Genomic DNA, 144,179 nt, shown 5'->3' with positions numbered 1-144,179 from the left:
GCAGAGCTGTGGGGTTTTTGTGCTTCCTAGATAGGTGGGCTGTGAAAGATGATGTCACTGAAAAAGTTTTATCACAGTCTTTAAATGGGCAATTCTTAGGTGACAGGTCTTTAAGGTCGCGCAACTGTTTCTGACAATGTGGAAGTTGACAAAGAAAGGGATCCTGCAAAGTTTGACACTGTGACACGTTAGAAGACCGCCAATGATGGCGGTAAACATGACATTTAAAAGCATTGTAATTTCTGAACTGAAACTTACAACTTTCCATAAAACACGCATACTGATAATGTGGCTCATTTTTATGAAGTCCTTGATGCATCACGTACCCTTTTAGGGTATTCACTGTAGCACCACAACTACGACAGGTGTAATCTTTTGACATCCTTAACTGCAGTGCAGTACTCACCTTTTCAGTTTACTCCACGAAATCAATTCACAACACTTATCTGCATAGAGAAAGAATAAAAAATAAAAAATTTATGAAACATGAAATTTGCAAAAATCTAAATAAATGCCATTGGTTGTAAAATAGTTGACCTAAACTGTGTTAGCAAATCTCCCCTCAATAAACTTAAAGATGATTGTTAGCTTATCCTTCACATATTTTTCAGTATTGTTGACCAGTGACTAGTGTTGCACCAAAATTAAAATTTGAAAAACCTTGAAAACGGCAGAGTAGGTCACTCCTGCTATATTTTTGAGAGGCGAGAGGAAGATCAAAATATTTGTTTTAAGAAAGAGTAACTGGTTGAAATAAACCATTACCAAAGAGATGACCTGCACCAGATTGTAGCTTAGAAGCTAATTTCCATCTGCAGTCCCTGGGCAGGTTAGAAACATAAAAACATAAAATACAATAAAATAGAAGCAGTCACTCAGGCAAAGACCACACACACACACACACACACACACACACACACACACACACACACACACACAACATAAAAAGATTATCATATGCAAATGCTCAGCAAAATGTCAAAACAGTCATGTGCACTCCTGGTGGTGACATGTAGGGAGAGGACGCACATGTGAAGGCTCCTGGTTAACCTTTCATTACCCACCCTTTTGAACGAACTATCTCCACGAATTTCGACACAATTCTTACTCGTTACGGTTAATTTAACTAATTGCTTAAAATGAGCACGTCTAAACACGGGAAATCGGCTAATCTTCAAACTCCGGCCACACGTGCAGCGGGTAAGCTAGCATCATTCGCAGCTAGCAATCCTCCGACATCAGCGGGAGCTCCTGATACACCCGAAAAACCTACAGCCGCGGTGGTGGCTATGGACCAATTGTCTGCTGAATTCGCTAAACAGAGAGCCTCTCTTAAGGAGGATGTTTCCACACTGATCCAGGACGCCATTAGGCCAATACAAGATTCACTGGATTCGTTGCAGACAACCATGACCTCATTCCAGAAGCGCCTCGTCGCCGTGGAGTCCGTGGCAGGTGACAACTTTGAACGGCTAACAGCGGCGGAGGCTACTATCAAGACCCTCCTGAGCCAGAACCAGACGCTGCTGGACCGGTGCGATGACCTCGAGAATCGCTCGCGGAGATCTAATCTCCGTATATTGAACATCCCCGAAGGCAGTGAAGATGGAAAGGACCACTTAAAATTTATGTCGGATGTTTTGATGGAAACGATGGGCCCCGATGTCTTTCCCACACCGCCTGAACTGGAGAGAGCGCACCGCACCCCGACCTCCCGAGTCGGCCAGAGATCATCCCCTCGCACGTTCCTGGTCTGCTTCTCCAGGTTTCAACAGAAAGAAGCTGCGCTGCGCTGGGCCAGGAACCACGAGCTCAAATACCAAGGTGCCACCATAAGGATCTATCAGGATGTCAGCGCAGCGCTCGCCAAAAAGAGAGCTGCGTTTAACGGCATCAAACAAGCCCTATATCAGAAGAATGTCAGATTCCGCATGCTCTACCCGGCTCGGCTGCGAGTGATGTACGGGGACGACACGTTCACCTTCGACACGCCAGACGAAGCCCAGAAGTTTCTCAACCAGAGGCCCGACGAGGACTAGGACTACGTGCCGCGGTCAAGGCTGCACAGCCTGGCGATGATTAATCACCTGAGCTTGACACCTCGTCGGCATAAGATTTTAGCCTGGTGGCCCGCAGGTCTGAGGTATGGACACCCAGTGATGTTATTACCGGACTTATCCACATTATGTTGTACTGTATCTTAAATTCCTCCTTTATTCAAACCATGTTTGTTGCCTTTAAATAGGGAGGTTTTATATATGTTCCCTTATATCTGTACGCCCGCATTAACAGGTATTACGCTGCTCAGCTGTTTTGTTTTTGTTTGTTTATTTGTTTGTTTTTTTTTTTTCTCACCTTGCTGTTAAGAGGTTTTATTATGTTTTATCATAAGAACTGGGAGCCTCCATGTGTAGAAATGTTGAGAAAATGCTCTACCAGAAGTTTTTTGGAATAGTGTTTAGCCTGCAGCTTGCCTCAGAGAGAGTGACAGGTATAGGCTTAGTTTTAGTTCTTGATTTGTTTTTGTTCTTGGACAAGGTTAGGGGAAGGGACACCACCATATCTTTGCAATTTGTCTTTATTTACGTAAGAGGAGGATTGAACCAAATTGTGCACTCTAACATGATCACTGTTTTACTTTTTCATCTGTTGTTATTCAGTTCTCATTTCACTCTCTTTAGTTAATCATGGTGAATGGTACTGATTCAGGAATGGCTGCTATACGATTCATTAGTTGGAATGTGAAGGGGTTAAATGGACCTGTGAAAAGAGCCAGGATATTTAATCATCTAAAATACCTAAAATGTGATATCGCGTTTCTCCAGGAAACTCATCTGTTGGTTAAGGACCACGTCAGACTCAAAAAAGGATGGGTGGGGAATGTATTCCATTCCAACCTTAATTCAAAAACCTGCGGAACAGCCATATTGATGCATAAAAGAATCCAGTTCAATGCAACCACCATTATCTCGGATCCACAAGGAAGATTTGTGATGGTTTCAGGGCTACTCTACCACAAGCCCGTGGTTCTGGTTAATATCTATGCCCCAAATTGGGATGATGATAAGTTTATTGGCAAAATTATGTCACTAATCCCAGATCTGAATTCACAACAATTGATTTTCGGTGGAGACTTGAACTGCGTGATGAACCCAGCGCTTGATCGCTCCAATCCCAAGCATACAAATCTTTCGAAAAAAGCTAAATTATTATCGGTTCTTATGAACCAGATAGGAAGTATTGACCCTTGGCGTTTTTTGTTTCCGCATAGTAAATCCTTCTCTTTTTTTTCTAATGTACACCACTCATACAGTCGGATAGACTATTTTTTCATTGACCAGAATTTTCTCCCCTTTGTCAAAAAAGTTGAGTATGCATCTATTATAGAGTCAGATCACGCCCCTGTAGTTCTGGATCTTGCGTTCCCTCTATATCAACTAGAGCGTCCCTCTTGGAAATTAGACAGGAACCTCCTGGCCGATGAGAACTTCTGTGGAATTATATCACAAAAAATAGATGATTTTTTGAATTCCAACCAAAAAGAGGGCATCTCTCCTTCTCTCCTGTGGGAAACATTAAAAGTTGTAATCAGGGGTGAGATTATATCATACTCAGCTAGAATGAATAGAATGAAAAGAATTAAGCAGGAGGAGCTCATTAAGGCTACAGCTGCAGTGGATGCTCAGTACTCTGTTTGTCCCTCCCCTGAACTCTATAAAAGGAAGCTAGACCTCCAAACACAGTATAATTTGCTATCAACCGAGAAAACAGAACGGCTTCTATTAAAATCGCGAGGATACTTTTATGAGCATGGCGACAAAGCCGGGCGTTTATTATCACACCAACTTAAATGTCACTCAGCCTCTCAACAAATCCCACAAATTCGAAGGGATGATGGTGAACTAACTATTGACCCAGAAGAAATTAAAGAAACATTCGCCGCATTTTATTCAAAGTTGTATGCATCAGAAATGTCAAATGATCACTCGGACATGGAACATTTCTTCAATAACCTCCAGGGTCCTTCTATAACAGCAGATCATAGGACTGAGACTGAGCTTCCACTAAATCGCTTGGAAATCAGTAATGCAATAAAAACAATGCAAAATGGCAAGGCGCCAGGCCCTGATGGGTACCCCATAGAATTTTATAAAAAGTTCTCTGATAAACTATTACCGATTTTACTTGATATGTTTAATGACTCTTTGTCCAGAGGATTACTCCCACAGACATTGACTGAAGCATCAATTACGCTCCTGCTGAAGCCAGGTAAAGATAGCACAGAATGTGGCTCGTATCGTCCCATCTCCCTTCTAAACTGTGATGTGAAGATCTTGGCCAAAGCCCTTGCTCTACGCTTGGGAACCACAATGTGTGACGTGATATCCACTGACCAAACGGGCTTCATTGCTGGCCGCTACTCATTTACTAATGTCCGTCGGCTTCTAAATGTCATCTATTCTTCTGCGTCTGGTGCTTTACCTGAGGTGGTTATCGCGCTGGACGCAGAGAAGGCATTTGATAGGGTGGAATGGGGATACTTATTTGCTTGTTTGAAGAAATTTGGTTATGGCCCCAATTTTATTTCATGGATCAAACTCTTGTATACGTCACCCAAAGCCTCTGTAATCACGAATGGTAAACGCTCACAATACTTCCAACTGTCAAGGGGCACCCGCCAGGGCTGTCCAATCAGTCCTTTGCTATTCGCCTTGGCCATAGAGCCCTTGTCCATTACACTTAAAACTTTGCCAACAATTACTGGGATTCATAGGGGGGGGAGGGAGCACAGAGTGTCCCTTTACGCAGACGATTTATTAATGTATGTATCTGACCCTGTCTCATGTGCTCCACATATTATCCACGCGCTGAGGAGCTTTGGTGTTTTTTCCGGGTACAAATTGAACTTCAGTAAAAGTGAATGTTATCCTGTTAATGATCTGGCTCTTCAAATACAGGATGGTGCTCTACCGTTTAGAATGTCTAAAAATGGCTTTAAATATTTGGGCATTAACGTTACCAGGGGCATGCAAAATCTTTACCAAGAAAACTTTTGCTTACTATTGGAGAAGGTCCGATTAGACTTGAAGAGGTGGAGATCTCTTCATCTATCCTTAGCAGGGAAAGTGAACTGTGTTAAAATGAATGTGCTTCCCAAGTTTCTTTACTTATTCCAATGCATTCCACTCTATCTTCCTAAATCTTATTTTAAATCTATTGATAAGTCTTTACTTTCATTTATATGGGAAGGGAAGAGGCCTAGAATACGGTTAGAGCTATTACAGAGGCCTAAAAATCAAGGTGGTCTAGCTCTTCCGAATTTCTGTCATTATTATTGGGCCTCTAATGTACAAAAAATCATGTTTTGGCTCCATACTCCTGACGCAGACTGGTGTCTCCTTGAGGCTGCGTCCTGTACCTCCACCTCTCTTAGAGCCCTGATCACCTCCTGCCTTCCCCTCTCTGTTTCACAACACACTAATAATCCTATAGTCATAAACACCCTTAAAATATGGGTTCAACTTAGACGTCACTTTGGGTTCAAGCACCTTCTTCATCTAAGTCCCATCCACAATAATCACCTCTTCCCTCCAGCCAGGTTAGACTCTGAATTTAGTCTTTGGAAGAGACGAGGCATTTATAATTTTAAGGATATGTACATAGACTCTACTTTTGCAAGCTTTGATGATCTGATGCGTAAATTTGACCTTCCTCGGTCTAGCCTGTTTCGATATTTCCAAGTCCGCCACTTCATTCAACGTCACGATCCCGATTTTCCATGCATAACACCATCTTCTGGTCTAGATGATCTGTTGGAATCTCCCTTTAGCCCTAAAGGACTCATCTCAAGAATTAATTATTGTATAGCTTCCTTTAAAAAAATAACACTGGCAAAAATTAAAGCAGACTGGGTGGATGAGCTGGGGGAGGACTTCGGAGAGGAGGTGTGGGAGAGCGCCCTTTTAAGAGTGAACGATAGTTCTTCCTGTGCTAAACTAAACATCATACAGTTCAAGGTTCTACATCGTATCCACTACTCCAAGGCAAGACTGGCCAAAATATTTCCAAACACTGATGCAGGTTGTGACTGGTGTCGGAACACTCCTGCTGATTTAACGCACATGTTTTGGTCCTGTCCAGCCTTGGCAAACTATTGGTCTACTATTTTTAAAACGTTGTCAGAAGCACTGAATATTGACATTCAACCCAACGCAGCTATGGTCATATTTGGTATCACGGATAGAAGGTATGCATCATTAAAGAAATGTTATAAAAATATAATTGCTTTCACAACGTTGCTTGCACGTAGAAGAATATTATTGCACTGGAAGGCGAAAAATCCACCCAAAGTGTCCTTATGGTTTAGTGACCTAGCACAATTTATACAATTGGAAAAAATAAAATATGCTCTCAGAGGGTCCAGGGGCAAATTCTTTTCTGTTTGGGATCCGGTATTAAAGTATCTTGGTAAACTTAAAACTCTGCCCACTTGTTAAACACTTAGCGGCCACCAGGCATTTGTGTTGTGATTGTGATTAATTTCATATGGATCAGATCGTGTTTGGTGCACAGCTCTTATTGTAATATTGTATACATATGGATGTATGCATACTTTTTTTTTTTTTTTTTTTTTTTTTTTTTCTTCTCTCTCGACTGTGATTAGTTTTAATTATTATTATCTCCTTTTCTTATTCTTTTAAAATTAAATTGGAGTGGTGTCCAACATGTTCCGGGGGGGGGGGGGGGGGGTGTTAGTCAATGTAAGTATATATATAAGTATAAAAATGAGCATTGTATGTGTACTTATATATTATGTCCTTGAAGCTCAATAAAAAAAAAAAAAAAAAAAAAAAAAAAAAAAACAGTCATGTGCAAATCTATTAGTGGTGACAAGACTGATTACATAAAAGCCATTGTTTCACTTCACGTGAAAAGGTATAGAAATTTGCAATTTTTTTTATTTGGGTGGGAAGGGTATTCCATTGCTTAGTTGCTCTAAAAGAAAAGGCAGATTGTGCAAATGCAGTGAGCCGAGTTGGGAGGCTACAGTTTCCCCTGCTGGTAGATCTAGTTGTTCTGCTAATGTGTTCCGATGAAAGTTTTCAGAGGTGGTGGAGCGGTATTGTGGATAATTTTGTGCATGTGGCGTATATCAGAATATAGGATGAGGTTGTCAAAGCTGAGCAAGTTATACTTGTCCAGTATGACACAGTGGTGAAATTGAGAGGGACGTCTGTCCAAAACTTTAAGAGCTTGTTTGTAAAGTGATGCAATTGATTTCATGGCAGTCTTGGTAGCCTGAGACCAGCTTGACACACAGTATTGTAAATGAGACATTATCATGGCATTTACATAGGTCTTTGCAGCATCAACAGTTAGAGAATTGCGAATATGTCTAAAATTTGCTATGCTGTATTTCACAGTGTTGCCCAGTTTTTTAATGTGTTTCTTAAAAGTAAGTGTGGAGTCTAAAGTCACTCCCAAATATTTAAACTCATCAACATTTTTTAACGGTTCTCCACTTACATATATATTTGGTACAGACTTTAGTTTACATCTGTTTTTAAAAAACATGGTGACAGTTTTATCAGTATTAAGTGTAAGACAAGAATTGGTCAACCACTTGGTAACCTTAGTGAGAGTTTGTGTCAGTGTGTTTGCAACTTGTTCTGAGTCTTTGCCATGTGTGAACAGTACTGTATCATCAGCATACATCAATATTTCCACACCATCACATACTGATGGGAGGTCATTGATGTATGGGCTGAACAGAAGTGGCCCCAAAATGGAACCTTGCGGTACCCCCATAGAGCATGTTCTGAGGGATGATGTTTTATCCTTTATCCTGACACACTGGGAACGATTTAAAAGATAAGACTCAATCCAATACAACACACTTGGAGACAACTGAAAGCTAGCTAACTTGGAGAGGAGTACTGGGTGGTTTACAGTGTCAAATGCCTTTCGCAGATCTAAAAACACTGCACCCACTACTCCTCCCTTGTCCAGATTTGCCTTGATGTGCTCAATAAAAAAAAAACATGCAGTGTCAGTAGAGTGGTTAGCTCTAAATCCAAACTGCATGGGGTGTAATAAATTTCTTTTATTGAAGTGTGCTATTAACTGTTCTGACACTGTTTTTTCAAGCACCTTAGAAATTGCTGGTAGTATACTTATTGGCCTATAATTTGTAACATTCTGTCTATCCCCTGCTTTGAAGATTGGAGTTACTATTGCTGTATTAAGAGTATTGGGGAAAACGTTTTCCTCCAATGATCTGTTTACAATGTAAAGTTTTTCAGTAGAGAAGTGTCAAAGCCCCATATGTCTTTTACCTTGGACTGTGATATTGTTGATAAAATTGTGGCTATTTTCGTTTCATCTACATTATTGAAATTCATTAAAGTAACATTGTTTTTAACAACCCTTGGCAAATGGAGATCTGATGAATTACTGCCCAATTCTAAAACGGAATCAATAAAATAATCATTAAAACAGTTGGCGATTACTAAACTATCATTATGTGATCTACCATTTAATTTAAGCTGTATAGGTGCACTCTTTTTACTTTCTTTACCAGAGAGTTGGTCAATTGTTCTCCACAATATTTTTGAGTTACTTTTTGCTTGTGTTATAATCTCAAGGAAATAGTTGGCTTTAGCCTTTCTAAACTGTGATGTTGCCTTGTTTCTGAGGCTTTTATATGTTAAGGGATCACTATCAAGGCCAGATTTCAGACATTTTTTCAAGGCTGTGTCCCTTTCCTTAATCAGTTGCCATAATGTGGGGTTAAACCAGGGTAACGTTTGTTTTCTTCGTTTAAGAGGGATGTTTTTTGTATGTTTAGATACAAGGCATTTAATCAATTCAATTCAATTCAATTCATTTTTATTTATATAGCGCCAAATACAACAAATGTCATCTCAAGGCACTTAGATAGTAAGTCCAATTCAAGCCAATTGGAATTCAATTAATTAATAATAATCATAATTCATAAAATAATCCAATTCGTTCATATAGAGCCAATTCAAAAACAATTTCCTAGCTAAGAAAACCAACAGATTGCACTGAAAACTTTTTGTTTTTCGGTCCAATCTCCCGGCCTGAGTGTGCCTAATCACATCCAGTAAATCTTTGCAGGCTTGTTCACTGTTTTTATCCTTCACAATATTACTCCAATTAGTTTGTCTAAATTCATTTTCAAAGTGCTGCATTTCCTTCTTTGGAATAAGTGAGATGAAATTTTCCACTTCAGATATACTATTTCTAAAACGTTTTTTGGACAACCGTCTTGCAACCAGGGTGAGATTGTGATCTGACAAGCCAGTTATTAAGTTGTATATCTTGGATATGCGCTCTGTTTTATTTGTAAAGATTAAATATAATACAGTTTTTGAAGATCTTGTTATTCTTGTAGGACTTTGAATGAGTTGAGTTTGATTAAATTTATTAGCAATGACCTTTAACTTGTTCTTTTTCACTTTGTCTAACCAATTCAGGTTGAAATCCCCCATTAATATGACTTCTTTACCATTACATGATTTCAATAGGGAAGACAGTTTCTCAAAAAAGGTATCATTTTCAGATACAGTCCATCCTCTGTAAAGCTCTCAGCAACAATGCGGTGAATACTGTGATCCTGGCCTTTGGGATCAACAGCAGGAGCCAGAATCCCCACAGCACCACTATCAGGCAGCTCCAGGGGGCTCTGAGGGTGGCAAAACGAAAGTTAACTTCTACACTCTCCCCACTAAGGAAAAGGCAAACCTGAAGATTCTGAACACGTACATCACCACTAACCGTGATTATATCCCTCAGCTTCCCAAACAGGACTTCAGGACCGACAGGGATGGAATCCACTGGAGCCACCACACCTCACACTCCAGGTTGAACCACTGGATGAGCCAGGTAAACGGAGTGTCCTCGAGAGCCTGTTTTTCCAGGAGGTGTTTAAAAAGGTCATGGTTTTAGCCAAAAATACAAAATTAACTATTCCCCAACTTACTCTGCTTAACAGAGGCCTGCATTTTATTCCCACCAGGGGCAGTAACAAAAACATTAAACAACAAACCAGACTAGACTTGCAAATCTACCACGGGAGATTGAAAATTACAGATTATTATAAAGACAAACCAGACTCTCAAAAATTACCTTTCACTCCTGCATCCAATTGGAATCCTCCAGACGTTAATTTGCCCCCAAATCTGAAACACTTGATCCAATTAGACCTAACTTACTTCCAAAATTCTTTCCAAACTCCTCAAATTTAACCTAATTTATCCCCTGAAGAAAACACAGCCCTGAAGGAACTCAAAAACAATAAAAACATTATCATTAAACCTGCCGACAAAGGCAGCGTTGTGGTGGTGATGGACACGGAGCAGTATTTGTGGGAAGGATACAAACAATTGAGAAATAATAAGTACTATTCTAAACTAAAAAAGCCTATATATTTAGACACATTAACCCAAATCTTCCCTATCTTCCAGAAATTATATGAGAAGAAATTTATCAACGCCAAACAAAGGAACTATCTAATTGGAGACTCTGAACCCAGACCCAGACAGTTCTATTTACTCCCCAAAATTAATAAGGAGCCCGCTAACTGGAGCAAACCTTTCCAAATTCCCCCCGGGTGGCCTATCATGTCTGACTGCAGCAGTGAGACCTATAGGTCAGCTGAGTTTATAGACTATTATCTGAACCCATTGGCCACCAAACACCAAAGTTATCTGAAAGATACATACAACTTTATTGACAAAATAAAAAAGATAAACATCCCCACCAATTCGATTTTATTCACCATTGATGTTGATAGCCTATACACCAACATCGATATAAAAGAAGGAATTCAATCAATCAGAAACATATTTTACAAATTTTATGATAAAAAAAGACCAGACAAAGAATTATTAGAATTATTAGAGATTAATCTGACCAACAATGATTTTGAATTTGATTGACAATACTTCCTGCAAATAAAAGGCACAGCCATGGGCAAGAAATTTGCCCATGCATATGCAGATATTTTTATGGCTGAATGGGAAACTGCTGCACTGGAGAAATGTGAGAAGAAACCTCTGCACTATTACAGATACCTGGATAACATCTGGGGCACCTGGACCCACTCCCAGGATGAGTTTAACACATTTTTAGACACCCTTAATAACCATAACCCCTCTATTAAACTTAAATCCACATCAGACAACAATTCGATCAACTTTTTGGACACAACAACATTTAAAGGACCAAATTTTACTCAAAACAACCAATTGGACATCAAAGTTTATTTCAAAGACACAGACACACATGCACTACTACACAAAACTAGCTTTCACCCAAAACACACATTTGCAGGACTTATAAAGTCCCAACTACTCAGATTCCACAGAATCTGCACACAGAAGGAGGACTTCCAGCATGCCACCAAAGTGCTGTTCCTCACATTGTCCACAAGAGGGTACTCAAGGACCTTTCTTAGATCCTGCTTCAAAACCTCATCCTGGTCTCAACTGCTCTCCCGTTTGTCACCACCTACTCACCGACCACTGTAACCCTGGTGGGAAAAATTAAAAATCCTTTTAAAACCCTCATGACAGACAAGCAGTCGGAAAATGATTGTAGAATCATTGCTGCGTTTAGTAAGAATAGAAACCTCAAAGATTACCTTGTGAGGGCAAAGGTCAAGCCTCGGGAGGAACACAAGCCTGCTCCCCGCAACAGCTACTTCAGGCAGCAAACATGGGTTCACAATCCACAGACACAGAGGGTTTTTAAGCTCTCCACACAGGGCAGTGTCACCTCGAAGAATTGTGTTTATGTGATTGTGTGTAAGGTGTGTGGTCTGAAGTATGTGGGTGAAACAGGGAGAACAATTCACTCTAGGTTTCTAGGCCACAGACAAAATATAACTAGTTTTGCTCTTACCTGTTTGGTATTGGAAGGAAATGCACTTATGATTTCTTGTGACCTGAAGTTCTTTTGCCTACCGATGTTGAACGCACTTATTGTAAGTCGCTTTGGTTAAAAGCGTCTGCAAAATGACCGTAATGTAATGTAATGTAATGTAATAACTAAAAAACTAAACACTCACCGTCATGTGGTCCAGCACTTTATCTCCCACGGCTGGGAGTCGGTTCAGGCCTCCGTCCTAGAGTGCAATCCACACTGGACTGAGGCCCAGAGGAAGAGAGCAGAGAGGGACTGGATCAACAGGCTGGACACGACTCATCTACAGGGCCTGAACGAGAGGATGTTCTTCCGCCCATGATCCAGTCTCTCAGCTTTCACCTGTAAGTTGTTGTGGAGAAAAAGGAGTCGGAAGCGCCGTGGTCAGCCTCTTATGGGGAATTTATTGAACGGATCGTCACAGAGACAAGTACAGATCAGAATGCCCGGAAATTCCCTTTGACCTCAGTTTGTGACAGCCTCTTATACTGTTCTTTATCATTCAACGCGTATGTGGCTCAAACCCAATCTCTCTAAGGCGCCTGGCTTTCGCCATTATCTTAAACAAAGCTCATTCTAACCTTAAACAATATTCATATGAACCGGACAACAAGGCACACTGTAATTAGGCCAAATGTCATCACACTTCTCTCCCACATAATTCAATTCAATTCAATTCAAAAATACTTTTTTTTTTCTTTTTTTTTCAAATATCTTTATTGGGTTTTATTACTTTATAGAACACTTGAACTGTGACTACAACACATGTCACAGAACCAGTATCACTCACACACACATACGCACACACACACATACCTAAACTTGCACAATCCTAACATTAATAACTCAAAGTACAAAATTTTTAACTGAAATACAGATACATTTCAATGTAATAACGATCTCCCTTAAAATAAATAAGTAAATAAACATACATAAATAAATAAATACATTACATTCCAGATTCTATAATGCTCATGTATGGTTCCCAAAGATGAACAAACTCTTTCAGTTTTCCCTTAGCGATATATGTTAGTCTTTCTAGACCAATGCACTCTGAAAGTTCTTGTATCCACTGTTTCATGGAAGGAGCCTCTATATTCTTCCAATGAAGTGCAATCACTCTTCTAGCTTGTAGAAGCCCAAAGTCCAGTAGTTTAGTCTGTTTCTTTGTTTGTATGAAGTTCAGTGGATAGATTCCAAGTACACACAGTTTAGCATTTAAAGGGATGTTGATATGAAAGACTGCTGACAGACAATTGACAATATCTTTCCAGAACTTTTGAATCTTTAGACATTCCCATAAACAGTGAAGAAGGGTTCCTTTGTTATTTAGACATTTAGTACAAGTATCTGGAATGTTGTCGGACATATGGTGAAGTTTAACAGGAGTTATATAGATCTGTATTAACCATTTATATTGGAGGAGCTTAAACCTTGTGTTTATTGTTTGTGTTTGTGCCTTTAAACAAGCCTCATTCCAATCTTTTTCAGTTATATCTTCTTGTATGTCATCCCTCCAGGCCTTTAACCTATCCATTGCTGAATCCTTAGAGGCAGCTATTAGTAAATTATAATAAATAGAGAGTTGGCCTTTCCTTGCCATACGTCCAAGGGAGACCTCCTCTATTATTGACAATGGTGGGACATGTATATATAGTCTGGATCTGGATGACATGAAGTTTTTTAGTTGTAGATATTTAAAGAAATGCTTTTGAGGAATTTGATACTTCTCACATAACTGATTAAAGGTAAGCAACACTCCATCCATATACAAATCTTTCACTGTCTGGATGCCCTTTGCATTCCATAATTTAAATCCCCCATCTTTTTTACCAGGTGGGAATTGTTCATTACCCCAGATAGGAGTAAATTGAGAGAGTACAGGAGACTCTCCTATATGTTTGTGTGCCGCGTGCCACATTAAAATTGTGTTTTTCAGGAAGGGATTTTTTGTATGTTTTTTTAAGTTTTTTGACATCTGAAGAGTAAAGATAACTATGCAAGGGCAGTTCTGGAACAGACTCTTGTTCAACGCTTACCCAAGCTGGGGGTGAAGTTGTAAAAAAGTAGTTTGCAGCTGACGTTAACTGGGCTACCATATAATACCATCTGAGATTGGGAAACTTCAGTCCCCCTCTCTCATACGGCTGGAATAGTGATTTTAGGCGGAGTCTTGCTTTCCTATTGTTCCAGATAAACTGACTGAACAACTTATTCAAGTGATCATGAAATGATGCTGGTAATGGCAGAGGAAGTGTCTGTAAATAGTACAGGAATTTAGGTAAAATTGTCATTTTTATAATATTTATTCGTCCCATCATGGATATAGGCAAATTAGACCATCGGTTGAATAATTCAGTGACTTCATCTACCAGGGGATCATAGTTTGATGGGATTATTTTATGGAAGTCTGGAGTAATTTTAACCCCCAGGTATTTAAAACCTTCAGTAGTTATTACAAATGGTGTTGCTATTGTGGGGTTTCCCATCTCTTCCTCATTAAGAAACATTAATAGGGATTAAGAGTTATTAATTTTGTACCCAGAGAATTTACCAAAGTCTTCTAATAACCTTGTCAGAGTTGGGATGCTCTTTTTTAGATCAGTTAGAAAAAATATTATATCATCCGCAAATAAAGAAATGAGGTGGTCCCTTTTTCCAATTTTTATGCCTGATATTCCTGCATGTGTTCTCACTGTATGGAGAGAGATTAGTCTCAAAACTACTGACAAATGTGTAAATGATAATCCACCAGTTCCACATACATCACAAATACGTTTCATTATTTACAAATAAATATATTTCATTTTGTGTCTCACAGTCTGCGTTTTATACTAATACTGTTAAATTCATTAATACTCATTTTGGTTTTTATATATACATCATGATATGGATGTGAAAGTGAACGCATTTGTTTCAAATTTTGTTGCATATATTTGTAAAATCAAAGTTACAACATTAGAATGTATTTATAAATTGGTGCATCTGCATTTGTGGATTAAGTCACAAGCCTGTTTTCTGTGCCGTATTTTTGTTCATTTTCTCTCATGTTTTTTTGGATTTTGAGACTTTCCTTTCGCCTTTCTGCACCTGATCCACACACAAATGCAGCAGCCCATTCAGAAATGTGCCAAGCAAGCGAACGAGCTGCCGCTAGGGGCCGCTGTTGCTAAGTTTCACTGTGGTTGTGGATAGCGGTGCTCCTAGCTTCCAGATAACAGCCCTGCTGCCAGCAACAACCAGGCAACGCTCCAGGAGAGCGGCATGGCGGGTCAACTGGCGTCATCTTCAAATGGAAATTCGTCTACAGTGAGCAAATATATAAGGATCTGTGGTCATTAAAGTTGTACAATAAACCACAGATTTTACCGTGAAAATTGTATAATATTTCAGTGAGCCTAATTGTTAGCTAACCCCATCGTTTAGCTAGCTAGTCATCACAGTGAAGACTACGACGCTGAAGTTGGCATCCGATTCGCCAGCCTCCGATTCGCGAATTAAAGGGGTGGGCATAAAGGGCCATTTCACTGCATTTTTTGCATTTTGATCGACCAAAATAAGGTCCTGTATGGAAACTACAATAGTTACACTGCTCAAATCTGGATGGAACTATTCCAAAGAGGCTATAGATTCATTAAAACCTTGTTTGGGATTTGTGAAACCTTTTTCTGATTTGTGAAACTACACAACAGGGCCATTTCACTGCATTTTTGGTATTCTGATCACCCTGAACTGGGTCCTGTATGGAAACTACATTACTTAGACTGCTCAAATCTGGATAGAATTATTCTAAAGAGGGTACAGAGTCTTTAAAACACATTTTATTATTTGTGAAAACTTTATTTGGTCATTGAAAATTCAAAAAGTTCCTCTGAGCTTTCTTTCTTCTTTTCATTTGGACCATCCAAAACCAGAACCTGTATGAAAAATAATTAAATATGGGTTTAATCATTGATCACACGATATAAATGATATCAAACACACTTTAGAATTTGTGAAACCTTTCTTTGTACCAAAATTCACAGGAGTCCTCGCCTCTCCATGTTCATTTTAATTTCCATGAGGATCTCCTGTCTTTCACTACATAGGAACAATAAAAAGTTCATGCATTTTACATCACTAACTACTTACAAGAGTCTTCTTCACTTGTTGACTTTATTCTTATGTTCTTTTATCTAGAAACAATGACTTCTCTCACCTTTCTTCCATCTGCCCGTGGTCAACCTCTGCCACCGATTCAATCACTTCCAGAGCCTTTATTGTTGCCTGCATCAGACATCCCATAGTCCAACCATTAATATGCCCTATTCTGTATTGCATGCTTTGATGAAATCTGCATCACAAATTTATTGCTGTCATTTCATTAATCTTTCCACTAACATGTGCTATCATTTCAGACCCTGCTTGTCTTCTCCTGCTCCCATCATAGTCATCTTACCTCCCATCTGAGTGCAGACAGGACCTTCTTCATCCCTTTATTAACACTATCTTAGATGTCTGTAAAACAACTGTTCAACATTGTCTTAGCATTGCAGCCCTTTAGCCTGTTTGTGAATGTGATAACCTGCCATTGTAATAATGAGATTAAAAAGTGTCTATTTGGCTAAAGTTTGTTTCCAGTTGCCATTTTACAAGACACGTCAAGAAAATAAAAATGTATTTTATTTGACGTATTTAATGCAAAATAATAGGTGGTTAAGACCAAACGTTATCATTTGGTTGTGCTTACATTTAGATTGATTTAGAATACTGTACATGGACATATGTATCTGTTAGGATGGCCATGTAGCAGCTGGATACGCAAGGTAGGAGGCTTGAGGCAGAGGTAGTGATGAACCAACCGGGTGTTTTATTCACCAACATTTACATCAATCATACACTTTAACATGGACACATACTGCGGACCAGGAGCACTGTGGTCCTAGCAGCATTAGTAGCAACAGGACCAACTCTCTCACTGGTAGTGTTGTGACGTTCGCGAACGAGCCGAGAACGAAGGGAGCCGAGTCGCGGCGGCGCGGGAGCCGTTCTATTTCTCGTTCTTTTTTTTTTTTGTCATGCGTGTTTCACGCAGCTCCCAGGGGACATCTAGTTGCGGATTCCCCCCACATAGGACAACTACGACTAGGGGTGGTAGGGCGCAGGCAGCTTGCACATGCCCTTCACATGAGCAGTGAGTGTCTGAGTGAGCACTGACACTTCTGTTTGGGGGGGAGGCCTTCGTGGCGCGAAAATAAGCCTCTCAGTGGAAGTCAAGGGAAACTTGGCTTTCTCAGAATTCTATAAAATGGCAATAACAAACTAACCATATTCATTGATCAAATACTGCAACTTAAAGACATGCTATGCAACTTTTTCATGGTCATAATATTGCTTGGCAATCATCAGTTTGCTTGGCTGACCCGTTCCGATGAAAACGGTGACATTTCCATCTCCATCTGGTGGCCCTAGCCCGAAACAGCGCTTGCAACTTTGCCTGTGGCGCCCCGTGCTTTGTTTAGCTCTGGAAGTCTCGCGACACACGAGAGCCGAGAACTACTGCTTCACGGCAGGTCGTAAAGGGCTCTGAGCCGAGCCAGGTAGCCTGATAGACACTATGGACACACCCCCTCTCCAACTCTCTGCCAGTGTCTTGAAAAATAAACCGTAAATTGCCTCTGGTGGGTTTACGACAGTCTGGCTAGACTGTCGCCTATTTTCTACGGAGCTCCCCCTACAGCTTTGGGGTGTGTGTTGCATGGTAAACAAACCCCGTATTACTGAGCCCTGCTTTAACATCCAAGATTCTACATACTGTGTTTTCAAGCATGCTACATTTGATTTCAAATGGAGATGGCGTGTTAAAATTACAGTTCTTCTAATATGTATGATTTCTGCCGCATTCCCAAATGTGTGCAGGACTTTGCATTCGTGGAGTAACCAGAGACGGTCAAATAGGACTAAGAAAATCTTTGGAGTAACCATGGGTACGAGTGGACATGGCGGAAATTAATTATAAGCCTAAAATACTTAAAAAAAAAAAAAAAAAGAGCCAAACAAGCCGCTTTTTTGAACGGCTCTTTGAAAGGAACGAGCCATAAACAGCCGGATCCCCCAAAAGAGCCATAAATCCCATCTCTACTCACTGGTACAACTGGCAGCCTTATATCCTACTCTGGCTCCACCAACCAAACCCCCGGGGGATTCTGCTCCTCCCATTACACATCCCCATAACAACAACACACAAAAACCTTAAAATACATTTACCCTCTATTATAAAATCAATCAATTATAATTCCTAGCATGTCTAAACAAAAGTACCAAATCTACCAAAGACTTCCCCTAACTGATTCTGGTGCACTCCCCCCTACACCAATCAGCACATGCTACGACCCGGAACCTTCAAATGCTGCAGACTGAATGTAGGGACTCTGGAGAAGAGACATAGGTGAATGACTTTACACACAAATTTCAGAATTCACAATTCCAGACAGCATAGTCACCTCACAGTTTATCACATCCTTTAGCTACATGTATCCTTATCACAGAGCATTTCAGGCTACTGACTGACTGGATGTTTCCCTTTACAGGCCTGGTCCCCTCTCACTCCCCGTTGAGGGCAACACAGGACCTGCACGCCCACTCTTTGTTAATATACACATTCAATAAAACATTTGACAATTTATTTGTGCCACATTATTAAAAATACTACTCGTGTGACCTCAAAGACCAAAAGTCAGTAATGAAGATTACCTTCATTACAGTATCCCATTTTCCCGTTGTAATTTATTTTACTCTACTCTGGAGCCACGACAACACTACACATTTTTAACTGACCAAACTACACACTGTACTATCTATATTACAACAACTTAACAAGAAGTTTATTTCTCACTGGCAACCACTTGAAGATATGAAGAAATAGTTTAACCCAAAAGACATCTTCAACATTCCAGAAAGACAATATTGATTAAGTAAATGTATTTCAACCTTACATTCACAAATGGTCTTGTCTGGTATAGGGTTAACTCTAACAGCAAAATGTAATGTTTAATATCCAATTCATCAGTGCACATAACACATAATGGCAAAATACTACGGGTTTGATAGACGATATAATTAGGAAGTTGTGGTAGAGTATCTAAAATAGTGTTAATAAAGGGATGAAGAAGGTCCTGTCTGCACTCAGATGGGAGGTAAGATGACTATGATGGGAGCAGGAGAAGACAAGCAGGGTCTGAAATGATAGCACATGTTAGTGGAAAGATTAATGAAATGACAGCAATAAATTTGTGATGCAGATTTCATCAAAGCATCCAATACAGAATAGGGCATATTAATGGTTGGACTATGGGATGTCTGATGCAGGCAACAATAAAGGCTCTGGAAGTGATTGAATCGGTGGCAGAGGTTGACCACGGGCAGATGGAAGAAAGGTGAGAGAAGTCATTGTTTCTAGATAAAAGAACATAAGAATAAAGTCAACAAGTGAAGAAGACTCTTGTAAGTAGTTAGTGATGTAAAATGCATGAACTTTTTATTGTTCCTATGTAGTGAAAGACAGGAGATCCTCATGGAAATTAAAATGAACATGGAGAGGCGAGGACTCCTGTGAATTTTGGTACAAAGAAAGGTTTCACAAATTCTAAAGTGTGTTTGATATCATTTATATCGTGTGATCAATGATTAAACCCATATTTAATTATTTTTCATACAGGTTCTGGTTTTGGATGGTCCAAATGAAAAGAAGAAAGAAAGCTCAGAGGAACTTTTTGAATTTTCAATGACCAAATAAAGTTTTCACAAATAATAAAATGTGTTTTAAAGACTCTGTACCCTCTTTAGAATAATTCTATCCAGATTTGAGCAGTCTAAGTAATGTAGTTTCCATACAGGACCCAGTTCAGGGTGATCAGAATACCAAAAATGCAGTGAAATGGCCCTGTTGTGTAGTTTCACAAATCAGAAAAAGGTTTCACAAATCCCAAACAAGGTTTTAATGAATCTATAGCCTCTTTGGAATAATTCCATCCAGATTTGAGCAGTGTAACTATTGTAGTTTCCATACAGGACCTTATTTTGGTCGATCAAAATGCAAAAAAATGCAGTGAAATGGCCCTTTATGCCCACCCCTTTAATTCGCGAATCGGAGGCTGGCGAATCGGATGCCAACTTCAGCGTCGTAGTCTTCACTGTGATGACTAGCTAGCTAAACGATGGGGTTAGCTAACAATTAGGCTCATTGAAATATTATACAATTTTCACGGTAAAATCTGTGGTTTATTGTACAACTTTAATGACCACAGATCCTTATATTTTTGCTCACTGTAGACGAATTTCCATTTGAAGATGACGCCGGTTGACCCGCCATGCCGCTCTCCTGGAGCGATGCCTGGTTGTTGCTGGCAGCAGGGCTGTTATCTGGAAGCTAGGAGCACCGCTATCCACAACCACAGTGAAACTTAGCAACAGCGGCCCCTAGCGGCAGCTCGTTCGCTTGCTTGGCACATTTGTGAATAGGCTGCTGCCTTTGTGTGTGGATCAGGTGCAGAAAGGCGAAAGGAAAGTCTCAAAATCCAAAAAAACACGAGAGAAAATGAACAAAAATACGGCACAGAAAACAGGCTTGTGACTTAATCCACAAATGCAGATGCACCAATTTATAAATACATTCTAATGTTGTAACTTTGATTTTACAAATATATGCAACAAAATTTGAAACAAATGCGTTCACTTTCACATCCAAATCATGATGTATATATAAAAACCAAAATGAGTATTAATGAATTTAACAGTATTAGTATAAAACGCAGACTGTGAGACACAAAATGAAATATATTTATTTGTAAATAATGAAACGTATTTGTGATGTATGTGGAACTGGTGGATTATCATTTACACATTTGTCAGTAGTTTTGAGACTAATCTCTCTCCATATCACTGCTCTAGCTAAAGGCTCTATTGCTAATGTAAAAAGTAGTGGTGACAAAGGACATCCCTGTCTCGTTGATCGCTGTAGGCTCAAGGGTTTTGAAATGTTGTTATTGGTTCAAATTTGTGCAGTAGGATTTGTATATAGTAATTGAATACATTGGAGAAATGAGTTACCCAATCCATATCTTGGAAGTAGTTTCAGGAGGTAGTTCCACTCAATTCTGTCAAATGCTTGCATTGCATCCAAAGCCAGCAGTGCTGTATCTTTCGCATCATGTTTCTCATACAATATATTTAAAACCCGTCTGATATTGTGATAGCCCTGTCCATTTTTAACAAAACCTTGTTGGTCATCAATTATCAATTTAGGTAAATATGTGTCTAGTCTCCTAGCGAGAGCTTTACATAATATCTTAGTGTCACATCCCATGAGACTAATACCCCTGTAGGAGGAGCATTCAGTTGGGGATTTCTTTGGTTTTAATAGAAGAGTTATAGTAGCTACTCTCAATGAGTCTGGAAGCGTTCCCAATTCAAATGATTCATTATACATGTCTAGAAGCGGCTGTACTAGTTTACTTTTAAATTCTTTATAAAATTCTATTGGCAGCCCATCTAGCCCAGGTGTTTTACCACTATTCATTTCTCCTATAGCTTCTAAAAGGTCCTTTATTGTTAGTGGATTATTAAGAGTGTCATTATCTTCCTCTGATAATGTCTGGAATTGTAACTGGTCGAGAAAAGTGTTCTGAGCTTCTTCATTTCCATCATATTCTGATTTGTATAAAAGCTTGTAAAACTCTCTAAAGTCATCATTTATCTCTGAAGGGTCAATCGTTAAGTTACCTTTTTTTGTCTTAATACTATGGATTGTCCTTTCAGCCTGTGTTTTCTTAATTCTCCAGGCTAATAGTTTACTTGCTTTTTCTCCTTGGTCATAATATGTTTGTTTAGTCCACATTAAGCTCTTAGCCACTTTTTCAGTTGTCAATTTATCATATTTAGCTCTTAAAATAGTCAAGTTTTGTAGTTTTTGGGGATCATTATCATGATAGAACTCTCTCTCAATGGTTTTAATTTGTTTTTCTAATGTCTGAGTTTCTTGTTTGTATTGCCGATTTTTGTTACTGGTGTAGCTTATAATTTCTCCCCGTATATAGGCTTTAAAAGCTTCCCATCTAATACTGGCTGTGGTTTCACATTTGTTTAATTCGAAATACATATCTATAGAGTTTTCTACAAATTTGGCAAAGTTTGGATCCTTTAACAAAAACATTGGTAATCTCCATCGTTTTGTATAGTGTTCAATTTTACCCAATTGGACTTCCACAGACACTGCTGCATGATCACTAATTACAATGCTATTATACCAACAGTTTTTAACCTGAGGCAGTAATTCAAATTCAATTCAAATTCAAAAAAACTTTGTTTATCCCAGAGGGAAATTAAATGTTGATGTAACTCAATTAAATCAAGGAGTTATTATAGATGCTGATGGCTGTGGGCAGGAAAGATTTCCTGTAGCGGTCCGTTTTGCATCCAAACTGAAGAAGCCTTTGACTGAAGAGACTCATGGACAGTCTCATGGAGAGGATGTTCAGGGTTGTCCATAATTCTCTTGATTTTATGCAAATCCTTCTTTGCATTATTGTCTCCAGAGGTTCCACAGTCATCCCCAGAACAGAACCAGCCTTCCTTATCAGGTTGTTGAGTCTTTTTAGGTCCCTGGTTCTTATGCTGCTGCCCCAACAGATGATGCAAGAGGAAATGACGCTCTCAACAACAGACTTGTAGAAGATCTGCAACATCTTGTTGCAAACCTTGAAGGACCTTAGCTTCCTCAAGAAGTACAGTCTGCTCTGTCCTTTCTTGTAGATGGCTTCACTGTTGTGTCTCCAGTCCAGTCTGTTGTCCGGATGAACACCAAGGTATTTATATTCCTCAACCACCTCCACTTCTTCTCCCATGATGGAAACAGGGTTTGATCTGACCCTGTTTCTCCTGAAATCTACAATCATCTCCTTTGTTTTGTTAACATTCAAGATGAGATGATTGTTCCCACACCATGCCACAAAGCGGTCCACCAGCTCTCTGTACTCAGCTTCTTGTCCATCTCTGATACACCCGACAACTGCAGAGTCATCTGAATATTTCTGTAGATGACAGGAGTCTGACTTGTACTGGAAGTCTGAAGTGTACAGAGTGAAAAGGAATGGTGAGAGTACAGTCCCCTGTGGTGCTCCTGTGCTGCTGATCACCTGGTTAGACACACAATTCTTCAGTCTGACAAACTGTGGTCTGTTTGTCAGGTAGTCATTAATCCAGGTGATTGTTGAGGCCTCCACCTGAGTCTTCTGGAGTTTCAGACGAAGCAGATCAGGCTGAATTGTGTTAAATGCACTGGAGAAATCAAAGAACATGATCCTCACAGTGCTGCCTGCTTTGTCCAGATGACAGTAATCCCCCCTGAAATCACTTATCAGTGATTTGATAAAGAAATCTAAAAAAAAGAAAATCATCACACATAATTAACATAATTAACACTAAATTATTCTAATAATTCTACATTCTAAATCAAAGGGAACATATAAAAATAAATTAAAAGGAATGTATATATGTACCCAAATGACGTTAAATGACTCTGAATTCAACAATCATTTAAATCTTAAACATTGCCTTCAAAATGGTCCACTGTTCGCAGTGCATAGGAGCGAAAAACCCACTGGCTGCTACTTCCGTAACTCATGTTCTTATTCTTGGGAAAACTCTCCTACGGCCCCACCCCACTTGGCGACCGACCACTTATTTACTCTTTCAGTACCAAAGGTCGCACTCCGAACAGTTGACTGACACAACTGGCAATGGACATATGAGTGATTAGTTCTGATTGATAATAAACATAGAATGAATACACAACCATCATCAAATGAATAAATCACAGTTTTGTACCAAGTACAATACAGAAAATTATGAATGATCAAACAATAACAGTGATAAAATGCAATGTAATGCAGCTCTTCCAGTCCCGTCCCATCACCCGTACTCTGGAGTCGTCTGCTTCTGGCCGAACATCCGTCCGGCTGGGTCTGGAACTGCTAAGCTAACTCTGGGAGGAGAGGTTACCAGGACTTCACTCCTATGAAAGAGGTCTTTACCACCTCCCCTCCCTGTCAGGCTGTATTTGGTACTACACCCGAGGAAAGAATCTTGTGAACCATCCGTTGGTAACCTTCGTTTGCCGACCAGTTCTTCCATGCGTTGGTCCTCAGACCTGGAATCGCAAGGTGAGCTGCATCCTGGCTTCTTCGACTCTTTGTTTGAACATCACTTGCAGCAACCACCTCCTCAGAATGGGTATAATGCAACACACCAACAGGGAGACTATTATAAATATCGACAATATAGCTATTCCCGCTTTAACTGTCATCGCTCCCCAATCTCCCAAAATCCCATCCAGACCAGTCCACCATCACTCACCCCCACCAGCATTACTCTTCAGCTCCTCTTTCAGTTCTCTGCTGCAGTGTTCCCAGGTATAAATGTACAACGTTTTTCCCCAACCATCTGGCAAACGCCTCCTTTCTCTGCTAATATCCAATCTAAAGCTTGTCTGTTCTGCCAAGCCATCCTACTCGTCTCATGTAGTTGTTCTCCACAGGCTGCAAGCCCTTCACTCGTGTAGTTAAGAATTCTCTGTTGGTTGTAGTATATGTAGTTAATCCACTCCACATTTTTGTTAATTGTGATCCACAGCAAAATAGACTCAAATCCAGCTAGAATCTCACTGCGTGCTTTGAACTCAAAAGGAATCCCTCTCGGCTGCCCTATTGCATCCAAGTAAACGTGCTTATCCATGATGTAGTTACCACTAGATCTTTTAACTCTCCTTTTTCCACATCCAAACCGAGCATCTCGTTTACCTTGTCATATACTAACACAACCGATGTCTTCATCCTCACAAGCGCACAAAGACCTATCCACCTGTTGGGTAACACATTTAACAAAACATCATCTCCACACATCCAGTAACTATCGGCTATTGGGTGTGTCTGATCCCCAAAAAGGTACAGAGTCGGAATTGTCATTTCTATATTTTCACATTTATGATCCAAAGGAACCGGATTTTCAAACCACACAGGTGTCCTGATAAATATTGGTTTCATATTTGCGTGTGGAAACCAAGATAAAACCCATGTGACATTGCATTTAATGGTAGTATTACCTACGTGAGTTCCACTGTCATTAGTAAATCCACCACTCGTAAAGCATTCAAACTCACCATCGTAATCTACTCTATAATCAGTCGGAGGCCCATCCTGTGTTGAAGATTAAATTCAGCACAGGAAGACTCCAATTTGTGGCCCTTCCCTTTTTTGAAAAAAAATTTGTAATTTATTTGCCCCAAACATCAATCTGCCCTTAATCCCACACATAGGAAGCTTAAACAATAACCATTTATCCTTCTGAGGTGTAAACCTACCTTCTCTGCATTCCCGTTGCTGGACCACTGCACAGTCCCTGAAGGTGTGTGGCTCTGGAACAACAACAGGCAATGCTCCTGGAGGTCTGCGCATAAAAAACACTCTGTCACTGTCAGTTCTCTTGTAGTGTACCATGCCCATTTATACCACATATTCTGTGCTGCCTTCCCCCACAAACCATCTTCCACAGTTACACTGTTTTCCTGTCTCTACCTGTGCATGTACACTCCGTCTGTTCTTGGATTAACATGATTATTCCGTCCTGTAGTGCTAATGGTATCAAGTCCCTCTAGACTTTCACGAGAAATCTTTCTATCCTTACAACCATTGTGAACAACTTTTTTCTGACCCGAGGACAACATGATCTTACTAGATTGCCCCTTTGTCGTGGCGTACAGAGGCGGTGATTCGGTCATCTCCTCCTCCGGACTCATGATCCACACCTCCTCACACTTCCTTTATTCCCCCGTACTTAAATTCAAGCTTAACAGATACCTCTTCACGACTAGCTCTAGTGTGTATTGCTGGCAAAGTTCGCGGTGTGGAATGGTCTGAGTGGGTGTGTATTGTTGCATCATACTCATCTGACCCAGGCTGGCTACTTCCCCTGCGGGGTGGCTTCCTCACGGGACCCTTCCCGCCTCTCCTGTTTGCGGGATCCCGTCCAACATCTCCAGGCCTTGCTCTCCTGAGCCCATGCTGTCGGCCAACACCCACACCTGGATGCTCATAAGTGCCAGAAATCTTAACCTCTTCCTTTTGTTCATCCTTCCCCTCGGACTTAACTCCGTCTGTGTCTTTAGTCCGAACCTTAGTGTAGTGATTCAAATGGTACCATGTGTTACTACCTTCCATTTGACCTGCTGTTGGCGTTGCTCGCACCATTGTGTACGGTCCTTCTCGTCTTGGCTCAAGCCACTTCCTCCGGAACACTTTGATGTGCACCTGGTTGCCTGGCCCCACTGGTCTCTCAACCAGCTGTTCGAGACCTGAGTCTCTGGTCTCCTCCTGTAGATAGATTGTTCTGTGGATTGCAGTTAGTTGCTTCATGTAAGCTTTCAACTCTGTTTGCACCTGCTCAAGTGGGGGCCCTCTAAAGGGACCTCTCACCGAGGTGCCGGCATGGGTCGACCCGTTAGCATTTTATGCGGTGTTAGTGCGTGACTCTATGAGTCTGCATGCGATAGCTCATTAGTGCAAGCGGCAAAGCATCCACTCAGTTTAGTTTAGCTGAAGCGCAGATTTTATTCAGTTTCACTTTCAAGGTTGCATTAATTCTCTCAATCATCCCCTGATCACCTCATCATACAGGTTTCCTGCAGCTGACGCTGTGACGCTTTGCGGTAAGACGTGTTGCATCACTTCCTGTTACCTTGCTTAAGCACTTTGGAATTTCTTGCTCCGCTTGGAGTACTGATAATCACTTTATTTCGATCTATAACTTACACAATTTTGCATAGTTAAACTCTATAGCTTACCGTTCTGTTCTAACACACTCCTACAGATCTTTACTCTCACTTTTTAACGGTGTGTCTGGTTCTCTAGCGTAGCATGGCTACCGGTTCTCTTCCTCCTTCTCCTGCTTTCACCTGCTCCGTGTGTCAGATGTTTAGTTACTCCTCTGCCTCCTTTAGCGATAATGGTACATGTAACAAATGTAGTCTTTTTGTAGTTTTGGAGGCGAGGTTATCTGAATTGGAAGCTCGGCTCTGCACTGTTGAAAATCAACCGATAGCGAGCCAGGTCCCTTTTGCCAGTGTGGAGCCACCTAGCGTAGCTAGCTCAATTAGCCTCCCCCTAGCAGAACCTGAGCAGCCAGGATTACAACGTGGCTGGGTGACTGTCAGGAAGAGGCATAGCTCTAAAGTCAAGCCCGTTGTTCACCATCGACCCGTCCACGCTTCAAACAGATTTTCCCCACTCAGCGACACACCCGCTGAGGACAAAACCCTGGTAACTGGCAGCTCTATAGTCAGAAACGTTGCATTAGAGGCACCAGCGGCCATAGTCAAATGCATTCCAGGGGCCAGAGCGGGCGACATAGAATCCTATTTAAAACTGCTGGCTAAGGATAAACGTAAATATGGTAAAATAGTTATTCACGTCGGCGTTAATGACACCCGGTTACGCCAATCGGAGGTCACTAAAATTAATGTTGCATCGGTGTGTAATTTTGCCAAAACAATGTCGGACTCCGTAGTTTTCTCTGGACCCCTGCCAAATCTGACCAGTGATGACATGTTTAGCCGCATGTCGTCCTACAATCGCTGGTTGTCTAGATGGTGTCCAGCAAACAACGTGGGCTACATAGATAATTGGCAATCTTTCTGGAGAAAACCTGGTCTGATGAGGAGAGACGGCATCCATCCCACTTTGGAAGGAGCAGCTCTCATTTCTAGAAATATGGATGAATTTATTTGCCACCCTAAAACATGACAACCCAGGGCTCAGACCAGGATGCAGAGTTGTAGTCTTACACACTTCTCTGCAGCTTCCCACCTGCTGCTACCCACCCAATCGATTAACACAAAAGGAGCAAATCCTCTTGTGCAAAAAGAAATTATTAAAACAAAAACTTTAACTGAACAAAAACATCAAACTATTAAATGTGGTTTGCTGAATATCAGATCTCTCCTTTTGAAGTCTCTGTTAGTGAATGAGTTGATGTGTGATCATCATATTGATATATTTTGTCTTACAGAAACCTGGCTGCAGCAGGAGGATCATGTTAGCATCATGTTAGCATCATGTTAGCATTAATGAAGCAACTCCCTCTGACTGTTTAAATGTTCACGTTCCTGGAACCACAGGCAGAGGAGGAGGAGTGGCAGCTATTTTCAGATCAGGGTTACTCATCAGTCCCAGACCCAAGATTAGTTTGAGCTCTTTTGAATCTCTGATTCTCAGTTTTTCCCACGCAAAGTGGAAATCACAGAAACCTCTTGTGTTTGTTGTTGTGTATCGTCCACCTGGCCCTTATTCTGAGTTTCTGTCTGAATTCTCAGAGTTTTGATCCCAGTTAGTGCTGAGTACAGATAAAGTCATTGTAGTGGGTGACTTTAATATTCATGTAGATGTTGAAAATGACAGCCTGAATATGAACTTTAATTCTATATTGGACTCTACTGGATTTTCTCAGAGTGTTCACAGACCGACTCACTGCCTTAATCACACCCTTGATCTTGTTCTGACTTATGGCATTGAGAGTGAAAAGTTAACAGTGTTCCCTCATAACCCTGTCTTATCTGACCATTTTCTGATAACCTTTGAGTTTACATTACTTGACTATACAGTTTCTGAGAAGAAATTTACGTATAGAAGGTGTCTATCAGAGGATGCTGTAACCAGATTTAAAGAATTAATTCCATCATCCTTTTCTTCACTGCCATGTCCAGATATGACAGAGGACGACTACCTAAACTTTACTCCAGCAGCACTTGACTCTCTTGTTGACAGCACTATAGTTTCAATGCGTGCAGCACTGGACAATGTTGCCCCTCTGAAAAGGAAGGTAATCAGTCAGAAGAGGTTGGCTCCTTGGTATAATTCACAGCTGCGTGCTTTAAAGCAGACTGCAAGAAAGCTGGAGAGACAGTGGCGTTCCTCTAATTTAGAAGAGTCTCAGTTAGTCTGGAAAGATAGTTTAACAATGTATAAGAAAGCCCTTCGTAAAGCTAGAACTGCTTATTATTCATCATTGATAGCAGAGAATAAGAATAATCCCAGGTTTCTTTTCAGCACTGTAGCCAGTCTGACAAAGAGTCCGAGCTCTGCTGAGCCAATTATTCCTTTAACTCTCAGCAGTGATGATTTCATGAGCTTCTTTATTAATAAAATTGTTTCTATCAGAGAGAAGATTGATGGAGTCCTTCCCACTATTATCAGTGATGTATCATCAAGTACAGCAGCTTTAGAAGTATCTTTAGAACCTGATTTGTATTTAGACGGCTTCTGTCCAGTTGATCTCTCTGAACTAACAACAGCAATAGTCTCTTCTAAACCATCAACTTGTGTTTTAGACCCAATCCCAACCAGACTGTTCAAGGAGGTTTTCCCATTAATTGACACTTCCATATTGGATTTGATCAATCTGTCTTTGTTGACAGGATATGTACCTCAGACTTTTAAGGTTGCTGTAATTAAACCTTTACTTAAAAAACCTACTCTTGATTCAGAAGTGTTGGCTCATTATAGACCTATATCCAATCTCCCTTTTATGTCTAAAGTTCTTGAAAAAATAGTTGCAGCTCAGCTTTGTGATCATTTACACAGAAATAATCTGTTTGAAGAGTTTCAGTCAGGATTCAGAGTGCATCATAGCACAGAAACTGCACTGCTGAAAGTTACCAATGATCTCCTCTTAGCCTCTGATAGCGGACTTGTGTCTGTGCTTGTCCTGTTGGATCTCAGTGCTGCATTTGATACGGTCGATCACAGTATCTTATTACACAGACTTGAACATGTTATTGGGATTAAAGGAACTGCATTAGGCTGGTTTAAGTCATATTTATCTGATAGATTTCAGTTTGTTCTTGTAAATGAAGAATCTTCCTCACACACCAGAGTAAGTCATGGAGTTCCCCAGGGTTCTGTGCTTGGACCGATTCTTTTTACTTTATACATGCTTCCATTAGGTAACATTATTAGGCAGCATGGCATAAATTTCCATTGCTATGCTGATGATACTCAGCTGTACTTATCTATAAAACCAGATGAACCCAATAGGTTGGTCAGACTACAAGCATGTCTTAAGGACATAAAGACCTGGATGACTCAGAACTGTCTGCTGCTAAATTCAGACAAAACTGAAGTCGTTATCTTTGGACCTGAGCGTTTCAGGGAGAAATTGTCTAGCTATATAGTTACTCTAGATGGTATTTCCTTGGCTTCTAGTTCTACAGTGAGGAACCTTGGAGTTATTTTTGACCAGAACTTATCATTTGACTCGCATATAAAACAGGTTTCTAGGACTGCCTTCTTTCACCTTCGTAATATTGTTAAAATCAGGAACATCCTGTCTCAGAGTGATGCAGAAAAACTAATTCATGCATTTGTTACTTCAAGATTGGACTACTGTAATTCTTTATTATTGGGCTGTCCCACATATTCTCTGAAAAGCCTTCAGTTGATCCAAAATGCTGCAGCCAGAGTTTTGATGAGAACTAACAGGAGAGATCATATTTCTCCAGTTTTAGCTTCTCTTCATTGGCTCCCTGTTAAATTCAGAGTAGAATTTAAGATTCTTCTCCTTACATATAAAGCTCTTAATGACCGAGCTCCATCATATCTTAAAGATCTCATTATAAGATATTTTCCTAACAGAGCACTTCGTTCCCAAACTGCAGGTTTACTTGAGGTTCCCAGAGTTTCTAAAAGTAGAATGGGAGGCAGAGCCTTCAGTTATCAGGCCCCTCTATTGTGGAATAAGCTGCCAGTAAATGTCCGGGAAGCAGACACCCTTTCCACTTTTAAGACCAGGCTTAAAACTTTACTTTTTGATAAAGCTTATAGTTAGGGATGGCTCAGGTGATCCTGAAACATCCCATAGTTAAGCTGCTATAGGTCTAGACTGCTGGGGGGCCTCATCTGACACACCTTTCCTCACTTTACTCTCTTTATGTATATGTGACATTATTATGGTCATTAACTCGTGTTTCCCTGTTCCAACAGATATCCTTTGAATGGTGTTACAGTACCGCCGCCGCGGCAGCCCCCCCCCCCCCCCTTTCTGTCTTCTCAAACCCCAGCTGGTGGAGGCGGATGGCCACCCTTCCTGAGTCTGGTTCTGCCAGAGGTTTCTTCCTGTTAAAAGGGAGTCGTTTCTCTCCACAGTCGCCTCAGGCACGCTCAGGCCGGGAGATTGGACCGAAAAACAAAAAGTTTTCAGTGCAATCTGTTGGTTTTCTTAGCTAGGAAATTGTTTTTGAATAGGCTCTATATGAACGAATTGGATTATTTTATGAATTATGATTATTATTAATTAATTGAATTCCAATTGGCTTGAATTGGACTTACTATCTAAGTGCCTTGAGATGACATTTGTTGTATTTGGCGCTATATAAATAAAAATGATTTGAATTGAATTGAACTTGTCCACTGTTTGCAGTGCATAGGAGCGAAAAACCCACTGGCTGCTACTTCCGTAACTCATGTTCTTCTTCTTACACTTTTGTAACAAATTAAGAAAGAGAAAGAAATACAATTTAACACGCTGTGGACAGGGAGAAATACAAACCAAAAGATACACAAACGATGCATAAGCGAAAAATTTTCTTTATCAGGAATGTCAACAATGGCTTAGAGACAGAACCTCTCCCCTAAAAATCGTGAAACCCTAATTTACTCGACTGTTAACAACTCTGCAATTAGCACATTACTTAAAAAAAAATAATAAGTATTACAGTTTAATTAGAAAGAGAAAACAGGAAATGTGATTATAACGAGAGCATTTGTGAGTGTGGACACAGCACCAGAATGTCAAGGACAATTATGCACCTCAGCACGTCGCTCTCCCCATGAAACCCAAAACAAACTAACTAGACTGTTAAAAACAGAATTTAGAAACCCAAAACAAATCACAGCGGTCCTGGAAAGAATTCAATAATAATAGGACGCACTCAATAGAACTTCACAATGTTCAAAGAAATCAGCACACAGCGTTTAAAACTCACAGCTGATCACTGTAACAACACCTTATTTCAGCAAACTATCAATGCGGCAATTATAACAATGAAGCAAATCTGAGTGGCTCTGCACTCACTTATCTTCTATTTAGTCTAAAATTATATATGTAAGACGTTGTGTTAAATCTATGTGGGAATGTGTATGGAAATGCGATTTTATTCACCAAATCTATGTGTGTGTGTGTTTTAATCATAAATAATAATAATAATGACTTAAAATGAAGAGAGTCAGGGATGAGATGAGCTGGAACCTTGATTTTTTTTACACAAAATAACTTTTTCAGATTCCCATAACACAGCAGGACTTCACACACAGTGACACACACATTGACAGAGACAGAGACAAACCGGTTGACACACAAACCAAGTCAGTCAGTCACAGTCTGTCAGTCACCGTTCAATTCTTCACAGTTTTAAATGATCAATTTCTTTCATTTAGACTTTTAATTTTTCAGGAGATATTGGTGTAGGCAATATATGAATATAAAATATATTTGGTCTCTGGGGACCAAAACAACAGACGCTGACGTGTACTTTACCAGACTTTTGTGACCTCTTCTGATATCTCCTGTGGCCAATTCATGATCAAATTTGAATTTTCTTCTCAAAATGTCTTTATATGGAGGTCTCGGATAACTCCAAAGAGTTCTAAGCAGATATAAAATGATATAAACATATATTTAAAACGTGCCCCTACAGTATAGAAACTGGAATGACTGTTTCAGAGTTTTCTTGAAATGCTTATTTATTCCACCTTCCAACCTTTTCTGTTCACAAGTCAATCAATCATCAGCATTCGTCTACTCCTTGACTAGTGAAAATAATTTTCACATATAATTAATAGCTAGTGTGTGCCTTAATCCGTGGGTAATCCCCCCTCCAATGCATTAAAGGTTGGCCGTTGGCATCAAGACAACACAGTGAGCGAATAATTTAAGTCTTCCGACGACACTCTACCCGCTCCAAAAGCGTATCCACAAATCCAGTTTTAAACTCATCGATTTATTACCTGCCAGGGCTTAGCGACTAGTCCTTCAAAAAACACTTTAGGGTAAACACTCTACCCTATATAACATAGCACGATTGGCTTTCTTCACAGCCACCTGCTTCACAACACATCTCACATAAGCTGCTGTTGGCCCAATTTTTATCTTAATTCAAACACTCAGCACCTCTGTGCTCAACAACAAATTCAAATAATTTCAGCAGCCCCCCTGCTAGAGATGCGCGGATGACGTATTTTCCCATCCGCAACCGCTGCAAAAAATATATATCCGCCCGCTATCCATTTGCACAAACATTTTTTCACCGATTTTCAAAACCGAACCCGCCCGCCATCCGCCGATAGGTGTAGGTCTATTGAAGGTGCCTTGGCTATTTGTATCGGCTTTTTCAAACAGCGTAGTTCATTATATCTGGTCAATAAGTCCGCCTACTACTATGTAGTGGATAATAGTGCTGTCAAAATCACTCCCAAGTGCTAAATTGAACACCTTTAAGACACACAGCCGTCACAAGCGATTGAATTCCTTCCAAGGCATTCACACTATCACTAGTTAAATGTTAGCATACCCTACGTCTCCCCACTTGTATGTGAAACATTAATACAGAATATAACTATATAGTTCTACATTTTGGATTAACCGATCTATTTCCAAGCATCACACGACCCTTCCATCACCTTGAAAATGTGCATTCCACTGTCGTTTTGACATGTCTGCATTGAAATACTATTTGCAGCTATATTTCACACTCCATCAAGAAAAAAGTAAAACATGATGAGCACGGGCACACCGTTTTGAGTGTACGAATTTTTTTAAAGAATCTAGACAACAAAGTCCGTCTACATAGCACGATAAATCCATCCTTTAGCGCAAATGTTCCCAACCTACTTCAGAGAATGTAAAACAACTTCAAAGCACATAGTCTAAGCCCAAATCAACATACCACGGCGGGCAAAATGAATAACCAGATGGCCTACCTTAAAACGCTGTCTTGATCACAGGATTCTTGCAATTATTCCACTTTAATCCACACGGTTTAACGCACCCAACACTGCTAGCAAGCAATGTAGAACTAGGGTCCTATGTGCTAACTGTATGGCCTTAGTAACGGACACAAACAAACGAGAAGACCTACGCAGGAAATCTAAAACGTGGTTTTGTTTTATACTGTTTGTAATGTATGTTTTCGTTCGTTACCTTTGGAAAATTATGTTTTTTTTTTGTTTTTTTTTTTGTTTTTTTTTTAGTGCTTCAACCGCAACCCGCCCGAATTTAATTAAAATACGATTTTTCGGCGTGTCATCCGCCCGATCCGCGGTTCATCCGCGGGCTCCGCGGATTCAACCGCCAACCGCGCATCTCTACCCCCTGCGCAGAGGAAAACAAATAAGAGACTCACCGGGCAGAATCCGCACTCTCTCCTGTGTTTTTTTAATTTGGAGAAAAGCTCAGAAGGCTGTCACACTGTACACCCACCAGCAGACATCTGCCGTTTGATGGTTAGGAAAAGATATCCTACCTGCCGGCGTTAACGACTGATCTCGGCTGCCAGGGCACAAAGGACTCGCTCCGCGGGGCTCCAGATGCCAAATTTCACGAAGTCGGGGTCACCATTATGTTGTGGAGAAAAAGGAGTCGGAAGCGCCGTGGTCAGCCTCTTATGGGGAATTTATTGAACGGACCATCACAGATCAGAATGCCCGGAAATTCCCTTTTGACCTCAGTTTGTGACAGCCTCTTATACTGTTCTGTATCATTCAACGCGTACGTGGCTCAAACCCAATCTCTCTAAGGCGCCTGGCTTTCGCCATTATCGTAAACAAAGCTCATTCTAACCTTAAACAATATTCATATGAACTGGACAACAAGGCACACTGTGTAATTAGGCCAAATGTCATGACACTTCTCTCCCACAAAGTCCTATAAATAAATAAATAATTTAATTAGCCTCATTATACTATATCTGTCAAAAACATTCTTGATGTTCTAACCCGGAGTTACAGACGTTTTAATATGATTGGCCCAGGACTCCGGAACGGAAGGTCCCACTCCTTATTCATTGGTACCATTAGATTCAGCGTGCCTGAAAATGGGGGGGTAGCTGAAGTTTCGATGTTATGAATCACTGTTTAGGGTACTGAATCACAACTTCGAAAGTGGCACTCAGCCCCTTATCCCTAACCCTAACCCCCTAACCCTAACTCTAAGGGGGGGATCTCCTAAGGGGCTACCACAATGGAGGGGGTATGGTGATAAACAGCTGAAATGCCTGCTGATATTGTGGTACACCACTGATGAATTAGTCCTGAAATTGTTAAAGAAAAACTAGCTTAGCTTCCTGATAGAATGGAAATGCAGCTGGCATCTCCAGAATAACAGCGTTACAAAACCTCAACAATAGGCCACAAGACTTCCGGTTATGTCGCTGTGTTGAGCACACACGTGTGTCGGAGCTTCCGTGAAAATTCAGAGAATAAACTAACCAAACAGCCAGTGTAGGACCTGTGAATTCTTACAATTTGTGCGGATTCAAACAACCAGCCATAATGCCTCCAAAACAAGCTTCAAAAACTCAAAAACCATCCAAAGCAGAAGCCATGGGTGATCCGGGATTGGCAGATGCTAATGCTAGCAGTGGAGACTCCGATGTGGTGGCCAGTCCGAACTCAATCCTTAACGCCATTAGCGCAATGAAAGGAGAATTCGTATTGAGGTTTGATGGCCTGCTCGGTGCTATTGAGGGAATACAGACTGATCTGAAGGCAGTGTCAGCACGTGTTACTGAAGCGGAGGACAGAATTAGCACCAATCAAGACGATGTAGCATCACTGAAAACACAGACCAGCACCATGAAAGCGTCTATTGAAGAGCTCATCTTAAAAGTGGACGACTTGGAAAACCGAGCCCGCCGCTCGAATCTTCGCCTGGTCGGTCTCCCGGAGAAGGTAGAAGGGTCTGATATGTGTGCCTTTTTGGAAAGGTGGATTCCTGAAGTGCTTGGGGAACATAATTTTCCACGACCCGTACTGATAGAGAGGGCGCACAGAATCGGTGGGGCCGGCGCTGATGCTGTGTCAGCGGGCCGCTCTGGTATGCGTCCCAGAGTGGTAATTATGAAGTTCCTAAACTATGCGGACAAGTCTCGGGTCACGAAGGCTGCCAGGAGCAAGGGGGACATATTATATGCCAACCAGAGAGTCATGTTTTTCCCGGACTTTTCTGCGGATCAGGTCAGACGGAGAAAAGTATTCGATTCGGTGAAGAAGGAGCTGGCTTCCCTCTCCATCCCTACTTTGCGCTATGGAATAATTCACCCGGCAAAACTCCTCGTGACTGTTGGGGGGAGACGACACATATTTGATACCGCAGCGGGAGCGAAGGATTTTGTGCATGGATTAAAGGACTGTACACCGGGGTCCGCGGAGAGAGAGACAACCTGACACATGATTGCATGGCTGGTATGTTTAAGTCACTGAACTATGCTCTCTGACTTTACAGGGAGCCAATTTAAACACTGTTTAAATCGTGTAAAATCGCTGTTTGGTTTATATAAACGTAGTTCTACTTATATTAATATTATTTCATGCGGGGCTCTGCTACGGTTGTTGGGCAATGCTGTTCCTCGCTGTGCTGTGGACGCAGGCGGACCAGTTAGGCTCCATGGTTTGGATGTGTGTACTGTGGGAGGGATGGGTGTATCTCAGTTGGGGATGTACACTCAGTTTTGTTCATAGTGTTCTAAGGTACATATTTTCACTTTATTTATTTATTATCCTTTGTCTTTTGTTTTCAGTAATTTCAAGTTTACTACAGACAATTTCCATGTCATTACAACATGCCATCTGAACTTCAGTTTACATCTTGGAATGTAAGGGGTTTAAACAAACTTGTCAAGCTAAAAGAGGTCATGAGTAGGATCAAACAGCTAAAATGTAAAATAGTTTTTATCCAGGAGACACACTTAACACCTGAAGATGTAATCAAGGTGAGGAGGAGGTGGCCTGGTCGAGTATTCTCAGCTTCTTTCAGTTCACACTCACGTGGAGTAATTATACTGATACACAATTCTATCCCTTTTCATCTTATTGGTGTGGATGAAGATCGTTTAGGCAGGTACCTCATTATCCAGTGTGAAATTCTCTCAGTCCGATTAAATCTGGTTAATATATATGGGCCCAATGAAGATAATCCGTCTGTCCTTGGCTACTTTGCCTGGCAACTTTATCATAGGTGGGGACTTTAATTGTGCTCTACAGCCTGGAATGGATAGATCTACTGGAATTGATGCTTCCCACAATCAGACAAGAAAGGAGCTGCTACAATATATTAAAGAATTTAATTTAATTGACATCTGGAGAGAGAATCATCCTAACCAACTAACTTTCTCTTGTTACTCTAGTACATGTCAGACATTCTCCAGAATTGATTACTATTTGGTTTCTGCCTCCTTGGTATCTATGGTCTCACAATCCTGGTATGATAGCATTATAATTTCAGATCATGCTTCGGTTTCATTTATCCTGAACATGCCCCAATCTTGTAATTACTCCCCAAGATGGCGTCTCCAGGCATTTTGGCTTAGGGATCCAAAATTCATAGAGTTTGTTGGAACACAAATTGATTATTATTTTGAATATAATACAAATCAGACATCAGCTGCTATACGATGGGAGGCTTTTAAGGCCTTTTTGAGGGGCCAGATGATAAGCTTCACAAGCTTTAAATACAAGCAGGCTAGATTGGAGATGGAACAACTGGAAAAAAAGATAAAGGATACTGAAACAAACTACTTTGCAAATCCTTCTCAACACCTATTTGTGGAACTTACCGAGCTAAGAGCTAAATACAATGTTCTATCTACAAATAAGGCAACTAAAAATTTGATGAAACTGAAGCAGTCTTATTACGAACAGGGTGAGAAAGCTAGTAAGCTCCTAGCTTGGCGTATTAAGCAGATGGAATCTGAAAGAGCAATAAATACAATACAAACAAATGAAGGCTTGGTAACTGGTGACCCTAAAGAAATCAATAAGACTTTCTCAAGCTTTTATGAAAATTTATACCGTTCCGATTATTCGACCTCAGCTTTTCAAAAACAAAAGGAATTTCTTGATTTATTAGACTTTGTTCCCCTAAAGGAAGACTCTCAGGCTGCTCTGGAGCTTGACCTAGAGGCCGAAGAACTGTCTGCGGCTATAGGTAGCATGAAGGGGGGAAAAACCCCTGGACCGGACGGGATTCCCATCGAGATATATAAAGCCTTTAGAACTAAACTAATACCACCTCTGCTAGACATGTATCGGGAGTCTTTGGATAGCGGATCCCTTCCTCCTTCTCTCAATACAGCAGTAATTACTTTGTTGTTGAAGCCAGGGAAGACACCCGCTCTTTGTGGATCTTACAGACCAATTTCACTGCTTAATAATGATCTCAAAATTCTTTGTAAAGTATTGGCTAGACGGCTTGAACTGAGTTTGCCGGAAATAGTTCACTCTGACCAGAATGGCTTTGTGCAGGGAAGGCAGGGCCTTCACAATATCCGTAGAGTACTTAATATAGTGTTTAATAAATCTGGCTGTACGGACACTGCCATTCTGTCATTGGATGCCGAGAAGGCCTTTGACAGGGTGGAGTGGCTGTATTTATTTGAGACTCTGCAAAGGTTTGGTATAGGGGGGAAATTTCTCAGCTGGATCCGACTTCTTTATGCTGCTCCACAGGCTGTAGTTTTAACAAATGGGTTATTTTCCACACCTTTTGAACTGCACCGGGGAACAAGACAGGGTTGCCCCCTGTCGCCCCTGCTATTCACCCTTGCTATCGAGCCACTTGCTATGGCGATTCGAAAAAACACCAATCTGAATGGAATAAAAATAGGAGATATTGAACATCGCATAGCTTTATATGCTGATGATGTAATTCTGTTTTGTTCTAACTTGAAACAGACTCTACCCACTTTACTTTCTCTCACAAACACTTTCGGGGTCTTTGCAGGTTACAAAATTAATAGCACTAAATCAGTCATATTATTTATGAATGAAAATGAGAGACTCAACCCTCCAATTCAGACTCCTTTTCTGGTTTCACTGAAGGGCTTTGTGTATTTGGGTGTGAAGATCACTCCTACCGTTGACAAAATTGTCCCAATGAACTACAACCCCTTAACAGATGGAGTTACAGAGCTCATAAACAGGTGGACGAGATTACCTATATCTATGATCGGGCGCATCAATATTTTGAAAATGTCAATTTTACCTAAGTATCTGTATCTTTTCCAATCTATTCCACTTGCTCCCCCACCTTCTTTTTTCCGGTCGCTTGAAAAGCTCTTTTCCTCCTTTATCTGGAACAACAGGCGTCCCAGGCTCAGGCTCACACTTTTATATTTACCATACGACAGAGGTGGATTACAGCTACCAAATCTTATGTGGTATTACTGGGCAGCCCAAATCAGAGCAGGAATATTTTATTTTGTGAAGGACCATCCCCCAGCTTGGGTTTCATTAGAATCTCACTCAATTAATATTCCTTTGAATTTGTATATATACTCAGCCAACAAAAACAAATTAATCAAACGGACCAAAAACCCCTTCCTCAAAAATACAGTAATGATTTGGCACAGGGCTTTGGAATACTTGGGAGAGACTTCCAAGTTATCACAGTTTTCTCCTATCTTTGGTAATGATGAGTTTCAGCCTGGAAGAGCAGACAGTGGGTTTAAAATTTGGGCATCTCGAGGTTTAGCTAAAATAGCTGACCTCTTTAAAGACAATCATACCTTCATGTCTTTCGAAGAACTTAAGGCCATGTATGGAATACCCCCAAAACACTTTTTTAAATATCTTCAATTGAGAAATTTTGTACTGGCCAGGCAATGTAATAGTTTGAAACTTCCCCAACTGTCTGCTCTTGAAGACTTTTCGAGGAGATTTTCAGACTCCAAGGGGCAGGTTTCCTTTCTTTATAACTTCTTTGTAAGTAAATCCAAAGAGTCATCACTTAAAATATTACAATCATGGAGATCCGATGTGCAAGAAAATATAACAGAGGAAGAATGGGCCAGAGCTTGTTTAACAGCTCAAACTCAAACTATAAATACAAACTCTAAATTACTACAATACAAATGGATAAGTAGACAGTATATAACCCCAAGTAAGCTGCACTTTTTTAACCCAAATATCCCAGACACTTGCATTAAATGTAATCAACAAAAAGGTTCTTTACTCCATTGCATGTGGGAATGCCCTCTGATCCTCTCTTTTTGGGAAAAAGTGTTAAGCCTGGCCAGTCGAATCATTGAAAAAGAAGTACCTCTCAAACCAAAGTTATGTTTGCTAAACATTCACCCGGACAATTTTGTGACCTCCAAAAATGAAAAATCCCTACTCAATATTTGTTTTCTGGAAGCTAAAAGATGTATAGCCTGTTCATGGAAAAGGGAAAAACCTTGTACCACTTCACAATGGCTTACAGGGATGTCTTTTTACTTGGCTTTAGAAAGGATAAGCTACACCACAAAAAATAAACTTGACAAGTTTTGGAAAGTCTGGAAGGTTTTCTGTGATTTCCTTGAAAGAAATGACATTGAAGTAGATGGCTGGAATGAAGAGCTAAATTAGTATACACATTTATATTATTAATTATTTATTTTATTTTATTTTGTTTTATTATTTTTTCTCCTTCCAGTTATTTATTTATTAATTGCATTTTAATAATTTTTATTGCTATGCTTTTTTTTTCTTCTTGTATGTACCTTTTTGTTCTATGTTGTTCACCGTTTGTTAATTAACAAAATGTGCAATAAAGATATGTTTAAAAAAAAAAAAAAAAAACAATAGGCCACAATACAGCATTACAAATTTATGAAGAGGGATCAATCGCTCTCCCAGTGTGCATGCTCACAATCCTGTAAGATAACTGGCTACTGGTTTCTATGTTCTTATGATACAGGATTACCCCACAGGAATGACTTCAGCGACTGGTTCGGCCACAGCATTATGGAAATGACTGACATACAGTTATCAGATAAAAAAGTTTTTATGAAAAATGATGACAACTTGGACACTTTTCCACTTTTGACACAGAGGCTTCCAGTTTATTGAGTCAATTGTTTAATAAGTCAATAACTTCAACCAGAATTGTGTATATACATAACCTTTCCCTTTCACTGAACCCTAAGGTAACATGACCAGACTGGATCACAGGACTGCACGCCTAACCATAAGTCGGGGTACAATCCACATTTTGAAAAATTAATTTTGTATTAATATTTTTTAATATAATAGCACAGAGATTTTACTGTGGAAAACTTCAAACCATTTAGAGAACACATCAACACAGAGATAAAAAACAAAAAAAGAGAAAAGACTCACACAGAATGTTTGGGAAAAACTTGAGAAGTTTTAGTAAACCATGGTTAGTTGTTGTATCATCCACCCCCCTGATGAGACTTAAGCCCTATTCGGACGGGACTAGTTTAATGGGGGGACCTGGGGTAAAGTAATAATAACCGGGAAATCTAGTCCCGTCCGAACGCGCCATGTCAGTAAAGATAGCGGAGTATGTCGGTAAACTTTGCCGAGAATGCTACCTCCTGTGAAACGGTCCAGAGTATCTACCATAGGTAATACTAATCCCGTGCGAATGCGACCTTCGGTAATAAGTACGGAATATGTCGTCACATCCTTTTAAAGAGAGAAACAATTAGGTGTGTCTGTTTGCAAACATGGAGGTTCTGGATGAAGCGCTGCTTGCAAGCACGCATTCCAATTTCGGACTTTGGCTTGCTTCGACCTTTGTCGGCGCCATGTCTGTTTACAGATGGGGTTTACAGAAGTGAAATGAAGACGTGCATAGCATCCAGGATGTGACGGTTGTGCGTAACCAACAACTCCTCCCATGTTAGATGAATATTACAGCGATTTCTTGTCCCGTCCGAATTGGTCATTTCTTCTCCCTGGCGTCGTCTGGTTAATCAACATTACCATACGTCCCCCCATTGAACTAGTCCTGTCCGAATAGGGCTTTAGTCTCATCCGTATGTTAATTCTGCCGAACTCCACTGCAGTTTCTCCTCCTGTGTTGTTCTTTGCTGCAGGACAGAAATGTTTGTGGTCAGATCTTATTTTAGGAGCAGCACAGCATCAAGAAAGCAGCAATTTCTTCTCAATTACTAACTGATTAACTTGTTTAGGATCAATATTGTCAGCCCTCTTAATTCAGCTCAGTGTTTAGATATAATTTCAGCATAATCTGTTTAATTCTCACTCGTTACTTAAAGGAGCCATGGCATGAAATTTTCACTTTTTAAGGTTGTTTAACATTAATATGAGTTCCTCTAGCCTGCCTGCGGTCCCTCAGTGGCTAAAAATGACGATAGACCTAAACAATGCACTGGAAATGATTCTCCGCCTTTGGTATTGTTACCATGCAGGTGGCCTGATCGGGAAAGCCGCCTCTTATGACGTGGAGGTTGTTTCCCCCCAGAGCCAATAAACTGCCTTTCCCCGCCCACAGCTCTTTGGCCAGCTCATTGCGCTGTACATGGATGTAAAAAATCTGTTTAGAGCTCCTGCATCAGAACCTCTAAAGAGCCAGTGGACAGACTTAGTTTTTTTCTGGGAAAGTGACGACAGAACCGAAGAGATTTGTGTATGTGTGCGCCAAACATTTCACCGACGAATGTTTCCAGAACTTGGGCTAATACCGAGCCCAAGGGAGAGCCCAGACACCCAGCGGAGGAAACTCATTTCAGCCGCCTGTATTCGCGATCTCGTTCTTTCGGTCACTACCCACAGCTCGTGACCATAGGTGAGGGTAGGAACATAGATTGACCGGTAAATCGAGAGCTTGGCCTTCTGGCTCAGCTCCTTCTTCACCACGACGGGCCGGTGCAGAGCCGCATCACTGCAGACGCCGCACCGATCCGTCTGCCAATCTCCGTCTGCTCCATTCGTCTCTCACTTGGGGAAGGATCTCATTCCTGAGAGTAAGTCATTTAACGCTCTATAATTGTGTTGCTTTCCTGTATGTACAGTATAGTTACATAGCTTGTTACCACAAGAAAGGGTTTGTATCGTTAGCTATGCAGCTAATAGCATCGGAAAGCTCTTATCTCTGTCAACTGGGCTGTTGGAGGTGTTTGCATGCCCATGAGATGTTAGCTCGCTCATTTTAGACCAAAACCCCCTACTTCAAGCTTCCTGAAGAAGAATGAATCCGCAAATTCAGTGCATTTCATCAGGATAATGATTCATTCATGGTTCCAGAGTCAAAACGGTCAGTCTGTCTGTGTCGTTAGCTCTGCAGCTAATAGCTCGGTCACTGTCGCTAATGTAACAGTAAATAGCATGAGGTATGCGAGTGGACACCTCATTTACTGTAACGCGAGTGTTGTGTACTTATTTGTTGTTTTGATAGCCGTCCTGCTGTTGGTGTTATGGCGCGCACGATATCTGCCTTTCCCCTGATTGAAATGACTAGCGCTACGTGCATCTTTGCAAACCAGAGCAATCTTTGCCCCGCCCGCCTTTCTCCTCCTAATTTGCATTTAAAGCTGCAGACCCTCAACAGCTCATTCTGAGGATCCTAAGGACAGCTCATTTTTGGGACTGGCTGTAATTCTGCACTAAGGCAGAATTTTGGGGAAAAAAACTCAGATACAGTATTAGGGGACCACTAAAGCCTATAAAAATACATAAAAGCCTCCATTTATTTTCATGCCATGGCACCTTTAATACTAAATTCTCTTTGATTCTTACAGTGGCTGTGTTTGGTGATGCTGAGCCGTCCACAGACAGTTCAGGATCAGCATTAAGTTTTTTTGGCTCCAGTTGAATCAGAAACACTTCATAGAATAGAATAGAATAGAATAGAATAGGAAAAAAAAAGTTATTCATCTCCCAATGGGGAAATTCAAATTAGTCAAGTAGCTAAAAAAAATCATAAATATTTACAATGATTGTATATTAACAAAAACAATAATAATAATAATACTAATAAAAATACTACTACTACGAATAATAATAATAATAAATGACTGAATAAATAAATTTGTCAGCATCACTGTTATAAAGCCTTCTGGCTGTGGGAACAAAGGACCTCCTGAAGCTCTCAGTCCCGCAGCCTCTCACTGCAGCTGCTCCTCTGTCCTGCAGGATGCTGTGGAGAGGATGTTTATTATTCTCCATCACAGAATCTAACTTCCTCCTCATCCGTTTCTCCACCACAGCACCGAGTGGGTCCAGCCTTCTGCCTACAACAGAACCAGCCTTTTTCACCAGTTTGTCCAGGCGCCTACAGTTTGTGTCTGTAGTGCAACTCCCCCAGCAGACAGCAGCATAGAACAGTGCACTCTCAGTGATAGTGTGATAAAACATGCACATCATATCACTGCAGACATTGAAGGATCTGAGCCGTCTCAGGAAGAAGAGACGGCTCTGGCCCCTCCTGTACACTGCGTCTATGTTGGCAGACCACTCCAGTTTATTATCCAGCACCACCCCCAGGTATTTGCAGGTCTGAACGGTCTCTATCTCCCCTCCATCAATGCAGACTGACTGGTATGGGGTTTTAGATCTCCTGAAGTCCACCACCAGCTCTTTGGTTTTGGTGGTGTTCAGGAGCAAACAGTTCTTTTTGCTCCAGCCATAGAAGGCCTCCACAAGGTCCCTGTACTCCTTCTCCTGTCCACCGCGCACACATGCCACAACAGCCGTATCATCAGAATATTTCTGAATGTGGCATGACTCTGAGTTGTACCTGAAGTCTGATGTATACAGGGTGAAAAGAAAAGGAGCTAAAACAGTACCCTGCGGAGCCCCAGTACTGCATTCCAGTGTTCCAGAAACACATTTCCCCATCCTGACATACTGTGGTCTGGCAGACAAATAGTCTATAATCCATGATGTCAGGGAGGGGGCCACACCCATACCGAGCAGCTTGTCTTTCAGTATGGGAGGCCGTATGGTGTTGAAGGCACTGGAGAAGTCAAAGAGCATGACTCTCACATATGAACCAGGCACATCCAGATAAGCATATGCCCGATGCAACATGTACAGAATCGCGTCTTCCACTCCTGTGTGTTTCTGGTAGGCAAACTGGAGGGGGTCAAGAGCCTTAGCAACCTGCAATCTGATGCAACGAATAAGGAGTCTCTCCAAGGTCTTCATGATATGAGATGTCAGAGCCACCGGTCTGTAGTCATTCAGCTCCACCGGTTGCCCTAATTTGGGCACCGGTATGAGACAAGAAGTTTTCCACAGCACCGGGACTTTTTCCATCTGAATGCTCATATTGAAGAGCCTCTGAAGAGGGACTGCTAGTTAAAAAAATATTAATTCAGAATTAATTTTTTAAAATGTGGCTTGTACTTATGGTAGGCGTGCAGTCCTGTGACTCAGCCTGGTCCTGTTACTTTAGGGTTAGAATTTAGTGAAAGGGAAAGGTTATATACATGATAATTAATGGGATTATGAATTTATTAAAAAATATTAATACAAAATTAATTTTTCAAAATGTGGATTGTACCCCGACTTATGGTAGGCGTGCAGTCCTGTGACCCAGCCTGGACCTGTTACCTTAGGGTTAGGGTTTAGTGAAAGGGAAAGGTTATATACATGATAATTGATGGGATTATTAACTTATTCAGTCAGCAGATCTGCTGTGTGGAGTCCCTCAAGGTGCTGTCTTGGGTCCTGTGTTATGTTTGCTGTATTTGATCCCTTTGGGAAAAATCATCCAGAGATTTTCTGATGTTTCGTACCACATACTTGCTGATGATATCCAGCTTTGCTGCTCTTTCAAGCCAACTGAGCTCCAGAGGCTAAATTCCTTAGTTCATTGTTTGGTGGAGATAAAACAATGGCTAAATGACAACACCTTGCAGCTAAATGTGGACAAAACTGAAACACTGGTTATTGCCCCTGATGACTCCATTCCAGGGATTAACAAGTACTTGGGTGACTTGGGCCAGTCTGTTAAACCGAGCCTCAGAAACCTGGGTGTTGTTTGACAAAGACACTGCAAACAGCTGACCAAAATCTGCTTTTTTCAACTGAGGAAAATCTCCAAACTCAGGAAAATGGTGTCACAAAATGATTTGGAGCTGATTATCCATGCATTTGTGTCTTCGCGTTTGGACTATTGTAATAGTCTGTTTTCATGTCTGAACAAGAAGGAGCTGTCTCGCCTGCAGTTGGTGCAAAACTCTGACCCGCTCTAATAGGAGGACTCACTTAACCCCTGTTCTTAAAGCTCTTCGTTGGCTACCAGTTTCCTCTAGGATAAATTTTAAAATTTTGGTTTTAACTTTCCGAGCATTGCATGGTCAGGCTCCAGCTTACATCAGAGATCTGATCCAGCCTTACACCCCAGCTCGGGATCTGAGGTCTGTGGATCAGAATCTTATGATGGCGCCACGCACGCGTTTCCGGACCAGAGGAGACCGATCAGGCGGTTGCTCCCAGGCTTTGGAACGATCTTCCGCTCTCTCTGCGCTCGATGGAGTCTGTTGACGCCTTCAGAAGGCAACTTAAGACCTTTTTATTTGTTCAGGTTTTTTCTTAATTTTCTTAATTTTCTTAATTGTCTTGAGCTGCTATGATTGTTACTAAGTTGCTTTGGCCTTTTTAAACTTATACTTTTATGTACTTAACTGTGTTTTTTCTATTGTACCTCTAAAGCGCTTTGTGACCCTGGTCTGTGAAAGGCGCTGTACAAATAAAAATTACTTACTTACTTACTACTTATTAAAAAAATATTAATTCAGAATTCATTTTTTAAAATGTGGCTTGTACATCCCGATTTATGGTAGGTGTGCAGTCCTGTGACTCAGTCTGGTCCTGTTACTTTAGGGTTAGAATTTAGTGAAAGGGAAAGGTTATACCAAATCTCTGTGGTGATGTGTTTTCTAAATGGTTTAAAGTTTTCCACAGTAAAATCTCTGTGCTGATGTGTTCTCTAAATGGTTTAAAGTTTTCCACAGTAAAAAAAAGTTGATGTTACTGCATCTCTAATTAATGCTTTAAAGCAGGTTGGTGCGTATTTTGGTCCTAAAACATAGTTTATATCGACTGGCCAGTTGTTTTAGTTTTGGGTTCATATGAAATCTTGATTGGTCGACCAATGAACACTGAGACTGGACCTGTTAAAAGGCAATTCCTGGGCTTCCGGTTCGGACGACTGGCATGGCGGCTGCTTGTTAACTGAGCTGCGGCCTCCTGAACCTTTTCCCTCACCCTCACTCGTCTTAGCGATTCAAGAAATGTTTTAAAATAATCCGTTTATCTCTAATGAGTCACTGCGTCAAAAATCAAAAAGGAAAAATGAATGGGAAGAAGAGTAAAGAAGCAAAGTCTGGCTATGTTCAGCGAAAATTGGACGATGCTAACCCAACAGCTAGCCCACACCGGGAGAAGGATAATGCATGTGCAGCGATACTGTCCGAATTAAAACAGTTTAGACAAGAGAACAACGAAAATATGACGACCATGACAGCGGCCATAACCTCGTTGGAACAATCAGTCGAAAACCTGGGAGAGCGTGTAACTCAAGCCTAGGACCGAATTGGTCAGGTGGAGGATGAATCCGCACGTTCCTCGCGCCTGGTGGGCTACCTTCTGCGGCGAGAAAGGCAACTCGAGGAAAGGTGCGAAGAGTTGGAAAACTATACTCGCAGGAATAACCTGCGAGTTTATGGAGTGACAGAGGGCACGGAGTCGGGCGATGTGGCTAAATGGGCTGAAACGTTTTTGACTGAACTGCTGGACTTGCCGAGAGACTCTCCCCTTGTGATCAAGAGAGCGCACAGGTCCTTTCAACAAACAAGGACACAGGGTACTCAGCGAGCGGCGCAGGAAGGAACCCCTCCTCCTCCCCGATCGCTGATAGTGAGATTCGTCAACCATCAGCAAAAGCAACAGGTGCTTTCCAAGGCATGGAGCTTGAAAAACGTGGAGTACGCGGGGAAACGGATATACATGGATCATGACTATTCACCCATGGTACAAAAGAGAAGACGCGAATACAACGATATCAAAAAGCAACTGAAAGAAAAGAACATCCGTTTTCAGACTCCATACCCAGCTAAACTGAAAGTGCATCTGCAGGACGGCGTGCAAACATACAACTCTGCCTGGGAAGCAGCGGAAGATCTGAAATCAATTGGGATTAAAACAACCATCTCGGACGAGGAGAAGCTGAACAAAGAACTGAATCGGGTTGGATGGCAGGTAGCGATGAACGGCTCACGCAGAGGTGACCTAATGACGCGCAATCTTATTCATGACGTGGAAGCATTGCGAGAGGGTGACATGTCCGATTAAAAAAGGTAAAAGTAACGTAGGGCCTATAAAGTAGACATGTCTCCGAAACTGAATATGGGAACAGTAGGCCATAAGACGGACACTTAAGTTAGGCTTTTTGATTCATCTTTAAGAGGGGGGGAGAGGGGGAGGGGAGGGGGGATGCTGTGTCGGTCATGCGGATCCGTTTTTCGAACTGCCAACAACATGGGCGAGGGCCTTCTGTCTACGACAGAGGTTTTCCCTCAGAGCCATATCTGCCTGGCTCTATCAAGGTCATAGCATGTACCTGTCACTTGGAAGCCCTAGGAAATGACTTTGACATTTTCTTTGTTTGTTCTTTATATTCTTGGTCATCTTGTTTATTGTTTGGAGAGGAGGAATGCTCTAAGATTATTTGTTGTTCATCTTGTTTATTGTTTGGAGAGGAGAAATGCTCTAAGATTATGTCTTCTATTAGTCAAACTCTACAGGGGAAAATCTTATGGGGAGGATAAAGGTGACTTCTTTCAATGTTAATGGGATCCATAATCCTATAAAAAAGGGCAAGATATTATCCAGGTTAAAGAAAGAAAAAACTCATATTGCTTTACTACAGGAAACTCACTTAAATAATACTGAACATGTTAAATTGGGAAGGATGGGATTTAAACACGTTTTTTCATCATCTCATGTATCTGGTAATAGGAGAGGAACTGCAATTCTAATAAGTAGCGCTCTTAATTATGAACATATGCTAGAGAAAGTCGACAAGGAGGGCAGGTATGTGCTGGTAAGGGGAAAAATAGATGGAATGGCGATTACGTTGTTAAATGTCTATGCACCCCCAAATAGTGACTGGGATTTCTATAGAAAAATATTTGATATCATGACACTAGAGGCCAAAGGAATTTTCATATGTGGTGGGGATTTCAATATAAAACTTAATGATAAATTGGACTCATCAGGGCCAACTATTAGACAAACCAAAATTAGTAAGAAAATCAATGTTACAATGCGGGAGATGGGAATTATCGATGTATGGAGAGACCTTCATCCGGCAGACCGTGACTATACTCATTACTCTCATCCTCACTCAGTATACACACACATTGACTATTTCTTTATGTATAACACAGACAGACATAGGGTAGCTCAATGTGATATTGGAAACATTGATATCTCATATCATAGTCCCATATATCTCACCATTAATTCAAACCAAAACCCCAGGTATACATATTGGAAGCTTAATTCCAGCATACTTAATAGCCCACCTATTAAGGAAGAGTTAGAGAAGGAAATAAACAACTACTTTGAATTAAACGATACAGGGGAGGTGGAGCCACCCATGCTGTGGGATGCATTCAAGGCAGTCATGCGAGGACATATTATAGCGCGATCATCTTATATTAAAAAACTGAGAGAAGAAAGATTAAATAATCTTCAAACAAAATTAAAGCAATTACAAAGACAGCATAAAGACAAATTGGAGCCTAACACTGAAAGAGACATAAAAGCTGTAAAAAATGAGATTGACAACTTGCTGACTGAGGAAGTAAAAAAGAAACTTATTTATCTCAGACAGAAATACTGGGAGGCTGGGGGCAAGGCATCCAAATTATTAGCATCTAGGTTAAAGAAAAAACAAGCTGACAGTGCGCTCTACAAAATAAGGAATCCAGAGACTAAGGTGATTGAATATCAGCAAGAGAAAGTTAAACAATGTTTAGTGTCCTTCTATAAAAAACTATATTCCCAACTACAGATGATGAATGATAAAGAGATTGACACATTCTTAATGTCACTTAATTTACCAACAGTTACAGAAGCCCATAATAGCGTCCTCAGGGCTGAAGTGACTATTGAGGAAATTAACCAGGCAATTACAAGACAAAGAACAGGTAGCTCCCCTGGCCTGGACGGTTACACGACCGAATGGTATAAAAGTATGAGGGATAAACTTGCATTTAGATTAATGACAATCTTTAACTGGATTTTAAAAAACCATGAGATGCCTCCATCATGGAGGGAAGCAGTCATCTCTCTTATTCCTAAGGAAGGTAAAAATAGACAAGAATGTGAAAATTTAAGGCCTATAAGTGTATTGAATGTGGACTATCGTATATTTACATCTATACTAGCAAGGAGGCTGGAAAACTGTCTGCCGGGCATAATCCATCTTGACCAGACTGGTTTTATTAAGCAGAGACAAACGCAGGACAACATAAGAAGAACACTGCATATAATACGACACATTACAGAAAATAATATTGAATCAACCCTGATTAGTCTAGATGCTTTTAAAGCATTCGATACAGTTTCGTGGAAATTCCTTTATAAAACACTATACACATTTGGTTTCCATGAGAATTTCATAAAAGTGATTGACGCACTATATGACAGACTAAAATCCGGGTTAACGGGGACCTAACAACATCCTTCTCCTTACAGCGAGGGTGCAGGCAGGGGTGCGCTGTCTCCCCTCTCTTATTTGCTATATTCATTGAGCCGTTAAGTCAGTGGATCAGACGGGATAACACTATTAAAGGGATTTCAACCTTTGGTGGATAACAAAAGTTGGCACTGTTTGCTGACGACATTTTAATATACCTAGAACAACCCTCTACGTCATTACCAAGATTGATGTCTTGTATGGAGAAAAATGGCAAAATGGCTGGTTATAAGCTGAACATATCAAAAACACAAATCCTTGCCTTTAATTATGAACCACCCACGGACATAAGACAAAGGTACCAGTTAAAATGGGAAAATGAGTCAATAAAATACCTTGGAATACATCTGCCTAAGAACTTGGACACATTGTTCAAGATAAACTATCAGCCACTGACTACCAAAATAAAGGAGGACATTAGAAGGTGGCAGGTTATTCCTTTTTTAAATTTGGGCTCAAGGGTTGACTCTGTTAAAATGAATATCCTGCCAAGGTTATTGTACCTCTTTCAAACTTTACCTGTAGAGGTTGCAAAACAACATTTTGTGGAGTGGGATAAGCAAATATCTAGGTATATTTGGAATGGTCAAAGGCCAAGGGTTAAATATAAAACTTTACAGCTCCAGAAAGAATGTGGGGGAATGGGGCTTCCGTGCCTACTGGAATACTATTATGCTGCTCAGCTAAGACCCATCATATGCTGGTGTAACCCTGGATATTCTGCTAGGTGGAAGGATCTAGAATTAGCTATGTGTAATGTCCCACTCCAGGCAATTGTATCGGATGAAGTATTAACCAAACACGTCCTGGACAGGGCAAATCCCTTTATCAATCTATCCTTAAAAATATGGAAACTTATTCAGAAGCAATGCAATATACAGGAAACTGCGAAAATATTAAGGTGGTGCTCTTTTGATAGTGACTTTCCCCCAAATTTGAACGATACGCGATTTAGGATGTGGGTGAGAAATGGGATCACTGCCTATTGTACTGTGATGCATAAGGGATCATTAAAGACATTCCAAATGATGGAAGAGCAATATCATTTGGAACGCCAAGACTTTTACAGATTCCTACAAATGCGCCATCACTTTGAAAAACTCAGAAAGGATATAGACTTGGAGGATGGAATGTTAAAACTGTTTGTTTCTGCTTATAAGTCTGAAATTATTACTAAAACAATATCTAAGATTTATAACTACTTTTCTAAAAGAAAATCTGAAGGGTCATTATACATCAAGCAGAAATGGGACAAGGAGTGTGGGTACACTCTATCAGAGGATCAGTGGTATTCTGTCTGTCAAATACAATGGAGAACCACTACTTCTCTGGCATGGAGAGAATTTAGTTGGAAGAACATGATTCGTTTTTTTCTTACCCCTAAACAACAAAGCTATAGCACTAATACATCCTGTTGGAGGCAGTGCCACACCGCTGAGGCAAACCACTACCATGTCTTCTGGTCCTGCCCAGTTCTTGCCGAATATTGGAAGAAAGTCCACCAGACCATTGAGGACTCTTTAACAATTACCATTCCTTTCAGATTTGACATTCTTTACCTATGTAATTTCCCACATGATCTAGATCTACATCCTAGTGATACAAAACTGATGCCAATCCTCCTAGCTGCATGTAAAAAGGCAATCACCCGTAAATGGCTAAAGCCCCAGCCACCATCAGTGGATGATTGGATCAACATAGTTTATGATGTATATAAGATGGAGAGACTGACATACTCACTTAAACTGCGCCAAGACAATTTCAACAGCCTCTGGAACAGATTTGCTTTGTTCATAGGATCCCAACGTCCTGACTTTATTTGAAGAATCTTTCTGTATCTCTGTCCCTTTTTTTTTTTCCTCTCTCTTTTTTGTATCAACAGAGCTATTTCCTCCCAGTTCTGTACATAGTTATGTTAATGGTACCAGAAACATTGTATAACTTGTGAAGGCCCCTTTTAAAAGTAATCTTTTTCTGAACTTTTGTAAACCCACTGGTTACCAATAAAAAAAAAAAAAAAAAAAAAAAAAAAAAAAAAAAGGCAATTCCTGAATGTAGAACATTGTGAAGATGACATGTTGCATTGTTGTGCTGCTCTGTTCTTTCCTGCTAACATTCATCCACAGGTTAAATGAACAGCATCAGCAGCAGAACCACTACAGGACTCACAGCCAGGTGACTCACCAGGTGTCCATCTGAAGTTCTGGAAGGCGTGCCCACCATGCCAAATGATGGTGGAGCAATCACACAATCTTCATCCACATGTGCACAATGAGGGCCCAAAAGGTGGACGGCAAAGCTAAGCGCTCCATCCAACTTAATGAAAAGCTGATATGAAGAATTCATTCCATCAAGTAGCCACCAAACTTTCAACCATCTACAGCCTTCAATACTGTCAGGAAATATGTCTGAATTCTCTCCTGAATTGTCCTAAAAGCAGATTAGTTAGGGAAAAGGGGGTAAGGACCCCTTCATGGAAGTGAAGTGCTCGTAACGTCTTCCTCTGAGTTAGCTCCGGATCAGACTGCTGATGTTCAGCCAGAAAGAGACGAGTGCAGCCAGCAGTGACAGGATTGGACCAGAAGAGACTGAGCTGCACTACACCACTCTGAACATAGTTATCCTAAAAATGTTCACTTAAAAGAAATTTTCAGTTCTTACACATCCTTGTATCACTACTCATCATTTCACCACAGGGGCATATGTTCATATTCACGTCATGGTTAAATGTGTGTATTGTGACGTTCCTCAGTGCTCTGTGTTCGGTTGTTTATTGTTATTGTCTATGTGTTAATTTTCCAAAATGCCTTTTATTTAATTATTTGGTTCATTCCTCTTTCATTTCATATTTTTGTTGAATCATTTTAAGTTTACCAGTTACCAATCATAGCCAATGAGTTGCGAAAGTAGTAACCAGCGGATTTTACGCTCTGATGCGCTGCGAACGGTGGACAATCCTGATCGTAATGTTAAAGAGATTATCTAGTCATGTCAAGGGTCAAACCCTGGGAGAAACCAAATCCCGGCTCTAGAAGTCAATATTTTAGACAACAAAACTGGATCCACAACTCTCAGACACAAAAAGAGTTTGAAATCCTCCTGTTTTCACCAAAAGGTGTGCATGTCATTTTTTGCAAACAGTGTGGGAAGAAGTATGTGGGAGAGATTGGCAGAACCATACACCTCCGCTTTCAGGGTCACAAATGGAACATTTCAAAACAGATTACCACTTACCTTCATGTGGTCCGCCATTTCATCTCCCACAGCTGGGATGCAGTGCAAGTCCTGGAGTGCAAGCCACACTGCAGCCAAATAAAGAGAGCCGAGAGGGACTGGATGAATAAATTAGGAACAACTTACCCACAAGGCATTAATGAAAGAATGTTTCTTCGCCCTCACACAGAACCTGACTGTAATCTGGTCTTAAATTATAACCCTATTATAATTTAGCCCTAATCCCAATTCTATTCATACCTGTCAATAAGAATATTATAATTTGGTTTTATTTGAACCGTTTACTATATTCTGGTTCGAAACCCAACCTCAGTGAAATGTGGAGGTAGTCCTATTCTGGCCTTGGATCTGGCCTCGGTGCGATCCGGCCCGGGTCACAACCACATCCTAGCCAGGAATGGAGGGATGTTCCTTTTTTCTTTTGTGTACAGCGTGGCGGGGATATGGAGTTGAGTGCGTTGGGTGGGCTGGATGCAGAGTGCACCGACTCCACCTCCATAATGGATAGCGGAGTCACACACTTTGGATTTTCTAACCTTTACTAATTTAAGCTTCCTCCAACCACTGCCTTAACTACTCACTCTAATCGAAAGAAAGGTTTTATAAAACTCTCAATGCCTTCCCGCTGAATTTGAAAAAAAAGTTGACTTCAAAAACCCAATTGGCGAGGAGACACACTCAGGAACTTGATCAATCATAGCAGGGTCTTACTTGGGTTAGGGTGTCTAGTGAAAATGGCTGAAACACCTGAGGCCCACTACTGACGTGTACCCCAGAAAGATAAAATAAAACGCTTTGCTCTGTAACAATGGGAAAAGAAACCAGTAAAGTAATGACTATCAAAGTAAAATATTGGCCAAATCTCTAAAAATAAAATGGTCTTTACTTGCCAGAAAGAATTCACTGCAAACTTGCAAAATGATTAGTTAATAAAAATGTATTTAATCCATCCCCTTTCATATCGGGAGGCCACACACCGACATGTGCAGGCCCGTGTAATGCCGTCAGCTCCCCATTCAACAGCCTGTTTCACTACGATTCCTGAACACAGCAGTAAACCGTCGCATAATTACAGAAGGTGCCCATGCATTTACAATCAGGGAAGATGAAAACGCAATATACAGCAACTGTCCCAGCAAACAGGTTAAACAAAGTGCTCAGACTTCTGTACAAATGGGATAAATGTGGCAAACGAGGCTGTCACAGTTTAGGACCTGGAAGAGTGATGAACCGCAGTCTTTTAGAAAGTTTAAAGAACCAACAGAGTGCAGCTCGTCTGTCCAACACTAAAGTTGTTTGAGTAGCGCGATTAACCCTCAGGGAACCACCGTAAGCTTAAACATTTTACATTCACACTGTCTAAATGCCGTCGCTTCAGACTGAAAGCATCAGGGTGAGACGCCTTCTGAAATGGAAAAGATTTTTGCTTTAACAGTGGTGTACTTAAACTGAAAACCTCACAGAAATAACTGAATTTGGATGAAAGAGCTTCCATGCTAGTCAATGTGGAGGCCAGTTTACTGTTAAAAGGAGAAACTTCTTTATTTTCAAGACCATTAAAATAAATACTTTACAGAATCCAATGTAGAAAACTTGATACACCGTCTCAAAAAGTTTAACAATTCAAAAATTTGGAGAGGCAGGGTGGAGGAAAAAAAACAAAACACCACCACATACACCCCATGATGACCAGCATTTTAATGAGAACTGAAGCATTTTGCGACATTGAAAGGTTTCATTTCTGTATACTCAACTAGTTGTTTGGTCCTTAAATCTAATGAGTTACCACACCCCACCTCCCAAAAGACAACAAAGTAGCATGAAAGGCTTTCAATTAAAATTACATCAGAAAGTCCGGGCAAGACTCAACTGAAGACGGTAAACCAGACATTCATGATGGATTTAATTATACAAGTCTTTATTGAATATGCCCTGTTAACTCTCAGAACTGCAGTTTTTAAAAAAATGATCACGAATGAGGGCTGAAAGCTGTGGAATTACACCAAGGATTTTGAAATACTGGTCTGGTCAAATAAAATTCCTCCATTTCATTTACAACATTGTTCTGTTGGGTACAAACTAAACTGCAGGCCAGAGCACTCAGTTTATCAGCACCACATGATGATCTCTGCATTAGCATCACCACCTCAGAGTTATGAATTAAGTTACAGATTTAATAGCAAGCTTTTGCTAATAGAGCTAGAATCACTTTAATCAGCTTACTTTTAAAATGTGCTTTTACAAAGGTAGTTCTGGTTAGGAGAACCAAATTTAGCTGCTGGTATTAAAACAGAACTATGGCAGACAGATGATGCAGTTCAGAAAGTTAGCCATCCAAGACAAGCAAAAACAATTTACAAATGTTTGGATACAGAGGGGAAAGTTGTGGTGGTATTTAGAAAAGAAAAAAAGTTTAGAATTCAGATTACACAGTCAACAAGATTTAGCTTCTAAAATAACTGGCTTGGGGTGGATGATGGGCAAGTCAATGTTCTATATGAGATCAGCCACATTCATGGGCATCTCCTCAACGGTGGTGTTGTAGAATGTCTCAATGTCTCTCAGGGTTCGTTTGTCATCCTCAGTCACCATGTTAATGGCTACTCCCTTTCTGCCAAAGCGACCACCGCGGCCAATCCTGAAGGTGGAAATATATATAAAAAAGAATTAGACACAAAACAGAACAGTGTTTAAGCACCACCTTCAGATTTTAGGTGGTCCCAACTTTTGCTGCCGCCAAATTTAAGATCAACCATTATTTAGCATAAAATAGGGAAGTGACTTTCAGTTTTTAATTCCCATATTACACAGCGGCTAAATAAGCAACCCGTCCCCGTTAGCATCTGACAACACTGAATTCTGCATTCTGTCACCACAACAACAGGGGAACCCCGCAGACAGAGCTCAGGTGAGTGCCAGTTGGTGAAGAGCCACAAGAAAGTCATCAGTTTATTCCAAACTGCCAAATTAAACCAGCAGCATTTGACATTTAAAGCCAAGCAACAGCATGTTCACAAAAAAAAAAAAAAAAGCTAGGCATGATTAAGCAAACACATTACCTGTGGATATAGTTTTCTCTGTTGGTTGGTAGGTCATAGTTGATGACGAGGGACACCTGCTGAACATCAATACCTCTGGCCTGAAGGAGAACAGAGGACAGTTACAGCACACTGACCCACACTCTCAGGTCCAGCTCCACCGTCACATTCAGATGTACATTGTCAGAAATGGATTTCAGCACTTAAATGTAGGTAAACTGTTGAACTATGAATGAGCCAATGTTACAGTGTAAAAGAATGGAAGACCCTGGCAGGGAAACATGGGAGAATTCATTTGAGCTTCTATACGGTCCAAACAGCACCAGTAGAAAATGGCAGTGAAATGACAAAATGTTCTAAATGTTTTACACAAAGCACACCAGGCTTTAACATTTAAGTCCACAACAGGAAGTGGACTTTAGGCCACCACACTGCAGCTGGACTGTAAAGGGATCAAAGTGTTGGGCAGAGCCTCCACCTCTCAGGCTCCCTTCTGGGGTCTTAAAATAAAGCCCAACACACCTCTTTGAAAGAAACTTTATTCAATCCACTGGTCTGTCAGCCACTCGTTTGTTATTTGCATACTTGAACCCTTTGGTTTTAATTTGGACTCCTTGCTGTTATTGCAGAGGATGTGAAGTCAAATCCATTTCAGTACAGAAGAGAATCCCCAACATGTTATCTGACAGTATGAGGTGCACTCCAGCTCAGCTCAGGACCAATGAGCAAAGACTTTAGCTACACACAGTGTGCCTGTTAGAACACAACCAATTACAAGAGGATTTGGAAGGTTTTCAGTTACTCTTCTAAAACTGCCCTCATCTCATTTGAGGGGTCAGAGAAAAAGGTTTTAAAAAAAAAATTTAAAAGCTGCTCATGCCTCACTCTACAGTAAACTACAACCGTTGACTGGAAAAGTGTACAGTCCTGCAAAAAGCATTCAGTATCAAGTTGGATGATGGAGCGGTGATTTGTAACCTGCTGTTTAGTTGTGGGTCATGGACTAAAACCAAGCCACAGTGGAGAGCAGGTGGGCTGGTCTACCAAAGAACTTTCAATCCTTTACCAACACTGCAGATGGAAGGAGAGGGATCTTGGACTGCTCACAGGAAGCTTTCTAACAAACCTGCACGGTGCTCTGCCACAGCTGTTCTGGATAGCATCAAAGTGACCTCAAATGACCATTTACACTCCTGGATCTGGTCCCAATGCCATTATGTGTTAAAGTAATACACTTTAGCTGAACATACCAACAGGTCAGTGGTAATAAGGACTCGACTGGAACCAGAGCGGAACTCCCTCATGATCAAGTCTCTCTCTTTCTGGTCCATGTCACCATGCTGAAAGACAAGATAGTGATGTTACAACAGGAAGTACGGTCACAGTACAAAGGCAGAGCTGCCACCAACACGTTTGAGTTGACTGCACATCCAGCAGGAGCTCTTTACTAACGCTAGTTTAGTAAAAACTTTGCCAACATATGGATATGTTATGAAGTACCCTGACTGGTCAGCGCACCCAACTGGACAAACTGCTCTGAGGTTCAGTCAGAATCAACTTTAGATGAACATCAGAAGCTGACAAAGTTTGATGCTCAGAGGATTTACAGCACAGAACAAACTTCAGTCCATATGAGCCCACCTCTTGTACTCAAATTAGTGTGAAATTTAAATTTAAAGGAGAAGTTAGTTTGTTTTTAAACCTGGACCTCATTTCTGGCATAAAATTCATTCTCTTCTCACCGATGACAGTTTGGGGAAAGTCGGCGTCCTGATGCCATTTAAATCTGCGTATATCCATATATAGCAGCATCAGCCCCCGTTCACTCCTGTTACATGCACATAGGCGGATCTACTCACCAAACTGTTATCGGAGAGTAGATGAACGCATTTTAGGCCAGAAATAAGGTCCAGCTTTAAAAACAAACAAACCAACTCCTCCTTTAATTATGGGCAAATATGTTTGGTCAGATCACATCTAACCACCTCACTCCTGCAGTCAGTTTACACAGACTTTGGTCTCACTCACAGCAAATGGATGCAGTCCTATTCAAACTGTACTTATTAAGGACATGTTCAGTTTCTCTGCAACACCAGCTGGATTACTGAATGCTGCCAGTAGGACAAACAGGATGTACAGATTGATGGAGCTGCAATTGGAGGCTGATGTCTGTGCTTAACCCAGTTTGTTTGGCAGAGTAGAACTCTCATCACACTACAGCCAACTACAAGTGGCCTGAAGTGATTGAACATTTTTCTAAGTTTGTAGAGGATCACAGCCTTTCCCAAGAACAAAAGATTGTGGCTCCAGTAAAAGAAGAGCGAGCTCACAGCAGTGCCCACTGAAAATGCTGAAATGAATTCAGACTCCGTATCATTAAACTCTTACAACTTAAAACTACACAGCAAACAAATGTATCCGAGGATTCACCTGTATGCTGAACAAACAACAAATCGTCTCAATGTTGTGCATCAGACCATAAAATGACTCAAATGGAGATGTGCCTACAGCCCAGTCTGGAGCCAATTCCTTTGTTAACTTGGACCCAGTTATAATAATATATAAATAAATATATATAATAAACCAGCCATGGACCTGACAACCTTCAAAGATGATCTAGAATCAAATACGTTGGAACTTTGTGATCTGACACTGCTTTGAGGAGTCGTCTGTTAAATAAAGTTGAACTAGTCGTGGACATCACTCCATGGTGAGCTCAGCCAAAGTCAGGATTCAACATTCCTGCTGTGCTGCCAAATAAAGTATAGAAAAAACAATGACATCTTTGCTGGAAACTTAAGGGAACGCAATCTGTGGATTCATTAGCCAAGCATTATAATAGCCTTTAGTTATGCAAGTCATATCACTTAATTGCATTTCTAAGTGACTTGAGGTGATGTGGAAGTCCATAAAACAGTGAAGTGAACAGATGTGAACAGGACAGACTCTTACCAGAGCAGAGACGGTGAAGTCTCTGGCATGCATCTTCTCAGTGAGCCAGTCCACTTTCCTCCTCGTGTTGATGAAGATGACGGCTTGTGTGATCGTCAGGGTTTCATACAAATCACACAACGTGTCCAGCTTCCACTCCTGGAAACGGGTCACAGTTAGCTCACTTTTACACCACAGGTGATGCTACAGTGGAAGCAACGCTTCATTCTTAAGTTAGATCGTTGTCACAGTAAATGCAGAGGGGGAAAATCACTGAGTCACAATCTGTTTCCCTGAGAAGCCCCCCATTCTAACTCCATAAAAATAGCCTCAACAGCAGACACTTTAATTAAAAGCCCAGCAGCCACCTTGAACTCTGTGTGTGGGTGGGACGATAGTGACAAACATTGTTTTCACAGTCACAGGAGTACTGAAGGCCATCTCTGACAGGTGTTACGCTTGAAATATTAGAAACTGAATCAGCCTGGGGTAGGCTGAAGTCCTCATCCTCTATGCTGGAAATGTGGAGGCAAAAAGATTGAAATAAAATATACCTCATGATTCCTAAAAGTAAGCGCCAACATCTGTAAAACCAAACATTACTAAATATGCACGTACAGCGTGCATATACAGATATTAGACCTTTGTTCAACAGCGTCTTATTTGGGATGTTTGACTCAACATTTGTTGGCCTGACTGGAGAGTAACCCATCAGGTTTTATAGGAATCAGCCGTTTGTATGCAAGCAGCAAAATAAGATCTATGAAACACGTGCTCCAACCTGTGTATGAGAGCGTTTCATGCTCACAGGTGTGTGATCATCCAGCATAGGTCTTAGGACTCACTTTGTGCTGAGAACCACTGCTATACATGGTTAGGGGTTAACACCATACATCCATTCAAGCAACAAACATTCCATGTATGCCAACCTCACAGATTCTGCCACGACTCCATTTCAGCAGATACGAGACGATTTCACACAATCACTTCCATTTAAAATGCCATTTCACAGCTATTCAGTCAGAGGTTCCCTTTTAAATTCCATTCCATTCCCAGGCTTACCTTGGGGACTTGCATTGTCATTTTTCTCACTTAGCTAATCAAAATGCATTTAAAGTACAGCTGTGATGCTTCTTTTCCTCGACTCAGTCTGTGCACACTCGGGGCAGGAGGCTACAAACAGCTGAGTACTCTGTGCCATCAGGTGCTTTTACATTTTTCATTCCATTGAAACCAATTAACTTCACTTTTCCTGCAACCTGCTCTTAAATAGCTTGTGTACTGAAGTCTCAGTGCTGTACTCAGATCCATGGGGGTATGATCATGTCTCTGGATCCCTGATGTTCAGAAAACTCTGGCCAGCAGAACACTTCCCAGAGTAACCGCACACCAGGGGTTCACAGAGTCAGCTGACACGCATGGGTTTCATCATTATACAACAGACACTTCGACCTGCAGCCACAAACATTCCATGTATGCCAACCTCAGTCTGCCACAACACCATTTCAGCAGATACCATCTCACATGCTGATTTAACACCATCACTTCCATTCATATTAAAGCAAACATATTCTACATTGTTCAGCATCAAATCTTATAACATTAAAGGGGAACTCCAGGGCATTTGAAGCACAATCCCATGGCTAGAGGTTGCGCTTGCGCTGTTTGCGTAGCCTGTCATGCTAGCCAAATACGTGGTGGCCAAGGGGCAAATTCTAAACCTTCCACGTTCAAGTATTTAAAACATAACAATATTACTGGGCATGTATTGTTGTAATGTTTTAAATACTTGAACGCAGTTTTTCTAGAGAAGATAATTGTTTTGTCTGTATCAAATTTCGTTGCGAAAAGTTGCTTCTGTCGTGTTTTATTTGGCAGCTCGTTCATGCTCGCACTATTTTCTTAGCGGTGGCGGAGTATTATCAACGAACATCCAGTACAAAATGTCAAATAAAACACGACAGAAGCAACTTTGCCACGAAATTTGATATGGATTACCAGTGCACACCAGTAACCACTCCGGTGAGTTGATTATTTTGAAAACGGACGTTTATGGTGCTTTTACGGACCTTTTTGGACATGCACATGACTTGCCGTTCTGAAGCAGGTTGAGAAGAATCAAAATTAGGCAAATACCGGAGACAGCAGTAAACATCAAAAAAGCGGTGAGGGGGGTTCTAAAACATTGCAGACGACTCAGAAAAGAGGCTTAATGTTGAAAATACCGCAGTTCTCCTTTAAGTGCATATGCAGTACAGCTCCCTGCTTGCATCAGAACTTCACTTTCAGAGATCTTTAAATGTTTCTAGAAGCGTTTCTTTTCTTTAAAAACTACTGAGAAACAAGCTCAGGGTATGTAGTAGCTCACAACAGCCTCCATAATCAACACTAATGCCTCCAGTCTTTGGAAATTAAACTGCAGCAGTAATACTTTAATTTAAGGAGAAAAAGTGGTCCCGACCAGCGTCGATGGCCTGTTCTTGTTGGTGATGTCTGCAGAGGAAACGCTCTGCATACATCTCTGGAGTTAATGCATCTCATCTTGAAGCGGCATTGCTTCCACAGCACGACTCGTCAGTGGACACGAAGTCTTTTCTCAAATGTTTCCAGAGGAAAGACGATGCTTTTTCCCTTCCACTTTAGCCTGGAGGTGTGCGAGTTCAGTCAAAGATGACGTTCAAAATAAAATAGTCTAAATAAAAGTGCATCTTAGAAATTGTTTTCATTTTGAATAAATGCTACTGGCTCATTGAATTGATGACTTGTCACAGTGCTAGTTAGGGGGCCTTGTTGTTTTGGTGAGTGTCATCTAACAAACTTTAAATCATTTCATTGATTTTTTTCAAAGTAGCAGAAAGATCAATCAAAATAGAGCTCAGCTTAAAGGTGTCACCTCTTTTTCCACATTGATGTAGAACTGACGGATGCCCTCGAGGGTCAGCTCCTCCTTCTTTACAAGGATTCGAACAGGTTCCCGCATAAACTTCTTTGTGACCTCCAACACATCAGCTGGCATGGTGGCAGACAGTAGGACAACCTTAAGAGAAAAAAAAAAAAAAAAAAAAGTGAACTTTGTTTTGAAGCTCAAATTCAATGACCCGTTACCATTGGCAGACCATATGTCTGACAGTTGGAAATGTACAAGCGAACAGCGTGTTAGAGACATGTGCAACGTTGGGATTTTTGGGTCCATTTTTAAAGTCCAATCAAAGCGGCTACATCCTGTGATGCACCTCTACCCACAATCTGTTCTGAGGATTAGTCCTGAGGTTGAAACATTAGCCCCTTTCACACTGAGACCCGCGTCGAGCAATGTGAACGCTTGGCATGTTGGTGACCCGTGTCACCTGAAGCCGAGTTCAGGGGGCGTTGCCTAGTGGCAGAGCGTCACACGAAACACACAAAATGCTGGGCGTGTACAATGACGTAGGCACAAGCCATGCGTTGGAGGTAGGGTTAAATACAGAGTGGCTTCCTCCCCAGATGGCGTGGCACATGTCAAAATATGGCCAGTCCAATCGCCCTCTGCCACTCCTGCCGTTGTGGTCATTAACCGCATGGAACTTTTTCCTCATGGCCTTTAGTTTGTTGGTCACCTGCGCCTTGCTGCGTGGGAAACCACGCTCTCCCATCTTTCTCGCCAGCCCTTCCAGCAGAGGTCCATCTTTCACCGTCCCCGACATGTGGCAGTAAATAACGTCCTCTGCTCGGAGGCTGAGGAGCTCGCGGACCACCTTGTCTCCCCAGTTGGCCATCTTCAAAAATGTCTCGAACTTGATGTAAAACAGAGTGAAACTTGTCCTCACCTGTCGCTGTTGTTCTGAATCAGCTGTCCATTCTGTCTTTACTCTACTGACTCATGACTGCACTTCTTCATACACCTCCAACCTCTTTATCAAGTTTGCAGATGACACGACTGTGGTGGGTCTCATCAGCAATAATGATGAGTCTCTCTACAGAAGCGAGGGGAGCTGCCTGGCCTCTTGGTGCATAAAAAAAAAAAAAAATAATAAAAAAAAAAAAAAAAATATCTCTGAATGCAGAGAAGATCAAGGAGATTGTGGTGGACTTCAGGAGAACCCACACTCAGCATGCTCCTCTATCCATCCATGGAGTTGCTGTGAAGAGGGTAAGCAGCACCAAGTTCCTGGGTGTGCACGTCACTGAGGATCTATCCTGGACCATCAACACAGCATCTCTGGCCAGGAAGGCTAACCAACTGCTCTACTTTCTCCGCAAGCTAAGAAGAGCTGGAGCCCCCACCCCCATAATGAGCACGTTTTACAGGGGAGCCATTGTAAAACAGCTGGTCAGGATGCTTTCAGTGTGGTATGGAGCCTGCACAGCTTCCTGCCGCAGGACCCTCCAGCGCATCGTGAGGACAGCCGAGAAGATCGTTGGCACCCCTCTCCCCTCCCTCCCGGATTTATTCTACCTTCGCCTCACGCGGAAAGCACTCTGCCTGGTGGGTGACCCGACCCACCCTCTACACGGCCTCTTCAGCCTGCTGCCGTCTGGACGGAGACTCCGGAGCCTCAAAGCGAGGACAAGCAGACTGAGGGACTCTTTTGTCCTTCTGGCTGTATGGAATCTGAACTCACTTCCTGCTCTGCTCTACCCCCCCCCCCCCCCCCCCATATAATACCCCTATTAGTACCCACCACCCATTTAAGACTTATTTTTAGCATAGTTATGCATTGACCACTTTAGCCAGCCTTATGCTATTTTACAAATTTCTTGCACCTTAATCCACAAAATTTTATACTGGTATTATTGCTATATTTTCTATCTGTTATAACCTCCATATACTACCTCCTTATTCCTCCATGGGAGGAATGCACTGTCCATATTGTCTTATGTGTGTCTTTTCTTATTTTATTTATTTAGCTTAGATGTTCTTAGTGTTTGTATAAATGTCTCTTTTTAGCTGCAGCCTTGGTAGGAGAGTAACGTAATTTCAATCCTTGTATGTCCGGTACATATGCAGAATTGACAATGAACTTGAATTGAATTTTAAAATCCTCACGTCCACGTCCGACCCGTATCAATTGCCTTCACACCAAACTCGGCAAAAAGACTAGGGTCCGATGCGGGTGGAAAGGCGAGTCGACACGGCAGCCCCGGGTCGTCAGTGTGAATGCGACAGTGGACACGCTAAATTCGCGGGTTATTCCTCAGTGTGAAAGGGGCTATTGTGATCTTCAGACCTCAACCCTTCTCAGACACTGTGCAAAACAAAAATTAATCACACGTTTCATTTAAAGTCTGATGACTTCTACCCGTTACAACTACCCCAGGCCAGGGTAGCTGCAGGTTTACATTTTTCACTCACTGGAGAAAATCTGACACTTCCAGTACCAAGAAGGGCAATTTTCCATTGCATCTTCAGGCAACAAAAATCCAACCATATGTATGCAGATAGACAGTTGTCCTGTGAAGCAGCCAGTGCATTTAGCTCCCATTCATCAGCAACATCATGAGCTGCTGACTTTAGCAAACTTAGTCCAACCAAAACCAAACAGACAATAACTGTTTTATTCTAGTGTCATGTAAACGTGCCGACTGCTAACGGGGAAAAAGTTGAGGATACCTTTACTAGGAATTCAATACTTTTGTGAAATACATCTACAACGCTGCTTTACTTTAGCCGGGCTCCTGGGTCTGCCAACTGCAAAATGCACCTGTCACACAGGCGGTGCGCCGCCGCCTTCAGGTGTGACGGTGCAGGTTCCGTCATACTTAATGCTGGATCTCATTGCAAAATGTTGAGACTAATTTCATGCGAGGTGCAGTTTTAGCAGCATATTGTCCAGTCTTAATACCGAGTGATGAAGAGTTTCAACTGTTATTTTGTCCCATTCTTCCCACAAATGCGTCTTAAAGTGTGCAACAGTACATATGTTGCTGTAAAATCTCTCAACTTTTGGGAAGAGTTTGAAGGCTCACAGTTTCTCTTTCATCGTACCAACATTCTGTCCTAAACAGGTTAGCCTCAGAAGGGCCCAACTGTGGCAGTATTACCGGCAGCTTTAAGCTTGATTTCACCAAGAGTCTTCTCCTGAGCACAGCAACAGTGGGTGGGTGCAGCTCACTGCTGTTCTTTACGGGTTCCCCTTTTAAAACCTACTGTAGGACCCCCCCATCCAACACTATAGAGGAACATTTTCAAACAGAGCAATGATTTTCTCACATGTTGAACAAATGGAGAACCTTTGCTCCTGGAAGAGTCACGGGCCTCTTCTGTTACTTCAAAAGTACATGCACAGAACATGGCGCCATTAGACTTGCCAGAGTTCAGCAACCCCCCTTCAGTTAATTTTTGCCTGGAGGCAAAATGGTCAGCCATGTCTACACACTCTGCTGGTTTTACACCAGTACTGCATGTGTTGGGTCCCCACACACAAACCTGAAATGTGAACCAAGCACTCAGTGCTGTGTGCTAAAGATACCATTTATTTCTTTCTGCCACCAATTTATCTGTTCCATGACTTCCTAATCAACACGAGCACAAAATATAATAATAAAGCCAATTAAAATAGGCCCATCTTTCCCTGAAAATGTACTCAGTCTCAGTCAGAAGCATTCCACCTTACCTGCGTGCTGCTGGCTAGCTTCTGGAAGATCTCATAGATCTGGTCCTTGAAACCCCGACTCAGCATCTCATCAGCCTCGTCAAGCACAAACATTTTGATGTTCTTGGAAGCTGCAAAATAATCAATAACACATTAGGATGTTTTGTAATCTTTTTGAGAGAGTGGGGCAGACACTCAACTAGGATTTGAAGTGTCGTCCCAACCTCAAACACCTGTTTTAGTAATCATTGCAAATAAGTATATACACAAAACAAAACAAAAAAAAAAAAAAAAAAAAAAACTTCCTGCCTCTTCATGAATTGTTCCAAATCCATCTCATTCTTAAAGTGGAATTCACCCTTTAAACAACATCGTGCCCAATCACTATATTTGACCATAATATAATAGTGAATTGTGCTGCCACTGGGTAGTATGTCTTCATATTAAATATAAAACCTTTGCATTTTTTAGAAATGGTGATTTGACGCGTCATGAAATCACCGGAAGAAAAAATAACAAACTACAACAATTCTAATTAGTTATAGTTCTACTTCATGCACGTAGTTCTAGCTGCTATAACAACCAAGTAATATCCTGGAACGTGGCGTCGCTAGCCTAATGCAAAAGGCAGAGAGAGAGCGAGCGATTCTGTTGTCAAGAACTTGGGAGCTAATGTGCCCTGTTAGCACTTAAGCACTTCGTGGATACTACTGAAACGTGAAGATTGTGACAAATTTGTTTTGTTTAGATCAACCACTCTCAGAGATCGCATGAAACACTGATGGCGGTGTCTTAGCTTTGTGTTTGGGTAACCCAGCTTGACCGTCAGAGCCCAGTCCACTGACAGTAGCTAACAACGCGCTGGGGCAGCCTTCAAAACAAAGCCCAAACGGAGCCCGTATTACATTACTGTTGATTGGCATTTAACAACATAATACTTTACTGCACTACTACAAAACAGTTAGATTTCGCACATACCTTTGACGAAGTGGTCACCGCAGACACGAGCATTTGCAGATTCAGCTCCTCCAGTCTGTAAACGTAGGTTAACTATCCACTTTTTGCGGCGTTGTTCTGTGAGTTTTTTCCATTTCTCACCTCTATGGGCGATTACCTTAGGTACTCGATAGTAACCCTTTCCCTTCTCTCGGTTAGACCGATTGCAACATCCAAAAACGGCACAAAACTGAGGCATTTTGGGCAAAAAGTGGCAGACAAAACACAGTGTTTTCAATGGGATCCAGCTCAGGTTGCCCACCACCTGGGTTCGCGCGCTTAGAAAAATACGGAAGTGACGTCAAGTGAAACCCTCCTATTAGAATTGTTGTAGTTTGTTATTTTTTCTTCCGGTGATTTCATGACGCGTCAAATCACCATTTCTAAAAAATGCAAAGGTTTTATATTTAATATGAAGACATAATACCCAGTGGCAGCACAATTCACTATTATATTATGGTCAAATATAGTGATTGGGCACGATGTTGTTTAAAGGGTGAATTCCACTTTAAGTCTTACTGTGTTCCATCCTGAGACCAACATCACCCAAACATAACGCCATTTCACAGCTATTCAGTCAGAGGTTCCCTTTTAAATTCCATTCCATTCCCAGGCTTACCTTGGGGACTTGCATTGTCATTTTTCTCACTTAGCTAATCAAAATGCATTTAAAGTACAGCTGTGATGCTTCTTTTCCTCGACTCAGTCTGTGCACACTCGGGGCAGGAGGCTACAAACAGCTGAGTACTCTGTGCCATCAGGTGCTTTTACATTTTTCATTCCATTGAAACCAATTAACTTCACTTTTCCTGCAACCTGCTCTTAAATAGCTTGTGTACTGAAGTCTCAGTGCTGTACTCAGATCCATGGGGGTATGATCATGTCTCTGGATCCCTGATGTTCAGAAAACTCTGGCCAGCAGAACACTTCCCAGAGTAACCGCACACCAGGGGTTCACAGAGTCAGCTGACACGCATGGGTTTCATCATTATACAACAGACACTTCGACCTGCAGCCACAAATCAGTAGGAAGAGACCGATCGTGTCCTCTACACTGGCCACTATCAGAAAGTGCTGCTGGGAAACCTTGACCCTTGCATTATTGTGGCCCTTTAGTTTATCAGATTTCAATGGTAGCTGGTGCTCAAATAATAGGTCTTCCACCCTGTTATTGGGTGGACATTGGACTGGTGATAACTCAGCATTAGACATCAGTGGAGAACTTACCGAGGTTTTTACGAGTCAACATGTCAAAGACTCGACCTGGAGTTCCCACCACTATGTGAGGGGCTTCAGCCTGCAGCTTCTGGACTTCACTGCGGATGTTGGTACCTCCAATACAGGCATAGCAACTTGCTCCCATGTAGTCACCAAGGGCCAGCACCACTTTCTGGATCTGAAGCAAAGACAGAAATCCAGCAGTATTACTTGCTTTGTGTATGTATTCAATTAGGCAGGACAGGCTGTTTAATAGTTTGACCAAATGAAAACTTGCATTTTAAACCAGTTTCAACATGTTTAGCACCCATTTGAACACAGAGCACCATTTAGCCCACACACATACAAAAAACACAAGGTTCCTTCCAAGGCTGGGTTCACTCCGTGTGGCTGAACTGCCATCGCAGCAGAAGCTTTAACTTGTTAGCCAACGTGAGAAATATTAGATGATCTGCATGAGTCACTTCTGTCACATGTGCAAACCTTAATATTTCTAATTAAGAAAACTAATGTTCACTGTGCTGTACAGTCAAATATGGCAAACAGACAGCAAAGCTAGTCTTCATGGCTCCAAAAACCTTAAAAGTCCTTGGCATGTTCTAGCTTGTGCAGTGTTCATATTGTGCATCATTGCCTTAACTGTCACCCAATAGGATTGCCACCGATCAGAAGGAACTTTAGCCAGACCCTTGACAGAAGATTTCAACTCAACCCAGTCATGTCTTGTTGCAGTAGGATCCTACCTGCTGAGCCAACTCCCTGGTGGGAGCCAGGACCAGTGCCTGAGTGCCTTTCAGCTCCACATCAATCTGCTGAAGAATGGAAATGGCAAAAGTGGCGGTCTTCCCAGTGCCAGACTGGGCCTGAGCAATCACATCGTAACCTTACAAAGGGCAAGAGGAGAAAATTAACAATCAGAATACAGATATGATCTAAACTTAGTTGAAACTGCCTGAGTAGATGTAAGGTCTTACCCAGACAACCTCAGCTGTAATGTATGAAAGCATAATATTTTAAAATTAACTGGAGAAAATTACTCAGAACAAACTGCAATCCAAAAAGCATTTTCATATCATCTTAAGCAGAGTATGGTCATATTTGGAGGAAGCGATAAGGCCATGATGAGTGTCCATTATGTAGAGCAGTAGACACTTCAGGCCAAGAATATATATTTTTTTTAATAACGTCTTCAAGTTTCTGCATCAGAAGTGCACACAATCTTAAAATTTTTTTTTTTTTTTATATATATATATATATATATATATACACACATATACTAAAGTCCTCTGCAGGATAAAATATGGAGGTGGCCAGTAGATGCAGTATAGATGCTAGTGTGCCCCTAGTGGACACACTCCAGTAACAGGATGGTACATAAGCATTGATGTTCAACAGTAATGCTGATAGACAGTTGCCTACATGAATAAAGGCTAAAAAGCCACCACTGCAACTCAGGGTACAGATCAGCCAACTTGTCAGATTTACAATACTTGATGGCAACCCAGAAAGTCCATTCAGGAAGAAAAAAAAACATCCTCCCCCTGGCCATTATAAGACCACAAGCTTTAGATTTAATCAGTTCTCATTTGAGAAAAATGCTGCAGTTGTCTAGCCTTCCTCACACCATCATGTTCTTCCTGACCTTCAGTTCCAGCGGTTTGTGGAGAACAAGGCTGCAGTAATACATAGTTTATAAGGGATATGTGGATATAATGAAGACTTTAGATGAACACGTGACTGCACGATGCTGTGGTGGTTAGCTCCGCCTCCACACAGCAGGAAGGTTCTGGTTCCAATCTCAGCTGGGTTCTGTATAGACTCTGCATGTTCTTACTGTGCATGCAAGGGTTCTGTGGATACTTTCTACCAGTGTCCTTGATCATATTTAGGATCTTAGCGATCTCACTTACCCTTGATACAAGGCATAATGGCCCTTTGCTGGATAGCAGATGGCTTCTCAAATCCATAGGCATAAATTCCCCTGAGCAGAGTCTCACGCAAGTTCATCTCATCAAAACTGTCCACGATCTGGCTCCAGTTGCTCTAAAGGGGTAAATGACAAGAGGCCAACAGTAATTCAGATGCCACAATATAGTGATCGTGCAGTACAACCGACATACGAATGACACTTTAGCCTTTTCACTCTTTGGACAATATGAACTATACTTATGAACAGTCAAAGTTCTTAACATAGTCAGTTGATTAAAGTTCCAAGAACTCAATTCTTACTTTTTTTTTTACTTTAATATGGCAAAGGGTGGATTTGACTTTTTCCGTTTCCATAAGCGCGTCCCTTTGATAACAGCCTGCTGCTATACAGCCAAACCAGGTGAAACAAACCTGATGTGCAGTTCCATGAAGCAGGGCTGCCACAATGTTAGAACTCCATACACATACTGGAAATAAGTCCACCATTTGATACCAAAGACAAATGAATAGCTTCAAACTACCCAAAATATCAGATCTGTACCATTATCAGCACATCAGTTTCATGGCAGAAGGACATCTGCCTGCAGCTGGTTTAAGACCTGCTCACAGCAGTAATGCATTAATAACACCACAAGGTGGCACTAATGTCCCAAGCATCCTCCAAAACTATGCTGATTGGTTCCTTATTTTTTTTTTACCAGAAATGAAAGTCTTCAGTTTAATTATTGGAAAGAGTCATTTTCACCAAGCATGATAATAATAATGACAAAATGTAGTTTACAATGTCTACATTTATTTTCTCCATCATCCTGGTATTTGTGCATGTGATCTCCCTCTAAGATTTCCTAAGACATTTATTGGAGAACTCAAACAAGAGACAAAAGCTTAAATGACATAAAAGTACTCACCTCAATGATGCCATCTGGCTCCATGCCCTCAGGGCCATTGTCTCTGAGAAAGACAATGCAGTCATTATTATTCCATGGAAGCCACAGAGGTCCATGCCACATCAGCAGACCGGCGGGCATTCCAGGACCAGGCATTCAAAAACACATTAACCAGCTCAAACACATTTCAGTTTACAGCCCACAGCGAAATGCCAACAAGGCATGTTAAATGCTACTCATACCTATACTGTTTAGCTATTCATGTTAGTCAAATTTACGAATCCGCCATTTCTCTTGCGTATTGTACATTTAGAGGTGGCCGTTTCTACAGGGCTGGAAAACAACCGAACAAGGACAGAAAATGAATAACCACATTGCAAATTAAGACTCTTCTTGGACTCAATACAGACAAGGCGGTGGTGGATTATGACGTCGTCTGATGCGTCACTAGGGTGGCGAGAATAAAGAGAAAATGTGCCGCTGCTAGCCGCGGCCTGCTAGTGCGTAGCTGCAAGGAACAGGCCTGCTGGGCCTTTACGGAGCCTTTCAGAAGAAAAGCCAATCAGACACCGTTCATCTGTGGTTCAAACATATGAAGCAGACACTGGATCACATTCACCCGTTTCCTCCAGCGGTAACGCAAGCGGAGAGAGAGCGAGGGGGAAAAAAAAAGGGAAAAAAAGACTTGAAATAGCATCGAGCGGCCGCCGCTAACACTGGCGTCCGCCCCGCCGGAGACTACGACCATGTGCCCGAGAGAACGATAGAAAAAACACACACTTTCAGCTTTTCACCACCAACTACGACGCGTCTAACGCGTTAGACGGGCCCCTTAATCTCGAAACCTCAATATACTTTTATTTTCCTACAAGATGGAGCCCGACAGACAACTGAAAATGTAGAGCCGTTGAAGGCCGTGCTCTTTCACGTGCTATTCAAGGAGCCGGCTGCTAGCTCATTTCATTCAGTAATGCCCAGTGTTCGCCATCATTCATGCCACCTGAAATAAACACACAGAGTCTGATTCATGAAGCGCAAATACCGCTTTAACCGAAAAGATTGAATCTGAAATTAAAATTCACCCTAAACAATTGATTCATGAAGGGCGACAGGCAAACAGGCCTAAACGTTAAGCGAGGCCAGAACCAGCAAGACGAACTGCTAAATGTCAACTTCCTCAAAATGTTATTCACGAAAAAACTCAAATTCTACCATAAATGTATTACCTCAACTCCGAAACCGCGTTATTAAACCAATCCTTAAGATTTCACCTACCTGTTAACATATTCTGCCGACATTATTCCAAAGAAAGAAACTGCGGCAGAAATGTCTTATATATATGTTGAAAGTACAAAGAGGCATTCTCATTGCAACAAATCGCTGTCATTCAACTGTAGTCCCGCCTCCAAACGCTTGCAATTGGCTCATTTCTACATTGTATTGTTTTTTCTAAGGGAGGCGGACTTAACTTTTTTTTTTGATGATGATGATTTGCTATTTGAAAGACAGAAGGGCGGAGTTTTCTTTCGGAAAAAACAGATTGAGAAGGGATGAAAGCCATCGCAGATTTGAAGTCAAAGGTTTGAACAAATTGTGAAAAATAGAGAATAAACTGAATGATAACACGTTAAATTTTTTGTTCATTTTGAGGTGACTCCTCCAGTGTGGATGGATCTTTACTGAAACAGACCTCACCTCAATTTACATGTACTGGCATTTCGATTTTCTGGATGTAACAGATCACTCCAGGCATTCAAAATTTTATTCTGTTAAATTCCGTTTGTTTTACTATAGTATTATATCCCAATAAATGTAATCTCAAGGCACTTTAAAGATAAAGTCCAATTCAAGCCAATTAGAATCCAATTCACTGTAATGCACACAATTCAATACAATCTAATGAATTAGATAAATAATTAAGCCAATTCAAATTATCTTCAATCCAATGTCCTGAGTGTGCACGAGGTCATGGAGAAAAGAAAAAACTTGTTTTTGACAAGGTGCTCATCGGCCTGGATCAGGAACAGAACAAAAGAAATGATTGGTGGGAACTGTGGTACCTGAGGTAGGAGTGAAACAACCAGCCAACACAACAGAGCATCACTGAGTATTTTCAGCCTGACTGATCGCAGTAATCATGGCGTTACAGTGGAGAGAAAAGGTCAAACCATTAAGTGTTTTAGTGTCTGTGGATTCAATGTCAGTTTTACAAATTGTACAAACACAATTAATGGAAAAGAGATCTTATATAAGAAATGTTGTAAAGAATTCAAAATCTGGTACCTTTATGTGGGGATTCCTGGAAATGAACACCTGTCACGTGACTATATGGTTAACTTATTATTTCAGTAAGGTCGGAGCACTACAGGATGGGCCTGGGCACCATCTTTATTCACTGCTAACAATGCTAATCTGTGTAAAAGGATAGAAAGTTAGTTAATAACTTTTTAAACTTAATTATTATTTAGATGGTGATGCCTCCACGTAGCAGGAAAACATCCATTTTCTATACCCGCTTAATCCAACTCAGGGTCACCAGGGGTGAGGTGGGGGTGGAGCATATCTCAGCTGTCAGAGGCAGGGTACCCCTGGACAGGTCGCCAGTGCATCACAGGCACACGCAGAGACAAACCAGACACACAACCATCCATGTTCACATAACCTAACATACATGTTTTAGGCGGTGAAAGCCAGAGTACCCAGAGAGAACCCACCATACACGGGGAGAACATGCAAACTCCACACAGAAAGAACCAGCTGGGATTAGAACCAGGAATATTCTTACTGCAAGGCGATCACCAGCAACAAAATATGAAACATGACATTTAAACACTATTGCTAATCTTTAATTTTTTTTTTTTTTTTACTTAAAATCAATTTTAATGGAATGTAAAATACATTTTGATAAATGCAAATATAACCCAAGTTGTCAAGTAAGACAAATGTTGAGAAAGTATACAAAATAAATTGCTTCAGTGCAGGCACTAAGTATGGGTTATCCATGATCTTCCATCTCAGGTCTTCTGCTCTATTCACCGCAATGGCCATTTCACCAGCTTAGTCCCCCGCAGCTACTCTACTGTCAGGGATGCAGCATTACAAAGCAAAGACACACAAGTCCACATGTTCCAAGCAGTCATGTGGAAGAAATTCAGGCTCTCAAACTCACTATCCCACTTTGTAATTGAAGTGATCATCTGAAAACTGTACATTTTGCAAAGATAGTGGTTGGTGATCTATGTAGAAAATATAGCTGGACGCCACAGGGTAAGTGGTAACATTTCTGCTTTGCCTAATGATTCTCAAAATGTCTGTTCAAGCTTTAATGAAATACACAATCACCTGCTTGCGATGTTTTTATTTTGAGCAACCATAATGCATTGTTGAAGATATAGAAAACAACTGTCGTATCCATTCAAAAATGCAAAAACCAAAACACCAATATCCAGATTTTGTTTAATTATAAAAAAGAAGAGAGCACTGTAACTCCATTGTAGACATTACTGTGCCTGTTGTGTAGCTGTTGTGGTCCTTACCAAAATGGCTTTTCAAAGAAATACTAAACAAAACATCTTCTGTACTTATTCCAAAATAACACAAAATCATTGTCCTTTTAACACCATTTGTTTAAAGCAATAAGCATATCACCACATTTACTGACAGCAATTAAACACATTAAAACGATAAATGCAATGTAAAGATAACCCTTTGTGAGCCATTATATCATTCTTCATTGCTTGGGCTGCTATCAACAGACGCAGGTCCAATTTCTCAGATGTATCCGCTGCATTTCTTTAACTAGAAAAGGCAGAACATTTCTAACACATGGGCCAATATGTGGTGCACTCCATGAATGTAGAAGTTCTTATGTCCATCTGGAAAATCCACTAGAAAACTGTTCACTCCCAGCTTTAATGTCCTCCATCAGTTAAAATCCAGTTAAACCGACTGAAGGAAAGGTCTGAAAATGAACTCTTGAAGTGTCATATTGTACTACACTGAAAAATGACTATAGCATTTTATTTTGGAAGGCAACATTGTTGGTTTTGAAAAAAACGTCACCTGAAGAAGGTGGACTGGATGTAAAACTCACAGGTACTGTTCATCCACAAGCTTACATATCAAATCATTTCATCACCTGCATGTGCTGTTACATGGAAACAGGAAATTTAAAGGTGGTACAACCATTCATTTCACTTGGACTCTTTCCAAATCTTACCATTGCTCTTAACCAATTCAGAGTGAAAAATAAGTGGACTACGATAGGATAAACAATGAGAACATTCCCAAAATGGAAGCTAGTCTTGACCTCTGTCAACCACAGTAAATAACTGACAAAAAAAACAAGTCTTCAAAGGTGGATGGGGAAAGCAAAGACTGGCTAATCAAAAGGGAAACAATGACATCAAATATGGTAGAAGTAGTTTCTCTGGGTGTTTGCGGAAAAAGTTTTTTTAAAAAGATTTTCTTTTTCCATCCAATTGTTTGCTCCCCTTGTCGTCCTTTTATCATTGTCCCTCCATATGGTTAGAGTCAGGGTGGGGTATCAGTACTAGGTCACAGGACGAGCTTGCAGTGACACAGTTCTTTGTACATTTGCCTCCTGAGCCGGGGCATATCCTGTTGCCCAAAACAGAATCGCTGCCCAAGTGCCAAACACTTGCAGTACTGCAGGATGATGAAAGGAAAAAATAGAAATGGAAAGGAAAGCTATTTATTAAACTGCAGGAACAAAAGACACAACAACAGATTTAAGGTAGTACATCGACACCTGGAAAAGCTAACTAAACTGCATTCCTGCGGTGCTGTATGACTGTTGAAAGTGACTGAGGCTGTAGTTTCTAGTCCTTCACTGAAGCAGTCTTACCAAAAAAAACAATAAATAACAACATAACCATGGCAGCAATTTGGACATGGACAGTCTACTTTCCCTGAAAGGTGAATCAGAACTGGCAGCAAGGCAAGTGGTCATAATGTGAAAGCTAAAGCTTCTGACGGAAAGAGAAAAACCTAAAATACATGCTAAACCTTTTTTTTTTTTTTTTTTTTTTAAAGACAATATTATTATTAAATATTAAGCTATGTAGCCTTTTCAGTTGAAAAAGTTCTGCAGTGTTACAAAAGGCAAAACCGCTCTTTCTGCTGCAAAACTAGTTTAAACAGCTTGTTTGTGGTCCAGACATTACTTAGAGACTTGCCATGCCAGTTGCTTGCTAGTTTGCTTCAAACAATAATAACTACTTTGCCTTGGACAAATAAGCCGACTACTCAGAGCCGTGTGGTCTTTCAGAGGGTCGTGTCAGACAGGAGCTGCTGCAGCAGTGTACAGCGGGAGGAAACTAAACCTCGAAAATAATCTGGAAACGAGCATAAAAGGGCGACAGTTCTGTACAGTTGGTCAATGACACATGGGATCGTATAGACGTCCAAATTAAGACCAATATGAACAGTGCATAACTAACAACAGTGAACAGTTCACATTTGCTGACATGATATCAAAGACTCACCTGGAGTACAAATGCCCCACAGTCACTGTCATTGTTCTGGCGACCCACATTCTAAAACACATCATAATAATCTACATTAAACATATACATTAGAATTGTATGGAATGTAATTAGGATCCTTCATTTAAATCTTTACAGGGTTTTGTAATATTCGTATTATGAACAGAAAGTATTTACCATTTTAAAAAAGCCTTTCCACCCCATCAAGAACTCTTGTTGGTCTTTTTTGATGGCTTCGGCTTGCAGATACTTGAAAATATGCTGGAATAAAAAATAAAGAAAGAAATAACATCCAATGTAAGTAAGTGACGACACTTTGAGTGGAGCCCCTGTAGAGGGTGGAAAGACATGGAGTCATTGTTGAGCCTTTCTAGCTATGGCTTTGGTGTTAATAATAGAGGTCAGGTCATCCCCAAGGTGCACATCCACCAACTTGACATTCCTGACTCTCTCCACAGCAGCACAAGTATTTTGAGCTGTCCACTTGTGATTGGATCACCCAGGATGCATGTTAGCTTTAAATGTGAGCAGACTCCAAGGTCCTGTTCACACTCAGCTGCTCTATATGCAATGAAAGGTGTGTGCAACATGGCAGCTCCAGCAGGAACCTGACATCAATGCTTTCTGAAACTGAACTATATCATTATTCACATGTTAACAAGTTTCTGATTAAATTTAGTCGCATTTAGGTTATTGCAATAAACATTTAAAGTATAAAATGAAAGCTGCATGAAGAGATAGTGAGCCCTCGCACCTCCAGCCACGTCTTCAGGCCGGCTACTTATCATATCTGAAAGGTTTTGTTGAAGATTGGATTTTATATAAGAGTTCTAACATGGTCAGACATCTGCATTCCCCAGGGTGAGTTTTTCTTTGCTGTTGTTCTAAAACATCAATTACACCTGAGACCAAGGTTTGCTTCTGTACCATCCTGTTGACAGGTATGCACAATGCTTCCCCCCCCTCTTTTCGGTCCTCTCAAACCCCAGCTGGTGGAGGCGGATGGCCACCCTTCCTGAGTCTGGTTCTGCCAGAGGTTTCTTCCTGTTCAAAGGGAGTCGTTTCTCTCCACAGTCGCCTCAGGCACGCTCAGGACGGGAGATTGGACTGAAGACAAGTTTCTGTGCATTCTGTTGGTTTCCTTAGCTAGGAAATTGTTTTTGAATTGGCTCTATATGAACGAATTGGATTATTTTATAAATAATTATGATTACAATGAATTGAATTCCAATTGGCTTGAATTGGACTTTATTATTTAAGTGCCTTGAGATGACATTTGTTGTATTTGGCACTATATAAATAAAACTGAATTGAATAGACATTTTTAAATTAAGGTTAAAAACATTTATTTTCTCATGTGTCTATGCATGAAATCTGCACGATATCTTTGAACTTATCTGGACTGTTGCTTGTTTTTAATCATTTAAATTATTTTATTTGTTTCTCTTTATATTCTTTTAAGTATTTTTAATGCTTCTTCCACTGCCTGCTGCAATGCTTTTATTTTATGTAAAGCACTTTGAAGTGTTCTGTACATGAAATGTGCTACAAACAAACTTGACTTTGATGTGGTGCTATATAAAAAAAATTTAATCAAATTGTCACTGAAAATGAAGCAGTGAATAACTGTGCCAGAATGTAGTGTACCATAATGGAGAACTGTCACAAGTATGTAATGCCACCGTTCAACGTTTGTCTTTTTTATATCTTCCTGCCTATATCCTACTACAACATTAACTTTATAGAATGTCTGGAAATTCAGGTACGATTATGTGCCAGTAGGCGTGAGCTTGGTGCAGCCGTCTGTCCTACCTTTGGGCAGCGCCTGTTGAGGGTCCGCTGCGAGTCAAAATAAGTGATAGCTCGACGTGGGATATCAACACTGATGAGCGACCAGTGGACCTCCAGGTGGATTGGAATCAACAACAGATCCTTCTGAAAGATGTCAACCTATAGAAAATGATAAAGAGGGGAAAGTAAACAGACACACGTGTGTTTATATCCATTTATATATCTATAATTTCATATCTATCTATAGATGAAGAGATATACAGGCGCAAACACAAGTTTCTGATATCCACTTACATTTTTTGTCCACCGTTTAACTCCTTCATATCCTTTTGTTCTTAGCTTATCATAAAAGAAGCTGTTGAAAAAGTGGACCTGGAGATGAGAACAACAGGAGAGGAAGTTCAAGCATGGGCTTAGTTTCTCACAAAGCTTCTAGAATTGGTGTTCACCCATAGTCCCCATGAATTCCACTTTTTGCATCTTCCACAACAGAACTAACTAACTAAATCAATCACAGGATGGATAGAATTAGGCCATGGAAGTTTTACACTACATGCATGTGCTCAGTTTGATCTTCATTCACTCTGGTTGCTGCATTATTTTTCATTAATAAAAATAAACTTTCACATAGAATTACAATTTTCTTTCAGTCATCAAAGTGAATTTGAACTTTTAATAGGTATTTGTACCCACAACCAATATTTTGTTTGCTACATGCCTTGCTCACTGAAATATAATCTTTATTTACAACATACACTGCACACCATCTACTATTATTGTTAATAATCATTATTTTTACAATTATTGTCACATATTGAACATATCAAGATGTTCTGTCATTTCACACAAGAACATGTAACCAAATCACATTCTGAGCTCTTTATACAAGTCACACACAAATGACCACATTTAATCAAAACCATGATGTTGAGCTACAGCGAAGTACTTTTAGGTCGGGAATTTTTGACCATTCTTCCAGAAGCTCATCTGTGAGGTCAGACACTGATGTTGGACAGAAGGCCTGGCTCACAGTCTCTGCTCTGATTCATCCCAAAGGTGTTCTATCGGGTTTCAGAGCATTCAGAGTTCCTTTCACTGGAACTAAGGGGCCAAGCCCAGCTCCTGAACAACAACCCCACACCATAATCCCCCCTCCACCAAACTTTACACTTGGGACAATGCAGTCAGACAAGTACCGTTCCCCTGTCAACCGCCAAACCCAGACTCCTCCATCAGATTGCCAGATGGAGAAGCGTGATTGGTCCCTCCAGAGAAGGCGTCTCCACTGCTCTAGAGTCCAGTGGCGGCGTGCTTTACACCGCTGCATCCGACGCTTTGCTTTGCACTTAGCTTGGATGTAGTTACCATGGAAACTAGGGGTGGAACGGTACAAACAAAGTCTTTGTAATTTTAACCACGGGTTACTCCACGCTAGACAGCAACACTTATCTGAAATGATTAATAAGAACATCAACAACACTCATTCTCTGTTTCCTATGGTTAATAAGCTGACAACCCCCCCAAAACAGATAGTTTCAGAACTCTGTTCCACAGAAAAATGCAATGAATTTGCTTGTTTTTTCAATGAAAAAAATCAAATCTATAAGGCTAAATATCAACATAAATCAGCAAAATAATAAAATGACGCAAACCTTAAAACCACCTAGGAATCAATCAACTATGATGTCAGAATTCAATACAGTTGACCAAAAAACCATAGAAGAAACAGTCCGGCATCTTAAACCATCGACATCCTGTCTTGACACAATGCCATCTGACTTCTTTAAAACTATTGTAAGCTCTGTCCAAACAGATTTGCAGCAAATAATAAACTGCTCACTTCAATCAGGCACGTTTCCTAAACCCTTAAAAGTAGCTGCCATCAAGCCACTCCTAAAAAAGACAACATTGGATGCTTCCATTTTAACCAACTACAGACCCATCTCAAATCTTCCTTTTATAGCCAAGATTGTTGAGAAAGTGGTTTTTAATCAACTCAGTAACTTCTTGAACTCCAGTGGACTCCTTGACAAATTTCAGTCAGGCTTCCGACCTCACCACAGTACAGAAACGGCTCTTATTAAAGTGTTAAATGACATAAGGTTGAACACTGACTCAGGCAAGGTGTCAGTTCTGGTCCTGTTGGATCTTAGTGCTGCATTTGACACTGTGGATCACAGTATACTGCTGAACAGGTTGGAAACCTGGGCAGGACTCAGCGGGACAGTCCTAGAATGGTTCAGGTCCTACTTGGAGGAGCGGAGTTATTTTGTGACTATTGGAAGTAATCAATCTGATCGAGTGGCTATGACATGTGGAGTTCCTCAGGGGTCAGTTCTTGGACCCCTTCTGTTCACTCTATACATGCTGCCTCTGGGTCAAATTCTGAAGAACTCTAAAGTCAACTACCACAGCTATGCAGATGACACACAGATATATCTTGCACTGTCTCCAGATGACTGCAGTCCTATAGAGTCATTGTGCGACTGCTTAGAGCAAGTCAAAAAGTGGATGAACCAAAATTTCCTTCAGTTAAATCAAGAAAAAACTGAGGTCATTGTGTTTGGCAACAAAGAGAAGAGGTTTGCTGTCAGTAAACATCTTGAGTCACTGTCTCTAGAAACTAAAGACCAAGTCCGGAACCTCGGCGTGCTGATAGACTCAGACCTGACCTTCAACAATCATATCAAATCAGTCACCAAATCAGCCTTTTATCAACTTAAGAACATATCCAGAATTAAGGATTTCATGTCCCAAACAGATCAGGAGAAGCTGATTCATGCTTTCATCTCCAGCAGACTTGACTACTGTACCGGTCTTCTGACTGGACTCCCCCAAAAGAGTCTCAAACAGCTGCAGCTCATTCAGAATGCTGCAGCCCGAGTTTTAACCAGAACAAAGAGATCAGATCACATCACCTCAGTTCTCAAGTCTTTACATTGGCTCCCGGTCAGATACAGAATAGATTTTAAAGTTCTGCTGCTCGTCTACAAATCACGGAATGGTTTAGGTCCAGAATACATGAATGACATGCTAGCAGAGTATAAACCCAGCAGAGCTCTGAGATCTGCTGACTCAGGTCAGATAGTGGAGCCCAGAGTTCAAACTGGACACGGTGAAGCAGCTTTTAGCTGTTATGCTGCACACAACTGGAACAAACTACCAGCAGAACTGAAATCAGCCCCAACTGTAAGCACTTTTAAATCCAGGTTAAAAACATTTCTTTCCGTGTGCTTATGGTTGAGTTTATATTTTTCTTTTTCCCCTCTTCTTTGATTGCTTTAATTTTTATTCTATTTTTAATTTTTTTCTTTAAATTGCTTGTTTTTATGCCGCTTTATGCTGTTCTTTTAAATGCCTTGTCTTTATGTAAAGCACATTGAGTTGCCTGTGGTATGAAATGCGCTATATAAATAAAGATGCCTTGCCTTACAAAAAACTCACGGTTCGGTACGTACCTCGGTACGGACCCTACGGTTCGGTACATTTTCGGTACAGTGCCGAAGGAGGCGTGTAGCGAGGTTCGAGCACATGTAATAGATATCTGAATCCTGCCTCTTCTACAGTGGAATATGGGCGCATAGCAGATGCGATGTAAATTCCAATTGCTTCGGTAATTTTTTTTGCTCTGCATGTATTCGTATCCAGGGGTTGTTGTAATACATTTGGGAGATGTAATTGGTCGGGTCTTTTCATGGTTCTATAGAACGCATCTGACGGAGGTGTGTGGTGGTCGGTAGCTACGCCCCATGTCATGCTATCATGGCTGAAATGTTTCGTCATACCACAGACAGAACCTGCGGGTGTTTAATAAGTTAAACTTACACGTTGTCTCCTTTGTCTGCAGCGCTCTGCTCTCCTTTCTTCCTTCATGAAATGAAAAAGTATCTCCTGACTCTCTCTGTGAGCTCTTCCAGCCTCGATATTAGACGCCTGATGTGATCGTCCATGATTAATATCACCATCATGCAGACCATGAACACGGTGGCCTCCCCGCTCTCCATATTAGCTTCTTTGTGGTGTTTTTTCTTCTCTCCTTACTTTTACCGGTTTTGTTTTGTTGTTGAATGTGGCGCTAAACGGCTAACGTAACACGTCACCGACGCAGACGGCTGCGTGCGGCGCATCAGTCCCGACTCATGTGCAAATGCATACTGAAACAGCTCCGCTGGGGAAGGACAGTTATCAGAACGAAATTCGAGTAGGACAGTTCTGATAACTGCGTTCTTAGAACTACTCTGTCCGAAAGTGTATATCTCTACGGACCAATCAGAGCTTGCATGTGGCAGTGTTTAAATGGGTCCTGAAGGAAACTCTTGCAAAATAACAGTTCCACGTTAAGATCAATATTAAACTTCTGTACCGTGTGTATTCTGTGTGGCAATGCGCGTACCGAACCGTGACCCCCGTACCGTGACGGTTCGGCACGAATACACATACCGTGCCGGCCCTAATGGAAACCCATTCCATGAAGCTCTCTACGCACTGTTGAGCTAATCTGAAGGCCACATGAAGGTTGGAGGTCTGCAGCGACTGACTCTGCAGAAAGTTGGCGACCTCTGAGCACTATGAGCCTCAGCATCCTCTGACCCCGCTCTGTCATTTTACCTGGCCAACCACTTCCTGGCTGAACTGCTGTCGTTCCCAATCTCTTCCACCCTGTTATAATCCCACTGACAGCTGACTGTGGGATATTTAGCAGCGAGGAAGTTTCACCACTGGACTTGATGCACAGGTGGCATCCTATCATGGTACCATGCTGGAATTCATTCTTTCACAGATGTTTGTAGAAGCAGTCTGCATGCTGAGGTGCTTTAATTTATACACCTGTTACCATGGAAGTGACTGGAACACCTGAATTTAATTATCTGGATGGGTGAGTGTATACTTTTGGCAATATAGTGTATAAAATCCTACCAGTTAATATCTAAATAGCTTGATGCTAATGGTAATAAAGATCCTTTTGTGTAAAGCATTGCATTTCTCCTCACTCACAGCAGACCCACACCCTTTGCTTTCCCGCTGCTTTTGGAAGCTGAGCTTGTAAAAAATGCATTCAAAGGAAGCCACTGCCCTCTCTGCTGCAAGCAAGTGTTCAACAGGGTTGCAAAGGGGAAGCAAGGTTGCGGTCAACAAATTATTGAAACAAAAATATATAATCTGCTGATTGTTTCACAGTGATTACAATACTATACAACCCACTTCGACAAATCTCCATGGGAAGGAACCTCATTTGCAGATTTAGTGTCTGAACATGGTGTAAATAGCCACGTGGAGAAAGCAAGTTGGACTGATTGCTGCGTTTTATAGTCCTCAAACCTGCATGCTAGGAACAAAGGAAATAATACTCATCTCTCAGTGTATAGAAGCAGCATAAAAGTGGCACTGCTTAAATGAAGTTTTAAGACACACTTTCATAGAACTAAAGCTCCATGCTGTGTCTCTGTTCAGCTGATAGGGAAGGGAGGGGCCGTGTCTCTCAGCGGAGGCAACAAAGACAGCCAAACTGTTCTCCATATCCATCCATCCATTATCTTCCGCTGGTCCGGGGATCGGGTCGCGGGGGCAGCAGCTTAAGCAAAGAGACCCAGACGTCCCTGTCCCCGGCCACTTCCTCCAGCTCTTCTTGGGGGACCCCGAGGCGTTCCCAGGCCAGCCGAGAAACATAGTCTCTCCAACGTGTCCTGGGTCTTCCCCGGGGCCTCCTCCCAGTGGGACGGGCCCGGAACACCTCACCAGGGAGGCGTCCAGGAGGCATTCTCACCAGATGCCCGAGCCACCTCATCTGACTCCTCTCGATGCGGAGGAGCAGCGGTTCTACTCCGAGCCCCTCCCGGATGACCGAGCTTCTCACCCTATTTCTAAGGGAGAGCCCAGACACCCTGCGGAGGAAACTCATTTCGGCCGCTTGTATTGGCGATCTCGTTCTTTCGGTCACTACCCACAGCTCGTGACCATAGGTGAGGGTATGAACATAGATTGATCGGTAAATCGAGAGCTTCGCCTTCTGGCTCAGCTCCTTCTTCACCACGACGGGCCAGTGCAGAGCCCGCATCACTGCAGACGCCGCACCGATCCGTCTGTCAATCTCCTGTTCCATTCGTCCCTCACTCGTGAACAAGACCCCGAGATACTTGAACTCCTCCACTTGGGGAAGGATCTCATTCCCGACCCGGAGAGAGCATTCCACCCTTTTCCGGCCGAAGACCATGGTCTCAGACTTGGAGGTGCTGATGGTCATCCCAGCTGCTTCACACTCGGCTGCGAACCGCTCCAGTGAGAGCTGAAGGTCACGGCCTGACGACGCCAACAGAACCAAATCGTCCGCAAAAAGCAGAGACCCGATTCTGAGGTCGCCAAACCGGACCCCCTCAACGCCCTGGCTGCGCCTAGAAATTCTGTCCATAAAAATTATGAACAGAATCGGTGACAAAGGGCAGCCCTGACGGAGTCCAACCCTCACAGGAAACATGTCCGACTTACTGCCGGCAATGCGGACCAAACTCTGACACCGGTCATACAGAGACCGGACAGCCCATATCAAGGAGTCCGGCACTCCATACTCCCGGAGCACCCCCCACAAGAGTCCCCGAGGGACACGGTCGAACGCCTTCTCCAAGTCCACAAAACACATGTAGACCGGTTGGGCGAACTCCCATGCTCCCTCCAGGATTCTGCGGAGGGTATAGAGCTGGTCCGCTGTTCCACGGCCAGGACGAAAACCACACTGCACCTCCTGAATCCGAGATTCGACTATCCGGCGGATCCTCCTCTCCAGTACCCCCGAAAAGACCTTACCAGGGAGGCTGAGGAGTGTGATCCCCCTATAGTTGGAACACACCCTCCGGTCCCCCTTTTTAAAGAGGGGGACCACCACCCCAATCTGCCAGTCCAGAGGCACTGCCCCCGATGTCCACGCGATGCTGCAGAGGCGTGTCAACCAAGACAGCCCTACAACATCCAGAGCCTTGAGGAACTCAGGACGGACCTCATCCACCCCCGGGGCCTTGCCACCGAGGAGTTTTTTGACCACCTCGGCAACCTCAGCCCCAGAAATGGGAGGCCCCACGTCCGAGCTCCCCAACTCTGCTTCCTCATCGGAAGGCGTGTCGGTAGGATTGAGGAGGCCCTCGAAGTATTCCCCCCACCGACTCACGACGTCCCTAGTTGAAGTCAGCAGAGCCCCGCCCTCACCATACACGGTGTTGACGGTGCATCGCTTCCCCCCTCTGAGCCGCTGGATTTGTGGACCAGAATCTCCTCGAGGCCGTCCGGAAGTCGTTCTCCATGGCCTCCCCGAACTCCTCCCAAGCCCGAGTTTTTGCCTCAGCAACCGCCGAGGCTGCGTTCCGCTTGGCCTGTCGGTACCCATCAGCTGCTTCCAGAGTCCCACTGGCCAAAAAGGCCCGATAGGACTCCTTCTTCAGCTTGACGGCCTCCCTCACCACTGGGGTCCACCAGCGGGTTCGGGGATTGCCGCCACGACAGACACCGACCACCTTACGGCCACAGCTCCGGTCGGCCGCCTCAACAATGGAGGCACGGAACATGGCCCATTCGGGCTCAATGTCCCCCACCTCCCCCGGGACATGGTTGAAGCTCTGCCGGAGGTGGGAGTTGAAACGCCTCCTTACAGGGGATTCCGCCAGCCGTTCCCAACAGACCCTCACAATACGTTTGGGCCTGCCAGGTCTGACCGGCTTCCTCCCCCACCAGCGGAGCCAACTCACCACCAGGTGGTGATCAGTTGACAGCTCCGCCCCTCTCTTCACCCGAGTGTCCAGGACATACGGCCGCAACTCCGACGATACGACTACAAAGTCGATCATCGAGCTGCGGCCTAGGGTGTCCTGGTGCCAAGTGCACATATGGACACCCTTATGCCTGAACATGGTGTTCGTTATGGACAGTCCGTGACGAGCACAGAAGTCCGTGACGAGCACAGAAGTCCAACAACAAAACACCACTCTGATTCAGATCGGGGGGGCCGTTCCTCCCAATCACGCCCCTCCAGGTCTCACTGTCATTGCCCACGTGAGCATTGAAGTCCCCCAGCAGGACGAGGGAGTCTCCCGGAGGAGCACTCTCCAGTGCCTCCTCCAGGGACTCCAAAAAGGGTGGGTACTCTGAACTGCCGTTCGGTGCATAAGCACAAACAACAGTCAGGACCCGTCCCCCCACCCTAAGGCGGAGGGAGGCTACCCTCTCGTCTACCGGGGTGAACCCCAATGTACAGGCGCACAGCCGGGGGGGCAATAAGTATGCCCACACCTGCTCTACGCCTCTCACCGCGGGCAACTCCAGAGTGGAAGAGAGTCCAACCCCTCTCGAGGAGGCTGGTTCCGGAGCCCAAGCCATGCGTCGAGGTGAGTCCAACTATATCTAGCCGGAACCGCTCAGCCTCGCGCATCAGCTCAGGCTCCTTCCCCAGCAGAGAGGTGACGTTCCACGTCCCAAGAGCCAGCTTCAGTAGCCGAGGATCAGACCGCCAAGGTCCCTGCCTTCGGCTGCCGCCCAGCTCACACTGCACCCGACCCCCATGGCCCCTCCCACAGGTGGTGAGCCTGTCGGAAGGGGGACCCGTGTCGTTCCTTCGGGCTGTGCCCGACCGAGCCCCACGGGCACAGACTCGGCCACCAGGCGCTCGCCGGCGGGCCCCACCCCTGGGCCTGGCTCCAGGGGGAGGCCCCGGTGACCCACGTCCGGGCAAGGGAACACTGTTCTCCATACTGATGCAAAAATTGATTCAGATACTACATTTTAGTATCGATCTGACTGACTTATTGATATCTTTGGCAACACTTGTACAGACCAGAGTCTCTTAATGCACTGAAGCTTTAATGTTGCTTTGGATAAAGCTTTTTCTTTTTTTTTTAAAGACCAAATTGTTTTTTGTGAAATGCAAACCTCACTGCCTTGTAAGGTTGTCAAAATAGAATTTCAAAATGGATACCAATCCCCAAGAAAATTTTTAAGGTCAATACCATTTTTGATACCATGGAGGGAAAATGACAAATTAAGAGGCATAAAATGTTTTTAACAAACAGGCCTTTAGACCAGCTTATTCAGAATGATGTTCAGAATGAATAAAGATTAATATGATGAGTGACATGTTGACTTAAGTTACTTGGTTGTCACTTCCAATGAGACGCACATACTGTGTTATTTCTGAGAGTCGGATATTTAAATGAAGTGATTGGCAGCTCTTTTTTTCCTACATGGGCAGACGAAATGAATTTGATTGGCATCACAGACTGATCAGGTGATTCCTGCCTTTTGCTGCAGACAGACCAGCTGCTGATCATCTGGCTACGCTGTTGTTGGCCTTCCTGGATGTCTCAAGTTTTAAGTTTAAAATGACTAGTAAACTAGTGTAAACACAGGTAGGGGTGGCGTTGGCTTTTGCCCGGATTAAATCAGGGATTCACTATGTCGTGGATCCCTGATCTTAAACCTGCTATGACCTCCTGGACACAAAATGGACTTAAATCTGTAGAACTGATCTGTATAGCTGAAATGGACTTAATGCGCAGAATTAGTGTTTTAAAGGGGAAGTTCGCCATTTTGCACATTAAGCCCTGTTTTTAGGTAGTCTGGGATGAGTTAGAGATGTTCTGATCACAATTTGGACATTTGGTGCTGAACGGAGCATTTAGGTATCCACTGCAGCAGCCCACCCACCTTTGCATTGAGTCAATGACCACTCAAGCAAACAATCATAAAACGGCATTAAACTTTCGTTTGCAGAGACATGAAACTCACCGTGTGGTCTGTGGTGGACAGCGATACGTTGGCTTGAAAATCACCGCGAAATACGCTTCCAGAGAAGTTATATTACCATTATTGTCCGTCTTCATTGATTTGTATTGTACACAAACAACGCACTATCGCCACCTAGTGGCTGGATGTCTTGCTGCTGCTATTCAACGGTGTCCGGAAAAATACGTCCACCAAATGCTAAAACAACTGTTAGAAGGCACATTTCGCTGCGATTTTCGGGTCAATTTCGAGACAAGACATCCAGCCACTAGGTGGCGATAGTGCGTTGTTTGTGTACAATACAAATCAATGAAGACGGACAATAATGGTAATATAACTTCTCTGGAAGCGTATTTCGCGGTGATTTTTGAGCCAACGTATCGCTGTCCACCACAGACCACACGGTGAGTTTCATGTCTCTGCAAACGAAAGTTTAATGCCGTTTTATGATTGTTTGCTTGAGTGGTCATTGACTCAATGCAAAGGTGGGTGGGCTGCAGCAGTGGATACCTAAATGCTCCGTTCAGCACCAAATGTCCAAATTGTGATCAGAACATCTATAATTCACCCCAGACTACCTAAAAACAGGGCTTAATGTGCAAAATGGCGAACTTCCCCTTTAATATGCAAAACACACACACACCATATCAAATTTTATTTTCTTACCTTCTCAGGAACAGAGTCCATGACCAGGTCCCCGTACATGTTCATAACCTGTTCAAAGCAAACATGTAATGTGTTAAGTTGTGGAGCGCACACACACACACAAGTTCACTGAGAAAGGAAGGAGGCCTTCCTGATGCACCCCACTACAAAATATAAGGATATAATAACCTGATCTGAACTTGAACTGATTACTAATAAATGCTGTTATAGGATTTGTCCTCTTTTTCCAAATGAATTTCATAGGGTAACATAGGTTCATAGGGTATTTTCAACAAAAACTGACTGCCTGGTCAAAAATAAAAAATAAAAATCCCACCTGGTTTTAAATAGGTCAAAACTATAATTGGGGAAGCATTGCAAATTTTAATAGGTTTCAGCAGACAAGAAAGTTATTTAACAAATTTTATTTATTCCTTAAATGATGTTGAAGACTGCTGAAGACCACATTCTGTGGTCAGAGGAAAAATGTTATTCTGTTTCAGAAGCTTCAAATTACTGGGTGCTCAAGCTACTGAAGCACAGTTAAGAACTGTCCCACATAATATTCAAACCTGAGGGGACTGTGGTGAACCATCATCTTTGAGGAAGAAATACTGTCTGAAGAAGCTGTTGGAAGATCAAGATCAGTGATCATTTAGACATTTGTTAAAGAAAATCAAGAAAAGAGCAGCAGTGGATTAAGTGCTGCAGCCATGATGCCTGCTTTCTACAGTACAAGCCCATGGGGTCAGCGTTATGATCTGGGGTTATTTCCGTTGGTCTAGGTTCAACAGCATTGTGTCTAAAAAATGTCTGTTTCAGGTTGCTTCAGGAAGCAGGCACCCTCTCTACCTTTAAGACCAGGCTTAAAGGGGACATATTATGCAAAACTCACTTTTTGCAGGTCTTTGTGTTCATATTTGGGTCTCTACTGTTCCTTTAAACACTCCAAGCGCGAAAAAAAAAACCCATCCATCCATTTTATGTAGGTCAGTAGAAAGACTTTGGTGTCAAGAAAAAAATGCTGCTGTGAGCCATTTGGATGGCTCCCTTATTGTGACGTCACAATAAGTGAATTTGCATATACCTGTCGAGTCCCCACCCACTCCCCACCCTCTACATTAGTTGAAGATCCTCCATCTTGTATCGAGCATACGGCTACGAAAGGAAAATCACACATGAAGTGTTGTGTTGTTGGCTGCACCTGTGGTGCGTTTCTGGAGACCCAGGTGTCCAGCAGCAGCTCCAGTCTCTGCCGGTGATACCTCCCGGTGGTTTTCACAGCCACGAACAGGTCAGCCTGTGTGAGCTGCTCCACTGGCCGAGGGGGGAGCGCTCCTCCGCGCCGGGCCGCTCACCCTCTCCTCTCCCAGGCCAGCTGCCTGAAATAAGTTGAGAAAACATCCGCGCCCCCTGAGCATGAGCCTCTCCCGGTCACCAGCAGACAGGTGACCGCGGCGACAGCAGCGCGAAGTCCCGCTGTTGAGAAAACACTTCTTTTCTGTCCATGAGCGAAGTGGTGAACCCATCCACGCAGTGAACATGTGGAAGCCTGCCGGGGGACCGAGGCTCGCCTTCAGCTCAGCGGGACCTCACGCTGCTGTCGCCGCTTTCCTTTCTGATAAAGCTTATACTTAGGGATGGCTCAGGTGACCCTGAAACATCCCATAGTTAAGCTGCTATAGGCCCAGCTTGCTGGGGGAGCTCCCATGATGCACCTCTCCTCCCTCTGCTCTCTTTACTCTCCATGTACATGTGACATTATCGTGGTCATTAACTCGTGTTTCCCTGTTCCAACAGGTATCCTTTGAATGGTGTTACAGTGTTTGTTGGGGAAGAGTGTCTCGGAAACTCGGACCTTAAGCACAGGATCTCCACAGGGCTGTGTACTTTCTCCTCTACTCTTCTCCCTGTACACCATCACCACGGACCTCAAGTGGGAGCCGACCATCAGCTCCCTCACCAAGAAGTCCCAGCAGAGGATGCACTTCCTGCGACAGCTGAGAAAGGCCAAGCTGCCGGCTCAGCTGATGGTGCAGTTCTACACGGCCATCATCGAGTCCATCCTCTGCTCTTCCATCACGGTGTGGTATCCCGGGGCCTCTGCCAGGGACAGACAGACTGCAGCGAGTTGTGCGCTCCGCTGAGAAGGTGATCGGCTGCAGCCTCCCATCTATCCATGACCTGCACGTAGTGCTGGGCGGTATACCGGTTCACACCGAATACCGGTTTATAATTTCGTTATGATATGAATTTTTAATATACCGCCATACCGGTGTATTTGCTTACACAACGGCGGCACGCTGCATCGCGCGACATTGTTTGAGACGGGACCCTTTTCAGTGTTGCGCTTCTAAACACGCATGTTTACTGTCTATGGGTGCGAGGTGGTAATAAGCACTTGCGTTACGTGAAGGTGGATAGCAGTGTTTCCCACACATAGACTAATTCGTGGCGGTGCGCCACAGATTCAACACCGGCCGTCACATATTGCGTTTCGTTATTATTATTTTTAACGCTATTTAAAAAATACTCGTATTCGTTAAGCTGCATTTCCTTTCCCTGCTCTCCCTCCGTCTCTCTGTCAGTCATGCGTCTCTCTCACATAGCCCACACACACACACCCACAGCCCCTCCGTGCACACCGCGTGTGTCTCCATCAGCGAGATCATCCCTGGAAGCGTGGAAGCTTGCTAGCTTCAGCGTCGCGTTAGATTAGCTCCCATTAAAAAGTCCTATAAAAATATTTTATATTTTTAATACAATGTTGTCCCGACCCGACCCATAGCAAACAAGCGATTACGCCTTCTTTATAAAGTCACAAGTTTGCCGTAAAAAAAAAAAAAAATGTAGTTGGTTTGTCGAGGTCTAAACACTAGCAGCTGTGAATCAAATAAAGTAGTTTTTTTAAACTCTTACACTGAATGTTTGCTGCTTCAATCCAGATGAGTATTGAAAAATATTTTCCGCGATTGAAAAAGAGACGTGCGTGTTGAGGATGAGGACCAGCCTGAACCGGAGGTATCAGTCTGAAACAGCTGAACAGTCCGACCAGTGTAATTAATGTTATTAATTTGTTTACAATGAAGATGTGAATATTAATACAATAAAGTTCTGTGTGACCAATTATTAACAAAGGAATTATTTTGAAGAATTTTTATTTTTTATTTTTAATTCTGTTCTCAATCTGTAGAAAATGCTGTGAACACCTAATTATGCATGAAAAAAAATATACCGTGAAAAAATACCGTGATATGTATTTTTGGTCATACCGCCCAGCACTACCTGCACGTCTCCAGGACTATGGGGCGAGCAGGTCGGATCACAGCTGACCCTTCTCACCCTGCACATGGACTATTTGCACCAGGAGGCTTCGGTCCATTCGGACCAGAACCTCCCGTCACAAAAACAGTTTTTTCCTCCTTGCAGTAGGACTTATGAACACTTCATAATCACCTCATAACCTGCCCCAGTCACTTTACCATCATTAAAATTGCACTACTGAAGCTGCACTGTTGTTGCTCTGTATATTGGATACTGTGTATTGTTGTACACACCTTGTACATTTTATATTCATATATTTTTATTCTTTAATTGTATCATTATAATTTTATTCTTTATTTTTATCATTATATTCCTATGTTACATATTTGCACCTTTACGCCACAGCAAATTCCTAGTCAGTGAACACTGTTCACTAACAATGGCAATAAAACTAATTCTAGAGACCATAGTCTACTTTTACACCGCCTTGAATCATGGGTGGGACTGTCCGGCCATGCCTTAAACTGGTTCAAATCGTACATCACAGACAGAACTTTTTTAGTCAGCATCGGAGATCATGTGTCCAGCAAATACGATGTGCCCTTTGGTGTTGCTCAGGGAAGCTGCCTGGGCCCTCTCCTCTTCTCCCTATACATGCTACCCCTGGGCAGTGTCATCAGGGAGCACAACATTGATTTCCACAGTTATGCGGACGACACCCAATTATATATCGCCATCGAGCCAAACCATTCCACCACCATCTCTGCTATATCCACCTGCCTCTGCGCCATCACCAAGTGGATGAACAGTAACTTCTTAAAGCTAAACGAGGAAAAAACAGAAGTTTTACTGATCGGCCCCCCGGATAAACGCCAAGCACTTCACCATTGCCTTGGTGACTTAAAAGTGCACACTAAAGACACTGTTACCAGCCTTGGCGTGATCTTTGACCCCGACCTGAGCTTCCGTCCCCATATTAACAACATTATCAGATCTGCCTATTTCCATCTTAGAAACATTGCCAAGGTGCGTGTATATGTCTCCATTCAAGATGCTGAAAAACTTTTGCACGCCTTTGTGACCAGCAGAATCGATTACTGTAATGCACTCTTCACTGGTCTCCCAAAAAAAATACTTGATAAGCTACAACTCTTACAGAATAGTGCGGCACGATTGCTTACAAAGACCAGGAAGAGAGAGCATATTACCCCTGTCCTGGCAGCCTTACATTGGCTGCCTATACCTTACAGAATCGATTTTAAAGTTCTTTTAACAGTGTTCAAGGCCCTAAACGGTCTCGCCCCTCCATACATCTCTGACATACTGTCCTTTTACACCCCTACCCGTTCCCTCAGGTCAGCTGACTCCAAACTCCTGAAAATTCCACCTCCCCCACCAAAAAAGATTGGTGAAGCCGCATTTGAGTTTTACGCACCCAAAAAATGGAATTCCCTCCCCTTGCATATTAGAACAGCCCCCTCTGTGGACACTTTTAAGAAACAGCTCAAAACACATCTTTTTACACTTGCATTCCCTTAGCTGCCGTCATTCGTCTATCAACACCCTTTTTTTCTGTTCCCCGTTGTTTTTTAGTCAATTTGTGTGAAATTTGTTTAATCTCTGTATTGGTTTTTAAATATTTATTTTAATAAGTTTGATTTTAATTTTCATTACCTTTTTTTTTTTTTAACCTTATTTCTTGTGTCACTGTGCTCTATTCTTTGTTGCTTTTAATTTGTTTTTTTTTTAATTCTTTTATTGTTAGAGCACTTTGAGCTGCATTCTATGTATGAAAATGTGCTTTATAAATAAAATTATTATTATTATTAATTCTGATTGTTGTCCCCTTTCCTGTCCTTTCAGCCCCCAGCTGGTCGAGGCGGATGGTTCTGGTTCTGATTGAGGTTTCTTCCTGTAAAGGAAGTCGCCTCGTGCACACTCAGGACGGGCATCAGATAAAGGAGAAGTTTTGGTGCAATCTGTTGGTTTCCTTAGCTCAGCTATTTATTTTTTTTAATGGTTTTGTATTAATTGGATTCATTTCGATTTTCATTAAATTGATTATGATTGTTTAAAATTATTTGGAATGTAATTGGCTTGAATGGGACTATCTTTAACTGCCTTGAGATGACTTTTTGTGATTTGGCGCTTTATAAATAAAACTGAATTCCACTCCATTAAAAGAAAAAAAAATCTAATGGTGGTGGTGGGGGTGTAATCAATCAGCTGGGAAAACTTGCCAACATATTAGAACGTGCAAAATATCTATTATTGAGAAGTAACAGGAAAAAAACACAAACGATACAGAGATGGATATATAACCCTAACCCATTTATACATGATCCCCTTAATCCACTGCTGCTCTTAACTTGATTTTCTTTAACAAATGTCTAAATGATCACTGATCTTGATCTTCCAACAGTTTCTTCAGACAATATTTCTTCCTCAAAGATGATGGTGGGAATTTTTTTATCCATATACATAAGGAAACTTCATCTACCCACTGAAATTTTTTGTATTCTTCTAAGCAAAGCTCCTTCAAGTTGGATGGGTTCTGCTGTTGTACAACAATCTTTAAATTATGCCCCAGATTCTCAATTGAATTAAGGTCTTCTGGTCTGGGCTTTGACTTGGTCATTCAAACACATTCAAATGTCTCCCATAAGCAATTTAGTGCATCTTTAAATTGTTTTTGCTTCTGCTTAGGGTCACTGCCCTGCTGGAAAGTGAACCTCTGAATCCCGCTTTAAGTCTACAGTATTGTACCTGGTCATTGAGCCAGTTCTGTCCATAGAGAGTGCCCAGGTCATCCATGGTCAAAACATGCCGCTTATAGTTGACTCTGAATGTTTTCGCCACAGCTGATCCTGATGAACGCTGGAAGGATTGAATGAGATGTTGGACCATTGCTTTCCTAAGAGAAAACACCCAAAAAAACAACAACATATCAGTAACTATTTAAAATCACTGTTTAAGGTTCATTTTCCTTTTTTTAACAGCTGGGGTTGGATAGTCTGCTCTTTTTAACCAACACCATACTGATCCCCATCATTTGATATGGAGTGCCTGCTGGAACAGAGATTCAGTCCTATACTGTATACTGCCATATACATTTTCCAACAGCACACAGTGACCAAGAACACACCACAAGAACATGAATGAATATGCTTGACATCCCAACATAACAGCAATGCAGTTACAAAACAGCTGACATATGGAAAACCACAAGGTGAGAAGTCCCTTGTGCACAACCAGGGGAAATATGTGCACGATGCAGCCCATACTCAGCGCCCCCATATCATCCATCGGTTATTCCATATTTCTTGTATTATCACACATGCTGATTATCTTTTGAAAGCAACGCCAATGAAAAAGTCATTCAGAATGTGTGTGTGTGTGTGTGTGGGGGGGGGGGGGGGGGGGTGTGTGTCGTTGTCGGACACATAGTATCAAGTGGTATCTGTTGGTTTTCTTAGTTTTTTTGTTTGTTTTTTTTAAACTAGTTTTGTATGAATTGCGATAATTTGGAATTTAATTAATTGGAATCGATTGGATTATGATTGGATTACAATGAATAGGATTGTAAATGGCTTTAACGAGACTATCTTTGATGGGCCTTGAGACGACCTTTGTTAGGATTTTGTGCTTTATAGATTAAATTAAATTAAACCTCTTTTCGCTATAAAGCTAGATTTGACTGATTCTGAGTCCGAGATAACTGGGTCAACTAGTTGTTCAACCAAGTGTTTAAACTTCTAAAGTCTACTAAAAATAGTAGTGTTCCATGGAGATGTCATTACTGCCTCACAAACTACTCAACTGGAAGACATTAGAAGGGGTTGTTGTATATTCTACTAATCAACGTATCTTATTGTGCTATCAAGAGCAAAAAAATGTATTTTGGCAGCAACCTATAAGTTGATAAATGACTGTAAACACACTATATAAATAACACAATGGGCTCTTTGAAAACCAAACTTGTGCCCATTATCTCCTTAAATAAAAATGAAATGGGAAACACAAAATGTACCAAATGGCAAGAGATGGCAGAGAGGGTGGTTTTAAAAGGTTTTTAAAATAATATTTAAAAGTCTTCTCCTCAGATCCTATTGTGTCTCCCATAAACAACATAAATGAGAAATTACTGTCTGTCGGTGGTGTGGTGGTTAGCACCATCGCCAAACAGCAAGAGGGTTCCTGGTTCAAATCCCGACTGGGGCCTAGGAGTGTGTTTGGTTTGTCCAAGTTTAGAAAATGAATGGGTGGAATGCAAGTAAAGTGCTCAAAAGGATACTGGAATCTTTTCAAAAACAATTATCTAGAGTGGAATTGGATGTTTCTTACACAACCTACAGTATTCAGCTGTGCATAATGCCAAAGCAACTGGCTGATATTTAGAACATTCATTTTAATACTTTGAACCTGAAATTCAGTATTTACCTTAAACATTTATGCAAAAAAAAATTTTACATAAAGAAATACAATGTTTTGAATTTCAATCCTTAACATTGTTTCTATGATGGATTATTTAACTATTTAACATACATTTTCTGAAGTGTTAATTTATTTAGCACAATTTTCATTTCAGTTTAAAATCAACATTAAGTCACAGTATGAAGGCATAGCTTTTGGTAGTTTCTTCATTCAGTTATAAAGGAACACAGCAGTTGTATTAACCTAGTTGCTATGCAAGAACTGCAATGCTCTATTAAAATAAAGAGCTACTTTTCGACAGAAATCTGTCTTATCTTATCTATACATGATAATCTTATGAGGCTTGATCAATGTAGAGCAATCCAGGAGGTCCTCCCAGCCAGCAGCAATAACTCAGATTGGGTAAAAATATTGTGGTGGGGCAGAGGTGCAGTGGGCACCAACATCTGTCTGGTAAGGCTTCATCTTAAAAGGCGTTGTCATCCTGTTTCTCTTCATTGTACCTCTTTTGAATCAGGATGACAGTTGCATCAAAGACCCACTATGTGGTTATGGAAATGGAAAAGAGGACCTCCTTCTCTTTGGTTGAGTGTATTGACGTACACTAGTAGGATCTCTTCTCCAGAACTATCAGCACTATGGCCCTGCCCAAAGCCTGGATCAACACATTATGGAGGGGGAGGGAGAGATTGGTGGTGGTGTGCACTTTGTCCCATGGCATATTGTCAGCTGAGGCAGTCAGAACAGTTGGGGTTGAGAGAACAGGAAAGGTCACCATGCGACAGATACTATACTATGACAGATCCTATGCCAGAGGTCACCAACTGGCGGACCGCGATCCAGGTCCGGACCGCAAAGCCGTCCCATACGGACCCGGACCTAACCGGCCAAAAACAGATAAAACCTGACGGAGCGCTTCCATTTTAATCGACGCAGCTTTTGTAGTCTTTACGGTAGCAGTTTAGCTGCTGTGATAAAACCTGATGGAGCGCTTCTATTTTAACCAGTTTAGCTGGTGTGGAAATGCACAGACCAATCCCACGTGATACTACTCAGCCAATCAAGTCTGTGCATTACAGGCGGTAAACATTGCGAACCTACAGTGCAGCCAGAAAAGAGTTTGAGTCAAGTTACACATGAAAAGACGATAGATAGCATACAGTTAGAGAAAACAAAGGGAGATATACAGACGACTGACTTGAAGAAAGTTGAGAAACAGGAGTGAGACGGACAAAGGGAGAGAAACAGGAATGAGACGGAGAAAGGGAGAGAAAATTAAGTAACAAATGGCGCTCTCCCAAAAAAGAAAAGTGGACTGCAAAAATAGAGCATTTAATCCGGAATTGACAGACTCGTTTCTGTTCATACTTCCCACTGGGAGCATTAAAGCAGTGTGTCTCATATGTTCAGAGACTGTGGCACTTATAAAAAGTGCCAATGTGAAACGCCATTATGAGACAAAACATAAAGGTTTTGAACAAACATACCCACTGAAATCTGAAGTGAGATCACAGAAAATAAGTGGTCTCAGAGCCCAATACGACCAGTCCAGAAAGCGTTCTGTGAAGACCTGTTAGGTGTCACTCCCCTTCAGACCAGTACAAGAGGAGAAGACATCTATCTGGCCATAAAGGAGATGTTAACAAAGAGAGGAATAGAGCCAAAACAAGTGGTTTCAATAACCACAGATGGAGCCCCTGCTATGATCGAGAACATTATACTTATCTGCAGTCATACATACATGTTCAGTTCTATGTTACGTGACAATAAATATTGTCAAAAAGTTTTTGAATTGTACTGAATTCATTTGATTTAACCGTCAGGTACTGATTACATGCAGATGTTGATACAACTACTTGGCTACTTAAATATATATCACACTAAACTTAAATATATATCACACTAAAATTAAATATATATCACACTAAATAGTTAGACATTATGATCTTCCGGACCTTTGCTTCAAGAAATTTTCTCTAACTGGACCTCTTTAAATTTTAGTTGAATACCCCTGTCCTATGCAATCCATTGGTTCCCTTAGCTTTGCAGCTTGTTATGAATTGACATGAATGATACATGAGGAATTTAATTAGAATAACTTGATTGAATTGGGGACAGGCTGCACGGTGGTGTGGTAGTTAGCACCATCGCCTCACAGCAAGAGGGTTCAAGGTTCAACTCCAGGCTGGGGCCTTTCTGTGTGGAGTTTGCATGTTCTCCGTGTATGTGTGGGTTCTCTCCGGCTTCCTCCCACTGTCCAAAAACATGTATGTTAGGTTAATTGGTGTCTCCAAAAATTGTCCTTAGGAGTGAGCATGTGTGGTTGTTTGTCTCATTTGTCTCTGTGTGGCCCTGTGATGGACTGGCGTCCCCCCCATGGTGTACCCCGCCTCTCGCCCAATGATATCCCACTGGGATAGGCTCAGCCCGCCCGCTACCCAGAGTTGGATTGAACTGGACTGTATCGGACTTGGAATTTACAAGCATCTTGACGTGATTTGGCACGATACTATATAGAGAAACTCAACTGAATTGAACCAAGCTCCCCAGTGTGATAGTTTATGGCTATGGGGGCAGGCTTGTGCCTAAGGCTACTCCTCTACTTTACCTGCTACCTTGGTGGCATTATTGTATGTGCATTCAAAGAAAGGAGCCTAGCTAAGGAAACCAACAGATTGCACCGAGACATTTCTTTGATCCAATCTCCTATCATGCGTGTGCACGAGGCGACTGTGGATAGAAACGACTCCCTTTTAACAGGAAGAAACCTCTGGCAAATGTGTCTCCTTTATTTAACCAGGGAGTCCCATTGAGTTTAGAAATCTCTTTTACAAGGGAGACCTGGCCAAGGTAACAGCCATACAAAATCCAAACTATATAAAAAACATACATGATGCACAAATGAACAATAAAACAGAAAGACAGCTATTCATACATAGTGACCTTTCAAGAAAAATGATAACATTCCTCCTTAACTGCATGATTTGATACTCTAAAAGCCATTAATGGATATGAGTGCTTTCAGTTTAGGAGATTTTTGGAGAATATTCCATGAGCATGGTAGGAAAATGCTTTTTTTTTTTTTATTAAATCAAAAATCTCAAGGCCTGAGGAACATTCAAGAGCAACCACTTGGAGGTGTGCAGGTGGTTACTACTACAGCTGACAGACAAGGCTGCTGAGGTATTCTGGAATTTCCCTAGCAGAGCTTTATAGATGAACCTTTGTTGTGGCCTACAAATGGTTAATGATGTCCAGCCAACTAAATCAGAGAATGTAGTGGTGAGTGAGAGATTTTGCATTTGAAATTAAATGTAGAGAAGCATCATACACCGAGGCTCTTTTAAGTGGAAGAGGCTGCATGCTTGTACAGTATATTGTCATAAATCACAGATAGAAAGGTGGCTTTCACAATTTTTTTCTGATATTGCAGAAAGAAAGATTAATTTCTAAAATAAGTTATCCTCAGTTCCATAGCTAGATCAAAAATATATACATTAAACGAAAGCTTTTCGTCAATCCATTTTCCCAAATACTTATAGGATGACACCCTTTCAATCAACATACTATCAAAAATTCTTAGATTGTCATAGTTTTGCAAGCAAGCTTTTGATAAAATCATAAACTTTGTTTTCTGTGCATTTAAAACCAATTTTCTTTGTAATAACTGAAAGTTAGACAGTCTGAAGTTCTTCCATCGCCTGTGCTGCAGAGGGACCAGATGTATAAATGATTGTTTCATCCACATACAAATGCAATAGCTTGAATGTCTTAAGCCTTGTAAAAATAGTAAATAAACGAGAAGCCAAAATGGAACCTTGGGGGCATACCTTTAGTTATCTCAAGCCAATCTGATTTGTAGAGGTCTGCTCACACCGACACACGGATCAGTCATTTTCAAACCATTTAAGAGCCTCAGGGCCAAAGCCAACATTCCTGAGGTTGTGTAGAAGCCGTTCATGATCCACTGAATCAAACCCTTTTGAAAAATCTACATATAAAAAAGGTGGCGCAGTGTTGTTTTCTGTCCAACATCATTTGTCAGTTCTGGGACCACTTCTAAAACCAGACTGAAACGCACATAAACTGTTATCAGATAAAAACAGTTTGCACTGAAAATTGACCTGAGATTCTAGGATCTGAGCCAGGGCCGAGAGTTTGGAAATGGGACGATTTATTTAAGAACGATTTAAGAGGGGGAAGAACGTGTGCAGCTTTCTATATTGTAGGTATTGTGTTTAACTAAAGATTTCCACTGAAAATGTGTGCAATAGGCTCAGCAATAATATCTGCAGCCATTTTTAGGAGGTAAGGATCTAGGATGTCTGAGGCCCCATCCACACGTAGCCGGGTATCTGCTAAAACGAATATATTTTTCTACGTTTGGACCTGTCATCCACATGAAAACGCATAAAAACGCACCGTAAACGAATGTTTTTAAAAACTCCGGGCAAAGTGAAGATTTTTGAAAACTCCGTTTATGCAGCTGCGTGTAGACAGAGATAACCGGAGATTTGCGTTTTCGAACGTCACAATATGCGCCAAAACAACAACAAATCTGCTTAAAAGTCTAAAGTGCGACCTTTGTTTACTGAAGAAGCATGGATGTCTTGAGAACTGTGGTGGTTATTATTGTGCAGGCGCTGTTTACAGCCTTGATTTTACACGCCCAAGTCGTACTCCTCACTCCTGTCGCTGTCGGAATTATTACGTCCTCATATCGATAAACCTCATAAAAAGTGGCGTGCACACTTTATTATTTAGCTGACGAGGGCAGATTGCGCAAAACAGCAAATGCATTTGGGTTGTCAAGACAGGTGAAAACGCAGATGTTCGGTTATGTGTGGAAGGTGTTTTTTTCGAAAACGAGGTAATGTGGATACAGATTTTTTTATAAACGGAGGGGGGGAAACATTCGGTTTTAAAAATACCCGGCTACGTGTGGACAAGGCCTCAACCTGCAGATTTCTGGTGGTCAGTGTCTTCTACTTGATGACTGGGATGGGTTTAAAATCAAACACATCAGATACTGGGGCAGAAGAGCATGGGTCAGGAGTATTTCCATATGAGCTGTTAAATATAGACCCAGCACTTAAAGGCGGGGTAGGGGATCTTTTTCTGGAACATTTTTTTACATATTGCTTAAAATACTCTTCACACCCTCATTGCAACCAATTAATTAAAAGTTTTGACACAAATATGAAAAGTTTTAGTGGCCTCTAGAACGTACAATCTAGGAAAAACAGTATCCAATCATTGTGAACGGACCGTTCACAATGATTGGATTCTGATGCCGTCTATCAAACTGCAATCTGCTCCTCCCTCCCTCCCCCGTGCGCGTACCCTGCTCCGTGAACGAAGCTTGGCAGGAAGCTAAACTAGAGCCAGCTTGGCTAGCACCTAGCATTATTAAACGTATAGTTAGCATAAACTAAATACGGCAACGATCGATGCTTGCTGTCAGAACAGCGCTCGTGCACCTTCGTGCTCGTTCATGTACTCTAGAGGCGTGCCTTCGGGGGGAAAGTGAAGAAAAGGGTTGGGACTTTTCACCGGTGTATTTTCAAAATGCAGCTTCGCTGGACTCAAAATCCAGGATCTCCTACCCTACCTTTAAATGCATTTTAAGTTCTCTGTGACAAACTTTAAATTAAAAAAAAAAAATTTACATTTTTTTTTTTTACTTTCTAATCATTAAGGTAAATTTGTTATCTAAGGTTTTAAATGTAGTCTAATCAACAGTGGAGTTTGAGAATCTATCTTGTGCCTATAACATAACCATGAATTTCTTAAAATGAACATGCTTACTAGAAATTAACAGGAAAAGTGAGTGAAAATAATACCCGTCACAAGAAAACATTGCAATGAATAGGTTATTCTTCATTGTATTTTCTTGTTTGTTTTTTGGTTGTTGGCACATTTGGTGGCGAATTATCATCATTTGCTTTATGTTTAACTTGCAGTCATTTCACAAATTTGTCCATTGTTAGCTAGCAATGAAAAAAGTCAATTTCAGTTATCCTAGCCTTGCCACCCGGTGTAACCACAGCACCATCCTCTCACTTTGGAAACCATTGGTATAAGTCATGCAGAAAGGCCTGTACTTCAAAATTTTTTAATTGCCTTTTAAAGAATAAAATATGGTTTTCCTTGGGTTTTTGTATTTCGAACACAATAAATTGCACAGTGATCACGTCGTCATTAAAAAAAATATGCCAATTTAGGACTAATTATTTATAATTATTATTAAGGTAGATTTACTTTCCGACTTAAGATTTCAGAATAATTTAAATCATGTACAATATCTGATATGGATTTGAAGGCATTTGAGGCTCGTGAGCTCTGATCTGGCATACATGGCAACCCCTCCTCCTTTATCTACCCCATCAATAAAAATGCAATTATTGGTTATAGAGTTCATCAGCCATGTTTATGATAGAACCATTATTTTGGCAAATTCTGATATCCATTTTGGGGACAAGACTTCTCACATTTACATGTATAAAACCAAGGCCTGTACTACTTTTAATATCTGATGGAGTTGAGAAACAATGCATTGAGGTTGGATCTGAGCGCTTCAGGGAGAAACTGTCTAGCTATATAGTTACTCTCAGGGTTTCTGCAGGGTTTAGTCAGTCAAATTTAAGACAATTTAAGACCTTTTTATGACTATGATAATTTAAATTTATGACCTACACGAATTACGAGAAATAACTTTAGTCGATTCCTTTAAAAAAAAATCTTTTTTTATTCACTTAAAGGACAAGACCGGTTTTTTTACATTGGGCCCTTGATTTCACATTATAACATGATGTTCTACTCACCCCTGCTTGTTGTTGGTAATTTGGAGCTGTTCCGAAGATATTCGAGAGGCGTCTGGCTGCTCTCTTGAGATATTCGGCCATGAAACGGTTTCCTATGGGCAACGTTATACAGGCACAAACTATGCTGTTTATAATTTATTAATTACTGTACACTAGCACTGATAACGTGGAGGTGCGTCGCTTACTTAAAAAAAATCCGGGTTACTGTAATTTTGAATTTTAGCCGAATGAATAAATAGGCAGCAGGTCTGTGGGCTGTCTGTGGTAGTAGCACGACGATAACGTCAGTAACACCCACTTTACGACAAAAACGGTCTTGTCCTTTAACTGTAAACAACTGTACCATGTACAGCTGTAATAACTGTTACAACTGTAAACTGTAACACTGTAAATGAACAACTACTGTCTACATGCGTCTCAGTTCGTCCCCTTTAACGGTGATCTCCTCCTCAACGTTTTTCAGCTCAGCCAATTTTTCCTTGCTTGCCCGCCTGAGGGCATTTGATTTTGAAAGGAGCTGGGCCATCTTTGACCCCGATTTGCCCTCTGCTTCCTCTGCCATCAAGTTACATCTTAGACAGATACGCGCAGGCACTACCAACATACACGCCGCAATAAACGCAGACTAGCTCTACACTATTCCGATTACAATCATAATCCGAACAAATTAATCCATTTTCATGTATAGATAACAATTCTTGTTTGGATCAAAACGCTATTCTTATTCTAATCAGGTCAGTCCGTGTATTTCTGAAGCTAGGCTACGTCTCGAACTCAGGAGGAATTAGAGCACCATCATCACCTGTTTCTTTACGATCTAAAACGCAGATCACTATGGTAGGTGAACAAGATCACGCTTGGAGAAATTTCACAAAGATGGGAAGTGCCAACATCGAACGTTTCATATTCAGTCTGTGAAAGGCAGAATATGAAACGCTTGGTGTTGGCTCTTCAACGCAAGCGAACACATAGCCTACAACTACAACTAGCATACAGTACCTAGCTAAGTGCCGTAAACACAAACGACTCTTCTCGCGCATCACGAGACTTCAGAAGCGGGTCGCTCCTGCAGAAGTTACATATGGGATTCTCAGCATACAGACCCGTTGGGAGCGAGACAGGCTTCATTCACTTACCATTGACTTGTTTAACCTTTGATAAACTCCTGAAGGCTATAATTTTAGGTGAAAATGCTACCTAGTGCCCCTTTAAACGCACCGTCTTCTAGCCATAACACGTTAAATGTGCACTTTCCCCATTGTGATACGCCGATAGGTTCACTAATCCACTAAGACAGTAAAAGCTAAGACACAATACGAGCTAGGCTAAGTAGACCTTGCGACCATAGACCTGCTACATGCTACATGAACAGAACACCGGCAGTGAAGCTCTGAAGTTTGCGCGGGTTTCTATGGAAGTGCTACACTGGCGCATGGATCTTGAAGTTCACGCGATACCACCCAGATTCCTCAGGCAGAACTACAACAGGCAAAACGAATGAATTCCGCCACCAGCGTATGGGCTCGAGGTGGAGAGGCGATGGTAGAACTAATGAATGAACGAGCATATAAATTTAAGACGTGGAAAAATGTAATTTATGACCTTGTATGGAAAATCTGGATGTTTTTATGACTTTTTATGGCCTAAAATTCTTATTAAATTTATGACGTTTTATGACTCCACGGAAACCCTGTACTCTAGATGGTTTTTCCTTAGCTTCTAGTTCTACAGTGAGGAACCTTGGAGTTATTTCTGACCAGGATCTGTCCTCTGACTCACATATAAAACAGGTTTCTGGGACTGCCTTCTTTCATCTTCGTAATATTGTTAAAATCAGGAACATCTTGTCTCAGAGTGATGCAGAAAAACTAGTCCATGCATTTGTTACTTCAAGATTGGACTGCTGTAATTCTTTATTATTGGGCTGTCCCACATATTCTCTGAAAAGCCTTCAGCTGATCCAAAATGCTGCAGCCTGAGTTCTGATGAGAACTAACAGCAGAGATCATATTTCTCCAGTTTTCATTGGCTCCCTGTAAAAGGGAGTTTTTTCTTTCCACATTTGCCTTGTGCACGTTCAAGATGGAAGGTTGGATCCAAGAGAAGTTTCAGTGCAATCGTTTCCTTAGTTAGGCTACTTTCTGTTTAATTGGCTCTGTCTGAATTGGACTAATTTACATTTTAATGAATTGGACTCCCATTGGCTTTAACTGGACTGTTTCATTGAAGTGCTGTGAGATGGCGTTTGTTGTGATGTGGTGCTATACAAATAAAACTTAATTGAAATATCATATTCCACACTTAACTGATGTCTATATACACACAGAGGCACGCACAGATGAAGTGACCAAACCATCTCTTACCTTTGCGGCTGGGAAAAGCTCTCTTTGAAGATGTCCTGAAGTTTCTCTCCAATGTCATCGACATGGACAGGGATCAAACTGCCATACTGCTGTAGAGACTCTTCGAGAATACCTACAAACAGAAGATAACCAAAAAAATTGTCATCTTAACAGCATGCACACTAGTTTTCAGTCAAGATTAACTCTTTAGTTTCTCTTTTTTTTCCTGCGATACATGCATCCAGCTAAAAAAGAATAAAGGGACTCAAGTCTATCCGAAAGTCTCAAGATATTTTGTCTAATATGATCTTCAGTTGGAGTACAAAGTTAATGTAAAGATGTAAAAAAGGAGAACCCTAAAACTGGGTAGGTCTGCAATATGACCAAGTTGCAACCAAACTTTTTGGGAATAATCAATTTAGATATCTTGCAGATTCCAAGAATTTTCTTGGAATCCAAATTAAGCATCGATTGTCTAAGGCTTCAAGCCAATTACTTCAAATGGCAAATATGTCAAAATGTAATTTTGGTATGTCAAAGTAACAAACACACTTTACATTGAAAGAAACATTTAAAAATGTCTGCAAGTCAGAAAATACGAGAATCTGTGATCCATACCAGTTACACAACTTATGTGCTCCTCACTCAAAGACACTTCCACTGGCTTGAACTCCGTTTCCCGTCTCAGCTTTTCCTCCTGCTTGTCTGAAGAAGGGCCATTTATCTGATTAGCTACCAGTGACAATGAAATAAATTACATACGACATGAACGATATTTTGTATTGAACTCCAAATAAATTATTTGCTGAAGGTTAAATGTTACTGCTTCTGCTCAAGTGTAACTTCAGAACATTGAGGTGCAACTTGCAAGCTGATATTCACAAAGTATATCAACAATATTTTTGTGGAAATGTGATTGAAAAGTTACTGATTGGTAAACTTATTAGAAAGAGATTGCCATCATGTTGTCTTTTGTTCTCTCTTAAAATAAATGTTTTCTCCAGTAGTCCGAATTTTGAAATTCTGGAATTTCAAAATTCCAGAATTTCAATTTTCAGAATCATCTTTTGATATTTTGGGGCCATTTTTTATATCAGACAACTAGGGATGTAACGATACACTCAACTCACGATTCGATACAGTTCACGATTTTTTGTTCACGATATGATTTTCTTAATCAAAATGAGCTACAGACAAATTATGACTAAATAAAATGATCTTTTATTCGTTGGAAAAAAAAATCTTAGAGGTGCTTTCTTTACAGAAACTCTGTAAAACCGTTTGTTTCCTTTAATAAAAAGTGCAACTTACATGGTCATCTTAAACAACAACATACATGAAAAATATCTCCTTTCTTTAGAAACAATCTCACATCTTAACAAAAGAATATAAAATCTTGACCAAAAGAGGTCATTTCTTTATAGAAACACTGTTAAACACTTTTTTTTGTGTCTTATAAAAAAAAAGTGCAACTGAAGTAGAACCTCAACCACATGAGCTCTTACCTCCTGGTAGAGTTTTGGGACCACCACCTGGCTGAAGTGCTGTCGTGACTGGATACGGTATCTTGGCCCCAATGTGTTCATCAACAGCCAAAAGTCCTCATTTTCAACGACAGAAAATGGCCTCAAATCTTTTCCAATAAAATAACCAATTGCCCTGATAATTTCTTGCGCTCTTGTGTTGTTATGGGGGAGAGGAGATGCAAAGCCTTTTGTCAGGATGTTTTGCCCCCTCGGTAATTTTCGCTCAGGTGGCGTAACGTTACTTTGCTTCACACAGGTGAGGCGGCTGATATGCTGCTGCCTGTTGCTCGTGTTGCCGGTATATGATAGCAGTCTCTTGCAATATTTACATGCTGTTTTGGTTTTGCCTGTCCATTTCTCACCAGTTGTATTTGTGTATATGGGGAATCCAAAATGGTGATTTAAAACCGCTCGGCGCATCTTCTATTTCAAAGTTGTTGCCTACCGTCGCCATTTCTTCCACGTAACTTGACGTCTGAGGTCGAACAAATGAATCACCAACCAGCGACTTTTTTTTTTTTAAGATAACAACCCATTTCAAATAAAAAAAAAAAGACTCGCATTCACGATTATTTTTTTCTGTCAACCGGTGCGAATCGTCACACATTTGTACAAATTTTTAAATCATGCCACGATGCATCGTTACATCCCTACTGACTATAAATATATATATATATATATATATATATATATAAATACAACCCAGGATGACTGAGAATCTTAATCAACATGTATTTGTGAACTGCCCCGAGTCAGAACAAAAACTGGAATTGGCAGACAAAAAACAAGGTAGGAAAGTTTAGATCGGCATATCTGTACCTCTGTAAGACACTGCAAAATGCTCCTCATTGCAGTCATCCTCTTCATTGTTGTATGCTGTTAGTTGACATCTTTTTATCCTCTTTTGCTTTCCATACAGTTTGTACTTTAGCCCTCTTCGACGCCACTGGTACCCCAGAGAGCGTATCCATCGGGCCCTTTGGCGCCAGCTCTTCCAGTTCTGGGCAAGTTGAACTCCATGGGATCGCAGACGGCTCAGCCTCCTCAGGGCCCTGTACCTGCTGAGATGGGACCTGAACAATTCTCTTGCTTCAGCCTGGGAGAAAATATTCTCTACAGTTGCTTCACCAACTTTATCAGCCTTGTGTTGTTGTCCATGATGTTGGTGCTGATGTGAATAATGGTGCTGGGTGGACTGGGAAGGAACATCAATGATCTCCCACTCCACCTTCTGCTGGTCTCCGTCCTCTTCCACCTCATCATCCTCTTCCTCCTCGCCATTGTTTTCCCAAGCCTTGCCGTCATATTCACCCAGATTCTCTGAATACAGATTGTTTACTTCTTCCTCATCACCTATCGTCTCAATCTCACCTGTCCCATCCTCCTCATCTACATACTCGTGTGTCCACAATTTTTCCTTTTGCCCAAGCCTGAGGTGCATAGGGCTGGACACACTGTGGCCCGACACTGGGTCTATGAGGTGGTCTCCAGGAATCCCACCTAAACACAAACATGGTCAACAATTATAACTGTTGTATTCAACCATGGACAATGATGACCCCATAGCATTCAAATTTTCAGGTCACAAACAAAATCTCCTTAAGCCCATTTCATTTGACATTATGAGTTTATATAGAAAATGAAGTGTTTTGAGATAAGACAACAGAGATTCAAAGAGAATGTGAGAACAAGTCATAGAAAATTAATAATAAGATTAATTTTCGTTCAAATAATAACATTGTAGACTCTGAATCCTTCCAACGCATTGTAGAAAAAATACCGACCAAAAGCGGTGTCAAGCTACCGCAGAGAAAGTAATTTGCAGGATACCTTAAGAGAGAATATGACAATTGTTATTGTGTTTATTATTAGGCTATTATTTAAATTCTATACAATGGAATATGCAGAAAGAATAAAATTAGGCTGAAAGGTTTATTGCTTTATAGCGTACTCAGGTTGTGCATCATGTTTTTGAAAAGTAACTAAGTAAAGTAACTAATTACTTTTGAAAATAAGTAATCAGTAAAGTATCTGGATAACTTACTTGGAGAAGTAATCAGTAACTAATTACTATTTCCAAGTAACTTGACCAACACTGTTCCCTTTACATTTTACTTGGCAATATGTTTTGTTTTTCTCAGAATACCTGTGGCCTCAAAAACCAACTGCTGTTGCAGTGTGTAATAATAGACTGGTGCCAATTGTTTGCTGGGAAAACAAGACAACACCCATCTGCTATTTTTATGAAGATACAATGTGGTCCTCTACAGAAACTCAAAGACCCACATAATCATTTCACTTTAAACGGGTCCAAGAACATGTCTGTGCCACCCTGTGGCGTATTCTGTAAGGGGAAAACCAAACCTGTTCTTCGCTAGAATCAACTTAGCACTAGCCCCAAACCAGTACTGGAACCACTTTGGTCAGAAAGGGTTAAGACAGCAATTCAAGACATCATTCCAATCAAAGTGAATGAGAAGCAAGATCATAGACAGATCTGTATGGGGCCATTTAGAACCCTCCAATTGTTGTTTTTGGCCTTGTTTTTGAAAGCATCATCACTTTACTTTCTCTTGTACAGTACTGAATGCCAACACCTTTACTGCTCAACAGTTCACTTGGCGTGTCATGATTTATTGAACATAAACTGAGGTGTACTTTTTTTCCATGTCTGTACTTGGTCCTGAAAACTAGGCTGAGCACGCAAATATTTGTAAAGAATTGCCTAAATAAATCAAGAGAAGGTCATTTATGACCCGACTCATCACCTCCAACATAACTCTGACTCATTATCCAATGTCCAAATTTGTACAGGTTCAACTCTTCTCCTTGTGTCTTAGTTAAAATGCTGTCACCTTGGCTCCTCTCTGGTGGGAGAACTAATTGAAAGATCCTCGATTTGAATAATTTTAAACAACCATCAAATACATGAGACGAATGACACAAAAGCATAATCCAAACATTGGGCCTCATGCAACAACCATTCATACGCACAGATTTGTTCTTAAGTCGTGCGTACGACTGATTTAAGAGAATTTGCGCATTAACCAATTTTTTCGTATTTTACGTTTTCTTCCAGGTACGAACAGAATTTACAGTGATCTAGACCTGTCGTAGGAGTTTCCTAAAATAGTCCGCTGTTATTTCGAATCAAGTTTGCTTGACTAATGGATTGTATATTTAATCACTTTGAAGCAAACATAAATAAATATATACATTATACCGCATAATTATGCTGATTATTCTGTTCAACTTAAATTATGCACTAATTGAATGTTAAGTTGACTCTGTATATAACAAGGTCAATGGGAAGTGTTACCAGCGGCTGACTTGTTACTTTTGGATGCCTTAGCGCGTCAGGCTCTTGGAGGAGAGCGTGTGTTACGAGACCGTGTAGATATCCTTACGGAGACAGGCGAATGGCTGACATCGCGATTTAGATTCCCATGGACTGCTGCAAATATGCAGCTTGAAAGAGCCACAACTCCAGAGAGAAACACGCCGATCAAACCCACTTCCACCCAGCAATAGACTGCACACATATACGCATCAAAAAAACCCGTGCTGTTGTGGAGCGCTCTATTGGTGAGCTGAAGGCCAGGTGGGTGTGTCTTGATACAGCGGGGGGCAAACTGCTCTATAGCCCAGAGAAATATGGCATGCTGCGTTTTGCAGAATATTGCCATGGACGAGGGTCTCCTACTACCTGAACCAGCCCAGGCAGACCAGAAGGTGTGGTTCCAGAAGACCCCCCTCATGGACCACCCCATCAAAGAGCCATCATGATGAGGCAACAACTGATTGCACGGCTTTAGTTGCAGTCATCGAGCGCCTGGTCATGGCAAGAGTTTTTTTTTTTTTTTTTTTTTTAAAAGCCATTTTCATATCAAACCATTTCTTCTTTATCTCTGTGACATTATGAACTACAGGTGACATGGAATTAACAGCACTCGTAATTTCTTGGCTTTAGCAGGTCCCATAATTCCACTGCTGACACTGCTAAAAATGACAGATTTTCCTTTCTGGATCTCTGAAAGCAGAATTCAGTCTCAGAGCCCCTAAAGTTGTTCTTTTTGGGCCTTGATGCCATTCTCATGACTCAACACTCAACACTTCCTGGCACAGGAGAGAGGACGCACAGACAAATGTACCATCCTCGTGCACGTGCCCTTAAATACGCACGGGTGGCATTCATCATTTACGCAGGTGGTTTACACACTTTTTCCCCCAAGTTAAGAGCGTTTGTTGAATCTGACGTGGCGTGTTCGTACAAGACCTTCCTACGAAAAAAGTGAGAGAAATTTAGAATAGAAATACGAAAATGTTCTTGCATGAGGCACATTATTTTTTCCTAGTGCTGTATTTGATCATTTCTGTCAGGTGAGCGTTAAAGGTGTTGGTAACGATGCATATATTCACTTTGAATTCAATTGACCATGGTAGAACACCGTCTCATCCTCTGTTCAGATATCAGACACTAAGAAGACTTCCACAAAGGATTCACTGGCATATCCTCGCTTACAGGCCCTCCCACAGCCTGCTCATTCCTCACTTTTCACTTAAGAAGGTGCGTTTTAGGAATTGAGACATCTTTTAAAATGTTTTGCAGAGACTGATTTTTTTTAGCTCAAAGAAAATAGAATGGAGGATAGAGTAGGCCCTAACTAAGTCCCCACCTCCTCCAGTGTTGTCCTGCCCTACAGCAGTTAGGCCCAGGTCTCCCTGCCAGCGATTCTGGGCCAAGCTACCGCCACTGTCTCGCATGGTCCACGGACAACCCACAATCTGCGCCAGTTCGTCACCTACAAAAAGCAAACGATGCATTAGTGGTTAAACCAAACAGACTGTTAACAAGTTAAGGAATCTTCATTTTTTTCTAAGTTTGTGGAGTAACATCAGCCATAGCTTAGTTCCCCCTGGGGGGGGGGGGGGGGGTCAAGTTTTTTTTCTACAATTCTAGGTCATCATTGGCTAAATCGACAAAAACTCATCACTTCCGAGGCAGCCCGGCGTCTCTGGGGGTAGATTAGACGTGGGCGTGTCAATATGAGGGGCTGTGTCGTGATGATTGGAGTTAGTGTTTGTCCATCATGAGAGATGTTGTGGCAGCTGAATTTTTAAGCGGGGAGAAGCACGCTGGAACTTCAGTCCCAAAGCGGATACGAAAGAGACTGGTTGTCTGTGAAAGTGCTGTCGGAGTTTCACTCATTTCCCATCGTTTCCATTTCCATCCTCACACACATACACTTTTGTAAATATTACGCTGTAAATAAGAAACACATCCTTGTTGTTTAGAAGTTTTGTCAATCATATTCCTGTTGTGCATTTGTTTGTCGTGTTAGCTAGTAGTTTTGTCCCAATGGCGTAATATGGGCTTCCCCTGTTTTAAAAGTCAGCAGCCGCCACTGTCATACACATTGTGTGGCACAAGCCATTTGACATCTTAAATAAAAGAGCCTTTTAATCATTTCTATGTACATTAAAATAAAGTAAGAAAATATTGCGTTTCTTTCACAAACTACACTTAATGCAAGGCTGGAGTCTTTATAAGAGGGATCTGCATTGTAAGGGATTTTTGAGGTCGACTAATCAAGTGTATTAAAATAGACTACTCCATGATGATGTCATGACTAAACATTAAACTAACATCACCAAAGCAGTTATTTGTTCCTGTCATTTGCTGTCACACGAGTGTTTAGCTACAACAAATCCATTCTTCTTTGCTTTCCCTTTGCTCCTGAACTGTAATATTTTTGTGACAGTTAGTGAGTCTTCATCGCGCTGGTAGAACCGTGGTAAGCTAGCTTCATCCCGCATAATGTGCCTTCAACTTTGTTGTCCATGTGAGTGAAACAATGCCATGCTTTGCTGCGTCTGCTGTAGGTGCATACTGCAGCAGAAACAGCAGCAGAAATATTAGTCCGACGTCTCTGCTTAGTGTAACTTAAGTCTCCTCCTGTCCCACACAAAAATTTATTGATTCTTAAAAAAGTAGTCAACTTTGTGCACCCTTCCTACCAACTGATTAGTTGTGCAGATCCCTACTTTATATGTTATAGAAATTAGAGTTTGAGGCAGACGCTGCCCTTCCTGGCTGTAATGGAGCTGTAACGGAGCACCACTGTCCACCTGTCCTCTGGACGGCTCATTGGAGCTTTTTTAATTCTAAAACTGGTGTAGCCTTTGTTATGTAATGAACCCTTACAAAGCACACCTGTGAAGTCAAAACCATTCCAGGTCACTCCATCATAAAGCTCATTGATAGAAGGCCAAGAGTTTGCAGCGCTGTCAACAAAGCAAAGGGTGGCAACTTTGAGGAATCTCAAAACTAGTTATTTCAAACTTTTTTGCTGACTACATAATTCCATATGTGTTCATTCATAGTTGTGATGCCTTCAGGGAGAATCTACAATGTAAATAGTAAAGAAAAAACATTAAATGAGAAGGTGTGTCCAAACTTTTGACCGGTAGTGTAGGTCAACTGTATTTCATAGGTATCAGAGCAATATTTAAATGACTAAGACACCAGCATCACACTTGGACTCATATTTATAAGTCTATAATGATATTAAGCAAAGCAAGAGTATCCGATATGACCGACAAAATGTAGAAAAATAGACTGAAAATTAAAAGGTTCCGCGTGAAATAAGCCATAAGTGTCTTGTGAGTTACTATTGTGAGTTATGTAGATAACAATGGACAGGTCATGGGTGAGATCAAAGTTAAGTCAACAAGAAGCACACACTTTAATATAGTATAAATACATGACAAATTGAATGACGAGGCAAAAAAAAAGGACAGTTCTGAACCTTGAACTTAAAACCATTGCATCTCTGGCAAGCAAAGGATTTACAGGGTCTTGTGAAGAAGGAGTCCAGCTAAAAACACTGTGGCTTATGTTAACGCATCAGCAAAGGTATATCATTTCAAGTTTTATACGGAACAGAGGGAAATAAAAGGCTTAACATTAAATCATAACTCGGAACTTTTAGAGTATCAGCACTTAATGATGAACTCATTCATTGTGGGAAAAGATTAAGGCGTTTCAGACACCTGTCCATAATGAATGAGAAGACGACATCAGTGCTCTAAGTTTAGCTCTATGGTAGAAAAGACTGAAATAATGCCACTTTTGGAGACATCCATTACTTGTGGGTAAGACAAATAGATTATTGGTCTCGTATCTTGTGAAAAATAATTTTATTACGTTTTCAGCTTGTATATATCTGTTTGCCATCTTCAAGTCTGAGGGCATCTGTCCCCGAGGTCTCTCACAAAAGGGCTACAGTCCCTACAGAGGTGCACCTGTCCATTCTGAAAAACAACTTTTCTTTGCATATTGTAGAGTTTGACTTTCAAAAAATGGGAAATGCCCGACGAGCTATCCCAATCGCTTGCTGAGTGCATCCACTCCAGTCGCCTGGCAGATTGCAAGCTGCTGTAAAACACTTCAGTAATATGCACACCAGCAGGAGACAGTAAGCTATCAACTTACTGGGAAGGTTTGCAGAAGAAACTTGTGTTTAGTTTCAGTTCCAATCAACTGAGACACAGAGGATCACATCAGTTCTGTTAGAATTTGGTTATTCAGTTCCAATCAACAAACCATATGATTTTTTTCATCAAGATTTGCTTCCGAAACAGAGACTGGCAGCTTGATATTTTCAGTTTCATATTTCTCAAATAAATTCATTCATCTGTAGACAAATGGCACATTCATTATATTAATAAGTAGAAATCTTTCAATATGGCACGGCAGCATATTCACTGCTGTTTAAGTAGGAAAAGTGGTTTATGCACATATCCTGAATACAAACTGGCTAAACTTTCCGTAAAACCGTCCTCCTCGAGGCATGTTCGTACCTTTCGTAAACACTGTAATACGTTGATGAAAGTTCAACATTTCTGGGTTAACTGTCCATTAAAAATAGTTTCAAGACATCAAAAACCACAAGGCATGATCTACTACAACATTTTTCCCTTTGAAATTGCAATCTAATCACCATGTGCACCTCAGTAAGCCAGATGCGATTTACGGGCTATTCAATGTCATTTCTGTGTGCAGCAACGTGAAGAACACAGCAAAGGCGGCAATTAGTGCTTAAAAACCACAAGAATTCACTAGCCTGGAAAATTTCTTTAAAAGGCATTTTGGTAAAATGCCCCATACTAAGAACTTATTCAGGAAATAGATCATTATACTGTAGTACTATATTGTGCGCGCGGAGCTAGCAGAATGGCCGTCAGTTTCACCACTTCAGCTTTAATACACCTCACAATAAACTCAAAAATCCTTTCAACTCCAGTTACAGTTAGCTAAAGTTGTTGCACTACCCCGGCAAACAATATGCAATAAGTGAAATGACCGGAATTCTTCGATAACTTGTCATCTGTCCGTGCTAACATGTTAGCCGTTAGCCATGTTGTCCCCAGCTACCAAGGCACTATATATGCAGATAGCATGCTAGCAACTCATTTAAAAACCCGGCAAAGCCTGCATGCCTAACATCGGTACATGTAATGACTGTATGCTTACCTTTTAGTTGCAAATTTCCTAATTGAATAGTGAACGTTTATTTTTCTAAAATAGAACCAAGACCAATTCTAAGTACTGTGAACCCTCATTCAATTAAATCAGGTGTGGAACAGCCAGATGTCGCCCTTCTTGTTTGTGGTTTATTGATGGTTGGCAAATGGTGTTGCAAAACTGCCCCCTACTGGACTGGAGTGTAGAACAGCCTATTAACTGGTCATATACTGTATTATTCACCACGGACCTGTCCAGGGTGTACCCCGCCTCTCGCCCAATCATGCCATTACTTTGACTTTAAACTTGTTAATATATTCATATCAATTAAACCCCCAGACTGACACCCCTTTCCGTTGGTTCGGTCCAGCACGTTCCACAGGTCAAAGGCTGGTTTGACAGTAAGTTTGTCAGTGGGCCCAGTTTCATGAAGATTAACTGTAATCACTGACTAAAAACAAGAGCATATAAAAATGGAGTGTGTGTGACATGAACATTTTTGGTCAATCCAGGTCTCGCTTTGTTTTGTTGTATTTGGGTATTCAAGTTTAAGAGCAGCTGTATAAGTACAAGCAAGATTCCTCTAGACAATATGGATCACATTGAAAAATGTTTTAAATAGTAATAACAAATAAAATAACACATAGATAATTATGATTTCAAATTTCTAAATTATTTCAACATGAGTTCAAATTCCCAATATCAGAATAATATTGAAGTGATGTGTTGTTTCCACATTCCAGTTTCATTTCAGAGTACATATCCTCAGAGTCAATCAAAGAATCTCACCTCAGTCTGATGATAAATTGTAAAATGAAACTTAAATGTATAGGCTCTCCTACCAGAGAGTTTACCAGTTCCTCAGTGAGAACATTAAAGAAAAAAATCTGATGTTGTATTTCAAAATTAAAGCCCCAATAAACTGTTAATCTGACCTATTTTTTCCATTTTTAGATTCCTATAAAAAAGAAACTCCCTGTTCCCACGGATCAATTTGTCTACATATTGAAAGCAGACCTCCTCAAAAAGACTCTCAAAAAGTGTCACCCCAATCTGTTGTTATTTTTTAAAATGAAAGTCCCATGAAATCCCCAATATATCCTGTATCTTCACCATTTTCAACTTCATATTAAAAAGAAACTGTTTCCTGTCGTGGGACAATATTTTCTCTAAGTGAGATGGCCGCACCTGCAGCCAAAAACTATAAAGTCGCTGTACTGAATCATCTAAGTTCAAAAGTACTCAAAAATAGTATTGGTGTTAGATGAAGAATCAGGAGACAAAGACGAGGCAAAAATGATCTTCTGGAGACAGCAAGGTGCCAAGCATGCAGATGAGACAGCCCACTATCTTCGCATGGCCATAACAAATGTCTCAATAGCTTATCTTTCTAGGCCATCCTTGAGAGCACACACCCAGGATTTCCAAAAGTACCTAAGAATGTCTATTTAAGGTTGCATCAGTGAGCATACATGAGCATGCATGATTATTCTGAACAGATGTCTAACAAGGGTGCACACAGTGTGCAGACATGAGGATCCATTCCACCCCAGCCAACAGCCTGTTTGACCTGTCCTCTGGACTGCGCTACAAGTCACAAAAATCCCGGACAAACAGACTCAGGGATAGCTTCTTTCCCAGAGCTATAACCACAGTTAACCACCACGGTCACTCACAAATGCACATGTGAAATAACATTACTACTGTCTATTTATTACTGCCACTGTTTTTGGTTACAAGGGTCACAATGTTTTAATTGTGTCTTTCAAACAAATATGTAGCCTAAATTATTGTCATTGCTTCTTAACTCTTATTGTTAAAATTTTTGTACATTTGTATTTTTTATTTTCTTATTCTTATTTTACTTCATTTTCTTTTTCTTTTCTTTCTTTTTTGGTGATGATTTGTATTTTCTGAAGATTTGTATCTTTTTTTTAAATATATTTTGTATTTTCTATATTTTTATATATAATGACAATAAAGGCTAATCTATTATATTCAATTCTACTCTATTATATGAGCATGCGTGATCATTCTGGACACCAACTGTTACAGAGGATGCGCATAAACAGAGATTCTCTATTCTCTAGAGATTATTCTCAATATTCCACAGAGCAATTTCACTTTAGCAGACCTCCTATTGTCTAATATTACATACTTCTCCATTTTCAGATTTATATTAATAGAAATCTCCTGGTTTCCACAGACCATTTTCACTGTAGATTTAAACAGACCTCCTCAAACAGACCCTCAAAAAGTCTCACCCCAATCTGGTGTTGTATTTCAAAATTGAAGCCCATAAAAACTGTATAATTTACACACATCTTCTCCATTTTCCCATTCATATTAAAAAGAAACTCCTTGTTTCAAAAGATGAATTGGAATTGAATGTCACATAGCAGCTGGATCATGGCAATGACTATCCAAGCTTTCATGAGTTTGCTTTATTCATCTCTAAAGAGGCACCCATAGCATGCAATCCAGCGTCATCCTTACATGTTTTGAGGTACTCTGCAGAGATACCAGCAAGAGAGAACGTTTGCCATAAACGTGGAGGCCCCAGTTCCATCGAGCTCCACAGGTAAACCAGACCTTGATGAAATCAAGTTGAGAGATACTGAATAACCAAAGAAATGGAGCACACCATTACAAAACTCAAACCCAGACAAGTGTATTTGCTGTGGAGAAAACCATTCTATACATAAATGCAAAAGGCTAATGAAAATGGCTGTAAAGGAAAAAAAAATATGTACATGAAAATAAGCTGTGTTATGCATGCCTGAAAAAAGGTCTCAATTCCACTCCTGATACTGAAACCCTAGCGTATGCCCTACTGGACACACAAAGCAGCCACACATTTGTTGATCAGGAGGTGTGTGAAAAGCTCCTAGCAGCAATGGAACCAGTAAAACTCCAGCTCTCCACTATGATGGGGAAAGACTCAGTTGTGAAGAGTCAAAGAGTATGTGATCTCAAAGTTAGAAGGTTCTCCTCAAACATTTCCATCAACATATCTCCAGTCTACAAAAGAGACTTCATTCCTCTTGTCAAACAGCCAACATATGGAATCACCGTGCCAACATAGCCAAAAAGATGCCCCCACTAATGGACTGTGGTGACAGATTATTGATAGGTTATGACTGTTCCAGAGCTCTAATTCCAAGAAAGGTCATCACTGGGGGTGACTATGAGCCTTACCTTACTGAAACTGACCTCATTTGGAACATTGTGGGAAGCGCACCACAGCATATGAACGTTAAAGATGTGACTGTTCTTTGTCATCAGGTATCACATAGTCTAATATTTTGTTGGACCGCCTTTAGCTCTGATTATGACGCACATTCGCTGTGGCATCATTTCGATAAGCTTCGGAAATGTCACAACATTTATTTGTGTCCAGAGTTGCATTAATTTTTCACCAAGATCTTGTAGTGATGATGGGAGAGTCGGACAGCTGCGCAAAGTCTTCTTCAGCACATCCCAAAGATTCTCATTGGGGTTAAGGTCTGGACTCTGTGGTGGCCAATCCATGTGTGGATTGATGTCTCTTGCTCCCTGAGCCACTCTTTCACAATTTGAGGTGAATCCGGGAATTGCCATGTTGGAATATGCCTGTACAGAGCCCGGCAAGTGCCGCACGGATGATTAAAACTCTTGGTTTTGCAATAATGATCTGTGCACACAGATTGCAAAAGTATGTCTCAAGAAGATATTGCTTCCTGCAGATCTTAAAAAGAGGAATCCAACAAAACAAGCATGGTCACCTTCAGATGCCTCTTCCTTTCAAAGCATTTCTCACTTCCCAGGCAAGAAGAAACTGGCATTGGTCCGACTGAAGCCCCTTAAAAGGAAGCTGGACAGAGATCCCAAGTTCAAAACAACAATGTGAGGTTTATAGAAGGTGTTTTCAAGGATGGTAATGCAGAGAAAGTAAACACCCAACCAGAGCTTGCTGAAAGTCTAGTATATCTGACTTTACATATTATTCTATAATTATTATAAATATTATTAGAAGGAATGTTAAATTCCTATCTTGCTTTAGTTAACTGGTCCCTTTAATTGCATGACACTTACCAGCCTGTCACTCAAACGCAGCAGCCTATATAAGCAGGTTGTGGCTGCAAATGGTATGTGTGCTCTCAGCTCTATTCAATTCAATTAATTTTTATTTATATAGCGCCAAATATAACAAATGTCATCTCAAGGCACTTAGATAATAAAGTCCAATGGGGGGGGGGGGGGGCACTGTAACACCATTCAAAGGATACTTGTTGGAACAGGGAAACACGAGTTAATGACCACAATAATATCACATATACATAAAGAGAGTAAAGTGAGGAAAGGTGTGACAGATGAGGCCCCCCAGCAGTCTGGGCCTATAGCAGCTTAACTATGGGATGTTTCAGGATCACCTGAGCCATCCCTAACTATAAGCTTTATTAAAAAGGAAAGTTTTAAGCCTGGTCTTAAAGGTAGAGAGGGTGTCTGATAGTGTGTCTCATAGATAATTGGCATGCTTTCTGGAGAAAACCTGGTCTGACGAGGAGAGACGGCATCCATCCCACTTTGGAAGGAGCAGCTCTCATTTCTAGAAATATGGATGAATTTATTTGCCACCCTAAAACATGACAACCCAGGGCTCAGACCAGGATGCAGAGTTGTAGTCTTACACACTTCTCTGCAGCTTCCCACCTGCTGCTACCCCCCCCAATCAATTAACACAAAAGGAGCAAATCCTCTTGTGCAAAAAGAAATTATTAAAACAAAAACTTTAACTGAACAAAAACATCAAAGTATTAAATGTGGTTTGCTGAATATCAGATCTCTCCTTTCGAAGTCTCTGTTAGTGAATGAGTTGATTTGTGATCATCATATTGATATATTTTGTCTTACAGAAACCTGGCTGCAGCAGGAGGATCATGTTAGCATCATGTTAGCATCATGTTAGCATTAATGAAGCAACTCCCTCTGACTGTTTAAATGTTCACGTTCCTGGAACCACAGGCAGAGGAGGAGGAGTGGCAGCTATTTTCAGATCAGGGTTACTAATCAGTCCCAGACCCAAGATTAGTTTGAGCTCTTTTGAATCTCTGATTCTCAGTTTTTTCCACGCAAAGTGGAAATCCCAGAAACCTCTTGTGTTTGTTGTTGTGTATCGTCCACCTGGCCCTTATTCTGAGTTTCTGTCTGAATTCTCAGAGTTTTTATCCCAGTTAGTGCTGAGTACAGATAAAGTCATTGTAGTGGGTGACTTTAATATTCATGTAGATGTTGAAAATGACAGCCTGAATATGAACTTTAATTCTATATTGGACTCTACTGGATTTTCTCAGAGTGTTCACAGACCGACTCACTGCCTTAATCACACCCTTGATCTTGTGCTGACTTATGGCATTGAGAGTGAACAGTTAACAGTGTTCCCTCATAACTCTGTCTTATCTGACCATTTTCTGATAACCTTTGAGTTTACATTACTTGACTATACAGTTTCTGAGAAGAAATGTACATATAGAAGGTGTCTATCAGAGGATGCTGTAACCAGATTTAAAGAATTAATTCCATCATCCTTTTCTTCACTGCCATGTGCAGATATGACAGAGGACGACTACCTAAACTTTACTCCAGCAACACTTGACTCTCTTGTTGACAGCACTATAGTTTCAATGCGTACAGCACTGGACAATGTTGCCTCTCTGAAAAGGAAGGTAATCAGTCAGAAGAGGTTGGCTCCTTGGTATAATTCACAGCTGCGTGCTTTAAAGCAGACTGCAAGAAAGCTGGAGAGACAGTGGTGTTCCTCTAATTTAGAAGAGTCTCAGTTAGTCTGGAAAGATAGTTTAATAACGTATAAGAAACCCTTCGTAAAGCTAGAACTGCTTATTATTCATCATTGATAGAAGAGAATAAGAATAATCCCAGGTTTCTTTTCAGCACTGTAGCCAGTCTGACTAAGAGTCCGAGCTCTGCTGAGCCAGTTATTCCTTTAACTCTCAGCAGTGATGATTTCATGAGCTTCTTTATTAATAAAATTGTTTCTATCAGAGAGAAGATTGATGGAGTCCTTCCCACTATTATCAGTGATGTATCATCAAGTACAGCAGCTTTAGAGGTATCTTTAGAACCTGATTTGTATTTAGACGGCTTCTGTCCAGTTGATCTCTCTGAACTAACGACAGCAATAGTCTCTTCTAAACCATCAACTTGTGTTTTAGACCCAATCCCAACCAGACTGTTCAAGGAGGTTTTCCCATTAATTGACACTTCCATATTGGATTTGATCAATCTGTCTTTGTTGACAGGATATGTACCTCAGACTTTTAAGGTTGCTGTAATTAAACCTTTACTTAAATAACCTACTCTTGATTCAGAGGTGTTGGCTCATTATAGACCTATATCCAATCTCCCTTTTATGTCTAAAGTTCTTGAAAAAATAGTTGCAGCTCAGCTTTGTGATCATTTCCACAGAAATAATCTGTTTAAAGAGTTTCAGTCAGGATTCAGAGTGCATCATAGCACAGAAACTGCACTGCTGAAAGTTACCAATGATCTCCTCTTAGCCTCTGATAGCGGACTTGTGTCTGTGCTTGTCCTGTTGGATCTCAGTGCTGCATTTGATACGGTCGATCACAGTATCTTATTACAGAGACTTGAACATGTTATTGTTATAGTTTGTTCTTGTAAATGAAGAATCTTCCTCACACACCAGAGTAAGTCATGGAGTTCCCCAGGGTTCTGTGCTTGGACCGATTCTTTTCACTTTATACATGCTTCCATTAGGTAACATTATTAGACAGCATGGCATAAATTTCCATTGCTATGCTGATGATACTCAGCTGTACTTATCTATAAAACCAGATGAACCCAATAGGTTGGTCAGACTACAAGCATGTCTTAAAGACATAAAGACCAGACAAAACTGAAGTCATTATCTTTGGACCTGAGCGCTTCAGGGAGAAATTGTCTAGCTATATAGTTACTCTAGATGGTATTTCCTTGGCTTCTAGTTCTACAGTGAGGAACCTTAGAGTTATTTTTATCATTTGACTCGCATATAAAACAGGTTTCAAGGACTGCCTTCTTTCATCTTCGTAATATTGTTAAAATCAGGAACATCTTGTCTCAGAGTGATGCAGAAAAACTGCTCCATGCATTTGTTACTTCAGGATTGGACTGCTGTAATTCTTTATTATTGGGCTGTCCCACATATTCTCTGAAAAGCCTCCAGCTGATCCAAAATGCTGCAGCCAGAGTTCTGATGAGAACTAACAGCAGAGATCATATTTCTCCAGTTTTAGCTTCTCTTCATTGGCTCCCTGTTAAATTCAGAATAGAATTTAAGATTCTTCTCCTCACATATAAAGCTCTTAATGACCGAGCTCCATCATATCTTAATGATCTCATTATAAGATATTTTCCTAACAGAGCACTTTGCTCTCAGACTGCAGGTTTACTTGAGGTTCCCAGAGTTTCTAAAAGTAGAATGGGAGGCAGAGCCTTCAGTTATCAGGCCCCTCTCTGTGGAACCAGCTGTCAGTTTGGGAGGCAGAGCCTTCAGTTATCAGGCCCCTCTCTGTGGAACCAACTGCCAGTTTGGGAGGCAGAGCCTTCAGTTATCAGGCCCCTCTCTGTGGAACCAGCTGCCAGTTTGGCTTCAGGAAGCAGACACCCTCTCTACCTTTAAGATTAGGCTTAAAACTTTCCTTTTTGATAAAGCTTATAGTTAGGGATGGCTCAGGTGGTCCTGAAACATCCCATAGTTAAGCTGCTATAGGCCCAGACTGCTGGAGGAGCTCTGCGCTCTTTCCTCTCCATGTTCATATGACATCATTGTTGTCATTAACTTGTGTTTCTCTCTCTCAGCAGGTATCCTCTGACCTGGTGTTACAGTAGCCCCTTTCACACTGAGACCCGCTACCTTAGCAGGTCCAAATTGCCACTTTGACCCGCGTCAAGCAATGTGAAATCTTGGCGTGTTAAGGCGCTAGCATGGTTGACGCGTCTGTCACGGCGGTGGCGGATGGTGACGTCAAAATGACGTATCAGGCCTGGCGCTTCCCTTGAAAAGACGGCGCAGCGCGTTGTCGTACACCAGTCGATTTTTGTAACTTGGCGGCGCCACCAACGAAAAACCGGATGGACCGATGTGAGACCAGGCTCAGTCAGGAGGTGCGTTTGTACAGCACCTGTACGAAACTGCAGTGAAAAAGCACAGGGAGCACGTAAACTCCCAAAACTGGTGCACAGAGATGGGCAGAACTTTGGGGAAGGAGGGAGAGTTCTGTAAGAATGTGTGGAAGAAGCTACGGGACAGATACGTGAAGGCAAAGAAGAGGACAGAGACTCTGTTGATGCCGGGGGCTTCAGACCTTCACCTCTTTTAACTGAATTAAAAAATTTAAATTATCCGAATACTGCAGCAGTGTTCCTGCTCTTCATTGTTTTCTTCTCCACTTTCGTGGTTGTAGAGTAGCGGTAACCTTCACGTAGCAGCGCCACCTCTGTGACGGATAAAATTGCAACTACTGGCGCATCGACTTGCGCCACTATATATGGCGGGCACGAACTCGTGACGTCATCATAACCACTCGCGCTAGCAGACGCAGCAACCATGCTAGAGCCTTTAGGTGACCCGTGTCGCCTGAAGCCGAGTTCAGGGGGCGTTGCCTAGTGGCAGAGCGTCACACGAAACACATAAACTGCTGGGCGTGTACAATGACGTAGGCACAAGCCATGCGTCGGAGGTAGGGTTAAATACAGAGTGGCTTCCTCCCCAGATGGCGTGGCACATGTTCAAATATGGCCAGTCCAATCGCCCTCTGCCACTCCTGCCGTTGTGGTCATTAACCGCATGGAACTTCTTTCTCATGGCCTGTAGTTTGTTGGTCACCTGCGCCTTGCTGCGTGGGAAACCACGCTCTCCCATCTTTCTCGCCAGCCCTTCCAGCAGAGGTCCATCTTTCACCGTCCCCGACATGTGGCGGTAAATAACGTCCTCTGCTCGGAGGCTGAGGAGCTCGCGGACCTCCTTGTCTCCCCAGTTGGCCATCTTCAAAAATGTCTCGAACTTGATGTAAAACAGAGTGAAACTTGTCCTCACCTGTCGCTGTTGTTCTGAATCAGCTGTCCATTCTGTCTTTTAAACTCCTCACGTCACGCCACGCCCACGTCCGACCCGCGTCGATTGCGTTCACACCAAACTCGGCTTGGCAAAAAGACTAGGGTCCGACGCGGGTCGAAAGGCGAGTCGAGTTGACGTGGCAGCCCGGGTCGTGAGTGTGAAAGGAACAGCGGACACGCTAAATTCGCGTATTAAACGCGGGTTATTCCTCAGTGTGAAAGGGGCTTGAAAGTGTTTGTTGTCCCCTTTTTTCTGTCCTCTCAAACCCCAGCTGGTGGAGTAAGATGGCCACCCTTCCTGGTTCTGGTTCTGATGGAGGTTTCTTCCTGTTGAAAGGGAGGTTTTTCTTTCCACAGTCGCCTCGTGCAAACTCAGGACGGGAGATTGGACTGAAGAGAAGTTTCGGTGCAATATGTTGGTTTCCTTAGATAGGCTAATTAATTTAGCATATGTATGTATGAATTGGATTAATTTGGAATCTAATGAATTGGATTTGGATTGTAATTGGCTTGAAACGGATTGTATCTTTCAAGTAACTTGAGATAACATTTGTTGTAATTTGGCGCTATCTAAATAAAATTGAATTGAATTGAATTGTCTTTTTCAGGCCATGACCTTCAGCCCACACTGGAGCAGTTCACAGACAGCGGTGAAGCAGTGGGATGAGAGTCAGGCCCTCCAAGTCTGAGGCCAATTTTCTCAACCCAAAAAGGGTGAAGTGCTCCCAAAGTTGGATATGGGTCCTTGTCTCAAGTGATGGAATTCATGTATCTCGGTCTTGCTCACTTGTTCCAAGTGTTGGTAAATTGGAGCAGAAGATGGACATACAGATTGGGGCTTCATCAACAGTAATGAGGTTGTTGCGCCAATCCATTTTGGTGAAGTATATAAATATATATATAAATGATGCTGAATTGAATTGAATTGAAATTAAATAGACGGTTCAGTTTCAATACATTTTCATGGTACAGTATAGTGACTACAAGGCCTTTTTTTTTTAAATTTCACAAATGTCTTAGTCTTCGCGTTCACCTGCCACAGATTCCATTATGCTGTTGCTCTCATAATTCATTGCATCATCACAACAGTTTCAGTAGTCACAAAGCACATTAGTATTAGGTATTCATGCTGTGTTGTGAGGGTCCAATTTACACAATCTCAGCAACAGTTAATTTTCTACACAAAAATAAAGGGATAATATGTTTGATAATAGCCCATAACCAACAAAAAAACATTTAGTTTGTAGTTGTCTTCTTTTCACTGCATTTTTCTCACACACACATAAGTGGCAGTATGTACATCACCAACTTTGGTCAAACATCAGAGCATAAGTTCTTTTCACATATGTAAATGCAGCCTCTTTCAGAGACACTATCTACTCATCATATTTGAACAGTTTTGCAAGTCAGTATGCCTAATGTCTCCAATCTAAGGACAAGGGTCATATTTCACCTCATACAGAAATTTCGTTGTGGGCAGAGAGAGTTTAATAACAATTGCCACTCCTGGATTTTACAGACAGCGACTCTAAACCAAAGTCTCCCAATCAGTAAAGAAGGGCAAGCAATAACACATTAAGCACTCCTCTACTTTGTTGTGTGACACAAATAATATCCCATATATGCACAATCTATTTCATTGCTTGTTTAACTATTATTTAATTTCAGGTTTTTTTCATTAAGTGTATATGTAGTAGTATTTTCTTATATAATAACATGAGTGTAGTTGTTTGAGACATTTAATATAACATGGTTTGTTAAGTAGGATAAACCAGTTTGCCCAAAGTTCCGGTAAAGTTCCTGGTGGTGGCAGCAGAGGACCATCTAGATATTCCCTCTTGAAATTTGAGATTAATTGATTAAATGAAGTGGAATAGTTACAATATTTATGTATCTATGTAGATGTTGATCTTGTAGTGTTACTTGTATTATTATATTTTATCTTATATTGTAATAAAAATTAAATAAAAAAAAAACATATTTATGTCAAAGGGACACTAGTATTGCACTATTTTTCTCATCAGTCATTAATAGAGGTAAAATGTACAAAGTCATTTAGTGTATTTTATCTTATCAACAAGTTTTGTATCAGTTTGTTTTGTTTGAGATAGAAATTAAGACAAAGAAAGCACTTTGTGCTGACGGACCTTGAGGTTACTGTCTGTGTGATAGATAGATAGATAGATAGATAGATAGATAGATAGATAGATAGATAGATAGATAGATAGATAGATAGATAGATAGATAGATAGATAGATAGATAGATAGATAGATAGATAGATGGCAGAAAACACAGGTAGGTACCTCCACAACCACCTGGATTGAGACTGAAGGGTTGTGTGAGAAGGTGGTCAGCAGCACTGTACTCTGACTGTTTCTCTTCACTCTGTTCACCTCGGACTTCCAGTACAACTCAGAGTCCTGTCATCTCCAGAAATATTCAGATGACTCTGCAGTTGTATCAGGGATGGAAAAGAGGCTGAGTACAGGGAACTGATTGATCACTTTGCGGCATGGTGTGGAAATAATCACCTCATCTTTTTGTGGATTTTAGGAGGACCAAGAAGAAGCTAAACGCTGTTTCCATCCTTGGTGACGAGGTGGAGGTGGTTGAGTAAAACATATACCTGGGAGTCTACCTGGACAGTTGACTGGACTGGAAATGCAACACTTCATCTTTAAGAAAGGACACAACAGACTGTATTTTTTGAGGGAGCTAAGGTCCTTCAGCGTCTGCATCAAGATGCTGCATATCTACTATAAAGCTGTGGTGGAGAGTACAGTCTGCTTTGCAGCATCTGTTGGGGCAGCAGCATCAGAACCAGAGACTCAAAGAAACTGAACAAACTGATAAAGAAGGCTGGCTCTGTGCTGGGGACTGCTCTGGAACTGATTGTAAAAGGAAAAATGCTGCACAAGTTGGTTAAACAACACTGACCATCCTCTACATGACAAAATGTCTAAACAACTTGAATGTGATCAGTTTCAGGCTTTTCATCCGTTCCACTGCAATACAGAAAGGTACAGGGGATCCTTTCTACAAGCAGCAATAACTGTATATAATAAAAGCTTATGATGGAAAAAAAAGACTGCGACAATATAGTTTTTTTTGGGGGATAAATAAAGTCATTTTTCATTTGATTTCATTGTAATGTGCAAATAGGCCGGGGAGGCTTGGGGCTTGGCCCAGGGAAACCAGTGTGGAGTAGAGCAGGTCCCAAGGAGAAGAGAAAGCTAGTTGTTGAGCAGGTTCGTAGACAGGAGGAAATGTTAAGGTGTGCAAAGGCAGTGGCTCAGGCTAAGCAGGGACGGTGGGTGAATTGGGAAGGTGTAGAGAAGAAAAAGCTTAGTTGGAAAGAGCTGTGGAGTATGGGGGAAAGGAGTATTAGATTTTTGATAGGGGCAACATATGATGTATTGCCAACTCCCCAGAACCTAAAACTCTGGGTAAATGGAGACCCGTTATGTTCGTTATGTTCTCTGCAACTCTAAGGCATATTTTGTCAGGTTGTAAGGTTAGTCTGTCACAAGGCCGGTATACATGGCGACATGACCAAGTATTAAGAAGCTTAGCTGCAGGTATTCAAGATAAACGAAGGCAGGTAAACTCAGGAGGGTCTAAGGTGAAGAGAGTGGCAATTCAGTTTGTTCAAGAGGGGGAGAAAGTTAATAAGACGATAAGGAGGCACGGCAGCTTGGAGGATGCTTGTGATTGGGAGATGCAGGTAGATTTAGGAAATAAGCTTGTTGTTCCCCAGGAGATAGCCTCTACAAATCTAAGGCCTGATATAGTTTTGTGGTCTAGGGGTAGGATCAGAGTCTATTTCATAGAGCTGACTGTTCCTTGGGAGGAATTAGTATCAGAAGCATATGAAAGGAAAAAGCTTAGATATGTGGAGTTGGGGGCAGAAGCAGAGCAGCGAGGATGGAAAGTTAGAATCTGTCCAGTGGAAGTAGGATGTAGAGGATTTGTTGCAAAGTCTGTTGTCTCATTGTTGAGGGAGCTGGGTGTAAGTGGACACGGAGTGTGAGGAAAATAGTGAAGGAAGTGTCAGATGAGGCAGTAAAGTCCAGTCAGTGGATTTGGATTAGAAGAAGCAATAGTAGCTGGAGGCCCAGCAGTGGGAGCACTTAGGGTAAACAGACATTTGGAAAAAGCAAAAAAGAAGTTCAAGATATTAAGGGGGGAGGGTGCGGCCCATGTGAGCCTTTTGAAACCAGGCGGCCATTTTGGGTGAGTTGGCTTTGAGTGAGTTGTATGGCTTTGTTTAGATGAGTTTGTCTGCTGAATCTGCTAGTGTGTCTAGTCATTAGTGATGGCAAAATTAGGCTTTTTGAAGCATTGAATCTTTTTTGAACCATTGTGTCATAAAGTGGTTCACTACCCGAAGCTTCATTCAATTCCCTTGGGTGACATCTACTGGCAGTCGCGATTGTTGCACCAAATGAAGCCCTGCGAATGTGATGTATCTCTTGTGTATATAATAACACTATAATAACAGTTATGTGCAGAGGTGGAAAGAGTACTGAAAAATTGTAATTAAGTAAAAGTATCTTTACTTTGCCTAAATTCTACTCAGAGTAAAAGTAAAATTACCCATCTCAAAATTTACTTGAGTAAAAGTACAAAATTACATCATTTAAAATGTAATTTGAGTAAAAGTTACTTAATTACTTTCAGTTTCTTAATGCAAAAAAGGATGAGTCATGAATCAAATTCAGTACAAGTTGTTTTAATCGATTTCGAGGTGTATTAAAGTGCACATCCACACTTGCAAAAGATCAACTGGGCTCAGGAACATACTTCCTCACAAGGACAGTCACAACTTGTACCATAAAGTGCAAACAATTTTCAGTCCTACTGTCCAACGGACAACACTATGATAAGAATAAAGAAATTTAAACTACAATCAAAGTATTAAAAAAACAAAATGCACACAAAATTAAGTGCCCACAGGATACCACAAATCAAACTAAAATGCCACAGAGTCCCACATCTCAAAATAAAACAAAACGTTCACAGGATCCCACAATTTTAAAGTAAGTGCCCACAGGATCCCACAAATCTGCCCATAATCTACAACTTTAGACCGGAAAAGCTCTTGTTCAATTTCAGCAGCAGCTGATTTTCGAAGTTTTTTGCTGTAAGTCTTGCTCTCTTTGCTGTGAAGAGCAACCCGGCTGAACTAAAAAGCCTCTCACAGGCAGCTGAGGAAGGGATGGTTCGGAGTAGATTCACCCTGGGGTCATTTGCAGAGTTGTAGTCTTACACACTTCTCTGCAGCTTCCCACCTGCTGCTACCCACCCAATCGATTAACACAAAAGGAGCAAATCCTCTTGTGCAAAAAGAAATTATTAAAACAAAAACTTTAACTGAACAAAAACATCAAACTATTAAATGTGGTCTGCTGAATATCAGATATCTCCTTTCGAAGTCTCTGTTAGTGAATGAGTTGATTTGTGATCATCATATTGATATATTTTGTCTTACAGAAACCTGGCTGCAGCAGGAGGATCATGTTAGCATTAATGAAGCAACTCCCTCTGACTGTTTAAATGTTCACGTTCCTGGAACCACAGGCAGAGGAGGAGGAGTGGCAGCTATTTTCAGATCAGGGTTACTAATCAGTCCCAGACCCAAGATTAGTTTGAGCTCTTTTGAATCTCTGATTCTCAGTTTTTCCCACGCAAAGTGGAAATCCCAGAAACCTCTTGTGTTTGTTGTTGTGTATCGTCCACCTGGCCCTTATTCTGAGTTTCTGTCTGAATTCTCAGAGTTTTTATCCCAGTTAGTGCTGAGTACAGATAAAGTCATTGTAGTGGGTGACTTTAATATTCATGTAGATGTTGAAAATGGCAGCCTCAATATGAACTTTAATTCTATATTAGACTCTACTGGATTTTCTCAGAGTGTTCACAGACCGACTCACTGCCTTAATCACACCTTTGTTCTTGTGCTGACTTATGGCATTGAGAGTGAACAGTTAACAGTGTTCCCTCATAACTCTGTCTTATCTGACCATTTTCTGATAACCTTTGAGTTTACATTACTTGACTATACAGTTTCTGAGAAGAAATGTACATATAGAAGGTGTCTATCAGAGGATGCTGTAACCAGATTTAAAGAATTAATTCCATCATCCTTTTCTTCACTGCCATGTGCAGATATGACAGAGGACGACTACCTAAACTTTACTCCAGCAGCACTTGACTCTCTTGTTGACAGCACTATAGTTTCAATGCGTACAGCACTGGACAATGTTGCCCCTCTGAAAAGGAAGGTAATCAGTCAGAAGAGGTTGGCTCCTTGGTATAATTCACAGCTGCGTGCTTTAAAGCAGACTGCAAGAAAGCTGGAGAGACAGTGGCGTTCCTCTAATTTAGAAGAGTCTCAGTTAGTCTGGAAAGATAGTTTAACAATGTATAAGAAAGCCCTTCGTAAAGCTAGAACTGCTTATTATTCATCATTGATAGAAGAGAATAAGAACAATCCCAGGTTTCTCTTCAGCACCGTAGCCAGTCTGACTAAGAGTCCGAGCTCTGCTGAGCCAGTTATTCCTTTAACTCTCAGCAGTGATGATTTCATGAGCTTCTTTATTAATAAAATTGTTTCTATCAGAGAGAAGATTGATGGAGTCCTTCCCACTATTATCAGTGATGTATCATCAAGTACAGCAGCTTTAGAGGTATCTTTAGAACCTGATTTATATTTAGACGGCTTCTGTCCAGTTGATCTCTCTGAACTAACGACAGCAATAGTCTCTTCTAAACCATCAACTTGTGTTTTAGACCCAATTCCAACCAGACTGTTCAAGGAGGTTTTCCCATTAATTGACACTTCCATATTGGATTTGATCAATCTGTCTTTGTTGACAGGATATGTACCTCAGACTTTTAAGGTTGTTGTAATTAAACTTTTACTTAAAAAACCTCCTCTTGATTCAGAAGTGTTGGCTCATTATAGACCTATATCCAATCTCCCTTTTATGTCTAAAGTTCTTGAAAAAATAGTTGCAGCTCAGCTTTGTGATCACTTACACAGAAATAATCTGTTTGAAGAGTTTCAGTCAGGATTCAGAGTGCATCATAGCACAGAAACTGCACTGCTGAAAGTTACCAATGATCTCCTCTTAGCCTCTGATAGGGGACTTGTGTCTGTGCTTGTCCTGTTGGATCTCAGTGCTGCATTTGATACGGTCGATCACAGTATCTTATTACACAGACTTGAACATGTTATTGGGATTAAAGGAACTGCATTAGGCTGGTTTAAGTCATATTTATCTGATAGATTTCAGTTTGTTCTTGTAAATGAAGAATCTTCCTCACACACCAGAGTAAGTCATGGAGTTCCCCAGGGTTCTGTGCTTGGACCGATTCTTTTCACTTTATACATGCTTCCATTAGGTAACATTATTAGACAGCATGGCATAAATTTCCATTGCTATGCTGATGATACTCAGCTGTACTTATCTATAAAACCAGATGAACCCAATAGGTTGGTTAGACTACAAGCATGTCTTAAAGACATAAAGACCTGGATGACTCAGAACTGTCTGCTTCTAAATTCAGACAAAACTGAAGTCGTTATCTTTGGACCTGAGCGTTTCAGGGAGAAATTGTCTAGCTATATAGTTACTCTAGATGGTATTTCCTTGGCTTCTAGTTCTACAGTGAGGAACCTTGGAGTTATTTTTGACCAGAACTTATCATTTGACTTGCATATAAAACAGGTTTCTAGGACTGCCTTCTTTCATCTTCGTAATATTGTTAAAATCAGGAACATCTTGTCTCAGAGTGATGCAGAAAAACTAGTCCATGCATTTGTTACTTCAAGATTGGACTGCTGTAATTCTTTATTATTGGGCTGTCCCACATATTCTCTGAAAAGCCTTCAGTTGATCCAAAATGCTGCAGCCAGAGTTTTGATGAGAACTAACAGGAGAGATCATATTTCTCCAGTTTTAGCTTCTCTTCATTGGCTCCCTGTTAAATTCAGAATAGAATTTAAGATTCTTCTCCTCACATATAAAGCTCTTAATGACCGAGCTCCATCATATCTTAAAGATCTCATTGTAAGATATTTTCCTAACAGAGCACTTCGTTCCCAAACTGCAGGTTTACTTGAGGTTCCCAGAGTTTCTAAAAGTAGAATGGGAGGCAGAGCCTTCAGTTATCAGGCCCCTCTATTGTGGAATAAGCTGCCAGTAAATGTCCGGGAAGCAGACACACTTTCCACTTTTAAGACCAGGCTTAAAACTTTCCTTTTTTATAAAGCTTATAGTTAGGTCTGTTGAATCTGATAGTGTGTCTGCTAGTGTGTCTTGTTCTGCCTCCACCTCTGGCACCCTCTATACTTTCATTACCCCCTACCCGAACCAGGGTTTGAATCCCATTCCCGCTTATCTTACCTCTTTTATTTCTCCCCCTACCCGAACAAGGGTTTGCATCCCCACCCCGCTGTGACTGGTGTGCAGTTGGTGAGAGGCTGAGGTAGCTTGTGGCTGTAAAAAGATGGTTGTTGTGGTGTGAGGAGCAGATCTATATAGGGAGTATAGGGAATTACTCACTGAGTCTGGTCCTTTATTTATTTATTTTTTCGTTAGCACAAGTTTCTTGTGTTTACCTTGAATAGGGATGGCTCAGGTAATCCTGAAACATCCCATAGTTAAGCTGCTATAGGCCTAGACTGATGGGGGGCCTCATCTGTCACACCTTTCCTCACTTTACTCTCTTTGTGTATATGTGATATTATTGTGGTCATTAACTCGTGTTTCCCTGTTCCAACAGATATCCTTTGAATGATGTTACAGTGCCGCCACCGCCGCGGCCCCCTTTCCCACCCCCCACCCCCCCTTTCTGTTTTCTCAAACCCCAGCTGGTCGAGGCGGATGGCCACCCTTCCTGAGTCTGGTTCTGCCAGAGGTTTCTTCCTGTTAAAAGGGAGTCGTTTCTCTCCACAGTCGCCTCAGGCACGCTCAGGACGGGAGATTGGACCGAAAAACAAAAAGTTTCAGTGCAATCTGTTGGTTTTCTTAGCTAGGAAATTGTTTTTGAATTGGCTCTATATGAACGAATTGGATTATTTTATGAATTATGAATTGGCTTGAATTGGACTTACTATCTAAGTGCCTTGAGATGACATTTGTTGTATTTGGCGCTATATAAATAAAAATGAATTGAATTGAATTGAATTTGAACCGTGATATCCAGCCAAGTAGCCCACCCGAAGTTTTTCCGATATTGGCTGAACATCAGCTGAGTTACTGAGTTATCCTGAATAGCTTAGTACAAGCGCTAATGGATCCTGGCAGTATCTCCAAAATTACCACACTAAAATCACATGCCTTTACACCAAACTTCTACAGTAGTACAAATATGGTCTGTACTCACAAAACGATGCATTTGGAAGTTTGTACATAGTCCAGGAGTTTATTATTATCAACACAAGCCTAATAGCTTTTCTGCTGCTAAAGCTGCGTCGACGTCACTTCCTTGATCTGGGAGCTTCAATGTAAGATGAGGGTTGATCTACTACTGTAGACAACAAAGCAAGGCTGCTCAATTTCTCCATTGATAAAATAAATTCACAACTCTACAACATAAAAATTCATGTAGAATATAGCATATACTTTGTTGTCTACAGTAGTAGATCAACCCTCATCTTACTTTGAAGCTCCCAGATCAAGGAAGTGACGTCGACGCAGTTTTAGCAGCAGAGAAGCTATTAGGCTTTCAGTTCCGGGACAGCTGTTTAAATTTCCGCCGGCATTTAATTTTTCACCATCAATATTTGTTTTACTCAGTAACGTGAGGGGTTTCAAATGTAGCGAAGTAGAAGTACTTGGGTCAAAATGTACTCAAGTAAAAGTAAAAATTACACATTTCAAAAACTACTCAGAAAATTACAAATTACTCATAAAAAGTACTCAATTACAGTAACGTGAGTAAATGTAATTTGTTACTTTCCACCCCTGGTTATGTGTGTATGTGTGTTGTACATATGTGTTTGTAGTACCTCATTAAAGATTGAGTAATTTACCCATGAAATAATAATTTTTAAAAAATGTGAACATTTTTGGTTTGTCTTTCATATTTTCTTTGGGAGTGTGCTTGGTGTAATAAAGAGGGTGCTTGTGTTACTTCAGGTGTTTTTATTCAAGAAAAGTAGTTTTTGCACAGTGGAAGGGCTCAACCGGTTTCTTTTTTTTTTTAGACAATTTCTCCAGCTTTGGAAAATACTCTGTCACAGGGAACAAAGGAGGCTGGTATGACGAGGATCTGTTTGGCTCGTAATATTCCCACACTTTAGAACGCTTCCTCGATGGTTGCTCCATGACAGAATAATCCAAAACTCCCAATATCAAAAAACGAGAGCTGTTCATAACGTATAATACGTGTAGAACGGGGACATGAACCGGGGCTTCAGCCATCTTGAATACACTGAATCGCGCAAATGTTCAAAGCTCCGCCCATCAACTGGAAGCAGTCAGCTGACTCGGTCTGAATGAAGCAGTGAAGTGGTGGAAACGTCATCAGTGACGTCACATGAAGCGAGCTCCGGCCCACTGCTTCACCATAACTACCCTGTCGAGTTTGAAGCGTGCTTCGGAGCTTCGGTGTTGGAGGTAACATCACTACTTGTCATGCCTCCATCTCTGGCACCCTCTATACTTTCATTACCCCCTACCCGAACCAGAGTTTGAATCCCATTCCTGCTTATCTTTACCTCTTTTATTTCTACCCCCTACCCGAACCAGGGTTTGCATCCCTCTGTGACTGGTGTGCAGTTGGTGAGAGGCTGGGTTGTTGTGGTGTGAGGAGCAGTGTTGGCTGGCATTAGGGGGGTGACTCTGGGAAACTCCCCTCATAGGGAATTATTCACTGAGTCTGGTCCATTTTTTTCTTTAGCACAAGTTTCTTGTGTTTACTTTGAATCATATCCAGCAATCATAACAACCGTTACTTTTAAGAATAAAGTTGTGTTAACTAAGGTAATATAATATGGTTTAATTGGGATTTGCCAGTGGATGTGTTCATTAAAAAATTGGGGGAGACTCATGAAAAGGAACACAGTTATTACCTGACCTAAACTTCTTTACAGGGTTTGCTACTTGCTGTGGTAAACAAATATTGTCTAGTTTCCTGTTTTATTTTTTCTATTCAACCTTTATTTAAACAGGAAAAGCCTTATTGAGATTACGTATCTCTTTTCCAAGAGTGTCCTGGCCAAGATAGCAGTATGGAGATAAAGATTTACAGACGAGGGCTTCCGGTGCAGCGCTACAACAAGATGGCCGCATAATAACGAGCTCCTGCAAGTCGGTTTGAACAAAGTACCTCCTATCAATATAAATAGCACTGATATTTTTTCAATTTAAGCGTGGACGGAGGGAGAAAGCTAAGGAGTCAGATGATGAACAATAATGTGAGTGATACACAACAAAACCCTGAAATGATCGAGTCTGCTGTGTTATGTCTCGTCAAATTTGTTAATCATGTTTATGTCATGTCTTGTTTAGTTTCATGTGTGGGTCCTGTATGTTTTAGTTTAGTCAAGTCACTCATGTCCAGTCCTGTCATGCACTTCCTGTTTTATTTTGCACGTTTTCCCCTCTCGTTTCAGATCCTGACTTCCTCCCCTTGTGTGCTTTCCCTTTTTGTGATTGTCAACCCCGCCCCTGATTGGTTCCACCTGTGTCCCCTTACCTCATGTTCAAATAGTCTTTGTCTCCCTTTGTCTGGTTGTCAGTTTGTCTTGCAGACATCCCAAGTCTCCCGGAACTTCCGGGAGTCTCCCTGATATTGATAGTTAATCACGGATGCCCGCGAGTCGGATAAAATATCCCGGATTTTAGACTATGCGAGGGAGTGTTTTTTTTTTTTTTTTCAATGCGAGTAAGAGCGTGCAGGCAATACAATAACTCGTGCACCATGCGCGTTTTGACTGCGCAGGCAAGAGAGAGAGAGAGAGAGAGAGGGGTGTGGGGAGAGGTTGCTTGTGAAACCTGTGCGTATCTGTCCAAAGCGATGCTCTGTTCAACGAGCGTTCAGGGCGACTGCTTGTCAGAGGGCGCGCTGATTGGTTTAGTCAGCAAAATAAGCCAATAACGTTCGGTGTGGGAGGGCTTCGATTTACTCTCTGACAGTCTGCCAAATGGCAGAGGGTGAATCCTTGAGTAAAAAACGAAAATATAAGACTCATTTTACAGCAGAATATACTAAAGTATATCCATGCCTAGTGAAGGTGAAGAATGATGACACCGTGCAAGGTGCACTGTATGCAGTAGTCACTTCAGTATTGCCCACGGCGGACTTAATGACTGTAAAACATGTGGAGGTAGGCTAAGTTGAACGCGCCATCATCTGCATTTTATTTCTGTAGGTTATGCTGTTATAAAATAAAGCAAAACGTATCAAAGACTTATTTAAAGTATCAAACACATTTAGTTACTAAATTGTGAAGGCCATATCTAACTAGCCAGCTACAGTATCTAACCATCTATATCCAGCCTGTCTAAGCCTTTTAAAAAATCCCTAATTTAATATAGGGCCGGGGGGGGGGCTCGATAAGCATCTCCCTGAAACGAGTTTTTGGAACTTGGGATGTCTGGTCTTGTTCTGTCCCTAACCAAGTTAATGTCAAGCGTGAGTGCATTCTAAGTTTGAATTATTTTTGTCATCCTCTTTGAGAGCGTCTTTGGTTTTTTCTGGAAAATAAATACCTTTTGGATTACCTCACTGAGTCGTGCGATTGGGTCCATCCGAACTGTGTCTCAGGTCGTGACACAGGAAACGACGACAACGGAGAAACAATGCTAGGTGAAGCTAGCACTGACCAGAACGCTCTGCTTCAAGCTCTAACAATGCTTCATACAGAGTTAAAAGACTTTAAACAAGGAATGAGACGAGACCTGGACGAATTTAAAAACGACATCAAGAAAGTTTTGAAAGACGACCTTGCGGAGTTTAAAGGTGAAGTTTTGCAGGAGCTCCATAGCCAAAATGCTAACATAGCTGAAGCACAAACCCGAATAGCTGATATGGAGTCGGCCTGCTTGGAGATGAAAGAAACGCTACTGGCGGTGGTGAAAGAAAACACGCAGATGCGGGACAAAGTTGTCGATCTGGAGAGCCGTTCAAGAAGAAATAATATCAGAATTTACGGGGTTCCAGAAGAAAAAGAAGGAAGGTCTGTCATTGAGTTTGTTAACGAGTTGTTTAAACGCAACCTAGCCCTGCCTGAAGGACTCGAGCTCCGTGTCCAGCGGGCACACAGAGCATTGATCCCAAAGCCAGCTGCCGCCTCTTCCCCGAGGTCAATAATTGTTAACTTTTTGGAGTTTTACGTTAAAGAGACAGTTCTAAGGAAAGCATGGCAACAGAAGATTGAGATCAACGGCAAAAGACTGTACTTTGATAACGACTACGCGACAGACGTCATGGAGAGACGCAAGACATACGGACCCATCGAAGCAGCTCTGAGGGAGAAGGGGATCCGGTACCAGACACCCTACACGAAGATGCGGGTGCACTGGGACTCTGGTCTGATGATAGGCACGAGACCTAAACCGACGCGGAATCAGGAGCGACTGAGCGCAGCGATGCCATGGAAACGCATCACCAGCACTTCAGACAGCGCAGCTCAGCGTGCAAAGGAGAGGCTGACTGAGTTCAGACGAGAAACAGACCAAGGAAACTGCAATGGATGAAAGGATATAGGCTACGTCGCCGGGTGAACACAAACACTTAGTATTTTTTTACTGAAAAAGGATATTTACTTTTGTACTATAGAGTGTTAGTGCACGCAAATCTGGGCCATATAGGATATCATGACTCACGACTTAAGTTTATAGATCAATATAACCGATAAGAGGGAGTGTTTGGTAGCAAGCACTAAATGTTGGACAATTCTAGTATTTGTGGGTTTTTTCTCACAACTAGGGAGGGCCCCTATCACAGTGAGGCACTAAACCCTCCTCCCACCAACAGGGACCACAAGGGATGGATAACATCTACTTTTTGGAAGCCACATCGTTCAATGTTCAACTGTTGTTCTTTGGTTATGTTTTTTATGTTCAGAGTTGGATTGCCTCACAAACTCATTAGAAATGATAGAGTATAATGTTAAAATACTGTCGTTGAATATTAATGGTTTAAATAACCCTGTGAAACGTCAGAAGGTAATGACCAAATTAAAGAAGCATAAGTCACAGATTATTTTTTTTACAAGAAACTTACCTGTCTAGTCTGGAAAGTGAAAAGCTTAAGAGGTTTGGCTATAGCAACTCATTTTATTGTTCATTCCGCCATGGATGTAGAAGAGGTGTGGCCATACTAATCCCCAACTCAGTGAAATTTGAATGTATCAAAAAAATTAGTGATAAAGAAGGGAGATTTATTATTGTGAAAGGAAAACGAAATGGTGACACTGGTAAATGTATACGCTCCACCTAATAGTGCAAAACAATTCTTTAAAATCTTATTTGATACCATGATTTTAGAAATGGAAGGAATATTAATATGTGGTGGTGACTTTAATATTGTGATGAATAGTAATCTAGACACGACAAACAAGAATAAACATACCAACCATGGCACGAGAATGGTCAAGAGAACACTTAAACAATTTGGGACAGTTGATACATGGAGGGAGTTACATCCTTCTAAAAGAGACTACACATATTATTCACCCCCTAACAACAGCTATGCTAGAATCGACTACTTCTTTATGAATAAGAATGATATATATAGGGTAAAGAAGTGTGAAATCCAACAAGCAGATGTATCCGATCACTGTGCGGTTCACCTTGAAGTCAATTTGAAAGTGCAGGAGAAATATACGTTATGGAGGCTAAACGTGGGAATACTAAATAACGAATCAAATGTGGAGGAACTTAAGAAGGACATCATAACCTATCAAAATGAAAATGACAATGGAGAGGTTACCCCTGTTATTTTCTGGGATACTCTTAAAGGAGAATTCCAGCTATTTTACAAACACATCCCATCTGTTGGAGACCAAGGAAAGTTGGCCAAAGGGAAAAACGCGAGAAATTTTCATGCCCGCTACGCAAAGTTTTCCAATTGCGCTGATTTCCATGAAAGCGGGCTCTATCGGGCAAGCTTTTAACCTTTCCTGAGGCTCTTAACGTGTATCAAAATACTTTTTACCGAATTGGCCGTGGTGTCAGCAGCAATACAATTCAACCAGGGGCTAACCATACCATTAGCTAGCACAGACATTATACATTTTGAGATTTCAAAAACAGCGCACTTACCTTTCTCAGCTTCCGTGTTCCACAGGCGTGCGCACAAATTAATCGATCGCCATTTTCGCCTTGATGTCATGACGTGTCACATGACTGTGCATGACTTCAAAAAATCTGGGTTACTGTAATTTTGAATTTTTGTCGTAAAGTGGGTCTGTGGGCTGTCTGTGGTAGTAGCACGACGATGACGTCAGTAACACCCACTTTACGACAAAAATTCAAAATTACAGTAACCCGGATTTTTTTAAGTAAGCGACGCACCTCCACGTTATCAGTGCTAGTGTACAGTAATTAATAAATTATAAACAGCATAGTTTGTGCCTGTATAAGCTTGCCCATAGGAAACCGTTTCATGGCCGAATATCTCAAGAGAGCAGCCAGACGCCTCTCGAATATCTTCGGAACAGCTCCAAATTACCAACAACAAGCAGGGGTGAGTAGAACATCATGTTATAATGTGAAATCAAGGGCCCAATGTCAAAAAAACGGTCTTGTCCTTTAAGAGCCTCAGGAAAGGTTAAAAGCTTGCCCGATAGAGCCCGCTTTCATGGAAATCAGCGCAATTGGAAAAATTTCTCGCATTTTTCCCTTTGGCCAACTTTCCTTGGTCTCCAACAGATGGGATATGTTTGTAAAATAGCCGGAATTCTCCTTTAAAGCAGTTATAAGGGGAAAACTGGTTGCTAAGACAGCAGCAATTAAAAAAAACAGAGAGGAGGTCTATAAAAAGGAAAAGGAGAAGCTATTTATAACTGAACAGCAACGCAAAACCACACAAGACCCCTCACTACTCCCAAAACTTAAGGAAATTAGGGATAATATAGATAAAATACTAGCCACAGAAATTGAAAAGAAGACTAGATTTCTAAAACAATCCTATTATGAAGTGGGACCAAGGGCAACCAAATTACTGGCAAAACGATTAAAAAAACAGCAAGCAGATCGGACAATTCACAAGATAAGGGATACAAGTACGAATCAAATAATTCATGATCCCAAAGAGATTGGAACTCAGTTTATGAACTACTATAGAGACTTGTACAGCCAGCCTCCCTCTGCTGACACCGACCAAATGAAAGCTTCCCTTGAGAAACTGGACTTACCATCAATTGGAAAAAATCAAAATGATCATCTGACTTCACCCATCACAAAAGCAGAGATAGAGAAAGCAATAAATAAACTAAAAACAAACAAATCTCCCGGCAGTGACGGTCTATCCTCCGAGTGGTACAAAAAATTTAATATACAGCTTGTACCTCTACTCGAAAAATCATTCAACTATACACTTGAATATGGTGAAATGCCCCCCTCCTGGAAAGAAGCTGTGATATCAGTGATTCCCAAGAAAAATAACAGTGATACTTGCTCAGATTATAGACCCATATCACTACTCAATGTTGATTATAAATTGTATACCTCAATCATTTCCAAAAGGTATGAATACTTTATCAGTGACATTATCGATGAAGACCAGACAGGCTTCATTAAGGGACGTCAAGCCCAAGATAACATAAGGAGAACTTTACATATTATTAACCATATTCTAAAAAAGAAAACATGTGCAGCCTTAATAAGCCTTGATGCAGAAAAGGCTTTTGATAGCGTAAATTGGACTTTTCTATATCAGGTACTTGAGAAATTTGGACTTAACGACAAAGCTGTCAGATGTATTAAAACACTTTACCAAAACCTGACCGCAAGCATAAGAATAAATGGCAGCCTGACTGAGAGCATAATTTTGGGACGATCTACTAGACAGGGCTGCTGCCTCTCCCCAACCTTGTTTGCAATTTTCATAGAGCCCCTGGCACAAGCAATCAGGCAAAATAGAGATCTTAAAGGAATAGAGGTTGGGGGAAAGAAACATACCATTGGACTTTTTGCTGATGATGTGGTCTGTTTTTTGGAGGACCCAGACACATGCATTCCCATACTAATCAACCAACTAGAGATGTTTGGCTTTTGTTCTGGATACAAACTTAACTTGACCAAAACACAGATTCTAACATTCAACTACTCCCCATCCAAGATCATACAACAAAAACATAATCTGAATTGGAGAGCAACAAAAATGAAATATCTTGGGGTCACTTTAACACAAAACATTGATGATCTATATGAAGCTAATTATGTCAAGCTGGATAAGGAAATTAAGAGCGATTTGGACAGGTGAGCTATCCTTCCATTAGACATTGGTTCACGAATAGAAACCATAAAAATGAGTGTTCTACCCCGACTTCTTTACCTGTTTCAGTCACTACCCATTGAGATACCCGAAAAACAATTCAGACTGTGGGACAAAATCATTTCAAGGTTTATATGGAATGGTCACAGACCGAGAATCAAATTTGAAACATTACAGATTGGAAAGGATAAAGGGGGTTTGGCACTGCCAAACCTCAAGGGATATTTTCATGCTGCACAAATTAGATATGTAATTTGTTGGTGTGACAAAGATTATGTAGCCAAATGGAAGAATTTAGAAAAATTGGTACAAGGAAGAGAAATTCAAAGTCTTATTGGAGACAGAGAAGAAGCAATGAGTGTAATTAAACAGGTGAATACAGTCACTCAGTTTACGTTAAAATTATGGTTTAATCTGGTACGAAAATATAAATTAGAGAAAGAGCTCGGACTGCTTCGGTGGATAGCTTACGACAAGGGTTTTATCCCTGGTTCTCTTGACCAAAGATTTATACAATGGATTCCTAATGGATTAACAGCGACATGTACAACAATTAAAAATGGGAATTTCATGAGCTTCCAGGAGATTAAACAAAAATATGACTGAAGTAACCAAGATCATTTTAGATACTTGCAGATGAGGAACTTTTTCAATAAAGAAATAAATAACAGTGTAAACTTGGACACAAATTCAATAATCAAAACCATAACTGAAGCCTATAATGCAAAGAAATTCAGAATAATCTCTACAATTTATGGGCATATAATGGAGGCAAGGGGGAATACAACGACAAATGTAAAACTGAAGTGGCAGACAGAGCTGGGTGTGAACATATCTGATGATGAATGGTCACATATTTGGAAAACAGCAGTCAACAACATCATCACGTGTTTGGAGACTACATTGCTGGAAAACTTTAATTAGATTTTTTACAACACCCAAAATTAGGAATTAACATACTTCATTATCACAGCCATGTTGGAGAAGCTGTGGAGATGTAAATGTGAACCACTCACATGTGTTCTGGCTCTGTCCTAAAATCACAAAATTCTGGGAAGATGTTCATTTGGTTATGTGCAGAATTTTGGGTTATGTTGTTTCCAAGTCTTGTACATTATTATATCTTGGTGTTATTATGGAAAATGTTGTGTTGAAAGATGATAGATACATATTGAAAATTATGTTAGTAGCCTGTAAAAAGGCAATTACAAGAAAATGGTACCAGACAGACCCACCATCCCAGGAAGATTGGTTGAAAGTTATGGACGAAATACATATTATGGAACATCTGACTTACAAAATAAGGACTCAAGAAGATCAATACTGCCGAAAGTGGGAGAAATGGACTGAATACATAAAAACGACAGGACAAGGACAATCACATTGACATCGAAAATTTATCAAACTGTAGAAACAT

The 144,179-nt window shown here is 41.2% G+C and overlaps 2 protein-coding genes and 2 non-coding genes across 5 annotated transcripts; all 4 read right to left on the bottom strand.

Annotated features, from left to right (window-relative positions):
• Window positions 1-55,516: 55,516 nt before the first annotated feature.
• eif4a1a (eukaryotic translation initiation factor 4A1A) lies at window positions 55,517-72,911 on the bottom strand. The gene is made up of 11 exons (XM_075451562.1): window positions 72,847-72,911; window positions 71,593-71,635; window positions 70,666-70,798; window positions 69,499-69,638; window positions 68,765-68,933; window positions 66,563-66,672; window positions 62,863-63,006; window positions 59,991-60,128; window positions 58,289-58,378; window positions 57,060-57,139; window positions 55,517-56,638 (listed from the first exon to the last, which is right to left on the bottom strand). Exons 1-11 carry the CDS (start codon window positions 72,867-72,869, stop codon window positions 56,494-56,496), a joined length of 1,215 nt encoding a protein of 404 aa, XP_075307677.1. The 5' UTR covers window positions 72,870-72,911; the 3' UTR covers window positions 55,517-56,493.
• LOC142369573 (small nucleolar RNA SNORD10) lies at window positions 61,267-61,406 on the bottom strand. The gene has a single exon (XR_012767652.1). It is a non-coding gene; the product is annotated as a small nucleolar RNA SNORD10 (small nucleolar RNA).
• Window positions 68,392-68,531, bottom strand: LOC142369572 (small nucleolar RNA SNORD10). The gene has a single exon (XR_012767651.1). It is a non-coding gene; the product is annotated as a small nucleolar RNA SNORD10 (small nucleolar RNA).
• A 2,002-nt stretch (window positions 72,912-74,913) lies between the features above and the next one.
• Window positions 74,914-116,331, bottom strand: senp3b (SUMO specific peptidase 3b). Of its 2 annotated transcripts, none has more exons than XM_075451214.1 (12): window positions 116,200-116,331; window positions 112,340-112,465; window positions 108,483-109,163; window positions 106,756-106,869; window positions 106,159-106,270; window positions 95,304-95,451; window positions 89,295-89,342; window positions 79,164-79,241; window positions 78,891-79,028; window positions 77,256-77,339; window positions 77,079-77,129; window positions 74,914-76,239 (listed from the first exon to the last, which is right to left on the bottom strand). In XM_075451214.1, the coding sequence occupies exons 2-12, from the start codon at window positions 112,425-112,427 to the stop codon at window positions 76,129-76,131; spliced, it is 1,653 nt and encodes a 550-aa protein (XP_075307329.1). In that variant the 5' UTR covers window positions 112,428-112,465; window positions 116,200-116,331; the 3' UTR covers window positions 74,914-76,128. The 2 variants fall into 2 exon arrangements, with proteins under 2 accessions (XP_075307329.1, XP_075307330.1); XM_075451215.1 differs by having other exon boundaries at window positions 106,756-106,842.
• Window positions 116,332-144,179: the final 27,848 nt, after the last annotated feature.

This window comes from Odontesthes bonariensis, chromosome 19 (assembly GCF_027942865.1).
Source record: "Odontesthes bonariensis isolate fOdoBon6 chromosome 19, fOdoBon6.hap1, whole genome shotgun sequence".
In the NCBI taxonomy this organism is placed as follows: domain Eukaryota; kingdom Metazoa; phylum Chordata; class Actinopteri; order Atheriniformes; family Atherinopsidae; genus Odontesthes; species Odontesthes bonariensis.
Note: the sequence above shows the minus strand (reverse complement) of the source record. Positions and strands in the feature narration are given on the sequence as shown.

What these genes read in the sequence shown, in the direction of transcription:
- eif4a1a (XM_075451562.1), bottom strand. Translation starts at nt 72,869, where the DNA reads ATGTCGGCAGAATATGTTAACAG. An exon ending in CCAGGGAGTTGGCTCAGCAG is followed by an intron (nt 68,934 to 69,498) that starts GTAGGATCCTAC and finishes TCTTTGCTTCAG; the next exon opens with ATCCAGAAAGTGGTGCTGGC. An exon ending in TTATTACCACTGACCTGTTG is followed by an intron (nt 57,140 to 58,288) that starts GTATGTTCAGCT and finishes GTTCTCCTTCAG; the next exon opens with GCCAGAGGTATTGATGTTCA.
- senp3b (XM_075451214.1), bottom strand. Translation starts at nt 112,427, where the DNA reads ATGCGAGACAGTGGCGGTAGCTTGGCCCAGAATCGCTGGCAGGGAGAC. An exon ending in GCACATAAGTTGTGTAACTG is followed by an intron (nt 106,271 to 106,755) that starts GTATGGATCACA and finishes TTCTGTTTGTAG; the next exon opens with GTATTCTCGAAGAGTCTCTA. An exon ending in AGAACTGGCTCAATGACCAG is followed by an intron (nt 89,343 to 95,303) that starts GTACAATACTGT and finishes TGCTTTGAACAG; the next exon opens with GTTATGAACATGTACGGGGA.